Consider the following 126,254-nt stretch of genomic DNA (forward strand, 5'->3'; position numbering starts at 1 on the left):
CGCCGCCATTAGTAGTAAAAATAATAAAAAAAATAAAAATGCAATAAAACTATCCTCTATTTTGTAAACGCTATAAATTTTGCGCAAAAAAAACGATAAACGATTATTGCGATTTTTTTTACCAAAAATAGGTAGAAGAATACGTATCGGCCTAAACTGAGGGAAATTTTTTTTTTATATATGTTTTTGGGGGATATTTATTATAGCAAAAAGTAAAAAATATTGCATTTTTTTCAAAATTGTCGCTGTATTTTTGTTTATAGCGCAAAAAATAAAAACCGCAGAGGTGATCAAATACGACCAAAAGAAAGCTCTATTTGTGGGGGAAAAAAGGACGCCAATTTTGTTTGGGAGCCACGTCGCACGACCGCGCAATTGTCTGTTAAAGCGACGCAGTCCCGAACTGTAAAAACCCCTTGGGTCTTTAGGCAGCATTTTGGTCCGGGGCTTAAGTGGTTAATTGAAATAAATAAATAAATAAACGTTTACAACCCCTTTAAGTTCTATATGTATCACTTCCATCCAGCTGAAGTGCCCCTCTATGTTTTGGACAACATTGTAAAGCTGATATTATTCATTTATGTCTTCAGAATTGTATGATAAATATGTTGCAATCCATCATCTCCATCTCCTGCCTTATTCCTACCTAATCCCAGGCATTTCAGGAATACATTTCTTTCAAAGTTGCGTCACTGTTTACAAAGAAAGTTGAGCACAAGCCAGTTCATGCCTGGGGCAATGCTTTTAATCGCTTCCATCTCCATACCAGCTGGATAATAACCACACACGTTTTTGTGATTTTGCTGAGAATATCTCCCTTGAGAATTCCAAAGAACAGTAGAAGAATGTTTGCCTGGGGGGCTGCCGTCATTTACAATGCAACATTAAACAAGCCTTGCCAGTGTTTACATTACATATGGCGCTTTACACGCTACGCAGCATGTTCAAAAATAAAAGTTTTCCTAAAAAAAGACACAATAGAGGGACAGAGCTGAGAGTGCAGGATGGTTCTATTATGGATTTTCATACAGATTCTGCTGAATCAGGTCTATGAGGTTGAGCTTGTTCAAGAATATGAAGACCTATTCGGACCCGATGAATGGGTAGAATCGGTAATTGAAGATGTAACTACCGGGGACATAACAGAAAACGACTTGAAGAAAGCACAGGTAACTATGTAAAGGACATATTTATGCTACGCCTAGTTTCTTCAAGTATAGGTAAACCCTCACTAATACACATTTCGTTTTCTAAAGCACTGTGTCTTAAGAATAATTGCCATTTTTTTTAAATGTAATACTTGTTTTCACTTTTTTTTTTACATCTTTTGTTGTGCTTCTGATCTCCTGCAGCTTCTTTTCAGCCATTTCCTGTCCATTTGCACTCCAGCAATAGCTGCATGGTATTACTCCGAATGGGTTTACTGATGGTGACAACAGTAGACTGTGCCTGCATAATATGTGTTGAAATAGCCAATTGTAGTCTCAATCAAAAATTTGTGTAACAGGGTGGTGGTGCAGGAGCGCAGTTTTGAAAAAAGGCACCACTCTATAAATTAATAGGTAGATTCAAAGAGATGGGACTAACTTTAGGGCGGCCTAGCCTAGCCTGTTTAGGCTACACCGCCGTAAAATTAACTAGGCTAGTAGTGATTCTCAATCTACTTACCTGCTAATCTACGGTGGCGTAGCCTCAAACGAGCGGGCGTAAGGGCGCCTAATTCAAATTGGTTGGAGGGGGGCGTGCTGTATGGAAATGAGGCTTGACCTCAAGTTTTTTTACTTTTTTGCTACTGCGCATGCGCCGGGCGCCTACATTTCCCAGTGCGCATTGCGGCTAAGGACGCCGTACGGGCCGATTTATTTCTACGTGTACGTAAATTACGTAACTCCCGATTCGCGGACGACTTGCGCAAACGACGTAAAAAATTCGAACTTCGCGTCGGGAACGGCGGCCATAATTAACATTGGCTAGGCCACTAGAGCATAGCTCTAACTTTAGGCCGCCTAAGGCCTTATGGAAACTACGTTAATCGACTGCGGCGGGCTCGCGTATGTTCGGGAATTGTCATAAATGCTCATTTACATAATCTATGCCGGAAGCGGTCAGCCAAAACATTGCAATCTAAGATAGGATGGCGCAAGCCGTCCTATCTTAGATATGTTTAAGTGTATCTCTGTTAGAGAATACACTTAAACATAGGTCGGTGCAGATTCAGAGTTAGGTCAGCTTATCTGTAGATAAGCCGGCCTAACTCTTTCTGAATCAACCTATAAGTGCCTGAACAAAGACCTTCATGGCAGCAGAGTTAAGGGTATTATTTTACTAAAAGCTGCAGATTTAAAAATATATAAAATGACTTTTGAAATAACAATTTACAGCTTATACAGTAAGAGATTTTAGTGACTGTGTTTCCTTATTTAAAAGAGAAGTGTGGCCAAAGGTCTTTTGGCCATACTGCTCCTGGGGGTTTACAAGAGTGCACTTAGGGCCAGATTCACAGAGCAGATACAACGGCGTTTCTCCTGATACGCCGTCGTATCTGTTGTTCTATCTATGCGACTGATTCATAGAATCAGTTACGCATAGATAGCCATAAGATCCGACAGGTGTAATTGTTTTACACTGTCGGATCTTAAGATGCAATACCGCGGCCCCCGCTGGGGGGAGTTTGCGTCGTAAACCAGCGTTGGGTATGCAAATTAGGAGTTACGGCGATCCACGTCGGTTTTTCGCGTTCACTACGTAGTCTAGTTTCTCGTCGCAAAGTTAGTCGTTTTTTTTTGTGCCTTAACTTTACACAGCAATCGTATTGCTGTATAAAGTATGGCCATCGTTCCCGCGTCGAAATGTAAAAAATAACGTCGTTTGCGTAAGCCGTCCGGGAATACGGAATTACGCTACGCGCGTCGCCGTTCGAAAAAATGACGTCACTTCGCGCAAAGCACAGCGAGAGTTCGGAAACGGAGCATGCGCGGTAGGTCCGGCGCGGGAGCACGCCTAATTTAAATGGCACACGCCCATTTAAATTGGCCCGCCTTGCGCCGGAGGCCGCCGGCGTAGGTTTTCATCGCAAGTGCTTGGTGAATCAGGCACTTGCGATGAAAAATTGCGGCGGTGTAACGTATCTACGATACGTACGCCGCCGCTCATCTACGTGAATCTGGCCCTTAGTTTTACACTCCTGTGTTCAATGTTTAGCCTACAGAAAGCTAAAGACTGCTGTCAACTGACATCACAGAGCCGATGCAGAATCTGACCATATGCCTGACCAGGACCTGGTTTTAGTCTCTCAGCACGCTGCTGAGAGTTTAAGCCAGCCGCTCCTAGCCCCTCCACAGTCCAGCTCTCCAGTGAGTGCTGGATGGGCAGAGCTCTGACAGTCACTGCTCTGTGCTAAGAGCACACACAAGAACTTAAATACAATGTCGCAGTACTGAAAAAAAATCGCTGATCGCCTCCATTACTAGTAAAAAAAATATATTAATAAAAATGCCATAAAAATACCCCCTATTTTGTAAACGCTATAACTTTTGCGCAAACCAATCAATAAACGCTTATTGCGATTTTTTTTACGAAAAATATGTAGAAGAATACGTATCGGCCTAAGCTGAGGAAAATAAAAGTTTTTTTGATATATTTTTGGGGGATATTTATTATAGCAAAAAGTCAAAAATATTCATTTTTTTCAAAATTGTCGCTCTATTTTTGTTAATAGCGCAAAAACTAAAAACCGCAGAGGTGATCAAATACCACCAAAGGAAAGCTCTATTTGTGGGGAAAAAAGGAAGCCAATTTTGTTTGGGAGCCACGTCGCACGACTGCGCAATTGTCAGTTAAAGCGACGCAGTGCCAAATCGCAAAAAGTGCTCTGGTCTTTGACCAGCAATATGGTCCGGTGGTTAAGTGGTTAATCGCATTGCTATTTATATATATATATATATATATATATATATATATATATATATATATATATATATATATATATATATATTGGACATCACCAGCATTTTTCTTTTATTTCGATTTCCAACACTAGGAATTTAAAATCAGGATTTTATTTTTATTAATATTTGCACTAATGCACTAATATTTGTATTTGAATATTTGTTATTGTGCCTGTAACATTACCCAAAATATCAGTACTGCACTCTATAAAGCTAGCGCCATTTCTACTCCCATCCTCTCTCAAATCATCATCTGACATACCCCCATCTTTCTATATAGAGTGACAGCACTGGTACTTGGTCCTTGTGGTACTGATACCCTGGCTTTTAAATGGGGACAAATAGAGAGGGCCATATTCTCAAACAAGTTACGCCGGTGTATCTACTGATCGAATCGAATTTCCCGCCGGCGTATCATTGTTTTGTATTCACAAAACAAGATACGCCGGATTTAGGCTAGGATCCCACTAGTGTAAGTCACTTACACTGTCGGATCCTAAATGTAATTCGCCGCCGGCCGCTAGATGGCGTTTACGTTCAGGTCTCATTTGATTATGCAAATGAGCCTGATACGCCGATTCTCGAACAAAATCGCGTCGCGTAACCGTTGTTTGCGTAAGGTTACCCCTGCTATATGAGGGGTAACCTTACGCCAGTCCCACGTATGCCATGTTAAGTATGGCGTCGGGTCCGCGTCGTCTTTTCCCGTCGGGTACGTCGTTTTACTAAGTCGTTCTTGAATACGACTTTACGTCAATGACGCACACGTCGGCGTCATTGATGTTTTCCGTCGAGAACTGGAGCATGCGCACTGGGCTATTTTAAGCCCGGCTCATGCGCAGTTCGAACGGCACGGGGGCGCGCTTAATTTAAATACAAGCCGCCCCCTTGGAATTACGCTGGGATACGCCGGGCCATTTACACTACGCCGCCCCAAACTACGGAGCAAGTGTTTGGGGAATACAGCACTTGCTCCTGTAAGTTGGGGTGGCGTAGTGTAAATGGCTTACGCGCCGCCGCCGCAGGATCTACAAGAATATGGCCCAGAGTCCTTAACCATATGACACTTATATGGTCCTACAAATATGTCAAGAAGTAGCGCTAAATAATAATATAAATACAAAGTGATTCAATATATGTAAATAATATTCCACAAGAAAACCGTATAAATGCAGAAAATTTAAATATCAATCATTGCTTATATTAATGAAAAGCCCAAAGGTGAATTGTAATTTTTAATTTTTTGCAAAGTCCCAAAGTTGTGAAAAAACATGTATAATCAAAATAAAGTCCTTACACAGTCTATATACAGTATTTTACAAGTGTTCCCACATTCCAACACGCAGTGAGATAAACATGTGTGCATCCACCACCAAGTGACACCACTTTAGGGAGCCTCTCAAATACGCTTGTTGATATCCTCTAACCACAATCCTCCAAATGTGAAAAACTTCTTCCATCAGGATTACACCACCGATACTAAAGATATGTCAGGAAATAAAATAGGTGCATGCCTATAGTGTAATACGTAAAAGCCCAATTTAGTTTAAAAAAAATAGTAAAAAGTGCCTTAACACAATCAACAATGACCCAGAATAATACATTTTTATTTCCTGACATATCTTTATAACAAGGAATGATTAATCTTTAGAATTTTTGCATTTAGAAGGTTTTCTTGTGGAATATTGAATCACCTTTTAGTATTTATATTATGATTTAGTGCTACTTTTTGATGTATTTGTATGTTCTTTGCTATTGGTGTCACAATTGCACAAGTGACTGCTTAACCTCACAGGTTCAAATACTTCAGCGCAGACTTTTTATGCATTTTATTTATACTTTAATGAACCTCACTCTCGGCTGCTGAATGTTGTGGCGGGGGACATGGGAAAAGCTCAATAATAAATACAGTAGAGCTACCATCGATCTGCAAAGAAGGAAGATGACTTTCCAGATCTTGAACCACCAAGCATTCTATGACCTCTCTCTACAGCTACACTACTCCTTTTCTCTCTTTGGTTTCTTCTCCTGAACCTGAACTAACTCTAAAGCCCCGTACACACGATCTGAAATTCCGATGGAAAAAGTTCCACTGACTTTTTCCATCGGAAAAGTCCGACCGTGTGTATGCCCCATCGGGTAAATTCCATCAGAAATTCAGATGAATTCCATCGGAGTTTAGATAGAGAACATGTTCTCTTTTACTCCGATGGAATTCCGTCGGAATTCCGATGTGATTTTGGTCGGACCAAGGTCCGATTTGTGTGTACGGGCTTAACCACTTGATCACTGGGCACGTAAACCCACTTAATAACCAGACCAATTTTCAGCTTTTGGTGCTCTCACAATTTGAATGACAATTGCTCAGTCATACAACACTGTACCCAAATGAAATTTTCGTCCTTTTTTTCACACAAATAGAGCTTTCTTTTGGTGGTATTTAATCACTGTTGGGTTTTTTATTTTTTGCGCTGTAAGAGAAAAAAAGACTGAAAATTCTGTAAAAAAAAGATTTTTTTGTTTATAAATTATAAAATTTAGCAAATTTAGTATTTTTTTCTTCATTCTTTTGCATAAATGTGAAAGATGAAGTTACGCCGAGTAAATAGATACCCAACATGTCACCCTTCAAGATTGCACACGCTCGTGGAATGGCGCCAAACTTTGCTACTTAAAAATCCCCATAGGCGACGTTGCAGGGTATTGTGGGGTATTGCAGAGTATTGTGGGGTATTGCAGAGTAGTGTGGGGTATTGCAGAGTAGTGTGGGGTATTGCAGAGTAGTGTGGGGCATTGCAGAGTATTGTGGGGTATTGCACAGTATGGGTATTGTGTATTGTGTATTGCACAGTATGGGTATTGTGTATTGCACAGTATGGGTATGGGATGGCTGAGCAGGGATGGATGGCTAGCTGGATCTGTGACTGCATGTGTCACAGATCCAGCCCACAGCACTCGTGCTGCATCTGCTCTCTCCCCCCCTCTCCTCTCCCACTGTACCGTTCGGTACAGAGAGGGGAGGGAGGCACCGGCGTCATCACATGACGCCAGTTTGTTTACTAGTGATCGCTCCGTCATTGGACGGAGCGATCACGTGGTAAACCGCCGCTATCAGCGGCGATTTACCGTGATCCGTGATGCGCCGGGTCCGGAGGACCCGTTGATCACGAACATTCCCGTGTGCTCGCCCCAGAGGGTGCGCTGGAGCGCGATTCTGGGAGGACGTCCATGGACGTCCTCCCAGAGTTAAGCAACCGCCTTGTAGACGTGTATCGTCTATAGGGCGGTTGTTAACTGGTTAAAGTGTGAAAAGGTGACTACATAAGGCAAATAATACAGTACAATACAAATGGCAAAGGTTGTACTTTCATGGTGCTTTTCCCATCTCCCTATAAGGCCTTGTCAGAAATATGGCCCTGCAAGGTCTATTACTGAGGGACAGGTGCACATTACTTATAGTAAAAATATGAAAAAAAAACCGAAAAAAATATTTGTACTACTTGTTAAATGTTCAAATGCATGTTTTCTTTATTTATTAGGACTACATAGATCAGTTTTACAGTGATGTTCCTATGAGAAAAAGATTGTCCAACCCAATGGAGGAAAAAATTAGGGCCATGCAGTCATTTTTTGGCCTTGAAGTCACTGGTAAAATAGACAAGGAGACAATGGAGGTTATGCTAAAACCCCGGTGTGGAGTGCCAGATGTGCAAAGGTTCAGCCACTTTCCAGGAAAACCAAAGTGGGAAAAAACAACACTTACCTACAGGTATGATTGTGGTACAATGGCTCCAGTAGGAGTGCAGTTGGAGGATGGGCGGATGGGTGGATGGGCTTTCATTTGCTGAAACCAAAATATTGAAAACATTTCCTATCTACATCCATATAAACTCACTATGGGGCTCATGCCAAAGTGGATACAAAATCTCCAGCTGTAATTTAAAACTGAACTCCGGGCACAAATACTTTTCAACTCTTGAAAAAAATACTATTTCGACAGTTGCCTTGTAAAAATAAAATACCTCCAATGAGTAATGTCCCATATCTAGCTGCTGCTCCCTTTGGTTAATCACTTACTATCACAAATCCAGTCCACCACTGTAAGCAGCAAACTTCTGGCTAGCGGTGGCTGGTCCATAAGGTGCACAGGGGCACTGCCCCCCGGATCTCCATTCACTGCCCCCTAATCCCAGATGCATAGATTTCTACAAGTTATTTTTTTAAGCACATGATTAGGCGCCAATTGTCTTCAAAAAAGTTGGGCTCGGGGTGCAGAGCACTTCGCACCGAACCCGCAATATTCGCTATTGTCTTACGGATTCTCCTCCCAGCCAATCGAGACAGGAAGGGAGTCTTAAGACCGGATTGGTCGGGAGGAAAAACCCGGGGAAGCTGCAACCTGGATGGGGTGAGTGTGGACTTGTATGGCACCCCACCAAAAAAAAATGGAGCACCACTGCTTCCCGCACAGAATCTTACTGTTGTAGCTGCAGTATAGTTCTTATAGCGTGTCACTTGCTCACTAAAAGTTATTGTATTCTTTTCACAGACTACATTGTGTTCTGCGATCAAGTGAGTCGGTGACATTCATTTGCTCCTTACCTCACGTCACCCCCCTTCTGTGTGGCAGAATTCTACAACACTCTTTATGAACTCCCCTTACTGACTTATATACACTGCTCAAAAAAATTAAAGGAACACTTTTGAATCAGAACTCCTGGGATATTGATCTGGTCAGTTAAGTAGCAGAGGGGGAGGGGTGTATACAGAGGGGGTTGTTAATCAGTTTCAGCTGCTTTGCTGTTAATTGAAATTAACAACAGGTGCACTAGATGGGCAACAATGAGACAACCTCCAAAACAGGAATGTTTTTTCATGTGGAGGTGTCTGACATTTATTTTTTTTCCTACTCATCTTTTCTGATTGTTTTTCAGTAGTTTTGCATTTAGCTAGGGTCAGTGTCACTACTGGTAGCATGAGGCAATACTTGGACCCTGTAAAGGTTGCACAGGCAGTCCAATTCCTCCAGGATGGCACATCAATACGTGTCATTGCCAGAAGGTTTGCCTAGTCTCCCAGCACAGTCTCAAGAGCATGGAGGAGATTCCAGGAGACAGGCAGTTACTCTAAGGAGAGCTGGACAGAGCCATAGAAGGTCCCCAACCCATCAGCAGGACTAGTATCTGCTCCTTTTTGCGAGAAGGAACCTTAGCACTGCCAGAGCCCTACAAAATGACCTCCAGCAGGCCACTGGTGTGAATGTCTCTGACCAAACAATCAGAAACAGACTACATGGGGGTGACCTGAGGGCGCAACGTCCTCTAGTGTGCTCTGTGCTCACTGCCGGACACTGTGGAGCTGGATTGGCATTTTCCATTGAACACCAGAATTGGCAGGTCCACCACTGGTGCCCCATGATTTTCACAGATGAGAGCAGGTTCTCCCTAAGCATATGTGACAGAGGTGAAAGGGTCTGGAAAAGCCGCAGAGAACTTTATGCTGCCTGTAACGTCGTTCAGCATGACAGTCAGTGATGGTAAAAAAATTTGAGCAGTGTATAATTGTGTATTTTGCAGTTTGCTCTGAGGTTCGCTTTAAGAGAGCATTAAGAGATAAGTTAATGACGGATTCAGGCCACTATTTTTTTTTAATTACTCTTCATTTTAGTGCACCACAAATGCAGGTGCAAATCTGCAACTATTATCATTATTATTATTATTAAGGAGGAAAAACATTAAAGTCTTTACTCTTAAGATGGTAGACACAGTAACCACAATTTTAAATGATCACATAAACGAGGGGTGCTCAACCTGTGGCCCTTGGAGCCCTCTAATGTGGCCCTTGATCTCATACTGAATGCAAGAGTTTTGGTGAGCTTTCAGAAAGTGCACCACACCTGCAAGATATAATAGAAGTCTAAGGCAAAGAGCAGATAACCCAAGAAAGTCGCAGGTGCACTCAGGCCTTATAGGGGGCTCAGGACAGTAAGGGCTCGTCTACGATTGCAGTTTGAGGGGGCTGCAAAATCTCATAGTTGAGACGTGTTTTTAACAAACACCCCCAACCACTGATCTCACCCCATGCAGCCTGTCTATCACATTCTGTTTTACACTTGGAGAGGAGAGGTGGCATATATAGGAACCAATCCTCTCTATTTTCCTCCTGTAACCTCTGAAAGCCAGCTTCTCTTCCTGTCCCTCCCACCAACATTCAATGGCTGCAGGAGGAAAATGTTCATTGTGTTTTTCTAAATAAAGAAATTCTAAATTTTGAACCATTTTAATTTCATAGTGGCCTTCGACTGCTTACCAAATCTCTTAAAGTGGCCCTTGCTTTTCAAAAGGTTGAGCAACCCTGACATAAGCTATGCATTTGTATAGTACAGTTATCTAGACGTCTTTCATCCGTTTTCTTTTATTTTTTTTTAGAATTGTCAATTACACACCAGATATCACCAAAATGGAGGTGGATTATGCTGTGGCTCGTGCTCTGAGGCTATGGAGTGAGGTCACACCTTTGCAATTTATGCAGGTTTACAGTGGCGAAGCTGACATCATGATTTCGTTTGGATCTAAATGTAAGAGCAGGGGAGGGCCCATATGAAGGGAAACTGGCCAATAACCCTTTTCTGTTTACAAGCATTTCTCATGAATGGTTGATTTAGGCCCCTTTCACACTGGGGCTCGGGCTTTCACATTGAGAAGGCTGAGCAGGAGTTTTTCAGGCGGTATTTAGGCGCTATTTTTAGTGCTGTACCGCCTAAAAAACTCCTCAGTGTGAAAGGGGTCTTAGGCCTCATGCCCACGGACGTTTTTACTGCCAATTTTCTGAGCGTTTTTTGCAGCTTAAAAATGGCCCTCCATGTTAGCCTATGGCCTCATGCCCACCATGACGTTTTTGAGCTGTAAATGGCTGAGCCGTTTTTAAGCTGTAAAAAAAAAAACAGGACCAGTGCATTCTGAAGCTCCAAAAAAAAAACAGGACCAGTGCGTTCTGAAGCTCCAGCGTAAAGAAGTCAGACGCCAGCAAACATGATTTAACGAGGCTAAACGCTGTGTTAAGCCTCGTCCAGCATTTCTTTCTCTATTCAAAATCAATGGGAGCCCATTGATTTGAATAGAGGTTGCACCAGAAGTCGGGTCAAGATGTGGGGCGACTCGTATGCAGAGAATCTTGAAGGAGAACCCCCGCGAAAATTAAAAAATTAAAATTAAAATTAAAAAATGTTTTTGCATGAGGTTCCCCCCAAAGGATGATACCAGGCCCTTGGGTCTGGTATGGATTTTAAGGGGAACACCTACGCCGAAAAAATGGCGTGGGGGTTCCCCCAAAATCAATACCAGACCCTTATCCAAGCACGCCGCCCGGCCGGTCAGGAATGGGGGTGGGGACGAGCAAGCGCCCCCCTCCCTCCTGAACCATACCAGGCCCTCAACATGGGGGGGTGGGTGCACTGCGCCCCCCACCCCAAAGCACCTTGTCCCCATGTTGATGGGGACAAGGGCCTCTTCCCAACAACCCTGGCCGTTGGTTGTCGGGGTCTGCAGGCGGGGGGCTTATCGGAATCTGGGAGCCCCTTTTAATAAGGGGACCCCCAGATCCCGGCCCCCCACCCTACGTGAATGAGTATGGGGTACATCGTACCCCTACTCATTCACCGGGAGGAAAAGTGTCAAAATAAACACACAACACAGGTTTTTAAAATCATTTATTAGTCAGCTCCGGGGGTCTTCTCCGCTCTCCGGGGGTCTTCTCCGGCTCTCCGGTGCCTTCTTCGGGGCTGGCCGCTGCTATCTTCTTGCAGCTTTTTTTCTAGCGGTGGCCAGCCCGGTCTTCCTCGTCGCCTTCTGCCTTCGGGGGCCTTCTCCGCTCTCCCTGGTTCTTCTCCCGCTCTCCGGTACCTTCTTCGGGGCTGGGCGACGCAATCTTCTTGCAGCTCTTTTACTAGCGGCGGCCAGCCCTGTCTTCCTCGTCGCCTTCTGCCTTCGGGGGTCTTCTCCGCTCTCCCCGGTTCTTCTTCCACTCTCCGGGGCCTTCTTCGGGGCTGGCCGCCGCTATCTTCTTGCAGATCTTTTACTAACCGCGGCCAGCCCGATCTTCCTCATCGCCTTCTGCCTTCTTCCCTCTTCTTTTCTTCCGATGTTGCCACGACGCTCCCTCCCGCTGTTATTCCGGGTGTGCGGTGCGCAATGATTTATATAGGCCTCTTATGACCTCACAGTCCCAGCATGCTCCCGGTGGTGATGACATAATTACCCCACCTGGAGCAAAGCACCCACCCCCCCATGTTGAGGGCATGCGGCCTGGTATGGTTCAGGAGGGGGGGCCGCTCGCTCGTCCCCACCCCCATTCCTGACCGGCCAGGCGGCGTGTTCCGTATGGATCTTGGGGGAACCCCCACACCGTTTTTTCGGCATAGGTGTTCCCCTTAAAATCCATACCAGACCAAAGGGCCTGGTATCATCCTTTGGGGGGAACCTCGCGCAAAAAAAAATGTAAGTGTCGCGGGGGTTCCTCTTCAAGATTCTCCACACACGAGTCGCTCCGCAAGTCGGATTATCTTGATCCGACTTTTGGTGCGACCTCTATTCAAATCAATGAGCTCCCATAGGGAACCATTGATTTTGAATAGAGAAAGAAAAATGAGGCTGAAAGCTAGCGCGGCAAAACGTGCATTGAATTCGATGCAAAGCGCGGTAAAAATCACGTTCAAAAACGCCGCTTTTTTCCTGGCGTCTGTACTAGCTTTACAACCTGTTTTTTAAAACGTCAGTGGGCATAAGGCCTTAGTGTTACATATACGTAGTAAGCATGGCAGTATGTGATCCCTGTGCATAATTGCTAAGACGTTGTTTCAGTGATGTTCCAGGCCTACAGACACAATAAATTCACTATAGATTTCAAGAAAACCACAAGCCAAAACTGTTACAGGAAAATAAAACTCTTAAACCATCATGTTTGCTATCTCTCCTTACAATGAAATAAACAAATGATTTTCTTACAGCCCAACTCCACCTTCACGTCTTTAGTTGCCCTTTGATTTGGTATGCCTTGATGGTTGCAAGATAAAATTGTTCTTATGTGTGACCCCATGCATGCTTGTCATTACTGTGTGCCTTGGAACTATATTGTATACATTAAGCCAAAAACATTTTTTTCTAGTTCTGGATCGTGTTGGGAAAGGTTTAAAACTCCTATTGGGTTTTTATTGCTATTTAAGAATTAGAGAGAGTGTGTGTGTGTGTCACCTTTACCATAACATCTGAAAATTCATATAAGCAACGTAATCTTCTTCACTGGGTAAGAAAAAAATATCTTTATATTTTTACAAGATACATACTGACTGACATCTCTCTGCAGCCCATGGGGATTTCTTTCCATTTGATGGACCATTGGGCGTTTTGGCCCACGCTTTTGCACCAGGTGAAGATGTTGGTGGAGATACTCATTTTGATGAAGATGAAAATTGGACACTGAGTGGCAAAGGTGAGAGTAATATCGTTCTTTTCCTAGTTGATGTCAGTAATAAGATACAGTAAGATTGAGTAAAATATAATGCACATGCCTGCACATGCTCAGTTGTGTCTTTTATGCTGGAGAGAACATTTACTTCTCAGAGCTAGCCAGGTCACATGATAGTGACATCACACATGTGGGCTAGTATACAGGCTATAGTAGAAATATCCTTCTACCTGAACACACAGCTCTGGACAAACACTGCCGGTTATCATGTGACTGTGGTATACAGATCAGCCAAAAAGGTATATAGTGGCAATAATTTAATGTAAAAAGAGGATTTATAAGCTGTGGGCACTGTGGGTGGGCAGATGAACTATGTTCATATTACTGGGTTTAGTAATAGACATGTGCACAGCAAACATTTTCGTTTATTTCTGTTTCGTTTCTGTTCGTTTATCGTGATTCGTAACGAGTCGTAATTTCGTAAGGCGTTAGTTATCGTATTCGTACTCTTTAGTATTTTCGTAACACTTTTTTTTCCGTTTCTGTTTTTTTCTGTTAGTTTATTTTTCGTTGAATCGAGATTCGTATTTTCGTTATATTTTGTATTCTGCCGCGTTCGTATTTTTAAAATGATTTTTTTCGTTCCTTCGTTTTTACGTTAGTTTAATTCTCTTTGTTTTGCTATTCGTATTTACATTATATTTTCCATCATGCCGCATTCGTATTTTCGTAAGAAATATATTTTCGTTGCTTTATGATCATTCGTATTTTCGTGTCTAATTTCCTTTGATTGTAAAAACGTACTTTTGTAGATTTTATTGCATTCGTAATTCTGTTAGAATACATTTTACGTTTATTCGACACACTACTCGTCGTAATTTTGTAATTCATACTTTGCTGTGATTGACTTGGCTGTCTTAGTTAGCACACACACCCTGTCTAGAATGAAGTCTGACGTAGAAGAAAACTAAAATATGTCAGATATTACAAATACAAATCTAGAAATTAGATGCACTGCAGTCTAAGGCCCCGTACACACGACCAGTTTCCTCGGCAGAATTCAGCTTCCGACCGAGTTTCTGGCTGAATTCTGCCGAGAAACCCACTCGCACTACATCGCACTTTCGGCCCGCCCGGTAACCGTAAGTCACAAACAACTCACAATATTCCACTAAATACGCACTCGTCCACCCCATTACAGGGTAGACCATCCATCGCGGTTAAGGCCTCTAACCCCACACTACTACCATCAGTTGGGATTATCCCCTCTATCCCCTCCGCTCTATCCTCGTCCATCATACGACAGGTAAGCGAACCTCTCATTCCTACAATGTTTCCATCTAACACACAGTTAATCGATCCCAAGATTGCTCCCATTTTTTTAGGGAAAAATCAGGAACAAAACCCAACACCTACTCCTCAAGCTCCAATGTTGGCACTTCAGGACTAGAGGTAATCAACCTTTCAAGTGAAAACCTGACCACTGAACAAATCCATGTACTTGGCCTTGGACTAACTTTTTGCCCATCAGCTGATATGGACAAATTTCAGCTGATAAAAGACACACATTTATTTGCTCGACGCTTACTATTTAAGGTTCTTTATGATAAACCGAAACAATCAGACGGCATTGATTTTTCATTGATGGATTACACTGATCGGGAACTCCAGGCAATGGATGACCTGATGTGTCTATGGGAGGAGGGTCAGACTGGAGATGATACCACACCAAGATCTGTTGGTCTGGTCGTCTCTGGTGTGACCTTCCCTCCCCCGGCTTCATACAAGCCCAAATCGAGATCTTTTCCATCTTTACAGATGAATCCCAACCTTTGGGCTTTTGTTCAACAAGTGACAAATGAAATTCAACTTATGGACTTGAACAGGAGGGTTGATAAAAACTTGTCCCCTGCTCTGTTGAAAGCTGTGTCTGACTTGCAAAACCATCCCGGATTGATCATAAAGCCAGCCGATAAAGGCGGAAACGTCGTTGTCATGGATGTCGGGGCATATGAGTCCATGTGCCTCGACATCCTTGGCAACAAAGACTGGTACAGACCGATCTCTAAGACTTTAATAGAAAACTTCAATAAGGAGTACTATGAACTGATTTTTGAAGCCTATCAAAAAGGCACGATCGATTTAAATACCTGGAATTTTTTGAACGTGAGGGAATCCAAAATCCCTACATTCTATGCACTACCAAAAGTTCATAAATCTTTAGAACATCCCCCAGGTCGACCGATCGTTTCGGGATGCAACGGTTTAACAGAAAAAGCCAGCACCTTGGTGGACAGATATTTGTGTTATACATGTTACGTCTCTTCCCTCTTATGTAAAGGACACCATCCACCTGCTCCAAACTCTGGATGGTAAGTCCATTCCACCTGGATCTTGGCTGGTGGCCCTCGACGTGGAGAGTCTGTATAACTGTATACCACACTCCAAAGGCCTTGAAATTATATCCATAGAATTACAGGCACGTGGCCTAAACTCTGATCCCTACAATGCTTTTGTCCTGAAACTTTTGAAGTTTATCTTAACAAGAAATGTATTTATGTTCGACTCCTCCCACTTCCTCCAGATACAGGGAGTGGCTATGGGGACCAAGTGTGCCCCCAGCTACGCTAACCTGTATCTGGGGGGGTGGGAGAAGGAGATCTTTTCGAACATATGTCTGTCAAAACTGTTGTCTAAGGCCATTAAATGGTACAGATATATAGACGACATACTGATTTTGTGGTATGGCTCTAGGGAGGAACTCACACTCCTTATGCAATTATTGGCTATTAACACCTTCAACCTAAAGTTCACCATGGAATGTAGCCAAACTGATGTAAGTTTCCTGGATCTGCGTATCCATGTTGACCGTATGGGTCGCTTGCATACATCACTGTATCGCAAGCCGTCTGCGGGCAACACTGTTTTGCACGCGACCAGTGCCCACCCTGAACCACTCTTGGATAGCATTCCTTACAGCCAGTTCCTGAGGCTCAAAAGAAACTGCACCAGAGACACAGATTTCCACGCTGCAGCTAATGATCTATACTGTAGATTACTCTCCAGGGGCTACAGTCGATCCTTGCTCAAAAGATCATTCAACAAGGTGATCAGACTAGACCGATCTAATCTTATTTATTCAAATGCCAACAAACAACCTAATAAAACTGACTCTATCAGAATAGTGACCAAATTTTCGCAACAGCATATTCAAATGCGACAGATTTAAAAAAAAATTTGGCCCCTACTTCTAGCCGACAATACGATATCAAAATATATAAAACCATATCCTGAAATCACATTTAAACGGACTCCCTCACTGAGGGATCGCCTTGTCCAAAGTCACCACACCAGAAAGGAATGTGAGACATCTACTATTAAAGGTACTTTTTCTTGTGGTAACTGTGACATTTGTCGGTTTATATATACCAATGACGTCACTCTTTTACCCAACGATCGCATTCACAAACTAAAGTTCCGTGTCACCTGTCAATCGGTGGGCGTCGTCTACTTGGCATCTTGCCAATGTGGATGTTTCTATGTTGGCAAGACCAAGAGACCGTTTTTTAAACGCATTAGAGACCATGTCAACCCTCTATATAAGCGTCTAATGACCACTGCTTTAAATAGACATGTAGGTTGCCTACATGACTTTGATCTTAACGCTGTAAGTTTCTCAGCCCTGGAGCATGTTCCTATACATGTTCGAGGTGGAGGAATTGACCAGACCTTACTCCAACTTGAAACCAAATGGATACATCAGTTAGATGCCACTAAATTTCCGGGGTTGAACGAATATATCAGTTTCAAGCCCTTTCTGTGAAAGAAATATTTATAAGAAATTCTATTATTATTAAATAAAGTGGCCTCTACCTTATTCCATCTAAGAAAGGTGTTATGGTCTGGTCATTTCCTCCCTCCTCATTACATCCTGCTCTATTGCCACTCTCCAGCAGGTCCTACATGTATTCTACTTTGACCACCAAACTCTTTGCCCCATATTCCACCTAGTGGGCAAGTTCCGGCATTGGCTAAAATCAACCCACCTGCTCCCATTTATGATGGGGGCAATAATGTGTTATATATTGCTATATATCATTATAACAACCACATTTACTTCCTTTGAATATTGATGTATAATTTATGAATCAATAATAATGTTGTCGATTTTTGATTGTATGTATTGAAATATACTGAATACATATGTTTGTACATATAGTGTAAACCCTACATTTTTCATTTTATTGGTAAATATGTTGTATATAATTTTTTATTTTGGCTTGGGTCTCTGGCTTGGCAATTTTTCCTTTCTGGGTTCACCTATATGTGGGACTAGCTTGAGCCCTAATTAGTTCTGGAGGTAATGCGCATCCTTCCCAATAAGCCACTACAGCCCTTTTCCATACATCAGCCCATTCACATCCCTGTTCAGGGTCTCTCTCCCCTTCTTATTAGTGATTTTTTGTTTGTCTTAATTCATTATTATATTTTGACTTCTACAATATATGATCTACTGCTTTTGCTTTCATGTTTGATTGCTTGGTTTGCCTTGATCAGTCAGCTTGCGGTCATGGTCCACGCCGCTCTGTGTATGTGTGACTGTTTTGGTGCTGCTGGCTGGCAATCGCTCTCTTTTAGTGCTCTGTGTTCCTCCCCTCTGCACTCATACGTTTCCTTCCTTTTTTCCTTTTTCTCCAGAGTGCGGCTCCGCTGATTGCCCGGTGTCATCATATGACACGGCTGCTTCAGCGCTAAGGAGTGTGGGAATTGTAGGCATCTCAGTGACCATGTGACATCTGAGATCCAATCGCGATGCACCCGCCTCCCCAACAGGCTATATATAGCATGATATGATCATTATCTGTCTGCTACCAACAGGGTACTGACAGATGTCTTTATTCCTCTTAAAGATAGGTAAGTTTCCATCCTGCAACCATTCACTCTCCTCACTATTGTCTCCTCTGTGTAAGGTTTGAATACTTATGGCTAAACCTTCACTTTTTCATTTATTTTCATTCATTTTCTACCCTTTTTAAAGGAGATTATCTGTGGACTTTTCAGCTGCAATTGACTGGTCCTTGATTTTTGCTGCAAACGACTATCCTTTGACTTTCTATCACCAGCTGATGTTTGCTTGCACTCAGACTGTTCATCTAGTTAAATACTCCATGTAAGTTGATCCCTTGCTTACACTTAATAATTTAGTTACCCATGTTCTCACTAACTTTATGAAGTATACTAAATCTATTCAAAACTTTTTTTTTTCTCAGATGAATTGAGGCTCTTCAGTGCCCATGTTATTGTCTTACTTAATTCCCCTGTATTCACCTTGATTTTATTACGCTTCAAGGTATGGCTGTTTTACATATATTAACCCTATTGACTCTATTATGGATTTGTTTAATTAGTTGAAACAGATCATAATTTAATAACACATATTCTAACATAGATTTTTTTTCTTCTGTATTTTTAAGTCCTGTCAGTTGAACTTGGATTTCAATATCCACCCTGAGGGGGTTTTTCCTTGACTGGCTGTGCATGAAGCTAGGGTAGGTTTTATTTCTCCTACCTATGGAATTTTGCTGCCAGCCCCCTCTCATGGGCTGAACAGCATTGGCTGCTACCAGGCTGTGGATATATGCGCATTTGCTCCTATGAACTTTGGTTTCTCTTGCCCCGCCAGAGATCCCAGCCAAACTTTTGTTTGTACTCTATATACATGACATGTTTTGTTGAACATATATAATCGAAGTTCTTTTAGAGCTTATATTGTATGCATATGTTAAAATTGTTTTATTCTTTTTCATCTCTTTAGAGTAATCTAGAGAGACGATCTTGTCCTAATTCCCCTGAAGAAGCCAAGAGGCGAAACTAGTAGGGTCGACCTGATCGAAAAAATTATTTCTAGATCTTGCTCCCACAAAATAATTTATGCACTATCTGTATATTGAATTACTATATTTTGTAAAAATTGAATGAATAAACCTTTTTTATATATTTTTATATATACATACATACTTTGTCTGGTTTTCTTCATCGCACCGCAATAATCCCCCCAACTCTTCCAAAAAATTCCCCTCCTTTGAATCCTTCGTTTTTACGTTAGTTTAATCTCCTTTGTTTTGCTATTCGTATTTACATTATATTTTCCATCATGCCGCATTCGTATTTTCGTAAGAAATATATTTTCGTTGCTTTATGATCATTCGTATTTTCGTGTCTAATTTCCTTTGATTGTAAAAACGTACTTTTGTAGATTTTATTGCATTCGTAATTCTGTTAGAATACATTTTACGTTTATTCGACACACTACTCGTCGTAATTTTGTAATTCATACTTTGCTGTGATTGACTTGGCTGTCTTAGTTAGCACACACACCCTGTCTAGAATGAAGTCTGACGTAGAAGAAAACTAAAATATGTCAGATATTACAAATACAAATCTAGAAATTAGATGCACTGCAGTCTAAGGCCCCGTACACACGACCAGTTTCCTCGGCAGAATTCAGCTTCCGACCGAGTTTCTGGCTGAATTCTGCCGAGAAACCCGGCCGTGTGTACACTTTCGGCCGAGGAAGCCGACGAGGAGCTCGGCGAGGAAATAGAGAACATGTTCTCTATTTCCTCGTTGTTCTATGGGAGCTCTCGTCCCGCCGAGGTCCTCGGCGGCTTCAGGGCTGAACTGGCCGAGGAACTCGATGTGTTTGGCACGTCGAGTTCCTCGGCCGTGTGTACGGGGCCTAACACAGAAAAAGACACAAGGAGCCAGGAGGTAATGAGAAAGAAGCTCATTGGGGGAAGGAACAAACCTCTTCAGAGGAAAGGGACAGCGCTCAGTGGCTATTGGTCAATGTCCAGAAATATTTCAGTACTAACGAAAGCTAATTTACATTTTTTTGTATTTTCGTTGTTTTCATTTCAGTTTTCCGAAGATTCGTAATTTATTTTTCGTTAGTTTTGATTTTCGTTTTTTAGTCTTTGTTCTGCATTTCGGTTGTTTTCTTTTCGGTCTTCGAATATTAGTAAGTTTGCATTTTCGTTCATTTTGTTTTTCGTAATTATTATTTTTTTTGGGTTCGGTATTTTCGTTGTTTCTATGTTTTCGTTTCTTTCATCTTTCGTATCTTCGTTGTTTTTCATATTCGTTATTTTGAAAATATCGTTATTCGTTATTAATTGCGCTAAACCATTCGTTCATTTGTATGTTAACGAATCAACTAAAATAACGAAAATTGACGGAAAACGTATTCGGAACTTAAAAAATTGCACATGCCAATTTAGTAATACTTAAAAAAAAAAAAACAGGTATATACACATTTACCGATACCAGACAACTACATGAAAACCTTAGAAGTACAGTATATACAGTACCTATGCTTGATAAATAACCTTTTATTTTAAACTGCAGGCACCAATCTCTTCCTTGTTGCTCTTCATGAGCTGGGACATGCTCTAGGACTGGAGCACTCAAAAGATGAGCGTGCCATAATGTACCCAACCTTGCTTGAAAATTCAGTTGTGGATCCAAGCAAGTTTAAACTCTTTTCGGATGATATTGCTGGAATCCAAGCTCTTTATGGTATGTTATTTTATAGTAAACTTTTGTTTTTTTAAATAGCAAAAGTGAAACAAAATCTGACACATGTAACATGATGTTTCTTCAGTAACCCACTATGAAGTAAATGCTGATTTGTAAAGCAAAACATCACATACCATTCATTCAAGGGGCACCTAAAGAGCCGGTTCACACTGGGGCGGCATAACTTCGGGAGCGACTCGGCAAGGCGTCCTGAAGACGACTTCAGAGGCGACTTGCAAAATGACTTCTGTATAGAAGTCAATGCAAGTCGCCCCGAGTCGCCCCCAAAGTCGTACAAGAACCTTTTTCTAAGTCGGAGCGACTTGCGTCGCTCCTATTAGAACGGTTCTTTTGACTAGAATGGGACGCGACTTGTCAGGCGGCTAAGTCGCCTGACGAGTCGCCCCAGTGTGAACCGGCTCTAAGGAGTACTATATCTTCTTTAAACTACCCTTTTCTCTGTTAAATATAACATTGAACACATTTTATTAAAACTGTTTGATAACTATAAAAAAATCCTTGGGCTCATCTTGCTATTTTTAGCTCTGGGAACATTGGACTGATCCAGGGGGCTTCCGGATGGCAGAGCACGAGGTGATTGGAAAGTCCCACTCCTGATCTCCTCAAGGTGGAGTGACCCAGAAGTCCAAAAAGAACAAGCATTCCCAGCTCATTTACCAGCCAGCCAGCCTGCAGCAAACCAAATTATACTGTCTCAGTCCCCTTTCACACGTGCGGACCGTTCAGATCCTCTCCGCAAAAGTGTGACGGATGCAATCCCTATTTTGCATCCGTCTGGCGGATTGGATGAAAACGGACAGACGGTTCGTTTTCATCCGATCCCCCCATAGAGGCGGAGCGGAGATCTGAGGCCTCGTACACACGGCCGAGGAACTCGACGTGCCAAACACCTCGAGTTCCTCGTCGAGTTCAGGGATGAAGCCGCCGAGGAGCTCGGAGGGCTGCCTTCTCCCATAGAACAACGAGAAAATAGAGAACATGTTCTCTATTTTCTCGACGAGTTCCTCGGCGGCTCCATCGGGCCGAAAGTGTACAGACGACAGAGTTTCTCGGCAGAATCAGGCTCTGACCGAGTTTCTCGCCAAATTCTGCCGAGAAACTCTGTCGTGTGTACGAGGCCTGACTGGTCCGTCTCTGCAGAGACAGAGTGTGCAGAGACAGACTTGTCATCTGCCGGCTCAGCAGGGAACAACGGAGCGATTCCTACTAAGCAAGCGGATGTCCAAAAATGTATCTTCCCGGGATCCGCATGTGTGAAAGGGGCCTAACAGAGTTCTGCCAGGGAAAAAAAAATAAAAGTCAGCAGCTACAAATACTGTAGCTGCTGACTTTTAATTTTCGGACACTTACCTGTCCAGGGAGCCTGCAGTGTCGGCACCCGAAGCCGATCTTTGGATTGACTCATCACGGGTGCTGCTGCCGCCATTCCTGGTAAGGGAACCAGGCAGTAAAGACATCCATCAGGATCCCCTGTTCTTCCTCTGGTGGGCCAGTCCAGGCCTGTGCACATGCCACGTGACAATCTTCCAAGTGCAACAAAAAATAATATTGCGTGCCTCCCTGGTATGCGTGCCTTTTGTTACCTATCTTTGATGTATAGATTTATTGCAACATAATATATATATATGAATATATACAGTTATGACCATTAGTATTGGCACTACTGCATTTCTGTCAGATAATGCACAACTTCACCCAGAAATTTGTTGCAATTACAAATGTTTAGGCGTTCTCATGTTTATTTATTTTGTTTGTATTGGTATGACACAAAAAAGTGGAGAAACAGAAAGCCAAATCTGACACATTCCACGCAAAACTTCAAAAATGGATTGAACAAAATAATTGTCACTTAATCAAAACCGATCGTGTGTGCGCGCCATCGGTTATTTAACCATCGGTTAAAAAACAGCCAACTTGTTAAGTAGCATATGTTCTAGTAATTCAACTGCATTTGTATGTGTGTATAGTATTACTTTTCTGTCAGGGATTCCTTTCAGCTAGGCCACATGTTATGTTATCTAGTGCCTCACAGTAACAGAGCATGCCTGACACTATTTGCAATTGTAATGTAATGGTAAATGCTAATGCATACTTTTATCATTTGTGTTTTGGAGTTTTACAAACAAAATAGCTAACTCTTAGTTAAGATTAGGGATGAGCTCCGGCGTGTTCGCACAGTCCACGTGCAGAGCCCGCCAGAAAGTCTGCACGGCGCTGCACTAATCACAGGCAGGGAGACATTACACCCCACATTGTGAGGGCAGAACGTCTATAATTAAAAACACTACATTTAAAGGAACACTAAAGGTTCGTTTTTTATTAGATCAATTGATTGCTGTAAGCTAGAGCATTTAAATATCACTTGCCTCGTTTTTCCCCTTGACCTCCAAAATACAGTAATCCAGGTTTGAAAATGCCATTTCCTGTCTCTCCTCTTCTTGCTTTCCACCAGCATCTGAGCCGTTTTGCATGGTGGAAAGCAGAATGTGCTCACCCCCTCCCTATGACTACAGCCCTGTGTGAAGATGCTCTCTTATCCCTCACAGGCATGGAGGCTAAGCCTATTGGGAACTGTAGTTCCCATTAGGCCGTGATGTAGCAAGAATGAATGCGCACCGCAAACCAGGAAGTCAGTGAGAATAACGATTCAGGAGTGCTGAAGGTGAATAAAACGGCTCGATTTCAACAGGTATCAAACTAGTTATAATGCAAAACATTACTTTTTACTTTATCAGCTACTGTCAGACTTTAATTTAAGAGGAAAATATTTTTGTCTTTACAACCCCTTTAATGAATTAGATATAGTGATTTTTGTAAAGCTTTATTTAACCACTTTAGCCCCGGAAGAAACCGATCGTTAGTAGGCACAACCATCGGTTAAAAATCCATGCATGCTCAGAATCAAGTCAACGCATGCTTGGAAGCATTGAACTTCATTTTTTTCAGCACATCGTTGTGTTTTACGCCACCGCGTTCTGACACGATCGTTTTTTTAACCAATGGTGTGTAGGCGTGACGGACCATCAGTCAGCTTCATCGGTTAACCAATGAAAACGGTCCATCAGACTGTTCTCATCGGATGGACTGATCGTGTGTACGCCGCATAACAGGAGCATCACAAACTTGGAATGCAATTATTTCTTATCATTTTGAAAAGGTGACACATTAAGCTATATGTCTGCTGGACAGGAAGTGGACGTAATATACTTCAGTTCCTGTCAGTAATGGATTCCGATTTAAAGCGACAGTAAGATAATGAATATATACTGTATGGTGATTAGAACAATAGACTTTACCATATGTTTCAAAAACAGGAAGAGGAAATACAAATTCCAATCCAACAAAGTCACCACAGCCGAAACCAACAAAGATTCCTAAACCCATTCCCACAAGGAAACAGCCAAAGCCAACAAAGTTACCCCAGCCTATTCCAACCAGAAAACCCAAGCCTAAACCAACAAGAGTCCCACGGCCTATTCCTACGAAGAAACCTCGGCCAACAGCCACCAAGAAGCCTAAGACAACCAATGCCCCAAAAGATCCAGCAGTGCCGGAAAGGTGTAACACAAATTTAGAGTTTGATGCCGTCACCGCGATGAGGGGAGATTTACTATTCTTCAAGGATGAGTAAGTCTAAGATTTTATTTTTTAGAAGAAGTTTTCTTTTTTTCAAGCAACCACAAAAATAAACCTCAGTGATCTTAAAGCTGAATTTCTCGTTGTTTGGAAATATGGATGTATCTGAATTTTTTGAATTACTATAGTAATGAATTTAAAATAATCTGCAATAACAAAACCAAATTCCGGACAAAATTCTAATCAGAACAGTTTTCGAACAGAATAAAAAATAATAGACTAGAAAAATATAGGATATAATAGAAATAAAAATAATAGAGTAAAACAGAACAGAATAGAATATAAAATAAAAAAACTGAATAAAATAGAACAGAAAATAAGGGAATAGAATAAAAAATAGAATAGAATAGAATAAAATAGAAAAAAACAATATAATAGGAAGAATATAACCATATTCTGTAAATTGAATTTTGAATAGAATAAATTTGAATGAATAGAAAATAAAAGAACAGAACAGAATAAAAAATAGAATAGAATAGAACAAACTAAAAAAAAATATAACCATCTTCAGAAATTCGAATTTTAAATAGAATAAATTAGAATCCATTACAATAGGAAAGAAAAGAATAGAAAGGAATAGAAAAGTAAATAAAAGCATAGAATTAAAAAAACAATATTTGAATAAAAAAAATAGAATAGAAAAAAATTGAATAGAATAGAATAGAAAATAAAAGAATAGAATTGATTAGAATAGTAAAGAATAGAAAAAAAAATGATAGAATAGAAAAAATATAACCATCTGCCGTTAATTGAATTTTGAATATAATAAATTTGAATAGAATAGAAAAAAATAGAAAAGAAAAAAATGGAAAAGGGAGAATATAACCATGTTGCAAAATTTAAATTTTTGAATAGAATAAATTGAATTTTGAATGGCATACGATTCAAATGCAATTCGAATGGAATTCGAAGCTATTCCAATTTTTCGAATTCGGTCTAAATTATTCGGAAAATTCAAATAGTTTATCATTCGAATAAATTAAATGAATTCCGAAAAGGAATTAAATCTAGCTAAACAAATTTTTCCATTCTGCACATGTCTATTTAACCACTTAACCCCCGGACCATATTGCTGGTCAAAGACCAGAGCACTTTTTGCGATTCGCCACTGCGTCGCTTTAACTGACAATTGCGCGGTCGTGCGCCGTGGCTCCCAAACAAAATTGGCGTCCCTTTTTTCTCAAAAAGCTTTCTTTTGGTGGTATTTGATCACCTCTGCGGCTTTTAGTTTTTGCGCTATAAACAAAAATATAGCGACAATTTTGAAAAAAATGAATATTTTTTTCTTTTTGCTGTAATAAATATCCCCCAAAAATATATATAAAATTTTTTTTTCCCTCAGTTTAGGCCGATACGTATTCTTCTACATATTTTTCGTAAAAAAAATCGCAATAAGCGTTTATTGATTGGTTTGCGCAAAAGTTATAGTGTTTAAAAAATAGGGGGTATTTTTATTAATATTTTTTTTTTACTAGTAATGGCGGCGATCAGCGATTTTTTTCGGTACTGCGACATTATGGCGGACACTTCGGACACTTTTGACACATTTTTGGGACCATTGGCATTTTTATAGCGATCAGTGCTATAAAAATGCATTGGATTACTATAAATGCCACTGGCAGTGAAGGGGTTAACACTAGGGGGCGGGGAAGGGGTTAAGTATGTTCCCTGGGTGTGTTCTAACTGTAGGGGGGGTGGCCTCACTAGGGGAAATGGCTGATCTTCTGTTCATACATTGTATGAACAGAAGATCAGCATTTCTCTCCCTCACAGGACTGGGAGCTGTGTGTTTACACACACAGCTCCCGGTCCTCGCTCTGTAACGAGCGATCACGTGTGCCCGGCGGCGATCTCGCCCGCCGGGCACACACACGGGAGTCGGGGACGCCCCTAGTGGCCTGCGCGAGAGCCGACGTATAGCTACGTGCTCTCGCGCAGGGGAGCCGACCTGCCGCCGTAAAACGACGGCGGCTGGTCGGCAAATTGTTAAGACATGCACGTATTTGTTTTGGGCATTACAGCAAACAATGGGTGCATATTTCCCTACCTGGGAGCCACAAGTTCTGCCATAGAAATCAAGGCTGCTACTAAACACAGGCATCATACAGACATACACCCTTATATTACATTACAGTCTGCATCTATAGCAGGCCATACACGGTTTGAATTTCGAAAGAATTTTCTTTCGAAAATCGTATCAAAGAATTTTCGTACAAATTTCGCACCGTTAGTGGGCTGCATCATCAGCCGATTTTCGTGCGGCAATCAAATTTGAGGAATCCGACATGTTGGAAATATTTTGAAAAAACAAATGATTTTCTGATCAATGATGGGAGAATCGTGCGAGAAATGTAATAGAAAAAAAAAATGTGCATGTGCAAGAAAAGAATATTCCCGGAGAGAAACGAATATTCCCGGGAACATGATGGTTTGGTCGGCCGAATTTCGAAAATCAATGGTGGCATCATCGGATCACAAAAAAAAGGAACTTTCTGATTTTGAAAAGAAAATTTGTTCGAAATTCGACCGTGTATGGCCTGCTATAGATGCAGACTGTAATGTAATATCAATCTCTATACTCAGAGAATGTATACTGTGCTTGCACATAATGTATTTCTTTATTTAGGCCAGCCTTTTTTAAATAATTTTGCTTTTGTTAAATGTGAAATATAGCATAACAATATATTTCATTATTATTTTAAAACAGCAGGTGGAGCTTTAGGTTCTATTTAGGTTCTCAATTTGCCTCTTTTAATTAAAAAAGTCTGATGTTTACACATACAGAGACTAACCTTATTGCTCTTCCCATTTTTGCCTTTCATACTACTTTAAATCAGTAAATATTACATGCTATACATACAGGGGCAGATCCACAAAGATCTGCCCCGGCGCAGCGTATCAGAGATACGCTACGCCGCTGTAACTTACTTGTGTTATCTTCGAATCCTTAAAGATTTTGCGCCGTAAGTTACCGCGGCGTAGTCTATCTCTGGCGGCGGAATTCTAATCGGCGATTAGGGGGCGTGTTTAATTTAAATGAAGCGCGTCCCCGTGCTGAATGAACTGCGCATGCGCCGTCCCTAAATTTCCCGCCGTGCATTGCGCTAAATGACGTCGCTAGGACGTCATTTTTTTTTAACATAGACGTGAATTACGCCCATCCCGATTCACGGACGACTTACGGAAAAAAAAAAAATTCAAATTAAACGCGGGAACGACGGCCATACTTAACATGGCAAGTCTAACTATATGCCGCAAAACACCAGTTTTAACTATACGCCGGAAAAAGCCGACTAGAGACGACGTAAAAGAATGCGACGGCCGCGCGCACGTACGTTCGCGGATCGTCGGAAATAGCTAATTTGCATACCCGACGCGGAAAACGACGCAAACTCCACCCAGCGGACGCCAAAGTATTGCATTTAAGATCCGAAGGTGTACGAAGCCGTACGCCTGTCGGATCTAACCCAGATGCCGTCATGCCGTCGTATCTTAGTTTGAGGATTCAAACTAAAGATACAACGCGGGAAATCTGAAAGTACGCCGGCGTACTCTCTCTGTGGATCTGCCCCACAATGTTTTCCAATAAACATAGGGATATCTATCTATCTATCTATCTATCTATCTATTTATCTATTATTTATTTCAAATATTGTATTTTTTATCTAAGGGTTTTTTGGAGGAAAAGTGCAAGAACACGCAACATTGACACCTTCTCCATCAAAACTGTATGGCCAAACTTGGGAAGGGTTGATGCAGCATATGAATTTACTGGTAGAGATATTGTCTATCTCTTTAAAGGTGAGTGATTCAATAGGTTTGTCATCTAAACTCAGCAATATGGTACAAGCGACCCCCCCCCAAAGGGGCTGCTTGGTAAAATGGGTTCTCTGTTCTCTGCCTTGACTCCAAGAACACCCTAAAGCCCCTCTGACACACCTGGTTGAAGGAAAGCTACTACAAGCACCTATAAGAACATGCATATATATTCCTTTAACTCAGCTGTGAATTTGCACCAAGAAAATAGACACAAGACCGTTTGGTAATAGTAATACAAATGCACCCCACACTTTTCAGATATTTCTTTTTAAAAAAAATCTGAAAGCCATTTATCATATCGCTTGATGGACTTTTATCAACCTCGCCTACTATGTAGCTACTTTGTAACTATCATTTTCCTTTGACTTCACAATTATGTGCCACTTTGTGTTGGTCTATTACCGTATTTATCGGCGTATACCGTGCACTTTTTTCCCCTTAAAATCGTGGGAAAATCGTGGGTGCACAATATACGCCAATAACCCACCGATCCCCGCTGTCTCCGACATTTTCGAGCCGAGCCGAGTGTACTGCGCACTCGGCTAGGCTCGGCCACGCTCGGCTCCGCACGCAGCAATGCGAGAGGAGCCAAGACAAGCCGAGACAAGACGAGAGGAGCCGAACACACAGGAAATTCGGCTCCTCTCAGCTCGCACCAAAATATAAAAACGCACACTGGAGACGCTCACCTGGACGGAGGCCGCAGATGGACACGCTGGACGAGACGGACACCTGGATGGAGCTGGACGAGACGGACACCTATGTGTAAAGTGTGCTGCTTTTACTAACTGATCTCTAAGTTTCTCATCTCTGTTTTGCAGGGATGAGAAACAAAGAGATTGTTCCGTGTACATAGAGCTCTGTGTTGAATGTCAACACAGAGCTCTGGGCTGCGAATGTACACAGCCGATCAGCATGTCCCAGCTGTGAATCATTGGCCTTGTTGACAGACTCCCACTGTGTACAACCACAGCGGGAGGCGGCGAATTAGGCAGCGACGCACGGGATACATTCATTTGCCTACAGTACCACTCGTCCGCAGTAGATTGTGGGCAGCTGGTCGCTAAGTGGTTAAACCCTCCTATGCTCTAGAGCCAAGGAAGTGGCTTCTGTTTGATCTGCAGTTGTCATGATACTGCACATGTGATCGGTTATGACACCAGTCATTTGATCATTTGACTGTTTGGTTAAGGACACAAACAAATATGACAGTTGGCAATCCCAGCATTCAAGGAATGTAACTGTTTTTTAAAACCATTAAATCAATGCATTTAGTTCCGCTTTATGATTTACTGCTGTTCAGGGGCTGTTCACGGGCTGACACAGCAAATGTCAGTCTCAAGCAAGAAGAAACAGGAGCAATGCAAGAGGTAATTTACAGCAGACTAATTTTGGTAGCATAATTATTAATGTGGAATGTATGTTCCTTAAAGAACATTATTTTCTATCAAGTGGTCATGGGTAAAATGCCGCTTTAACTTCTTGATTCATTTCTGGATGGGACTCCGCTTTAAAACTGTATTTTGGAACTTTGGAAATGCCAGTTAAAACATGGCTGGGCCAGTAAATTTTGGGTGTTATGTCAGTGAATTTCAATCTGGTAGGTTGGCAACACTGCGCGGGAGAAGGGGCTGTGGGACCAGTCTAGGCGCAAGGAGGAGCAGAGCATCAGGAAATGTTCTTTTTTGTTCCCATAGACCAGTGATGGCAAACCTTGGCACCCCAAATGTTTTGGAACTAGAATTTCCATGATACTCAACTACCCTGCAGAGTGCATGAGCATCATGGGAAATTAAGTTCCAAAACGTCTGGGGTGCCAAGGTTCGCCAACATTGCCCTATACCTAAATGAGCAATTAACCCTTGCAGTGCAGAAGCAGCTCCACTGCAAGCGATAATTTATTAGTTGCCCAGAGTTGGGCTTTAATGATTTTCAAAAAATCACATAACTTTCTTTGTTTTTTTTTATATCTTCCTGGAGTTCATCTTAATTGTACAGGGTTTGGAAAGGGAGAGTATAGCCTCTTTTAAAATAGTGGTAGAGGTAGTACAATGTGCCAACATCCCATTTAATATGTAAAATGGTGAGACCTGGTTGTTTAAGATACCACTGGCTGCTTGAAACCAATGTATATCAAACACGTGGGTCAGTAGGGAACAAGGGATTGGGGATTTTGGTGGGGATTTTTTTGGCACTGATAGGAAACGGTTTGATAAAAAGTAACAATGTTTATTAAACATAAAACAAATACAATAAAACGACATTTAGGCACAGGCCCCACATTTGCACATCAGAGAACAAAAACCGACTGTGTCAATTGCAGGAAACCAATGACCTCGACCGGTTTCGCGGTGATACCACTTCTTCAGGAGGTAATTTCTAAAGGATATTCATAAAACTTGTAAATGAAACAAGCAAAAAATATACGGTATGTAAACATTATGTTAAAAACACTGCAGCATGCTCCTCAAAGGAGAAAAAACTCACCCAAATTGGTCATATGATCAAGCGCAGGGCCCCGGTCATTGCCTTCTTTGGCGCATGGAGGGGGATTTTTATATAGAACGGGCTCTGATAGAGTAAAAAGTGTAGTCAATAAAAGATGGTAGGAATTGGATTTGTTAGTGTGAGGTTGGACACCAGGTGTGAGGAAAGTTGAGTGTGCACGGGTGGGAAGAACTGGGGAATATAAATGTGTACTGAGGGAAGTGGAAAAACAGGGTGATTGGGAATGGAGAATGTGTGAACAGGAAGGGGGAAATGTAAGAGGAGTGTAAGGGAATCGAAGGAACAGGGGAAAAAATAAAATAATCCGAAAAGAAGGACTGAGGGAGGAAGGGGGGGATTAGGTTTAATGGTGGGGGGTTGTTGGGTGGAGAGGGGAGGGGGGGGAAAAGAAGGGAATGGGGAAAAAGAGGAGGGGAGGGGGGCGGGAGGGCCGAGAAGAAAAAGAAGAAGGAGGAGGAGGTATTGTTGTTATAGGAGAGAGGCCAAGAGTGGGGGGGAACAAGGGGGAACAATTGGAACAACCAGAAGGGACAACCAAAGAAAGATTAATGCACAAACTGATGTGAAGTGAAAAGAGGAAGAGGAGAGGAATAAGGGCAAGAGAACAGAGGGACAACCAGAGTGTAAAGATGCATTGCCCCTAATCTGGAAATACATCCATCTTCTGCCTGACTGAATATTTCTGTCCTTATGTGCCCCAGTATTTTTGAATATCTACTAATTTTATGGTAAGGACCCTTTGTGGTCTACCAATCTTTGATTGGCTCTTTTGCGGTGGTTGGTGCCCTAATCCTTCCCCTCCTTTCTAATCTTCCTGGGTCTTCCTCCCCCCTCCCCCCTTCCCTTATCGCCCATCACTGTCCCTCCTTTTTCCCTTCACTTGCCTCTCTTTCTTCCCCTTTTCCCCTCCCCCCCCCGTTGCTGTTCATCATATCACTTTGCACTCCCTTGGGACAGTCCTGTCCTGCACCCCCTCTTCCCACTGTTTATTTATACCTGTTAGTGCCCCCAACACTCCTTTTTCCCTTTCCTCCTCCCCCCCTTCCTTCCCCCCATTTTCCCAGCCCCACTTTCCCTTTCCTCTCTCTCTCCCTTCTTTCCTTTTCTACTCTCCTTTTCCCCTCTTCCCTTTTCACTCCTTTTCAATCCCTGTTTTCTCCCCCTTTCTCCCCCCCCCTTTTCCTTCCCTGATCCCTTTCCTTCTGCCTCTCCCTGCCTCCTGTTTTCTTTCCTTTCTTATTCATTCTCTTTTTCGATCTTTGTATTTCTAATTATCTTTACACTCTGGTTGTCCCTCCACATCAGTTTGTGCATTAATCTTTCTTTGGTTGTCCCTTCTGGTTGTTCCAATTTTTCCCCCTTGTTCCCCCCCCCCACTCTTGGCCTCTCTCCTATAACAACAATACCTCCTCCTTCTTCTTTTTTTTCTTCTCGGCCCTCCCGCCCCCCTCCCCCTCCTCTTTTTCCCCATTCCCTTCTTCCCCCCCCCTCCCCTCTCCACCCAACAACCCCCCACCATTAAACCCAATCCCCCCCCCTTCCTCCCTCAGTCCTTCTTTTTCGGATTATTTTTTTCCCCCCCTGTTCCTTCGCTTCCCTTACACTCCTCTTACATTTCCCCCTTCCTGTTCACACATTCTCCATTCCCAATCACCCTGTTTTTCCACTTCCCTCAGTACACATTTATATTCCCCGGTTCTTCCCACCCGTGCACACTCAACTTTCCTCACACCTGGTGTCCAACCTCACACTAACAAATCCAATTCCTACCATCTTTTATTGACTACACTTTTTACTCTATCAGAGCCCGTTCTATATAAAAATCCCCCTCCATGCGCCAAAGAAGGCAATGACCGGGCCCTGCGCTTGATCATATGACCAATTTGGGTAAGTTTTTTCTCCTTTGAGGAGCATGCTGCAGTGTTTTTAACATAATGTTTACATACCGTATATTTTTTGCTTGTTTCATTTACATGTTTTATGAATATCCTTTAGAAATTACCTCCTGAAGAAGCGGTATCACCGCGAAACCGGTCGAGGTCATTGGTTTCCTGCAATTGACACAGTCGGTTTTTGTTCTCTGATGTGCAAATGTGGGGCCTGTGCCTAAATGTCGTTTTATTGTATTTGTTTTATGTTTAATAAACATTGTTACTTTTTATCAAACCGTTTCCTATCAGTGCCGAAAAAATCCCCACCAAAATCCCCAATCCCTTGTTCCCTACTGACCCACGTGTTTGATATACATTGGTTTCAAGCAGCCAGTGGTATCTTAATTGTACAGTGAGTGTACGTTAAAGGTGTGAACGAACTGTCTAATTTGTTGAATTCTGGAAATGCTATTTATACTTTTCTGAAGCTAGAAGCACAATAACGTTTATAGCAGCCAGTTTGAAACATAAACTTTTCATCTGCACTCTCACTACCTGTATGGAAACCCCCCATTAAGTCCCCAAGAGAAAAAAGCAAGGTTGCGGTCATTATACGCTGTAATCAAGGTTTGCCTAGTTTTAAAGTGTAATATGAGTAGTGTATAGGATTTCCACTTAGTATAACTCAAAAATTCCCTGCATCTCCCATGGACTTTCCTTAAATAACTGGTGATTTAACAAAAACCTCTGTTTTAACAGGGCAGCAGTATTGGGCAACAAGCGGCTTTAAAATGCTCTGGGGATACCCTCGGCCCATCACCAATTTTGGGTTTCCAAGAACCGTGAAGAAAATAGATGCTGCTATGTTTTTAAAGGATGAGAGAAAGGCCATTTTCTTTGTGGAAGACAAATATTGGAGGTCAGTTGGTGAATGCATCACAAAATATGTTCTTGTTGTCTCTATTATATTTAAAGTGGTAGTAAACCGCTAGCTGTTTTTTTTTAAAACCTGTAAGGCAAAGTTATAATTTGCTAGTATGCATCTCTAGAGCAGTGTTTACGGCACAGGACTTCAAAGCGCATTCACCGTTACCGGTTGCATCTACAGTAAATGCATGTTAAGGAGATATTTAGAGTACCTACAGGTAAGCCTTATTATAGACTTGTTGTTGTTGTTCAGTCATTTAGTCATGTCTGACTCTTCGTGACCTCATGGACCAAAACATGCCAGGCTTTTCTGTTCTCCACTGCCTCCCAGAGTTTTCTTAACTTCATGTTCATTGTTTCGATTAAGCTATATATCTTGTTTTCTGTCATTCACTCCTTTTTCCTTCCATGTTTCCCAGCATCTTTTCCAACGAGTCCTCTTTTTGCATTAGGTGACCAAAGTATTCGAGTTTCAGCTTCAGGATCTGTCCTTCCAGGGAAAAATCAGGTTTAATTTCCTTCAGGATTGACTGGTTTGATCTTCTTGCCGTCCAATGGACTTTCAAGAATCTTCTCCAACACCATAGTTCAAAAGCATCAATTCTTAGGCGTTCAACCTTCCTTATGGTCCAACTTTCACAGCCATATATACTACTGGGAATACCATAGCTTTGACTATACAGCACTTTGTCATTAGGGTTATGTCTCTTCTTTTTATAATGTTCTCTAGGTTTGCCATTGCTTTCTTCCCAAGAAGCAAGCGTCTCTTAAATTCATGGCTCCAGTCACCGTCTGCCGTGATCTTAGAGCCTAGAAAGATAAAATCTGTCACTGTTTCTATTTCTTCTCCTTCCATTTGCCAAGGAGTGATGGGACCAGTTGCCATGATCTTAGTTTTCTTAATGTTCAATTTCAGGCCAGCCTTTGCGCTCTCTTCTTTCACCTTCATTAAGAGACTCTTTAGTTCTTCTTCACTTTCTGTCATTAGTGTGGTATCATCTACATATCTCAGGTTGTTGATATTTCTCTCTGCGATCCTATTTCCGGCTTGTAATTCGTCAATCCTGGCATTTCTACATATCTCAGGTTGTTGATATTTCTCTCTGCGATCCTAATTCCGCCTTGTAATTCGTCAATCCTGGCATTTCGCATTATGTACTCTGCTTAAAATTTAAGTAATCCTTGCCACACTCCTTTCTCAATTTTGAACCAGTCAGTTGTTTCATGTCCTGTTCTAACTGTTGCTTCTTGACTTGCATACAGGTTTTTTTATAAGACATGTGAGGTGGTCTGGTATTCCTATTTCTTTCAGTATTTGCCACATCTTGTGATCCACACAATCAAAGGCTTTACTGTAGTCAATAAAGCAGAAGCAGACATTCTTTTGGAACTCACTTGCTTTCTCCATGATCCAGCGAATGTTGCCAATCTGATCTCTAGTTCCTCTGCCTCTTAGAAATCCAGCTTGAACTTGTGGTAGCACTCGATTGTAGAATTTTCAGCATAACCTTGCTAGCGTTTGAGATGAGTGCGATCGTACAATAGTTTGAACATTCTTTGGCGCTGCCCTTCTTTGGTATTGGAACCTAAATGGGCCTCTTCCAGCCCTGTGGCCATTATTGAGTTTTCCAAATTTGTTGGCATATTGAGTGCAGCACTTTAAGAGCATCATCTTTTAGGATTTTAAATAACTCAACTGGGATACCATTACTTCTGCTAGCTTTGTTATCGGCAATGCTTTCTATGGCCCACTAGACTTCACTCTCCAGAATATACGGTTCAAGGTCAGTGACTACATCATTGTGGTTATATGGGACATTCAGATATTCTATAGTTCTGTGTATTATTGCCATCTCTTCTTTATCACGTCTACCAGGTCTGTTTGGGTGCCAAATCTGAACCTTGTTAAAGTCAATAAGACCTGAATGTTAAAAAACAGTAGTCACCATTTCCTAGGGGCGATGGTCAAGGAACTGTCAAATAAATGGCAATTGGAGGACTGAACACTGCCTTGGGAAACATGGTCCAATGCAAACATAAAAAAATATATGTTTGTCAGGGAGCAATAATTGTTATAATGCTTAAAGGGTAGCAAATAAAAATGCAAAATTCCTTTAAATAACACACCTGGAAGATGCCCTGAATTTGCCAGGTGTGCATCTAAAAGAATGAAAGAAAAAAAAGATGCCATTTCAATTGCCAGTAAATGAGAGCACCCTTTTTGTAAGCTACTGCCAATGATTTTCTGTATTAATTACAGGTGAAACTCGAAAAATTTGAATATCGTGCAAAAGTTAATTTATTTCACTAATGCAACTTAAAAGGTGAAACTAATATATGAGATAGACTCATTACATGCAAAGCACGATAGTTCAAGCCGTGATTTGTCATAATTGTGATGATTATGGCTTACAGCTCATGAAAACCCCAAATCCACATCTCAGAAAATTTGAATATTACATGCAATCAAAACAAGGATTGTACATAGAACAATATCGGACCTCTGAAAAGTATAAGCATGCATATGTACTCAGTACTTGGTTTGGGCCCCTTTTGCAGCAATTACTGCCTCAATGCGGCGTGGCAAGGAAGCTATCAGACTGTGGCACTGCTGAGGTGTTATGGAAGACCAGGATGCTTCAATAGTGGCCTCCAGCTCTTCTGCATTGTTCGGTCTCATGTCTCTCATCTTTCTCTTGGCAACTGTTAGGCTAGTTTACTTTCTATTGGCAATGGTTAGGCGAGTTTGCTGGCCAATCAAGCACAGTAATCCCATGGTCATTGACAATGTGGGGCGGGTTCCAAGTCCTGCTGGAAAATGAAATCAGCATCCCCATAGAGCTTGTCTGCGGAAGAAAGCATGAAGTGCTCCAAAATCTCCTGGTAGACGGCTGCATTGACCCTGGACTTAATGAAGCACAGCGGACCAGCACCAGCAGATGACACGGCTCCCCAAATCAACACAGACTGTGGAAACTTCACACTGGACTTTAAGCATCTTGCAGTGTGTGCCTCTCCATTCTTCCTCCATACTCTGGGTCCTTGGGGCCAGATCCACAAAAGAGATACGACGGAGTAACTGCTGTTACTCCATCGTATCCCTTGTCCTAACTTTGGAACTGATCCACAGAAGCAGTTTTCCAAAGTTAGGCAGAAGATCCGGCATGTGTAATTGAATTACACTGCCGAATCTTAGGATGCAGTACCGCATCCGCCGCTGGGGGCATTTCGAGTCGAAATGCCGCTTCTAGTATGCAAATTAGCACTTAGGGCGATCCACAAAGCTTTTCAGCTTCGTTTTTTCGCCGTAAGTTTTAGTTTGCAAGTGTAAAACTAGGGCTGGTGTTACAAAGTGTAAAGTTAGTCACACCATGTAAAAGCCCATTCAAGCGACGGCATTTGGTATGCATTCCTGAGGGAGAACTCCACGGCAATTTGTAAAATCAAAACCGGCATTGGTTCCCCCCCCAGGAGCATACCAGGCCCTTAGGTCTGGTATGGGTTGTAAGGAGACCCCCCCTATGCCAAAAAATCGACGTAGGGGGTCCCCCTACAATCCATACTAGACCCGTATCCAAAGCACACTACCCGGCCGGTCAGGAAAGGGAGTGGGGACGAGCGAGCGCCCCCCCTCCTGAGCCATACCAGGCCGCATGCCCTCAACATGGGGGGGTTGGGTGCTCTGGGGCAGGGGGGCGCACTGCGGGCCCCCCCACCCCAGAGCACCCTGTCCCCATGTTGATGAGGACAGGACCTCTTCCCGACAACCCTTGCCGTTGGTTGTCGGGGTCTGCGGGCGGGGTGCTTATCGGAATCTGGGAGTCCCCTCAAATAAGGGGGCCCCCAGATACCGGCCCCCCACCCTAAGTGAATGGATATGGGGTACATCGTACCCCTACCCATTCACCTGGAGGCAAAAAGTTAAAGTTATTAAACACACAACACAAGGGTTTTTAAAATAATTTATTAGTCTGCTCCGGAGGCCCCCCCTGTCTTCTTTATTAGCTCTAATACCAGGGGGGCTTCTTCTTCCACTCTCCGGGGGTCTTCTCCGCTCTCCGGGGGGGGCTTCTTCTTCTGCTCTCCGGGGGGGGGGGTCTTCTCCGCTCTCCGGGGGTCGTCTTCTTCCGTGGGTGCACGTGGGTAGGCACCCACCACGTGGGTACCTGCCGGAGCATGATGGGACGGTGATGCCTATATAAATGGGATGCAAGGCGCGCTTCCATCATTGCAGTGACAAGAGGCGACGTGTCAACATAGGAAGAGGGGAGAAGAACAGAAGAGAAGAACATGACGTCACAGAAGACCACGTTGGCTGCCTGCTAGTAATTGAGCTAACACACGAAGATAGCAGGCAGCCAGCGCTGAAGAAGAAGGCACCGGACAGCTGCAGAAGAACCGGGGTGTGCCGAGTCAACAGCGGAGAGCGGCGAAGATAGAAGAAGACCCCCGGAGAGCGGAGAAGACCCCCCCCGGAGAGCGGAAGAAGCCCCACCCGGAGAGCGGAGAAGACCCCCGGAGAGCGGAAGAAGAAACCCCCCCTGGTATTAGAGCTAATAAAGAAGACAGGGGGGCCTCCGGAGCAGACTAATAAATTATTTTAAAAACCCTTGTGTTGTGTGTTTACTAACTTTAACTTTTTGCCTCCAGGTGAATGGGTAGGGGTACGATGTACCCCATATCCATTCACTTAGGGTGGGGGGCCGGTATCTGGGGGCCCCCTTATTTGAGGGGACTCCCAGATTCCGATAAGCACCCCGCCCGCAGACCCCGACAACTACGGGAAGGGTTGTCGGGAAGAGGTCCTGTCCTCATCAACATGGGGACAGGGTGCTCTGGGGTGGGGGGGCCCGCAGTGCGCCCCTGCCCCAGAGCACCCAACCCCCCCATGTTGAGGGCATGCGGCCTGGTACGGCTCAGGAGGGGGGGGGCGCTCGCTCGTCCCCACTCCCATTCCTGGCCGGCCGGGTAGCGTGCTTTGGATACGGGTCTGGTATGGATTGTAGGGGGACCCCCTACGTCGATTTTTCGGCATAGGGGGGGTCTCCTTACAACCCATACCAGACCTAAGGGCCTGGTATGCTCTGGGGGGGGAGCCCATGCCGTTTTTTTCTTTGAAAATTGGCATGGAGTTCTCCCTCAAGCCGGCGCGATCCACAAAACTCGGCGTAACGTAACTTCGCGCATGCGCAGTACGGCCGGCGCGGGAGCGCGCCTCATTTAAATGGGACTCGCCACATTTGAATAGGAACGCCTTGCGCCGGCCGGATTTAAGTTACACAGCCTGAAATTTCTAGGTAAGTGCTTTGTGGATCGGGCACTTAGGTAGAAATTTTAAGGCAGTGTAACTTAAATGGGATTTTTTAAGTTGCGCCAGGTTTTTGTGGATCTGGCCCTTGGTTTCCAAATGAGAAACAAAATTTGCTCTCATCAGAAAAGAGGACTTTGGAACACTAAGCAACAGAGCTGGTCTATTTTTCTTTAGCCCAGGTAAGACGCTTCTGACGTTGTTTGTTGTTCAGGAGTGGCTTGACATTAGGAATACGACATTTGAATACGAAATGTCAGGATCCGTCTGTGTGTGGTGGCTCTTGATGCACTGACTCCAGCCTCAGTCCACTCCTTGTGAAAGTCCCCAACACTTTTGAATGGCCTTTTCCTGACAATCCTCTCCAGGCTGCGGTCATCCCTACCGCTTGTGCACCTTTTTCGTCTACACTTTTCCCTTCCACATAACTTTTTATTAATGTGCTTTGATACAGCACTTTGGGAACATCCAACTTCTTTTGCAATAACCTTTTGAGGCTTTCCCTCCTTATGGAGGGTGCCAATGATGGTTTTCTGCACAACTGTCAGGTCAGCAGTCTTTCCAATGATTGAGATTCCTACTGAACCAGACTGAGAGACCAATTAAAGGCTCAGGAACCCTTTGCAGGTGTTATGGCTTAATTAGCTGATTAGAGTGGGACATTTGAGCCTAGAATATTGCACCTTTTCACAATATTTAAAATTTCTAAATTGTGGATTTGGGGTTTTAATGAGCTGTAAGCCATAATCATCACAATTATAACAAATTACGGCTTGAAATATCTTGCTTTGCATGTAATGAGTCTATCTCATATATTAGTTTCACCTTTTAAGTTGCATTAGTGAATTTAATGAACATCAATGGCCAAATATGGACATAGCTATGGGGATACTTAGAAGGGGGAGGAGCCAGGAGCACTGGTGGGGTACCCCAGAAGAGGGGGATAGGGGCTGCTCTATAAAAAAAAACATTACACAGAGCAGGTGAGTATGACTCGTTTGTTATTTTTTTTACATTATTCTTTATATTTGCTGATATTTGCTTTACATTTCTTTATATTTGCTGACAGGAAGTAACAAATACACTGCATTTCTGAAAAGATCAACATGTATTTTCTGTATTTGCTGAAAATTTTCTTAGCCAGAAAAAGAAAAGGAATGCAGCCACCATGAGTAAGGGCTGGTAAGACAGTATATAAAATGTTTGGCCTTGGGGTTAGTTATCCTTAAAATATCTGTAAGGTAATAAATAAAAACACTTCCACAGTTTTGATTATATTGACGTCTACTCCTTAACTATTTATAGTATGTTAATTGGTTTGCAATATATAATAATGATATTGTGTTACTGATTTGTCCAGCTTTGATCATCACAAGAATAAAATGGACTCTAAGTCACCGAAGAAGATAAAAGACGGTTTTCCAGGAATAGGGACACATGTAGGGGCTTCTTTCCAGAATATAGGTAAGGTTTTAAATATGGTGGGAATAAAAGTTAATATTGGATGGATATTATAGTATGATATTACTTGTCACACATGTATCCCAGGGATACATGTGTGACAAGCAGTGGCGGCCCGTTCATAGAGGGCGCATGGGCACCACCTCCCCTATCCATGCTTCCGGCCCCCTGATCTACATATCAGGGCGAACTATGGAATCCAATGAGGGGGTGTTTTTTTGAAGCACGTGATTAGAGCCAGAGGCTTCAAAAAAGGGTGGGCTTGGAATGCAGAGCATTGGGCTCCAAGCCCACCCAGTTGTGTGACGATAGCGAATTCATTTTGACTATTTTCACACTAAAGTATCTCCCTGCCAATCAGGAGGCAGGTCGTGAGACCTGTTTCCTGTTTGGCCAAAGAGTCAGGCAATCCTATTGAAAGCCTTAGGCGAAAGAGAGAGGAGATACACGACGGAGGAAGCCGCGGGAAGACACCGGAACTGCTGCCCACACCCCGCCAGGACCATGCTGGAGGACACCACAGCCCGCCACCTAGATCGGGTAAGTGCCGGATCGCCCCGGGGGGGTGGTTGTTTGTTTTCCCCTCAGAAAAAAAAAAAACACCAGCCGCCACTGGTGACAAGTAATATGATTTATTTATTTATGTAATAACATTGTCCCAAAAGGAACAAAACTGTTGCTGTAACTCCTTACAAAGTGTTAGCTGAGTTCAACTTCAATTTGTTAGTGTATTTTAATCTGCTAACACACCTAACACTCCCCTCCAGACTTACAATGCAGCTGTCCAACTTTTCCCCAACACTCATTCATCCAGAGTGGTAGCACTCTAATACGGGATGGGGGAGATTTACTAAGCTGGTGCACACAGAATCGGGTGCAGCTGTGCATAGTAGCCAATCAGCTTCTAACTTTAGCTTGTTCAGGTAAGCTTTGACAATAAAACGTAGAAGCTGATTGGTTACTATGCAAAGCTGCACCAGATTATGTGTGCACCAATTTTAGTAAATACTTCTTTGTCAAAGTTTAATTGAACAAGCTGACGTTAGAAGCTGATTGGCTGCCATGCACAGCTGCACCAGATTTTTTACTGTACCGTTTTAGTAAATCAACCCCAAATGTCACAGCCATGTCCGCTGCCACCCTTTTCATCACTACCCCCCCCGCCCTCCCCACAGTAGCATCCTCTGCCCTCCTTCACTTTACCCCTCATAGTAATGTACTCTGCCACCCCATAGTAGTGTCCTCTGCCTCCTTCACATCACTCCCCCACTCTATTATACTTCAGAGCATTTCATAGGTTGACCATTACAAATAGACGTATGTGGCTTTATAAGTGGCAATGTCATTGACAAAAACAGGCTGGCAAGTGTCCTTTTGCCAGCCATTGATACATACAGTGAGGAAAATAAGTATTTGAACACCCTGCTATTTTGCAAGTTCTCCCACTTGGAAATCATGGAGGGGTCTGAAATTGTCATCGTAGGTGCATGTCCACTGTGAGAGACATAATCAAAAAAAAGAAATTCCAGAAATCACAATTTATGATTTTTTAACAATTTATTTGTATGATACAGCTGCAAATAAGTATTTGAACACCTGTCTATCAGCTAGAATTCTGACCCTCAAAGACCTGTTAGTCTGCCTTTAAAATGTCCACCTCCACTCCATTTATTATCCTAAATTAGATGCCCCTGTTTGAGGTCATTAGCTGCATAAAGACAATATAAAAGTGATAATCAGCGCCAAAAATTCAAAAAAATAATAATAAATCTTAAATAATAAAATACATAAGAGCTGCTCCTCAAAAAACAATCTTAATTGTGATAAATGCAAAAACGTGTAGAGGGCGCTCAACCACTCAGTGATAATAAATGGTTAATTATAGAAAGATAAATTAAAATAAATTAATTTAAACTGTATCTAAGTATAAATATAGTTGAATAATACTACATTCCAATAGTGTCTCTGTGTCCAAAGGAATCTGTAAACATAGTCCCAATAAGTGTTCAAACAATGTATCACATGTGAATGAAAAGAAAAGAAAAAACGAAAAAAACAAATCTTCTTTCTTGAGTGTTCTTTGTGCAAAAAGGAAAGCCGTCACCAACAAATCCAATCTTCTTAATCACCCTCTAATTGGTGTTAAAGCAAACGAATGTGCTTACCAGAATAAATGGACTATTATCGTTAAACAATAGTCAGCTAGACATATGCAGGATTGTGCCTGCATGCACATCGGACAGGAGATCACCAGTAAGCCTCAATGCCAGGGATTCCAGATGGGATATATAATGAAAAAAGGCAATGGAGATGCCAATAGTGTGATACCACTTTAAAATTTATTGTAACATAAAATTAAAAAAATCAAAAAAAATCCCTGGCATTGAGGCTTACTGGTGATCTCCTGTCCGATGTGCATGCAGGCACAATCCTGCATATGTCTAGCTGACTATTGTTTAACGATAATAGTCCATTTATTCTGGTAAGCACATTCGTTTGCTTTAACACCAATTAGAGGGTGATTAAGAAGATTGGATTTGTTGGTGACGGCTTTCCTTTTTGCACAAAGAACACTCAAGAAAGAAGATTTGTTTTTTTCGTTTTTTCTTTTCTTTTCATTCACATGTGATACATTGTTTGAACACTTATTGGGACTATGTTTACAGATTCCTTTGGACACAGAGACACTATTGGAATGTAGTATTATTCAACTATATTTATACTTAGATACAGTTTAAATTAATTTATTTTAATTTATCTTTCTATAATTAACCATTTATTATCACTGAGTGGTTGAGCGCCCTCTACACGTTTTTGCAGCTGCATAAAGACACCTGTCCACCCCATACAATCAGTAAGAATCCAACTACTAACATCGCCAAGACCAAAGAGCTGTCCAAAGACACTAGAGACAAAATTGTACACCTCCACAAGGCTGGAAAGGGCTACGGGGAAATTGCCAAGCAGCTTGGTGAAAAAAGGTCCACTGTTGGAGCAATCATTAGAAAATGGAAGAAGCTAAACATGACTGTCAATCTCCCTCGGACTGGGGCTCCATGCAAAATCTCACCTCGTGAGGTCTCAATGATCCTAAGAAAGGTGAGAAATCAGCCCAGGACTACACAGGAGGAGCTGGTCAATGACCTGAAAAGAGCTGGGACCACCGTTTTCAAGGTTACTGTTGGTAATACACTTAGGCCCCGTACACACGACCAGTTTCCTCGGCAGAATTCAGCTTCCGACCGAGTTTCTGGCTGAATTCTGCCGAGGAAACTGGTCGTGTGTACACTTTCGGCCGAGGAAGCCGACGAGGACCTCGGCGAGGAAATAGAGAACATGTTCTCTATTTCCTCGTTGTTCTATGGGAGCTCTCGGCCCGCCGAGGTCCTCGGCGGCTTTAGGGCTGAACTGGCCGAGGAACTCGACGTGTTTGGCACGTCGAGTTCCTCGGCCGTGTGTACGAGGCCTAAGACGTCATGGTTTGAAATCATGCATGGCACGGAAGGTTCCCCTGCTTAAACCAGCACATGTCAAGGCCCGTCTTAAGTTTGCCAATGACCATTTGGATGATCCAGAGGAGTCATGGGAGAAAGTCATGTGGTCAGATGAGACCAAAATAGAACTTTTTGGTCATAATTCCACTAACCGTGTTTGGAGGAAGAAGAATGATGAGTACCATCCCAAGAACACCATCCCTACTGTGAAGCATGGGGGTGGTAGCATCATGTTTGGGGGTGTTTTTCTGCACATGGGACAGGGCGACTGCACTGTATTAAGGAGAGGATGACCGGGGCCATGTATTGCGAGATTTTGGGCAACAACCTCCTTCCCTCAGTTAGAGCTTTGAAGATGGGTCGAGGCTGGGTCTTCCAACATGACAATGACCCGAAGCACACAGCCAGGATAACCAAGGAGTGGCTCTGTAAGAAGCATATCAAGGTTCTGGCGTGGCCTAGCCAGTCTCCAGACCTAAACCCAATAGAGAATCTTTGGAGGGAGCTCAAACTACTGTACCAAATATTAACATTGATTTTCTCAGGTGTTCAAATACTTATTTGCAGCTGTATCATACAAATAAATAGTTAAAAAAATCATACATTGTGATTTCTGGATTTTTTGGATTATGTCTCTCACAGTGGACATGCACCTACGATAACAATTTCAGACCCCTCCATGATTTCCAAGTGGGAGAACTTGCAAAATAGCAGGGTGTTCAAATACTTATTTTCATCACCGTATGCCCCATGCCTGGTATGTTAGCACCTAGTGCATTTTGCTATTAAAAACATTGTAAATATGTCTGTTTAAGATTAAAGGGGTTGTAAAGGAACACATTTGTTTTCCTGAATAGCTTCCTTTACCTTAGTGCAGTCCTCCTTCACTTACCTCATCCTTTGATTTTGCTTTTAAATGTCCTTATTTCTTCTGAGAAATGCTCACTTCCTGTTCTTCTGTCTGTAACTACACACCGTAATGCAAGGCTTTCTCCCTGGTGTGGAGTGTCGTGCTCGCCCCCTCCCTTGGACTACCGGAGAGTCAGGACGCTCTCTACGTTGCAGATAGAGAAAGGAGCTGTGTGTTAGTGGGTGTCATGACCCTCCTGTAGTACAAGGAAGGGGGCGAGCACGACACTCCACACCAGGGAGAAAGCCTTGCATTACTGTGTGGAGTTACAGACAGAAGAACAGGAAGTGAGGATTTCTCAGAAGAAATAAGGACATTTAAAAGCAAAATGGAAGGATGAGGTAAGTGAAGGAGGACTGCACTAAGGTAAAGTAAGCTATTTAGGGAAAAAAATTGTACCTTTACAACCCTATTAACCAAACCTATTTGTTCTAACTCAATGTTTATGTTTTAGATTACCTATATTTCTCCAATGGCGCAAACCAGGCTGAGTACAGCCGAAAGAGGAGACTTGTTCTTCGTTCCATTGCCAACTATCGATGGTTGAACTGTGACTGAACAAAAATCGTTTACCAGTTATGCTACATGCAATGCGAGTAATATCAGGATAAGACAGCAGGGGGCACCAAAGTTTTCAAATGGGACTTTTCTCTGCAATCTTGTATTTTTAGTCCCTAGGTCTATTATGGGCGCACTGTCTGTACTAAAGGTATTTCTACTGCCACACATGTAAAAGAAAATATTTCCTTGTATGAAAACATTAAATACAAATTTCTCTAACATTTCTTTGTATAATATTAAAATTAGGCTGAATATCCTTTTTGGGGAAAAAATGTGGTAGCACTACCCCAGTAGGGGCTGCAAATGAAAGGGTTGCTCACATAGCATTTCCTTCTTGCATCCAGACACAAAAAACAGTTCTTGACCTAGTTTTTGTTGTTTTATTAGGGGATGAAAACTTGTCTTGGATGGGGATGGGAATTATGGGATTCCCAACTTGACAATAACAACAGAACCAGGAAAAACTTCCTCCCTATTTACAGCTTCCAATTGATCCTCCTGTTCAATAACATTGATCCTTTGTACAGCTTGATTCACTCCTTAAGGCCCCTTTCACATTGGGACGTTTTTCATGCGGTACAGCGCTAAAAATAGCGCTGCTATACCGCATGAAAAATCATGCCCTGAACTCTTCAATGTGAAAGCCCGAAGGCTTTCACACTGAATCGGCGCGCTAGCAGGAACGCTCGAAAAGTCCTGCTAGCCGCTTCTTTACTGCGGAAATCAATGGGAAAGCGCGGTAATACCGCGGTAATACCGCCGCAACGCGGGCGGTATTAACCCTTTTTCGGCCGCTAGCGGGGGTTAAAACCTCACCGCTAGCGCCCGAATATCGCGGTAAAAATGATGGTATAGCCGCGCTACAAATAGCGCGGCTAGACCGTCACCGCGGCTGACGCTTCAGTGTGAAGCCAGCCTTAGGAACTAACCGTCTTTTGTTAGGTTAGCAACAGCCCCTTACAGACTAGGAACTCTCGGTCCCTTGGAAAAGTAGCACATGTGCAGTGAACTGCATCCTGCAACTCCTTCTGCCTCCCTGTACAAACTGATCCCAGCTCTACTTCTCGCAGAAATGCTAGCCCACCTGGCTGCAGCTTCACCAGCCGACCTGGCTTCTTCTTCTTCCCAATCCTCCTGACTGACACACTGGAGATTTTCCCAGGAAAAGACTGAAGATTTAGGCACACTGCTGTCTTCAAGAAAGACCTGCTGCATGTGGCAGTCTCTCCCCTTGTCTGTATATGCACTGTACTGCTACTCATTATGTTAGAACTAGATGAGGGGGTGCTTCCCTACGCACCAAAAGGCCACTTAAAGCGGTTGTATACCCACATTTTTTTTTTTTTAACACCTGTAAGGCAAAAGCCATAATGAGCAAGTATGCACCGCATATTAGCTCATTATGAAATACTTACCTTAAAACGAGGTGTAGAGAACTAACCTGGTCCACGCCGAGCGAGATGTCATCTTGCCTGGCGTGTCTTCCGGGTATGTCTTCCGGGTATCGCCGCTCCAGCGCTGCGATTGGCTGGAACGGCGGCGATGTCGTCACTCCCGCGCGGAATTTTCATTCCGGCAAGGTCCGGCGGCCGCCGGCCCTTTAGCCGAGGATCCCCCCTGCGCATGCGCTGCTGCAATCAGCGGCGCATTGCAAGGGAAATATCTCCTAAACCGTACAGGTTTAGGAGATATTCTTTATACCTACAGGTAAGCCTTATTATAGGCTTACCTGTAGGTAAAAGTGGTAGTAAAGACTTTGGGCCAGATTCACAAAAGAGATACGACGGCGTATCTCCTGATACGCTGTCGTATCTCTGTTTCTATCTATGCGACTGATTCATAGAATCAGTTACGCATAGATATCCATAAGATCCGACAGGTGTAATTGTTTTACACTGTCGGATCTTAGGATGCAGTACCGCCGCTGGGGGGGAGTTGCGTCGTAAACCAGCGTCGGGTATGCAAATTAGGAGTTACGCGATCCACGACAAATTTTCGCTTTCGCTTCGTCGCCGCTAGTCTAGTTTCCCATCGCAAAGTTAGTCGTCGTTTTTGGTGCCTTAACTTTACACAGCAATCGTATTGCTGTATAAAGTATGGCCATCGTTCCCGAAATTTAAAAATGAACGTCGTTTGTGTAAGCCGTCCGGGAATACGGAATTACGCTACGCGCGTCGCCGTTCGAAAAAATTACGTCACTGCGCGCAAAGCACGACGGGAATTGCAAAACGGAGCATGCGCAGTAGGTCCGGCGCGGGAGCGCGCCTAATTTAAATGGCACACGCCCATTTGAATTGGCCCGCCTTGCGCCGGACTTATTTACGATACACCGCCGCAAGTTTCCAGGTAAGTGCTTTGTGGATCGGGCACTAAAACTGGAAACTTGCTTTCTTGTGAAAAAAAAAACTGGAAACTTGCAACGGTGTAATGTAAACGTGTTACGTTACACGGCCGCAAATGTATGTGAATCTGGCCCTTTACTACCACTTTAACTAAAACGTAACCTTTATTGTAAATCAATCAAAAGTATGTAAATAACCATAACAGGTATAGGATGAAGTCAATGCCATTATATATAAAAATCAATGTTCTATCTCTATGTGGTAATATTAACATCTACCAAGTAGGGGTGAGTTTCGAGTTCGAGTCGAACTCATGTTCGACTCGGACATTGCCTGTTCGGCGAACAACTAACAATTTGGGGTGTTCGTGGCAAATTCGAAAAGCCTTGGAACACCCTGTTAAAGTCTATGGGAGAAATCTAAAGTGCTAATTTTAAAGGCTAATATGCCAGTTATTGTCCCAAAAAGTGTTTGGGGACCTGGGTCCTGCACGGGGGGGCGAGCCATCAGCCTGGCTGTGTCAAATGGGAGTCCTTCTCCCAGCGATCACGGAGGCCAGAGGGGGAAGAGAGAGAGAGAGAGCCGCCCAGGTGTTCAGAGCGCAGCGGGGGGAACAGTGATAACAGCTTTTATTTTAAAAGCCATGTTCCCTGCAGCTCGCTGTCAGATACAGCCCTGCCCCCTGGTCCCGGGACTTTGATTGACATATCACCCGTTACTGGGATTGGACGTGTGATCTGTCTATCAAAGTTCTCCCGGCCAGGGGGCGGGGCTGTATATGACGTTGCGCAGCGGGAACACGGCTATTGAAATGAAATATGTTATCACTGTGTTTCCCCCCCCTGCACTCTGATCACCTGGGCGACTCTCCTGTTCCTCTCCTCGGCTGCACAGGAAGGCTGCATGGTGGACACTGGATACACATCTGCATTGGTGGACACACGGCTGCATTGGTGGGCACTGGGCACATGGCTGCATGGTGGACACAAGGCTGTATTGGTGGGCACAAGACTGCATTGGTGGGCACTGGGCACAAAGCTGCATTGGCATAAATTATAGTTACATAGTTTCATAGTAGGTGAGGTTGAAAAAAGACACAAGTCCATCAGGTCCAACCTATGTGTGTGATCATAGGTCAGTATTACATTGTATTATCAAACCTGTTATGCCGCGTACACACCATCACTTTATGTGATGAAAAAAAATGACGTTTTTAAAAACGTCACTTTAATTGACTGTGTGTGGGGGAAAACGTCGTTTTATGTCTTGTAAAAAACGACCAAAAAAAATTGAAGCATGCTTCAATTTTATGTGTCGTTTTTCAAAAGTGCACTTTTTACTTCACAGAAATTGACCGTGTGTAGCAAAAAACGTCGTTTTCTAAGACGTTTTTTCATCCACGCATGCCCAGAAGCTACATATGAAGCAAGCTTCAATGGTAAAACGTGGTGGAACGTAACCTCACTTTGCAAGAACATTGTGAGAAAACGATGGTGTGTAGGCAACTTCGTCTTTGAAAATTGAAGTTTCAAAAACGTCATTTTTTACTTCACAGAAAGTGTCGTTTTTTTTCATCACATAAAGTGATGGTGTGTATGCGGCATTAGAACCGCAGGCTTGCCTCTGCTTTTAAAATTCAACATCAAAACAGTGTCCTGGAGTTCTAAACACTGTATTTGACGATAGAAATAAGTGTGAAATGCAAGATTTTTGTAAAAAGATGTCTGCTTGGCGACTTGGAAACTGTAGGCTTAGTGTGGCCGAGTGCGGGGTGTACCAAGATGGCCGTGACGGAACGTTACTTCCATTATGAAATCTGACGGGTCGCCTAACCTGATGGACCACTAGACCAATATCTGTATATTACAATGAGACACTTGTATAGCCAGTGAATCAGTGCTTTATAGGCAGAGAGGATGCCCAGATCAAGTTGTTTGACCAAGTAGCCAGAAGCTGGATGCTGCTTTTGTTACATAGTTACATAGTAGGTGAGGTTCAAAAAGACACAAGTCCATCAAGTCCAACCTCTATGTGTGATTATATGTCAGTATTACATTGTATATCCCTGTATGTTGTGGTCGTTCAGGTGCTTATCTAATAGTTTTTTTTAACTATTGATGCTCCCCGCTGAGACCACCGCCTGTGGAAGGGAATTCCACATCCTTGCCGCTCTTACAGTAAAGAACCCTCTATGCAGTTTAAGGTAAACCTCTTTTCTTCTAATTTTAGTGAGTGGCCACGTGTCTTATTAAACTCCCTTCTGCAAAAAAGTTTTATCCCTACTGTGGGGTCACTGGTACGGTATTTGTAAATAGAAATCATTAAGCGTCTCTTCTCCAGAGAGAATAAGTTCAGTGCTCGTAACCTTTCCTCATAACTTCATAATTAATATCCTCCAGACCCTTTATTAGCTTTCTTGCCCTTCTCTGGACTCTCTCCAGTTCCAGTACATCCTTCCTGATGACTGGTAAAGGTCTACTCACCAACACCACCTGGTATCAAGAGATGGGGTATATCTGTCTCTCCTCCTATCTATTGGCCACATATAAAAATGAGATGAACAGAAAAAGAGAAGGTATGCTAGTAAATACTATTTTACTGAAGATATGGGCTATCTATCTTCTGCCCTATGAAATGATCTATCTCCCAGATATGCAACACGGGTTTTCTAATCCATGTGGACACAAATAACCACTGATGGACGAGCCCCATATATCACCATATCCACAAAAAAGCATCTCTCTTCATCAAAACTACATTGACATAAGGCATATCTCACCCCCACAAAAAAAGAAACATTTAGGGGAGGGGGGAAAGAATGTGTCAGGACAAAAATTTAATTATGTGAACCTAAATGAAAATAAAGTCCGGAGGTGCTCCCAAAATCAAATCACTCAAACCTAACATGTTTCACTCTTCAAATAGAGCTTCGTCTGAGGTCTGAGTGAAGAAAATGAGCAACCAAGAGTAGCTGACTTTCACATGGTGAAAAGAAAATGGTGTCTTTTGTTTGTAATCCCTATATTTATAGCCTGACCGTCTAAAATAACTGCCGCACATGCTCATTGCTGAGCGGAATCCTATCACCATCTTGTGGATGAAAATCATAACTACAAGGCAATCACTTATTATTGATTGCTCCTATCACATATCATTGTCCTGTACATACTGTATATACAATTCCTTTTGCGCAAAAAGGGATATAAAATGAATGTAGATTCTTTCCCTTTCCTAAATACCAATATGGCCCATACAAATATTAATTTTAGACAAGGCCATTGGACAATAAATCCAAAGATTTTTAGTAATGTACAAAAGGTAGAAATTTAAAGCCTTCATTAACCTCCCTGGCAGTATGATTCTTTCAGAAAAAACATGCTGAAAGCGGTACCATTATTTGCAAGGAAATTTGGCGTTTTATATTGTAGGTCTGTAATTTTTAGAAATAACTCACTTAAATCTGACCAAACAAGATTCTAATAGGCATCCCGGGTATGACATTTTTTTAAAAACAAAATTATAAATTATAATATAATAAATAATTATAAATAATTATAACAAATAATAATATAATTATAATAAAAATTATTCAATAATGTAATCAAATCAAAATCACTGAAATTTGCTCAGTTGCAGAATTGTTGCTGTCATTATTTTTTTTTATATGACGAATTTCCCCACAAATCGCTATCGCACAATTCTGCAAGTGATTATAATTTATTATCGCTGTTTTTTAGCTGATCTAAAACTATTTTTGACATAAAGGGACACTTCTGGTTGCTATGGACAATCTACAGTTTGCAGGGAGAAAGAAACGTTTTTATTATATAAAATGACATGCATGACACAGGACAGACCACTAGGGACAAGGGGGGTGTGTTTTTTTTACATACAGTACTGTAATCTATAAGATTACAGTATACTGTATGTAAAGTGTTTGTTTAGTTTTTTTAATTTGGCGCCGTTCTCCGTCCCCGTGCGTCGTAACGTCGCAGGGAACGGAGATCGGCGTCACACAGAGGCACTGTGTGAATCGAGCGAGGTCCCGCTCGCTCACACAGCGCGGTGGCATCGCTGGATCCAGGGACAAGGTAAGTAAACAGTGCCTGTTGATCTAGCGAGGCAAGCCCGAGTCTGACTCGGGGTTACCGCTCGCAGCATGAAAATCTAACCCTGAGTCAGACTCGGGAATACCGCCAGGCAGGTTAAAGCAGAGTACCACCCGAAAGTGTAACTTCCGCTCATTGTACTCCTCCCCCCTCCGGTGCCACATTTGTCACCTTTTGGGGGAGGGGGGGGTAGCATACCTGTCTCTCACAGGTAAGCTTTCCCCACTTCCAGGAGCCTCAGCCATGGTTATTGATATCACGGCTGGGGCTTCCTCCTCCTCCCCCGGCCGGTCAGTAGGAGAGAGGAGAGAGGCTACACTGCCGGCTTCACTGCCGGGTCCCAATTTAAATTGTTCTATGGGCCAAAATTTTAATACCTCAGCTTCACCACCATGTTTTTCAAGGACATGTTTTTCAAGGACATTGGTCTATCTCTTTTTGTGCCATTAACATGCTCCAATACTCTGCGTCTGAATTGATAAATTGTTTCTCCCACATACAAAAATGGTCATGGGCATCTCATAACATAAATAATTGCCTTCCCTGTGCTACAATTGAAAAATAATTTGAATTCTCAATTTTTTTAACTGTGGGCATGCTTTACAGTGTCCACATCTGTGGCTATCTAATGTTTTTTCCGACAGCAATGTGGGAATTACTTTTTTTTTTACAAAGTCCCTAAATGACTATGCACTAGCATGTCTCTCAGATTTCTACCTCTTCTGTATGTCATCATGGGGCTTTTTGGAAGGATTTTAGATAGATCTTTATCATTGTGTAGCACCTCCCAATGTTTTTAAATGACATAAAACAAAAAAATCACCAGATTGATTTGCATATGTCACTATAATACGCACGCCTGCATTATCATCAGTCTTGGTCCATTTTTGTCCAAGTAAAGTATCCCTTGGGACAGTAAGAAAAACATTATGTGGTTCGTGGCACCATCAGTAATTGGCCTCCATCCCAAATTTGGACAGAAAGAAAAAGAATTTTGGTCAGGGGGACTTTGAATGAGGTCAGTCAGTGTAGAGTAAGCACATAGGCTATAAATCACAGTATAACTTGTATGAGTTTATTACATAATATCCGACAAAAAAGGGAGTTTTGGACTTGAAATGAGAGATGTATACCAAAAAGCAGTTATTGCAAAGAACATTTTACTGTATCTTGTGAGATCATATACAGCATACTCAATGACAAATTGTGCATACATAAAATCGCATAAACAATAATAACGTTGAGGCTCATACACACCAAACGTATCAATCATGAGGCCCATACACACCAAACGTATCAATCATGAGGCCCATACACACCAAACGTATCAATCATGAGGCCCATGCACACAAACGTATCAATCGTGAGGCCCCAATCATGAGGCCCATACACACCAAACGTATCAATCATGAGGCCCATACACACCAAACGTATCAATCATGAGGCCCATACACACCAAACGTATCAATCATGAGGCCCATACACACCAAACGTATCAATCATGAGGCCCATGCACACAAACGTATCAATCGTGAGGCCCCAATCATGAGGCCCATACACACCAAACGTATCAATCATGAGGCCCATACACACCAAATGTATCAATCATGAGGCTCATGCACACAAACGTATCAATAATGAGGCCCATACACACAAACGTATCAATCATGAGGCTCATGCACACAAACGTATCAATAATGAGGCCCATACACACAAACGTATCAATCATGAGGCCCATACACACAAACATTAATCATGAGGCCCCAATCATGAGGCCCATACACACCAAACATATCAATCATGAGGCCCATGCACACAAATGTATCAATCATGAGGCCCATACACACAAACGTATCAATCATGAGGCCTCAATCATGAGGCCCATACACACCAAACTCATAAACTGTCAATTTGAAGGGGTGTCCATATGCTTTTGGCCATATAGTTTATGCCTCAGTTCCCCTGGATGGAATCTTCGCTCCAGATCTTATTTGGGCCTTCTGCCATACAAGGACTGTATTCCATTGATGTCATCTTGAGACAAGCGGAAGTTGTCTGTGTTCACATAGCGATAGGTTGGAAACATCAAAGCTCTGGGATCGTTAGAGTGATCAAGACCCAAAGAATGACCAAATTCGTGTGCAGCGACCAGAAATAAATTGAAATCTACAAGGAAAGGTAATTTTCTTTGTTAAATATACTTTGCGTATTTTGAAAGCTATAGAGAGAGTTTTTTTTTTTTTAGAAAACCTCAAGTACTGAAAATAAAAAAAAATGCATTACTTTTTCTGTGGAAATATGCAGGCAAACAGGCTGTCCACTTTGCAAGTACATTTTCACTTTGCAAGAGAATTTTCCCCAGAGCTTAGTGAATGTGTAGATATTTCATTTTGCAAACAATACCCAATCACATGTAAGGAAAAAAAAAATTTATTTTTGCTTGCACGTGATTGGATGATGAAATCAGCAGAACTACAGCTCTGGGGTGAAATCCCTTGCAGACTGAAAAGCCTATTTGCCTTTAGTAAATCAATTCCTTAGTGTTCATTTGTTCAGGATTATTAGAAGCTTTAATTCACAAAGCTTTACCACACACAGTGGAGTTGATTAAGTAAAAGATTAGAGCAGCCTTTCTCAACCAGTGTGCCGTCAGAAGTTCTCAGGCGTGCCGTGGGGTCAGTGGAGAGAAGGCTGTCAGATGAGCCTGCTCTCCTGCCGAACTGTGAGAAGCTCTGTCGGCTTCAAAAGTGAAAGTAAAGTGCAGAGGAGTGTGCTGTGCTCTCTGCTTCCCCCTAGAGTGCAGTACCCAGCTGAATGAGGAATTTGGAAAGGTACTGAGCTAGAAGCTAGATTCATTTTAAAATAAGGTGACCAGATTTTTTAAATGAAATCCGGGGACATATTTTTTTTTTACAGGTAATGGCGGCAATTGGTGACTCTCTGCCCGTCATCGCCACGCTGCCCACCTCACAGCCTGTCAAGTCTTACTCTCCAGGCTCCGGCTACTACTGGGTGGGGAGCGGAGGAAGATCACTCCGCCATGGAAGGCAAGGAGATAAGCAGCCGGCTGGCCGGGACTTGAGCCAAGGCAGAAGAACATGCGAGCGGAGCTGAATGGGCATGCACCCGAAACTAAAGAAATATTCCCTCCGCTCCGACCAGCACATGATCATCAGAAAGGGGCACAGATAATGGAAAATGTACAATTCAGATTTATTTATTTTTTATTCTGCGCTGACTGTCTTTAAAATTGCCCCAGGCCTTGTTCAAATCCAATCCGGGGACAAAACCGGGGACAGACTTGGTCCAGGGACAGTATCCTCAATCCAGGGACTGTCCCCGTAAACCGGGGATGTTTGGTCACCCTATTTTAAAATGACTTTATACATGTCTGTGTGTGTGCGTGCACATGTGACTGTCTGTCTGTATGTGTGTGTGTGTGTATGTGTATGTATGTATGTATGTATGTGTGTGTATGCGTGTGTCTGTATGTATGTGTGTATGTTACTTTTAATCCTCACCCCCCCCATTCCTGTACCATCAGAATAGCTTTTGTAGGGCTTGTTTGATAGCAGCAAGGACTTCTGCTCCTCTGAAACGCAATCCATGCACAGATCGCTTTTCATTTGACAGGCGGTAAAGAGGCATTATTTTTCCTCTTTACCACCTGTTTTAAGCCCGTAAATGCAGCATCACTACACCACAACCGTGCAATGCACACAGTTGCGGGGCAGTTGCAGTGCAGCCCCATTCATCCTCTGTATACCTCCAGTGAACACCCCCAGCTACTGCCTCTGCAGCTAAAGGTGGAGAAGTTGGGGGTGGTAAAAACGGCCCGGTCATGTGGTTTTATGTTCACATGATGACTATGACATGTGACATGTAGGGCAGCCCATTCATTTCAATGGGCTTCCGTACCCACAAAAATGCAGGGAAACAAGTCCCCACCCTTCTTTTTCTTTTTAATTGCACTGCAGCAAAAGCACCCCATGTTTTCCAATGTGTGGGGGTACCATTAACAATTAATGGTACCCCTAAAGAGCAGAGCATTTGTCTGTGTGTCAGGAATGAGCATGATTTTGCTCGTGTTCTGCGACACACCGTATTACATTAGCCAATGTAATATTTGTAAACCGATTATCAAAATAATGCGCAGTAAATTTCATAATGTGGTTGATTTACGACACACTGTAATGTGAACCACGCCTTGGACTGGGGTGCCTCAAGACTGAAAATACTTTTTAAGGGTACCCCGACTGGAAAAAGGTTGAGAAACACTGCATTAGAGCATGTTTACTTTGCAAGGTGAATTTTCATTTTTTAAGGACACTTTGACTTTGTTTAGTGAATGTGGGGAAAATTCACTATAGACAGACTACCCAATCACATGAAGGGAAACGTTTTAAATCAACTGTATTTGTCTTTGCACATAATTGGTGATGGAAGTCAGCAGACCTTCATGATATTCACTAAGCTAAGGGAAAATTCTCTTGCAAAGAAAAATCCACTTTGCTAAGTAAATAGCCTGTTTGGCTTTAGTAAATCAACCACATTATGAAATTTACTGCGCATTATTTTGATAATCTGTTTACAAATATTACATTGGCTAATTAGCCAAAGGGCCACATCTCATTAATAGAATAGATGAAAATACTTAGGATTAAGGCTGTGTTGAGTATATATTAGAAAAATGTACGTAGACTTTAAACCAATTTTTATCAATGCTTCCTGGAAATTTTATGAAAAAAAAGTGGAAATAGGGGAAAATAAAATTTTTGCATGCAAGCCCTGAATCAAAACTAGAAGAGCAACTGAATTTTGGCCAATCTGGTCGGAGAATTGGTGTATGCATGGCAGTGGAAGGTTAGAAGTGCAGTATAACAGACCATCACCCCTACCACCAAAGTCAAAAGTCTCTGAGTCATTTTTGACTCCGACATGACAATGGATGCACAAATTGGGTCAGTAGTTAGCGGATCTCACCATCTCCTGCGTCAACTACAAAGACTCGTTCCCTTCATCCCGGAAAAAGACACTGCAGTAGTGGTGGGAACACTAATCAACGCCAGGCTCGACTATGCTAACTCCCTTTACCTCGGTCTCCCGAAATACCAGATTGCCCGTCTACAAGTCGTCCAGAACACGGTGGCACGACTGGTAACGGGGAAAAAACCCTGGGAATCAATTACCCCCTCCCTGAGGTCCCTCCATTGGCTGGCCGTCAAGGACCGAGTCACATTCAAGGCCCTCTACCTGACACACAAATGTGTACAAGGAACCGTCCCCCAATATTTATGCGAGAAAATAAAATACCACAAACCCAATCGCGTTCTCCGATCAACCAACCAAAATCTACTACAAATCATCAAGACCCGCTTGGGGAGCAAAGGAGAACGAAGATTTGGAGTCCAAGGACCTCGACTGTGGAACGCATTACCAACTAATATCCGAACGGAAGAGAATCAACGGGCCTTCAGGAAAAAACTCAAGACCCATCTTTTCTGAAGGCTAAATAGAAGGAAAATGGATGCCAAACGCCTTGAGGCAATTCAGTTCACATTTTTAGCTCTATATAAGTTATTAACTCACTCACTCACTAAAATAATAATGCAAAGTTCTGTCTCATTGTACTACCCTCAGTAAAAAAAAATGGTTTGACCTGGGTAAAAAATTGCCCTTTAGTGAGCGGTTGCTGTAATCAATAATTTCCAGACTCTTCTAGAAGTAATAATTAGAAATATTTTTCAAATCAAACCAAAACAAAGGATGCATCAACACAAAAGAAAATACCTGCTCTGGTATTTGTCCATCTTTCATCTTCATCAAAATGGGCATCACCACCTATTCCTTCTGATGGAGCATAGGCATGGGCCAGTACCCCATTAGGACCATCAAAAGGAGCTTGATCACCATGTGCTGTAAAACCGTTAATATTATCATATTAATACTATAATTACAACTGCAAGTCATAAGTCAGTATCACCATAGATTTTTACTTCTCCTTCTGCACTTGCCATAATTTAATAATACTGAAATATTTAACGGATGTGGTAAGAGATTGTCTGGGAATTCCCTCTAGAATTATTAAGAGTTATAAAAAGAAGTAGGTGGTGTATTTTGCCTGAATAATTCTGAAACTGAAATATCCATTTTAATTAGGCTGACCCTTTAAAGAGGAAATAGTCATACCGTTATTGCTTATCGGATCCTGACGCTGCCCCCACAAAGTAATTGTTGCCAATACCTGGTAATCTCAACAATTGCTCACTCAATGGCATTAAGTATTCACAGTGAACAGGAATTGGCTTTTCAGATAATTGAATAATTTAAGTTAATATTCACTCCAAATATTGAGTGAAGATTCATTTAGCCTTTAGTAAATAAGTCTAGAATGTCAGTGTAAAAATGCATATAAAAAATAAGGGATTTTAAACATTAACTTACATCGTCTTGAAAATTGAATAAGTATATCTGCTGATCCACTTGTGACCTTCCTGAACCTCAGAGGAGTCACTTGGCTCCAGACATTGAAAGCCTTCTGTATTGACTCATCAACCACACGCCTGGGTAAGTCAGGAGTATAATTCTGTATTCTGTTTAAAGTAACCAGAGGAAAGAAAGTAAGTGAGCTGTGCAACTCATTATTCCATGTACAGGGGGTTGGTCAGTTGTGCCACCGACAAGATATTGTATTCCCTCCCACTGTATGAACAATACTTACTGTAAATAATGCTCTAATGCTTGTATTTATGCACTTTGGGTGTGCTTACACGCTTTAAAGTTCTAGCTAAGAGCACCCCAAGGTGCCTGCTTTTACCCTTATTAGCTCAAAAAACCTGTATGGGCTCACCTTTGATTTAGTTCTGTCTATTGTTTTCACTGTTTTTACCAACCACACCGTTTCTCAGTGCAGAGACGGCGGGGGACAGCTGCAGCTTCAGTCTGATGCTGCATCCACCTAGGTAAGTATGATTATGCAAAAAAAAAGAAAACCATACTTATCTTTTAAATAGACATCATGTGATAAAATGCCAAGGCAGTAGCTTCAAAATGGTATGCTACTGTTTTTTTTTTTTTTTTTTTACCTATGTATCATCACATTAAATCACAGTGCTCTTAGAACTGACTTTATTTCTACTTTCTCTTACTATTTTTTTGTTTATGTGCTTTTAATGGAAGGTTTGTGAATACTCAGCTACTGGATGTTTAAAGCAACCACACCAGGCCAGATCATAACTGGGTTGATCGCTCTGGTCACCATGTTAAACAATCAAAAATTACTTTATTTTTGGATGTAGGGTTAACAGGGTGCCCTTTAAGGTGAGCCTCCCGTAAAATCCCTTTGACCCAGTTAAGTATAAATCTGAAGTAAAAAATGTTTCAATACGCACAAAGCACAATAAAGAACAGAATCTTCTCTTCACTTCTGTCTGTCTGTCTGTTACAAAACAAAACACATCCTACCCAGGAAAAACATAAACCCCATTTCAGCAGTTAAGGCCCGTACACACGATCAGACTTTTTGACAACAATTGTCCGACGAATCTGTTTTTATGGACAATCCGCCCGTGCGTACGCTCCATCTGACAAACTTTTTTGCTTTTTCATCTGACAAATGTTCGCTGTGAGAACAAACTTTTTGGCAATAAATGTCCTACGTCGGCTAATCCGATCGCGTGTACACAAGTCCATCGGACGTAAGTCCAAAGTACAAACACGCATGCTCAGAACCAATGCTAAAGATCAGACAACAATAGTAGAAGTTTCCCAAAGGGTGGAGGTAAAGAGTAGAAAAACCACGTAGTACGTCTATTACGTCACTACGTTTGTGTTTGTTGGCTGAAAAAGTCCTGCCGTGTGTATGCATACCAAGTTCACGACCAACGCCCATTCGGCGCAAAATCCACAGAAAAGTCAGTTGGAAGTCCGATCATGTGTATGAGGCTTAAGACTGTTAAACATACCTGTAGGTCAGGGAAGTTTGTGGCCATATTGGTCTTCCAGGGAAGGCTCTGAAATCTGCTACATCAGGCATGCCACATCTGGGGGTTTTCATCATATCCATTGTGTTCGTATCCAACCTCCCTGTGATCCTGATTCCAAAAAACTTTTGCATTTCTTTGATCCTATCTTCAAATGTCTTTGTTGATTTTCTGGTCAGTTCATAAAATTTGTTTAGGTAGTCCTTGTGAAAAAAAAGAAAACATGAATCTTTGTAAAATCTGAAGTTTAATTTGCTGATATTTTGCCTTCCCTGGTTCCTCATAATCATTGTAATGGATTTAACAAACTCTTCGATTTTTATTACATTCTTTATATTAGACCCAGCATTAATGTGTATATGTGCTTCTCATCTGCAATGAAGGCAGATCATGGATGGTGGAAGGGTTCTGAAGGGTGCTGTACAAAGCTTCCTGAAAACACCACCTCATCCTACCACAGAGATCTTTGGAACAAGAAATCTGCCACTCCCAGAGGATATAGCAAACATAAGTGAAGCAGGTGGTGGTATAGGGAAATATATTCTTTACTGCATTTCTTTACATTTTTATTTAGTACTTATATACCATATATGCTTAAATATAAGCCGAGTTTTTCAGCACATTTTTTTGTGCTGAAAATGCCCCCCTCGGCTTATACTCGAGTCACCTTTTTGCGCCTGATCTTCCGGACTTTTGGGACCCAGTACCAGCCGGTACTTCTCTACAAGTGTGCAAAGTTTGTTGTCCGGTGGACCTACAGCCGGGGAGCACCAATTTTTCAAATTCGGGCACCCGTTCAATGTTAACTACTCGCCGACCAGCCGCCGTCATTCTACGGTGGCAGGTCGGCTCTCCTGGGCGAGAGCCCGTAGCTCTACGTCGGATCTCTTTGCGGCCACTAGGGGCGCGTGCGCACCGCCGGAGGGGTCCCCCGCTTGTCCGTGACTCCCGTGCAGGTGCCCGGCGGGCGCGATCGCCGCCGGGCACCCGCGATTGCTCGTTACAGAGCGGGGACCGGGAGCTGTGCCGCCATTACTAGTAAAAAAAATATATTAATAAAAATGACATAAAAATACCCCCTATTTTGTAAACGCTATAACTTTTGCGCAAACCAATCAATAAACGCTTATTGCGATTTTTTTTTTACGAAAAATATGTAGAAGAATACGTATCGCCCTAAACTGAGGAAAAAAAATTTTTTTAATATATTTTTGGGGGATATTTATTATAGCAAAAAGTCGCTCTATTTTTGTTTATAACGCAAAAAATAAAAACCGCAGAGGTAATACCACCAAAAGAAAGCTCTATTTGTGGGAAAAAAAGGACGCCAATTTTGTTTGGGAGCCATGTCGCACGACCGTGCAATTGTCAGTTAAAGCGACGCAGTCCCGAATCGCAAGAAGTGCTCTGGTCTTTGGGCAGCAATATGGTCCGGGGGTTAAGTGGTTAAACGGTAATTTCTCCGGTAACTTTGGGGACCCGGTTCTATATACTCCCATGATAAATGTAAGTCTAGTCATGGACACAGTGAGGCATGGGCACAGTGAGGCATGGACACCGTGAGGCACAGTGAGGCATGGGCACAGTGAGGAATGGACACAATGAGGCATGGACACAATGAGGCATGTGCACAGTGAGGCATGGACACAGTGAGGCATGGACACTGTGAGGCACAGTGAGGCATGGGCACAGTGAGGCATGAACACAATGAGGCATGTGCACAGTGAGGCATGGACACAGTGAGGCATGCACATGGACACAGTGAGGCACAGTGAGGCATGCAGATGGACAGCCTAGGCTTATACTTGAGTAAATACGTTTTCCCAGTTTTTTTGTGGTAAAATTTGGTGCATCGGCTTATATTCAGGTTGACTTATACTCGAGTATATACGGTAGCTTTATACCAGCTAGGCCTCTAAAGGGTTGCACCACGGAAGCCCCCTTTTTAACAAGGTGTTCTATTTATATTTATTATGCAGAGGCTTCTCCTCTCTGAAAACAGCTTTCACTTTGATATTTCTAGTTAGGAAGTGTTTAACTTCCTAACGGTTGGTGCGAAGATCCACCTGCTACCCTTTCCTCCTGTCCAGCAAGTGCTTGTATTGTACAATTAGGTGGGGGTGGGTGGATCTTAGTCCGGAAGTCAGGAAAGCCAGGTTCCTAGTAATAATAACGTGAAACTAGGACAAGAGAGGGCAGGGTTCCTTGACAAATATTTATAATATCAGACATCCTGTATTACCTTTAACTTTTAAAAATTAATAAAGTCTTACGAGTTTGTGTTAAGTCTCTCTGATATCTTTTAGACAATTCTCATCTGAGCAGATGTTCCCATTGGAAGATTTCACCTCACCTTCTGTTTAGGCGACAACCATAAACTGTATACATTTCTTACTTTTTTGTCCTTGTAACAATGGTTATCAGAGAAAATAGATGGGTAAATCTCCTCAGATGATACACAGACAACAATAAAAACCCATTAGAGGAGTCATTCCCAACTAGGGTTCCTCTTGAGGTGGCTAGGGGTTCTTTAAGGCAGCGTACACACGGCCGAGAAACTTGATGGGCAAAACACATTGTTTTGCTCGTCGAGTTCCTTGCTGGCTGTCAAAAAACTTGTCGAGCCAAATGTTCCCATTGCCCAACGAGGAAATAGAAAACATGCTCTCTTTTTGGCTCGACGAGTTTCCCGACGGGTTTCTCTGCGAAAAGTGTACACACGACCGGTTTTCTCGACAGAATACGTCTCCCATTGAGTTTCTTGTTGAATTCTGCCGAGAAAACCGGTCGTGTGTACGGGGCCTTACTGTAGCAGATTGACTACCCATTTGATGGTGCTTGCATAGTTCCATGGTCAACACCACTTTCCAGAGCCAACCAATGGTATTTTTAGTTGTCTGTAGGATTGCATTCTGATCACCAATGTAACATTCAACCACTGACTACCAATGTAAGGGGTTTAACTGCTTGCGGACCACCGCACACATTTTTACTTAGACAGAATGGCACGGCTGTGCAAATGGGCGTATATATACGTCGCCTTTACTTTGCCGCCATTTGGTCGCGTGTGCGCCGCCTCTCTCGACCCTGTCGCTCCGTGACCATGGGACCCGTGGACTCGATGTTCACCGTTGTCCTGCATTTGGGTCACAGAGCTGAAGAACGGGGAGATGTCAGGGTAAACGCAACATCTCCCCGTTCTTCCTAGTGACATGTCACTGATCGTTTGTTCCCTCTCATCAGGAACAGCAATCAGTGATGTGTCACTCGTAGCCACGCCCCCTAACAGTTAGAATCACTCCCTAGGAAACACTTAACCTCTTCAGTGCCCACTACAGATTAACCCCTTCACTGCCCGTGTAATTTTTACAGTAATCAGTGCATTTTTATAGCACTGATCGCTGTAAAAATTACAATGGTCCCAAAAATGTGTCAAAAGTGTCCGATGTTTCCGCCGTTATTGTCGCAGTCACGATACAAATCGCTGATCACTGCCATTATAAGTAAAAAACATTATTAATAAAAATGCCATAAAACGATTCCCTATTTTGTAGACGCTGTAACTTTTGCGCAAACCAATCAATAAACGCTTATTGCGATTTTTTTTTACCAAAAATATCTAGAAGAATAATTTTTGGCCTAAACCGAGGAAAAATATTATATATATATATATATATATATATATATATATATATATATATATATATATATATATATATATCTTTTGGGGATATTTATTATAGCAAAAAGTAAAAAATATAGATTTTTTTTCAAAATTGTCACTTTATTTTTGTTTATAGCGCCAAAAAAATAAAACGCAGAGATGATCAAATACCACCAAAAGAAAGCTCTATTTGTGGGAAAAAACATAAATTTTGTTTGGGAACCACGTCGCACGACTGCGCAATTGTCAGTTAAAGCGACGCCGTGCCGAATGACAAAAAGTAGCCTGGTCTTTGGCCAGCCAAATGGTCCGGGGCTTAAGTGGTTATTCTACATACTGACCACCAATGTAAGTGGCATTTTTCTCACTGACCATCAATGAATTGGCTTTAGTATGGGTTACCTGGGACCTAAAAAATATTTCAAGGGTTCCTCTGGGGTAAAAAGGCTAATGCCTCGTACACACGGCCATTTTTCTTGGCAGGAAAAAAAAACGTTTTCCCCGACGTGATTCCTCTCCAGCCTGACTTGCATACACATGTTCATGCAAAAAAACGTCCGACCAAATTGCGGTAACGTACAACACATACAACGAGACTATAAAGAGGTAGTTCCTTTCAAATGGTGCCACCCTTTGGGCTGCTTTTGTGCTGCATACTTGATTCTGAGCATGCATGTTTTTTTTCCCCCTCGGAAAAGCATACACACGACTGTTTTTCTCGACGAGAAAAAAGAGAGCTGGTTTCAATTTTTTGTGGCAGTTTTTTCGTCGAGAAAACTGCTAGGGAGCATACACACAACCGACCAATATAAAAAATGGCAGCTTTCTCGTCGTGAAAACCGGTCGTGTGTACAAGGCATAAGAAAGACTGCATTAGAGGTTTAACTATTGCTAAAGCTATTAAAATACATAAAAAAAAAAAATTTAAAGCTTCTTCTATGGTACCAACACTTTTCAGAAAAAATTAACAATACTCCATGGGTGCAGGGCTTGTTTTTCTAAAATCTGATACCATAATAAGAAAACAGAGTTGGAATCATTGAAACACACTTGTTTGCCTATGCGGGGATATGCAATTAGCGGACCTCCAGCTGTTGCAGAACTACAATTCCCATGAGGCATAGCAAGACTCTGACAGCCACAAGCATGACACCAGAGTCAGAAGCATGATGGGACTTGTAGTTTTGCAACAGCTGGAGGTCCGCTAATTGCATATCCCTGGGCCCTATAGCAACCAAATTCCATAATTTCTTTATAGTATATATTACAAAATTATTATGCGCAGTTGCCAAAGACAACATTATCTCTTTTCCTTTGTAACAATTCTCAATTCTAGAAGGTAAATATCATGTACATATGTATCTGTAGAGATCTATACATCAAACCAAAAAAGTAGCAGAATAAAATGTGGGATAAATGAAAATGCCTCTAGAAAATAGGAAACTTCAGAATGCTCCAAACCTACCAAAGCAAATTTCTGATCCCCTGGAGTGACGTCTGCGTCGTTTTGTGGACGTGGCATTGCAAATGCTCCATAGTACAGTGACAGAAGAACGAGACTTCGAACTTGGACCATTGTGGCAGTCAAAGCACACAGCCTGCACTGTTTTGTACCCTTTGAGGCACCATCTTTTATAGTGGAGGGTGGGTGTTGCAATATAGTGACTCATTTTGCAATTCACCAAAGTCACTCGACCCTTCTCCAAGCTATTATTAACAACCCACGCATTTGATTTGAAGTAATCTATGTCTGCTGGAAAGCCACAGCTTAAAAATAGAAGAAAACTTCCTTATTTGTATTGCAAAATTCTATTGCTCAGAAGTTGGTCTCGTAGAAGATTTCTGCAAGTTACAGTTTGTAAAGGTAAAATGCTGAACCTTAAGTTTTCCATATTTGGACTTTTTTCTCTAGCATTATTTACACTTCCTTTCAAGGATTGGTACACTAAGGGCCATATCCTCAAAAGAGATACAACGGCGTATCTACTGATACGCCGTCGTATCCCTGTTTCTATCTATGGAACTGATCCACAGAATCAGTTTCCAAGAGATAGACAGAAGATCCGGCATGTGTAAGAGACTTACACTGCCGGATCTTAGGATGCAGTACCGCATCCGCCGCTGGGGGCATTTCGCGTCGAAATGCTGCCTCGGGTATGCAAATTAGCACTTACGAAGATCCACGAAGCTTTTCAGCTTTGTTTTTTCTCTGTAAGTTTTAGTTTGCAATAGTAAAATTAGGGCTGCTTTTACAAAGTGTAAACTGTTTACACCTTGTAAAAACAGACCTTTCTGTCCAGCGACGCGTTTTTTTTTTTGTTTTAAATTTTTTTTTTTCGCCGTATCTTTTTTTTTTTTCGCCGCAAATTTATTGACCCGTCGCGATCCACAAAACTCGGCGTAACGTAATTTAGCGCTATGCACATCGGGAAAATGACGTCACGAGCATGCGCAGTACGGCCGGCGCGGGAGCGCGCCTAATTTAAATGGGAATCGCCCCCATTTGAAGAGGAACGCCTTGCGCCGGCAGAATTTAAGTTACACAGCCGAAAATTTCTAGGTAAGTGCTTTGTGGATCGGGCACTTAGGTAGAAATTTTAAGGCAGTGTAACTTAAATGGGAATTTTTAGGTTACGCCGGTTCTTTGTGGATCTGGCCCTAAATTCTAAGATCCTCAGTGTTGCTATGGAAATAACAGCCACTGAATTTGTAAAAAAAAAAAAAAAAGAGATACACATTCACGGGACTCTATATGAAAGAATTCCCAAAAGTTCACCATGCACCTTTATGATCATATATTCGCATTGCCAAGCCTGCATTTCTGCACCTCCAAGGAACAATTCAAGTTTTTGTTTTACAGAAATATTAATATATAAAGGGAATTTGATACTAGATTAAAGCGGTCTCCACACAAAAGGGCAAGCTTTGTTTGTCTGCCTCCCCTCTCCCCTCATTCAGCCCTCAACGCAGCCGGACCATTGAGAAAGGCTTCACTGCCAGTTTCCCTTACCCAAGATGGCGGTGGCAGCATGTGAGATTTGATTTAAGATTAGGCACGGGCGAGGACACTGTGGAATCAATGGACAGGTAAGTGCCCTAATAGTAAAAGTCAGCAGCTACAGTAGGTACATGGGGGGGGGGGGGCTGGAGCTCCTCCTTAAAGTGTATCTAAATCCAAAAGTAACAGCTTACTAGTCCTAAAATGTGGTGGCTGCATTTGTTTTCCCTTTTTAACGTTTTTTTCCTCTTTATTTTCACCTTGTGACCCCACCACTTTTTTTTCAACTTCCTTTAACAGACCAAGCTGTCCAGAAAAAGTGACAGTTAGGCCCCGTACAGACGAGCGGACAGTCCGCTGAAAACGGTCCGCCGGACCGTTTTCAGCGGACATGTCCGCTCGGAGATTTCTGTTTGATGGTTGTACACACCATCAAACAGAAATCCGCCCAGACAGGATAGGCGGTGACGTGCCGCGACGATGATGCGGCGACGTGCACGGCCCTGGAAGGTCAATGCTTCTACGCATGCGTCGAATCACTTTGACGCATGCCAGGGCTTTCGGCCGAGCGGACATGTCCGGTGAGTCTGTACAGACGACCGAACATGTCCGACGGACAGGCTTCCAGCAGACATGTTTCTTAGCATGCTAAGAAACATTTGTCCGCTGGAAACCTGTCCGATCCGCCGGATAATTGTCCGGTTGGCCGTACACACGACCGAACATGTCTGCAGAAACTGGTCCGCGAACCAGTTTTAGCGGACATGTTCGGTCGTGTGTACAGGGCCTTAGAGGGTTGAGAAAATCAGTTTACCACTGACAGGAGTGCTTATAATGATCAACTTTTATTCAGGTATGTAAAACCTTTATCTCAAAAGAGAAAAAACTGTTGCTGTAACTGATTAAAAAGTATTAGCTGGACTGTAGCTTTAATTTGTTAGTTAAGTCCATCTATATCTGCTAATCCATCACTAGCCTCTCCCCAGATTTACAATGCTGCTGTGGTTTCCCCCAAAAAGCGGAGCCACCTTAGGACAGGAAGTGTGTTGCTGCCCAGATCACCAGGTGAAAATAACGGAAAAAAGTAATGGAAAACGAATGCAGCCACCACATTTATAAACATTTATAAATTGGTAAGCTGCAATATATTACAGATTTGTTTTGTTAGAATTAGCATTTACATTTTATTGCGTCTTTGCATCTCTCACCGTGTTGTTAATCATACGCAGTACCAGCAACTATACTATACATATTAAAAATACAACAAGCTGGACGATGTTAAGGGACCCTGATCGGTCTTTTTTTTTTTAACATTTAACTACTTATCTGTTCAGGTTGCCGGGCCCCCCTGCTGGCCGGGCCCGGTACAACTGGGCCAGTTGTACTGGCCTATCAGCGGCCCTGTGCGGTGTATTGATTGGGCTGTGTTTCTGTCAGGGAAAAAAAATCACTGACCCATTTTCTAAAATGCATCCGCAAGGATGTCTGCAAAGGAGCAGTTTTGGCGATTTAAATGCAGTTCCGTACCTGCACAGTGTGAACCTAGCCTTAAAGAGTTCAGAATCTTTACTAAATAAATTCTTCTCCTTTCCCCCATCCAAATTGTAATATGGGATGTCCTTACTCCTGAGCCCAGGAGTCATTTTTTGTAAAAAGGAAATTTTTTGTAAAAAGGTAATTTTTTCCACAGCTGGGGACCATCTGTAAAATAGTGGTGGGTGGATGTATACCATAGGTAGGTGCTAGAGGTGTAGTGTTTGGAGGTTCTGTCAGTGCAGGTAAATTTAAGCAGGCCTATGCTGCAAGCTAGACCTGTTTGTTTTTGATCTGAGGGCAGGGAGTGGTTAGTTGGAGAAAGAGGGATAGGATCTGACTGGTCTAGACTCAGTAATAATGTTTTTAACAATAGCACCTCATCCCAAAATTATATATGGGAAAGTAGAACAGCAGCGGGACTATAACGGTGCACGCAAAGACCAATAAAGAAAAATAACAATCATTATTGATATGTATGAACTCTGTTGTCAATCGCTCTGCCATTTTATATATGCATGTGTCACCCTGCCTATTTCCATACTGGGCTTTTCAATGGCCCTGCCCTTTTAAGTTCTGGGCCATGACATATCCTTTTATCATACCAAGGTGCTTTTTCTTTGCCCGTTGGATCATCCCCCCTTTGTTTACACTGCTGGATTTGTGTTGCTGCCGCGTTTGCTTTTTCACTGTATGTCTCCCTCCATTTGGACACCCAAGGGCTTCACTTTGTGAGCCCGTTTCTGTCAGTGGTTTTCCTTCACCCCCCTGATTGCTGGCTCCCCCGCCCCATCCACCGGCGTTCTGGCCACTCCCGGCTCTTAGACATGGGGTTTTTTTTCCCTGCCTATGGGCCGCGCCGCTCTTTGACAGTGCCCCTCCCCCGGCGCGTTGTGATTGGCCGATCATTCGGCCGTCCACGCCTTCCAACCCAGGGGCTGCTGGGGATTGTAGGCCTCACGCTAAGCATCAGTGTGGGGCGTCTGCGCACTGACACTATGTGTCCACTCACGCCCGACCGCGCCTCCTCTGACGCACGGACGTGTGGGAGGGGCCTAGGGGTATATCAGGACTATGTCCTGTGCTGGAGCGTCAGTGTGTTGTACACTCCTGTGGAGACAACTCGTGCTGCTGCAGCGCGATTGACCAGGTATTTTCTCTATCATGCCTAATAGCTGCTGTTTATACAAAACGTATTCCCTGCTTAAACTAACTATTATGTTTCTCACCAACTGTGTTCCTACCAAGCCCTTCCTGGCTTACTTTTCCAATTAAACCTTTTCTTATGAGCGGATCTTTTATTTTAATATACTTCTTTATATTTTTATTCTTTGATCCTATTATGGAATAGCTTTTTGCTGAAGACCATTATAACTATTATATTGATATTTGGAATACAGAAGTAAACTATTGTTTACTTCATTCTATCCTTTTCTCTTGCTTCATTTTCTTACTGTTCTTTCATTCCCCCTTTTTCTGTCTGATTTCCAACTACTATTTTTCTGCTTAGTTTGTGACACATTATTTGACTTAGCTTGTTACAGATTTGACAAGCATTCGGTCTCAAGCTGGGCGCATGCCTCCACAGATGCTATACCCGTTCATTTAAGCACTGTGAGTGTACACTTTTTCTGATTACTTTTATAAATATTTTTATTAAACATTTTTATTGTATTAGACACTGATGTTGTTATTCTTCTCCACAGTTGGTCACCCTGCTTTTTGGGTGCCCCCCTCTCCCCCTTACCCCTCCGATGGTTTGGGACGCTGTGAATTCCATCCGCGGCGGCCTCTCACTTTCTCCTGCCTAGGGTATCCTTGTGGCTGTCAACTTGTGCCCATCCGGCCTGATCTGCCAGGCATGTGATGGAATCAGGGTATATACGCACCCTGTAATTTTTCTATTCCCACTACGGACTAGCAGGTGGGCACTATGTGATATACACTGGCTGAGCGACTTTATTTATTGTCTATGTATATTTAATGTATGTATGTATAAATTACTAATTTTCTTTTTCCATATGTCATTATCAGAATCCTAAACTCTGATCCCAACCACCCCTGAAGAAGCCTAACCGGGCGAAATATATAGGGTTTACCAACCAGGTTGCGATCTCTGTTAGAGTACCAATGTCTGTCATGGGAACTTTTTAATCTTGTATTAGTGATCAGGTTGTTGATCTGTGTAGTAGGCTTTTGTATAACCTATGAAATGCCTTACAACCTGACGCTACTTTGTGTCTTTTTAATAAATCATTAAAATTTATAGTATTGGTTCTATTTTTCTTTATTGGTCTTTGCGTGCACCGTTATAGTCCCGCTGCTGTTCTACTTTCCCATATATAATTTTGGGATGAGGTGCTATTGTTAAAAACATTATTACTGAGTCTAGACCAGTCAGATCCTATCCCTCTTTCTCCAAATATTCTCTTGGATGTTTTAGTACATCATATTTGGACCTGACTGACCTAGCAATGTATGATTAAATGCAATGCTCGTTGGGCTGTATCTATGAACCTATGATATTGGGATTGTGATACATTTATTGTTAAACTGTAAATATTTTCATAAGACTTAGTCTTCATCACTTTGCCATTTAGTCCACGCTCTCTCTGATCCTCCTTTTGGATCCTCTTCTGTTCCCTTCCCCTAGCTCTCTTCTACCGACAGTGTTTCTAGCACTTTGAGTGTGCATCATTGTCACCCCCACTTGGTTGCCTTGGCCGGTGCAGTTTCCCACTTCACCAGTTACAGGGCACCCGGTGTATGTGTTTTTGTTTTTGTTATTGTTTTGGCTTGTATTACCTGTTCGGTCTTTCTGCTGATTTTCCTCTCAGGTTGTCTTTTGTTGTCAGCATGGCAGACTTTCGTGGTGCTGCATGGGAAGGTTTTATGTTTAAAATTCAGTCTAATACAAATAATGCTGACATAACTATTCCCGAGCTTGATCGAGCATTTTCTAGATTACAACGACTTTTGGAAAAGAAGGTCAGAATATTTTGGCATAAACAATATTTTATTAAATATGTTGAAAATCAGATCACCCCATGGGGTCTAAGGATACAAATATTCCCCAATCTCAAAAAGGTAGATGACGCCCTCAAACTTAGATGGGAACAGAACTTACAGTCCTGTTCATTTGAAATGATGAACATCTTATGCAACCAATACGAGGCAGAAATCGAAGATCTTGATGTTCAGGTTAACGCCTGGTACATTGAACTTGTATTATCAGTATCCAATCCGCTGTTTATTGAGAGGGAGAAATCCCTAAAAGAACATCTGGAAGAGTATACCACCGACCTAATTAATTTTAAGGAGGGCAAATATCTTAGAGACAAGGCTGCCTATGACAATAAGTATGCTTATAAATGGAACCAACCAACTTTCAATAAAGCTACAGCTCACCCGCCTACACGTAACATGCCTGCTAACTTGACTAATATACCAAATGTTACCTCTGTTTCCTCCACAGCATCAAGTCAGTCAACTGTATACCGAGAGATGTCTCATGATCGTTTCCCACGGAAACGTAAAAATGACCGAAAATCCACGTCCTCAGAATCTCTATCACAAACCGGTCTCAATATCACTAAGCGTCTACCTACTAACTCTTCTATTTTAGACAACTTTCGTCCATCTTCCTTATCACGAATTTTGCATCCTGATACCCCACAGGTGACGAATGCCCTATTAGCGCACCCTCCGCGAGCTCCGGCACTTACGTCGCCTCTGTTAATGACACCCAATACCACCCCGACGAGACGGGTAAGCGAACCCAATGTATCCTCACATGTATCTTCACTCTTTCCCCAGAGTTCGGCAAGTATAGATCCTAAGATTGCACCAATTTTTTTAGGCAAACAGATGGAATTGTCATCCACCCCGATACCCACGATGAGATGAGTACGCCCTCTCTGGATCTTGAGGTCATCAATCTATCATCCACTTTATTAAGTGGACATGAGATTGATGTCCTCAAGCTTGGACTGACATTTTGTCCATCCATGGGAGGCGATAAATTTCAAATGATTAAAGACATTCATCTCTTTGCCCGGAAATTAATGTTCAAGGTCATCTACAATAAACCATCTATCGAGTCAGACAATAGCAATTTTGAGCAACTTAAAAATGATGCCGATGAGATACAGGCCATCGAGACTTTGATGGAACTATGGGAGGAGGGTCATGTGGATGATGACTCCCCCCTGGTACCACCCACTTTGGGATTATGTGCCCCACAGGTCACCTTTCCCCCACCTATGTCCTTTAAACCTAAATCGTTAAATTTTCCACTCCTGAACAAAAATGCCAGTATATGGTCATTTGTTCAGCAGACCATAAAAGAAGTGGAGAAAATTGACCTTTCTAACAATTCCCCAAACCTTACTTTCAACCAACGACAAGCTCTTAAAAGTCTTCAGGATAATCGCTCCATAGTAATCAAACCCTCAGACAAAGGGGGCAATGTAGTAGTCATGAACGTAAAAGACTACGAACATATGTGTTACAAGATCCTTGAAAATAAGGATTGGTACCGCCCCATATCTCAGTCAGTAATTCTAAACTTTAACAATGAATACTACGCCCTTATCACTCAGGCCTATCGACAGGGCCTGATTGACAAGGATACGTGGAACTTTTTGAATATTCAGGAACCCAGGGTTCCTACAATGTACGCCCTACCTAAGATTCATAAATCTCTCAAATGCCCACCAGGTAGACCCATAGTATCGGGCTGTGCGGGATTAACAGAAAATGCCAGCTCACTGGTTGATAATTATCTTCGCCCGCATGTTACCGCCCTGTCCTCGTACATCAAGGACACGATTGATCTTTTGCAAACTATCGACGGCATATCAGTCCCACCCAATACCTGGCTGGTTGCTATCGATATTGAAAGTCTCTATAACGCAATCCCCCATGATAGGGGTATTGAAGTTGTGGGTAAAATTCTAAAGGATAGAGGCGATCAGGCAGAACCCTATAATATGTTTATCCTGGGTCTACTTAAGTTCATCCTCACCAGAAATGTGTTCATGTTTGGACTCTCCCACTTCCTCCAGGTGCAGGGGGTTGCGATGGGGACTAAATGTGCCCCATCGTATGCCAACCTGTACCTGGGGGGGTGGGAGAAGGAGCTCTTTTCTGATGATGAATCCTCGATGTATCTGTGCCACGTTATTTCGTGGTACAGATACATCGATGACGTTCTGCTACTGTGGTCTGGTGGCAGAACGGAACTTGAGTTATTCATGAACAGATTGGCCAAAAATACCTTTAATCTTAAGTTTACCATGGAATGCAGTCAAAAATCGATTAATTTTCTAGATCTTACCATTTTCATTGGATCGGATGGAACTGTCTACTCTTCTCTCTTTCGTAAGCCTTCTGCAGGTAACACCATTCTACATGCCTCTAGTGGCCATCCGCAGTCGCTTGTAAAAAGCATACCCTACAGCCAATACATTAGATTAAAAAGGAATTGTGTCCTTAAGAAAGATTATGAAATAGCTGCCAAAAGTCTATATTTTCGTTTGAAAGATAGAGGGTATAGTCACAATATCCTGAAGAAGGCCTACAATCGAGCTGCGAGTATTGACCGCAGAGACCTGATTTTTCCCCCCAGAAGGGTTAACTCCCTACAACCAATACGTCTGCTTACTCAGTATTCTGCTTGCCATGCACAGTTTAGGGAAATTTTGGATAGGTATTGGCCATTATTACTGGCTGACAATACTGTCAATAAATTTATTAAGGATCGACCAGAAGTCACTTACCGAAGAGCACCATCTCTACGGGACAAACTCGTTCAGAGTCATCATAATCCCCTAGAACATTCCCCACATACAATCAACGGCACCTTTTCATGTAAAGGATGCCATATGTGTCCCTTTATTTTAAGTGGATCGACAGTCGTCCTGCCTGGTGGACGTACCCACACTATCCGGCATCGGGTCACATGCCAGACTGTTGGCGTGGTGTACCTGGCTAAATGCCTATGTGGGTGCTTCTACGTAGGCAAGACGAAAAGACCTTTCCACAAACGTATATCAGACCACATTGGACCCATTCGAAAAAAATTGTCCACCACTGCCATCAGTCGGCATGTTGGACATGAACATAATTTCGAGCCGACTATGGTGAAATTCACTGCCCTGGAACATGTGCCTACACATGTTAGGGGTGGGGGTATTGATCGCAGTCTTCTGCAACTCGAAACCAAATGGATACAAACTTTAAACGCCACCCATTATCCAGGACTGAATGAATATATCAGCTTTAAATCTTTCCTGTAAGGGCTATCTATTTGATGTGTCTTAATCCTGCTGCCCCTGCGCTCTACTGTTTGACTTGCCATGCTCTCATCGGGCGACCGTCTGGGTTGTTCCAGCATGAAATATATGATGCCTGTCACTCTGCATCATTTGTCTGTTTTGTCTTGTTCTCTATTCTCCTTACCTCTTTTTTCCCCCCTCCCCCGTCCCACTTTCTCCCACTTTCCTTCCCTTTATTTATTTTTTGATTCCCCTTCCTCTTTTTCCACCCCTTCTTGTCACTCTCTCCCTCTATATGCCTCACCTTCTCCCCTGATCTTTCTGCCTGTTTTTCTTTTTCCTTTTCTCTTTCTTTGTCTGTTTTTCTTCTCTTGGCTATTCTGGCATTTTGCTAATTGATGTACATGTATGAAATACTATTGATGTATACAAATGCTATAGATGTTGTTTGATTTCAATTACTATTTTGTTTTACAATCATTATTGATATGTATGAACTCTGTTGTCAATCGCTCTGCCATTTTATATATGCATGTGTCACCCTGCCTATTTCCATACTGGGCTTTTCAATGGCCCTGCCCTTTTAAGTTCTGGGCCATGACATATCCTTTTATCATACCAAGGTGCTTTTTCTTTGCCCGTTGGATCATCCCCCCTTTGTTTACACTGCTGGATTTGTGTTGCTGCCGCGTTTGCTTTTTCACTGTATGTCTCCCTCCATTTGGACACCCAAGGGCTTCACTTTGTGAGCCCGTTTCTGTCAGTGGTTTTCCTTCACCCCCCTGATTGCTGGCTCCCCCGCCCCATCCACCGGCGTTCTGGCCACTCCCGGCTCTTAGACATGGGGTTTTTTTTCCCTGCCTATGGGCCGCGCCGCTCTTTGACGGTGCCCCTCCCCCGGCGCGTTGTGATTGGCCGATCATTCGGCCGTCCACGCCTTCCAACCCAGGGGCTGCTGGGGATTGTAGGCCTCACGCTAAGCATCAGTGTGGGGCGTCTGCGCACTGACACTATGTGTCCACTCACGCCCGACCGCGCCTCCTCTGACGCACGGACGTGTGGGAGGGGCCTAGGGGTATATCAGGACTATGTCCTGTGCTGGAGCGTCAGTGTGTTGTACACTCCTGTGGAGACAACTCGTGCTGCTGCAGCGCGATTGACCAGGTATTTTCTCTATCATGCCTAAGAGCTGCTGTTTATACAAAACGTATTCCCTGCTTAAACTAACTATTATGTTTCTCACCAACTGTGTTCCTACCAAGCCCTTCCTGGCTTACTTTTCCAATTAAACCTTTTCTTATGAGCGGATCTTTTATTTTAATATACTTCTTTATATTTTTATTCTTTGATCCTATTATGGAATAGCTTTTTGCTGAAGACCATTATAACTATTATATTGATATTTGGAATACAGAAGTAAACTATTGTTTACTTCATTCTATCCTTTTCTCTTGCTTCATTTTCTTACTGTTCTTTCATTCCCCCTTTTTCTGTCTGATTTCCAACTACTATTTTTCTGCTTAGTTTGTGACACATTATTTGACTTAGCTTGTTACAGATTTGACAAGCATTCGGTCTCAAGCTGGGCGCATGCCTCCACAGATGCTATACCCGTTCATTTAAGCACTGTGAGTGTACACTTTTTCTGATTACTTTTATAAATATTTTTATTAAACATTTTTATTGTATTAGACACTGATGTTGTTATTCTTCTCCACAGTTGGTCACCCTGCTTTTTGGGTGCCCCCCTCTCCCCCTTACCCCTCCGATGGTTTGGGACGCTGTGAATTCCATCCGCGGCGGCCTCTCACTTTCTCCTGCCTAGGGTATCCTTGTGGCTGTCAACTTGTGCCCATCCGGCCTGATCTGCCAGGCATGTGATGGAATCAGGGTATATACGCACCCTGTAATTTTTCTATTCCCACTACGGACTAGCAGGTGGGCACTATGTGATATACACTGGCTGAGCGACTTTATTTATTGTCTATGTATATTTAATGTATGTATGTATAAATTACTAATTTTCTTTTTCCATATGTCATTATCAGAATCCTAAACTCTGATCCCAACCACCCCTGAAGAAGCCTAACCGGGCGAAATATATAGGGTTTACCAACCAGGTTGCGATCTCTGTTAGAGTACCAATGTCTGTCATGGGAACTTTTTAATCTTGTATTAGTGATCAGGTTGTTGATCTGTGTAGTAGGCTTTTGTATAACCTATGAAATGCCTTACAACCTGACGCTACTTTGTGTCTTTTTAATAAATCATTAAAATTTATAGTATTGGTTCTATTTTTCTTTATTGGTCTTTGCGTGCACCGTTATAGTCCCGCTGCTGTTCTACTTTCCCAGGGAGTGGTTAGTGTAGCAGTGGGTGTGACTGACATGTACTTCAGCTTTTGGACGCCTCCCCTGCTTTCAGTGAGAATGTTCTGGAAGAGGGGCAGGGCTGAGATGGAGTGGCATGGAGTACAGTGCGGAGACCTGACCAATCCCAAACTAGGATTGGCAGGGGGCAGGACTCCTACATATACTCATGGTCAGCCTGCTGGGTGAACTGAAGGATAGAGTGCTAGACTGCATGCAGGAGAAACATCCTCATCTGGGGGGGGTAGGGGATCCGGAGGAGGACCTTGGGAGCTGGGAGGGAGCCTCCCCTTACATGGTCATGGAGAGGTATCCTGGAACAGGAGCTGGAGTAGCAGTTGGTCCGCACGGTCCGGGTAAATCCTTCAGGAAGGACTCAGGGCAGGAGTCAGTGAGTGAAGCACAGTGGAGATCTGGAAGAGGCATGCCAGGGGAGCTGGGTGCAGAGCCAGAGGAGAGACTGAGGGGTTTTGTGCCAAATGGTTGCAGCCTGAGGGTGCAGGATTTGCAAGTCGGGCTTGCTGGGATCAGTAGTCCATCATCAAATATCATCAAAAATCTTTCTAACTAAATGTTCAGGGCCATCAAGAAGGGGTACTGCAGGTCCCTGGCCTATTAATCATCAAGTGAAACTATTCCTAGGACTTATTCAGAGTGAGGCCTAGTCAGCTCAAGATGGTGGGACAGGATCTCTAATGCTGTGACAGGAAAGTGATGCGCAGGAGGAGAAGTGTCCTGGAGGTAAAAATCTGCAGGGACAGTGCAGAAGCGGAAGAAGTTCTGAGATGAAAAGTCCGTCAAGATTAGAGTCAATCATTTTTGTTCTATTCAAGATAATGCAAAGATAATGAGTACACCATTTGTCAATGTAAAGCTGGATCCGCTCTAACTTTGCAAATACCAATTTGTTCTATGGGCATCCCATATCCCTTTCCCCCCAACCAAGTTTAATCCCCCAAATAAAACAACAAGACAAAGCAAAAGACTTTTCATTGGTTACAAGTGTGAAATATGGATGTCTGGCAGCAGGGTGAATATGCGAGGATGTTAGTAACTCGTAGCAACACACTGCTACAGTTGCAAAGGTCTCGATGAGTGTCAGGCTGCTGAGATGATATTGTGTGGTTGCAAGGATCTCAATGGTTTGCGAGTGTGTGTGCTGCAGAAGACGTTTGTTGCAGATACTGCCCGTGTCTGTGCTGCAGAAAACGTGGTTGCAAAGGGGCAGACAGAAAAGATAGAGAACATTGACTGTAGAGGCTTAATTATAACCTCAAATGGGCAAGTATATGGGATAAGGACAACATGCATATGATCCGTAAGTTGCGTAACGGAAACTAACGAACGACATGGGGGACACAACGAATAGTAACAAATTGACGTGACATAAAATGTAGTGACAAATCCTACCTGCGAGTGAGCCATGCGAGTGAGTTTACATCGGACAGTGGAGGAAGTGCAACGTGTCGGAAAAGTTTGGTGTAGCGCCGTGCATGAGGCACTTAAAAATAACTTTGGTCTAGTGAATAGATAAGAGAAGAAGTGTGTAAGAATGATTTGTAAGTTCTACTGCGGGAACTGAACACATGACATGGGTGACACAAAAAGTGGCCACGAATTGATATGACAAAACATGGTAAAGAGTCCTAACTGTGTCAGTGGGCCGTGCGACTGCATTCGCATTGGACTGTAGCGGGTGTGTGATGTATCAGAAAAGTGTGGTGTGGGGCCATGCATGACGCACACAAAATAACTACGGTTTGGAAAATAAATGAGAGAAGAACCGTGTACGAGCGATCCGTAAGTTCCGCTGCGGAAACTAAACACTAGGCATGGGGGATACAACGAATGGCAATAATAGAAAGTATGCAATGTATCTGATACGAATCAGTTGTAAAGAGAAATTACTCCAATACCGTCCTCTAATAGATACGAACCGGTTGTAAAATGTATGAAATTAATCTGATACGAATCGGTATTAAGGAGTATTAAAATAATCTGATACAAATTAGTTGTAGAATGTATGCCACCCCTTACTCTAAAACCAAACACATGCCAACTACCCAGCCCCCCAGGCTAGTCAAAGTGCAGATAAGGAGGCACCAGGTCAGCCTAATTACCACCTCAATCAGCCACAGAACCGTGCAAACAATACATGCTCATCTCCCAATGGCTGAAACAGCAACCCCATGGACACTGAATCCTACAACCAGTGAAGCCTATGTTGAGTGATATCGGACAACGACCAACAGGAACTCAGAGTCTTGGATCTACAAACGAATCGTATGTTTGTTAATGGGATGATAAACAAGACAGAAATAACCTACGATTGTACTATGCCTGTACTAAGTGATGTTGGGACATGCCTGACAACAGTTAAGCAGGTTTTTACGAAAGGGATGTGGAATAGGAAGCATAACGAATCGCAACATTGCGTATGATACGACAAGGTTTGAATCCTACCTGCAACAGCGAGCGATAACTACCGACGAAGATCACAAACGGAGAAGCCGCAACACTTGTGATCAAATGCACAGACACATGAACATGAGGTGAGCTGGGAAGAGTTGGCCTAGTGACATGTATAGCGCACGGGAACCGATAAAGAGCATGAGTGAGTGGGCTGCTTAAAGCGGAGTTCCACCTATTTAAAAGCAGGGCTTTTTTTCAGGGGGAACTTGGGGGAACTCAGTTCCACCATCTCTGGCTCAGACCATTTGGTGCCTGCTCACCGCAATCACTTGTAAACACAGAAGTCCGGTTTCTGTGTTTACAAGTGACAGCTCTGCACTCTGTGTGTAGCCACCTGAACTCTGCACTCTGTATGTAATGCAATGCTGGTATTTAATGCCCCTTTAAGACCCTTCTACTGTTTGTGAAATTTGAACAGGGTCGTGGTTGAGTTCCTGCACCTATTTTCTGAGAAAAAAAGCTCTGTTTAAAAGTCAGCAGCTACAAAAAGTGTGGTAAAAGGTGAAGTACAGCGCAAGACTGATACATGTGAAAATTGTGATATTGCTACCAAAATAAAAAAAATGAATAAATAATGTTATACAAACACTATGAACCAATAAATTTAGCCGTGATTGGCTGTGATAGATATAAATGTGAGTATAACAAAACTGAAGTTATCAAATGCAAACATATAATGTAATACTAACTGATAAGTGCCATGAGTGGCTATAGTTAGTATAAGTATGACAAAATCAAGATGTGTGGTGACCATCTGATATTGATAGGGCTACCCTATTTGTTAGAGCTGTTGAAAGCTGTCTCACAAGACTAGTAATTGCACCAGATCACCGTTACCTTTGGGTCCAGCGCTCCTTCGACACTTTTTTTTTTACTGAGACAGCAGATGGAAATACAGATCATTACATTTTCATTTTAATACAACATTGCTGATCTTTTTTTTAATCAATCATTTATGCATTCATTGTTCGATATTTTAATTGATGATGAATTGTTTGATTGCCTGAACCTAGGTCGACTCAAATTGATACGTGTATGGCTACCTTAAATCTCAGCCCTGTCTTTTCTCTGTACACTATTACTAACAGACCCCTACATTATGGTCAACAAGCCTCTAAAGGTGTTCTATGAGATACAAGAACTGCACCTTGTTCACGCCAGGGCTCTGGAATATTTTTTCTTTTCTTTTACATCAGTCTGATTGAGGTCTGGCCTCAGCAGAGACTCTATATTGGATGAGTTCAGTGTGGGATGATGAATAAAATATTGCTGTATGTGAAATCAAGAATGTGACAAGATGACTAATATTTACAAACGTGTTGTGCAGAAGCAAATTATGCAATGCAATCTCTGCCAGCTCATGTGTGTCTGATTTCAAAATAATATCACTTAAAGTATATGAAAACCCAATGTCACGTACATTGGCGGCTGGTGGTTTTTTGTTTGGTGAGGCGACAAACAACCAAACCCCCCCACCCGCGGAAATCCACACCCCCCCTGCTGTCTACCGGTCTGTCTACCGGCACTTACTCCATCTATGTGGCAGCATCCAAGGAGCACCGGTGGGGATCGGGCATCCGAGGAGCAGGACACAGGATGGAAGCAGACAGATTGAGAGCAATACTACCCATCAGAGGCACTGGGTAGTATTATTATGCATATGCTTCCACTGTGGAGGCTCTTAAAAATGTTAGGACTGCAGATAATACTGGGGTGCCGTGAAGTAACTCTGCAGCATATGTATATATTTGAAAATGTTTTTAACACAAACTTATAGATAGGATATGTGGCGCCTGGCTATTTTCAGAGTCGGTGCTATTCTAAATTTAGGGGGAGGTTAGAGAGATAGTTGTCTCTGAACCTGTTATTTGGTTACATTTGGGGTCTCTGCTCTAGCTTGGCCTGTGCCTGTGTGCTATCCTTTTGTTCGGGGACTCCCGTCACACCAGTGACACTCTGACTGCCAGGCTGGTGAGAGAGGCCTGTCCAGATGCACTATACCCACTCTGGCTAGAGTGGCAAAGTAAAGTTGTCGTGGGAAGCAGGACTGTTTCCATACCCAGTTACACCTGAATTTGCTGTTTCCTATTTCGCTATCCCTTCACCTTTCCACTGTTTATTGTTTTTACCCGGCTGGGTAATAAAAGCACAGAAACGACACCTGTCGTGTGGACATTGACTTTACTACAGCTCTCATCCAATACCCTAGACAGCGGAGATACAGAGGTAACATGCCACCCAAAACAAACCAGCAGCTCTTTCGGGGGTAGTGCTACAGATAATTCAGTTGTTTTCAGGCTGGTTGGTGAGTTGAGCTGGGAATTTTCTTTGGTTTTGTTTGACATGCTTGACCCTTCCATGTGCTCTTTGCTGTGAAGGCTAGTTAGTTGGCCATTTGTTTGTACAGTGGAGTCAGGCAAGCCGGGTCAGGTACAGTTGCGTAGGTAGGAGCGTATTCAGACTACAGGACAAGGTTGGTAACACATAAGTGGTACAGAAGCAATGGGAGTAGGCAGAAGCAGAGGTCAGGACACAAGTCGGAGTCGGTGCAGGCGGAGTTCAAAGAATGATCAAGACAAGCCGGGCCGGTAACTGGAAACAAATGCAGAGTAACAGGTCGCAGGTTTTCACAGAAACACTGTAGACGAAACACCACTGAACCATCTTGGAGCCATCATCTGTGACAGATTCACGTATGTACACACTCTGATGCGCATGTGGACGCAAGCATGAGCATGTGCGCTTTTCCTAAGTGCATGTGAAGAGCAGTGAGCGGACCTGTGACTGCACACAGAAATCCATCTAGAGAGACCATCTTAGGAAAGAAAAGAAATACCGCTCCAGATAGAGCTGCTTGGCTGGTCAATCGCCTCCTGGAGACCACGGGTGCTGGCAATGCCTGACACCAAAATGCTAAAATCTGATATAAGCTTGAAACATATCAAGATAATTTCCACAGTAATAATAAATGAAGTTTGCATGCTGTACCTTGTCAGTCAATCAACACGGGGAACACTGCTGAGAGTAGAGTCCTATCTACCTTCACATTCAAACTGTTCAATGTGCCAAATCCTACAAATATTTATTCAATACAAAAGCCCCTTGGGATACTCGCATCACCCATCCCAGAAGGTTTTGGGGCAATGTGCAATAAAGAGATAAAACCAAGAAATTTAGGGCCATGACCAGCAAAATAGGTATTACAGGAAAAAAAATAAAAAAATCGCAGATTGTGTAATGAAGGGAGAGGAAATAAGTAAAGTAGTTGTAGCACTACCCCCGGAGGAGCTGCTGGTTTGTTTTGGGTGGCATGTTACCTCATGGCTCCTCCGCCGTCTAAGGGTGTATGATGAATGTAGCAGTAACGGTGTCTTTTCTGTGCTCTTTATTATCCAGCCGGGTAAAAACAATAAAACTGGTGGTGAAAGGTAGGCCCCGTACACACGACCAAACATGTATGCTGAAACTGGTCCGCGGGCCAGTTTCAGCATACATGTTCGGTCATGTGTAGGCGCGAGCGGACAGAATTCCAGCAAACATTTGCCCGCCGGGCCTTTTCCCAGCGGGCAAATATTCCTGGACTTGTTTTAAAACCGTCCACTGGAATCCTGCCCGCTCGGACATGTACGGTCGTCAGTACAGACCTACCGTACATGTCCGAGCGCCCGCTGTCCCTCGCATGCGTCGAATGACGTCATCGTCGCGGCGACGGCGCAGACACGCCCCGCGTATTGTTTACATGCGGACTTCTGTACGATGGTTAGTACAGCCATCGTACAGAAGTCCCCGGGCAGACATGTACGGTGAAAACGGTCCAACGGACCGGTTTCATCGTACATGTTTGCCCGTGTGTACCCGGCCTTAGAGTTGAAAGTAGAAGGAGAACAGCAGATTCAGGCTTAAAGCGGATGTGCCACGAAAAAAAAAATATTAAAAGCCAGCAGCTACAAATACTGCAGCTGCTGACTTTTAATATTAGGACACTTACCTGTCCTGGAGTCCAGCGCCGTCCGCAGCAGAGGACGAGTGATCGCTCGTTACTCTGCTGCTCCCCCCGCCATCGTTAGTGAGGGAACCAGGAAGTGAAGCGCTCCGGCTTCACTACCCGGTTCCCTACGGCGCATGCGCGAGTTGCGCTGCGCCGCTGATTGGCTCCCGCTGTGTTCTGGGAGCCGAGTGTTCCCAGAACACAACGGGGGGAGGACGGGAGGTGACGTTCTGCCCGCAGTAAACCCGAAACTGTGTGGCCCGGAAGTGGGTGCAAATACCTGTCTTTAGACAGGGATCTGCACCCCCCTCCCCCTGAAAGGTGTCAAATGTGACACCGGAGGGTTCCGATCAGCGTGAGTTCCACTTTAGGGTGGAGCTCCACTTTAATAATAGGGAAACAGTCCTGCTCCCACGTGTAACACTTCTTGCGCCACTCCTGCCTGAGTGGACTTAGCGTACCTGGACAGGCCTCTCTCACTGACCTGGTAGGCAGAGTATCACTCGGAACTTAGAGGAAAAGTCTCTGCCACAGACCCTCCTTACGATTGAGATAACGGAGGTGATTCTCCTTAGGATTTAATTAGCCTGGATCTCCTTCAATTGCTTACAGGTTACCGACTGATAGGTGGACGGCCTCTCAGTGTCCGGTTACCTTGATCCCTGGTGGTTTGTCGAGACCCTATTCGATCGCCAGCCTCTCATTGGCTCTCCTCAGATGGACTCCCCACCGAACAGCTTCCTCGCTTGGGATCTTCAGAATTGGGAACCCAGTCAACTACGGGGCTCCCTGCCACAGCTCAAATGCTCTGGGCCAACATGGTCCCGGAAACCAGGAACACGCGCACCCCGGCCTGAAAGGCAATTTCACCAGGGTGCCGTGATGCAGTCACCCTAAAGGTGGGTGCCGCACTTGAAAAAGAACCCAGACCAATGGCGTCTGTCCCATAAATACCCTCCCCCAGCATGCCCAGCAAGGAAACTCCCTTCTGATTGGCTGCTGGGAAAGAGCACTCAAACCTTGACTCCACTGCTGCCACCAATCGTCCTGGGACGGGAACAGCACCCCAGAAGCAACATAATGAGCCCACAGCACAGCCAAGCAGACACAGAGACCCAAATTTAAACATAACAATTGGATCGGAGTCAGTAAATACTCTGATCCCTTTCTAAATTTAACTTTCACCGGTACTTGGAAGTAACCAGGCACTACATAGTTAAAGGAGAAGTCCAGCCTGAGCTTTTTAGTCTGGGCTTCTCCTCTGGGTCACAAGAGTACAATTCGTTTTGCACTCCTGTGACTCGTTTTCAGCGGAGAGCGGTCTGAAGTCCGCTCTCCGCTGACGTCACTACCTTCAGTCGAGGCATCTCGACTTCCAAGTCTGGATCAGCCAGCTGCTTTGATTGATGGCAATCTCAGCGAACCGCTGAGACGGCCGCTCCCCACCCCTCCACAGCTCCTCGCTCCAATGAGCGTGGAGAAGCAGACCAGGAGCGATGCTGACTGACAGGCGGTGTTCGGTGGCTCGGTTCTCAGTGCAGAGATGGCGGGGGAAAGCTGCAGCATCGGTCTGATGCTCCATCAACGGAGGTAAGTAGGATTATACATAAAAAAAACCTTCTCTTTTAAAAAAGGTGGCAGTATCATTTAGGCCTTGTTCACACGGGCACACTTGTACACCAATGTGAGGTAGGGTGACCACGTGTCCCAGATTGCCCGGGACAGTTCCACATTTTGCAGGTCTGTCCCGGGCACATTAATTTCAGCATAATACAGTGTCCCGGAATAAAACTGACACAGCCACCCCCAGGCCAATCTAATGCCCCCAAAAAAGGCTGCCACATCACCGCTTTACTCATCGACAGTACTTGTCCTGGCCAGGAATGCCTGGAGGAGCACAATCCCGCCCCCTGCTTGTGATTGGAAAATTGGGACGCAGTGGCTGCATATACACAGCCACTGCTCTCAATCTGACATCCATGTGTGTGCAAGTGTGTCCCCAAACTCATAATGCATCCTATGCATTAAGGTGAAAAAACACCTTGCAGTGTCTGGCCCCCCAGCCCCCCCGTTTTACTTACCTGAGCCCCAAATTTATGTGGGCGCGATCCTGCGTCGCTCTATCCACAGCTGCTTGGCTCTTCATTTGATAGATTGATAGCAGCGCAGCCATTGGCTCCAGCTGCTGTCAATCAAATCCAATGATGCGGCCACTGGGGGGGCGGGGCCGAATCATACACTCGGCGGCTATGGACGCAGAGTATAACCCCCTCGGGAGAGAGCTTCCTAGAGGGGGTTATCTATTGCAGGAGCCGAAAGAGCCGCTGTGGGACCCCAGAACAGGAGGATCGGGGCCACTCTGTGCAAAACGAACTGCACAGTGGAGGTAAGTATGACATGTTTGTTATTTAAAAAAAATAAAAAACGGAACCTTTACAACTACAAGTGCCATGGTCGCTGTGAGTGAAGAAGGGAAAAGCCCAATCTGTGTGAGCACCAAACATTAAGACCCGAGTGTACCGGTTTTCAGGCACTTTAGCGCTGGAGATAGCCTCTGCTAAGCCTGAATACTTCCTCCCATTCATTCCAGTGTGTCTTTTCACACTGGGGAGGTGCGTTTGCAGGCCGTTCTGAAAAGTCCTGCAAGCAGCATCTTTGAGGTGGGTTGGGAGCTCTGTATTTAGCGCTCCTAAAGCGCCCTGCCCTCTGGAATGAATAAGCATCGTTTCCAAAGTGCCTTTAAGGCGCTTTGAAAGCACAGCAAAATGGAAGTTTTCAACACCTTTTTTTTTAGCTTAACCACTTGCCGACCAGTGCACGCACTTTTACGTCGGCAGAATGGCACGGACAGGCAAATGGGCGTACTGGTACGTCCCTTTAAATTTGCTACCGTGTGGGCGCTCGCGAGCTACGTGACTGTGCTTGCGGGACCCGCTAAATTGATGTCTGCCGGTGTCCCGCGTTCGTGTCATGGAGCTGCTCATCGGGAGCAGTGATTAGTGTTGTGTCACAGTAAGCCTCGCCCCTTCAGTTAGAATCACTCCCTAGGACACACTCAATCCCTTGCTAGCCCCCTAGTGATTAACCCCTTCCCTGACAGTCACATTTAAACAGTAATGAGTGCATTTTTATAGCACTGATCGCTGTATAAATGTAAATGATCCGAAAATAGCGTCAAAAGTGTCCAATGTGTCCGCCATAATGTCGCAGTCATGATAAAAATCACTGATTTCCGCCATTACTAGTAAAAAAAATACCAATAAAAATGCCATAGAATTATCCCTTATTTTGTAGACGCTATAACTTTTGCGCAAACCGATCAAAAAAAACCTTATATGTAGAAGAATACCTAAACAGCCTAAACTGAGGTAAAACAATGTTTATATATATTTTTGGGGGATATTTATTATAGCAAAAACAAAAAAATATTGCGTTCTGAAGGGGCTGTTATTCCAGTTTACCAAGTGTAGCTGGGAGGTTGGTTAATGGGGGCACTGCGGTCAGTGGTCGTCTCTGAGTCAGCTTGTCGGCTTGAGGCCTATGACCAGAGGTTAGGTACCGCAGTGCTCAAAATGTTTGAATGGTTACAAGTTGTGTTAATGGTGCCTGCAAAGTCCAGCACTAGTAGGGTTAAAGAAAAATGCTCAGGTATACAAATATTTATGTGTTAAAATGTTATTTAATATTTAAAAGTTTATTTAAAATAAATGGAGGCTGCTACGGCTAGTTTTTTACTCCAACATTACAGTGGTGGTCTCAGTTATTTATTGAGTAAAAATGTGGGTCTTAGCAGATAAGGGTTATATTATGTTATACCATAGCCATGAGCCAGTGGTAATAAGATATGTTGGGCTGATGGTCTTAACTGGTAAAACTTCACATTTCAGACATCAATCAGAGCAGGGGTCAAGTCCTGGGGAAAAAAGTGTGGGAACTCTCACCCAAGATCCACTCCCCCACCAAAAAAAATAAATTATACGCTCATATGCATAATTACTAAACCGCATGTTTGTTTTTGATCCACTGTACCTTAGTAATCCCACAATAACTTGCGGCAGACCTCCGCAATGTCTCCTGGGAACAATGACAAAAGCTCCCAGGAGACATTGTGGCATCGAGGAAGTGATGGAATACGACTACCTGATGAATCCATATACAGGAAGCGACCAGTAACATAAAGGATTACTAAGGTTTACCTGCCCATGACAGTGACTTGAGCTGGGCATCGTCGCTTAGTTAAGGATTGGCTCGGGCGGCTCGGCTGCTCTCGGCTGCTCTAGTCCTGCAAAGGGAACTGCGTTCCTGCTGTGAAAAAAGTGCAGGAACTCCGTTCCCATGCGTTCCCGCAGTACTTGAGCCCTGAATCAGAGCTGGATCTGTAGTCAGTTATATGTGCTGTGCATTATACAGATACCTGCTCCCTGTTTAGTTTTCCAGCCCCAATTTGCGGCTTTGAGATGTCACATGTTTGGATACCAAGAACCACAAAGGAAGCTTATACTGGAAGATGTGAAAAGTTGTGTCACAATAAACCATGTCCTTTCACCATGCCCACCAATCACTGTGGTAGCAAGTACACTTTGCATAGTACATTTCTTATTTTTTTTATTCACTAGTTTTTATGTTTTATTCCAAAAGGAGAACACACAAGTCGATATACAAGCCTTTTACCTGTCGTCATACAAATTTAACAAAGAAAGCACTGTCCAAATGTAGATTACAAAAGTTTATCTGCAAGTCATTGCATGATAAGATAAGATAGATAACAAAAAAGGCCTTTATTGTTATCATAAAATAAACCTACAACGAAATTGCAATGCCACTACTCACATTACAAATAATAATGCTTACGCACACCTCCTTTAAAAAAAGAAAAAGTATTGGTAATCAATATCAAGTTGGCCCACCCTTTGCAGCTATAACAGCTTCAACTCTCCTGGGAAGGCTGTACACAAGGTTTAGGAGTGTGTCTATGGGAATCTCTGACTATTCTTCCAGAAGTGCATTTGTGAGGTCAGGCGCTGATGTTGGAGAGAAGGCACCTTTACACTGAGGCGCTTTTTAGGAGTTTTAGCGTTAAAAATAGCACCTGTAAAGCACCTAAAAATGCCTCTCGTGCCTCCCCAGAGTGAAAGCCCTACTGCTTTCACACTGGGGCGGTGCGCTTGCAGGATGGGGAAAAAAAGTCCTGCAAGCCTCATCTTTGAGGTGGTGGGGGAGAGGTGTATACACCGTTCCTCCACCGCCCCTGCCCATTGAAATGAATGGGCGCCGCTTTCAAAGTGCCTTAAAGGTGCTTTGAAAGCAGCGCTAAGCGGATGCTTTTAACCCCTTTTTAACCCCTTCTGGGGGATTAAAAGCGCCCCACTAGAAGCGCAAAAGCGCCGCTATAACAGCGGTAAAGCTCCGCTAAAGCTAGTAGTGCTTTACCACTAACAGAATAGTATGAAGGTGGCCTTATTCATCTTAAAAGTGTTCTATCGTTGTGCAGGTCAGTCATGTTCCTCCATCCCACACTCCCTCATCCATGTCTTTATGGACCTTGTTTGTGCACTGGTGCAGTCATGCTGGAACAGGAAGGAGCCATCCCCAAACTGTTCTCACAAAGTTGGGGGCATGAAATTGCTAAAAATGTCTTGGTTTGCTGACACCTTAAGAGTTCCTTTCACTGGAACTAAAGGGTCAAACCCAACCCCAGAAAAACAATCCCCACCATAATCCCCCCTCCACCAAATGATTTGGAACAGTGCACAAAGCAAGGTCCATAAAGACAAAGATGAACGAGTTTGGGGTGGAGAAACTTGAATGGCCTGCACAGAGTCCTGACATCAACCTTATTGAAAATCTTTGGGATGAATTAGAGCGGAGACTGTGAGCCAGGCCTTCTCGTCCACATCAGTGCCTGACCCAACAAATGTGCTTCTGGAAAATGGTCAAACCATTCCCATAGACACACTTCTAAACCTTGTGGATAGCCTTTCCAGAAGCTGAAAAGCTGTTGAAGCTGTTATAGCTGCAAAGGGTGGGCCAGCTTAATATTGAACCCTACGGACTAAGACTGGGATGCATGTAAATATAGTGGCCGGGATTCAGAAAGAACTTATGCCGACGTATCTGTTGATACGCGGCGTAAGTTCAAGGATGCACCGTCGTATCTAAGCGCTGTATTTAGGAAACAATATACGCCTGAATTTTGCCTAGATACGACCGACGTAAGTCTCCTACGCCGTCATATCTTGGGTGCATATTTACGATGGCCGCTAGGGGCGCTTCCGTAGATTTACGCCTCAAATATGTAAATGAGCTAGATACGCCGATTCACGAACGTACTTGCGCCCGTCACAGTAAGCTACGCAGTTTGCGTAAGGCGTTTTTCTGGGGGTAAGTCATGTTAAGGTATGGACGTCGGAACAGCCGTCGTATTTTACATCGTTTACGTAAGTCGTACGTGAATGGGGCTGGGCGTAGCTTACGTTCACGTTATATGAATGGAGCCGGCGTATCTTAGGGAGTAAATACAACGTGATTCTGAGCATGCATGCGCCGTTCGTTCGGCCATGCATTTACATGGGGTCACGCTTCATTATAATACTACACGCCCACTGTCTTGCTACTTTGAATTAGGCAGGCTTACGCCGGCCATTTTACGTTACGCCGACGCAAGAAAGGGAGCAAGTGCTTTGTGAATACAGTACGAGCCTCTCCAAGTTACGTCGGCGTAGCGCATATCAGATGCGCTACACCTATCTAAAGATGCGCCGATCTCTCTAAATCCCGGCCAGTGTATGTAAAAAAATATTTAATTATTAGATGGAAGCTATACGCTATCTTGAAAATAAATTCATAACCACTGGCTCGTTTTAATTTACACATTTATTGCTTTAATAGCCCTTGGAAAAAAGATGCCCCTAAATTTCACATTGTTAAAAGATAAGGTTAGATCATGTTACAGGTAGCTGAAACAACACAGTTCTCTGCCTTAGTAGACACACATGTAGCAGGATATCACCTTTTTTATGTGATGTAAAAGACTACCATCTGCTGATCAAGAAGGATCTCAGCTCCCTCCTGTGCCGAATTGTTTTATAACCACCTGCTGCTTACTTTTTGTCCTGATACCGCAGGGAATGTTGGGGAATTGAGTACAGGGAGAAAGGGGACTCCATTTGCCCTGGCTTGTTATAGACTACATTACCCAGAGAGCAACTGTACAATCCCAGAATGCTTTGCTCCCCGCATAGCCTACTGGTAGAGGTAAAATAATGGAGAGGACGTGTTTGGCGCGCTCTCTCTGGACCATCTCTTCAACTCAGGAGGACACCTGTGCGAGGTGTCTTCCCGGAAGTCTAGGCTGGAATTGCGGCCTATCTACTCCCGGGCGGTGCGCCATTGAAAAGGAGAGGCAGAACCTCTGACAGAGTGATCGGACGGGACTCCAGTACCCCTGCGACTTGTCTGAGAACCGGAGGCTGTCATCTTGAAGGACTGCAATTGGAGATCGTGGATGGAGTGTTTCTGTAGGACAAGGCCTGAACTGGTTGGGTGAGACGGGCACCTGCCCAAGCATACTGACTGACTTGCAGGAGGGTGGATTGTTTATATTCATCACTGTGATTTGACTGTTCAAGAAATTTCTACCTGTTTACTATTCCCCTTTTGGATTACAAATTGTTTTTTTTTTGCGTGCCAACGCATACGTGCACGAACTGTTAAGATAATTTATATAGAGGTTTGGCCTGGCCCGCCAAACCACGTTAGTTAGCTATATTATTTAAAGACTACCTATTTAGTTGTTGCAGACTGTTGATATTCATTTTCATACTCGTTGATGGAGTAATTGGTTCTATTACACTGTGAGTGTTGTTAGTGGTGGGAGCTGGGTGAGGCTTGGCAAGGAGATACTTCAGTATGGATGCCTTATTGAGGGAATCCCCTTGCTGCGTGCTTACACAGGTCTGCATAGCCATTATAAATTAACATGTATTTATTTGTTATTTCTGTTTCTGACTCTTGCAGGGCTCTGCAATCTGTCTTTCACCATTTACCCTTTGTTTCTTTTGCTTTATCCTTTCAAGTAAAGAGTTACATTGGTTAAGCTGAAAGTTGTGTACAGTCTCTTTATCATCCTGTGGGATACATTCAACTCAAGGTAACCATTAATTTACATAATTTATTGTGGTGTGACAGGATATTGTGCCCTCTTACAATTTATTGGGGTCCACAATTCCCACTATATCAGTTGTGCCAGGGGAGGGTTCTGAGCCAATTTCAGGGGTTGATGACCAGAGCGTAGACCCAAAACAAACCAGCAGCTCCTTCGGGGGTAGTGCTACGAACACAAGGTCAATGTTGGCTATGTGCCTAGAAAGCTAACAAACATTCTGTGTATTCCCATGAGAAAGCAGCTGGAGAAAGATTACTTTAAAAGCACGTATATGTGTCTAAGGCCCCGTACACACGAGGAGACATGTCCGCTGAAACTGGTCCGCAGACCAGTTTCCGCGGACATGTCCGACCGTGTGTACGGCCTAGCGGACAGGTTTCCAGCGGACAAAAGTTTCTAAGCATGCTTAGAAACTTGCCTGCTGGAAACATGTCCGTCGGACATGTCCGATGGTTAGTACGCCTAATCGGACATGTCCGCTGGTTATTACGTCTAACCAGCGAACCGAAATCCCGCGCATGCGTCGAATTGATTTGACGCATGCGTGGAAGCATTGAACTTCTTGGTTTGCGCACGTCACCGCGTCACCGTCACCGCCATGCCACCGCGTTCTCTGTCTGCGGGGATTTTGGTCTGATGGTGTGTACACACATCAGACCAAAATATCCCAGGAGACATGTCTGATGAAAACGGTCCGCGGACCGATTTCATCGGACATGTCTCCTCGTGTGTACGGGGCCTAAAGCATAACGCTACACAAGCCCACTAGTAAAAAAGTCTGTTCATTCATCTTGTGAGATTTACACAGCATAACCCTGTCTGGCAGGGAAGGAGACCAGACTTTTCTCTGCAACATTTATGTAAGGCAGGTCTTTTCCCTGCTCCCAGCCTAAAACGACACAGTGAAGAGGTAGTAACAAACTAATGAAGACATCTCTCAGATTTATTTTCTGTAAGCATGTACAGTAGGTAGGTGCCTAATTTATACTCTGGGTTTGTGTATTTATTTATTATGCCAATGTGTGCTGTGACTTTAGGGTTGTGGCTGATGCTGCCGGGGTCCGGCCAATTGTAAAGTAGTTTCCCCTGCAGGTATGTCACGTACCCTTGTGAAGAGCATAAATGAAGGCGAGAGAACCTTGTGGGGGGAGCCCAGTGTGGAAAGCAGCAGTCAGTGAGAACCTCTATTGCCATGTAGTTGTTTTTCAGTCCACAGCACACACCAATGGGCCCTGTTCTTTAGGGTGACTACTTGTCATGGACTTGTTACATAGTTAGTCAGGTTGAAAAAAGACACAAGTCCATCCAGTTATTGCTGCTATTGACAACTGCACCTTAAAGTTGTTGTAAAGGTTAGTTTTTTATTTTCTAAATAGGTTCCTTTAAGCTAGTGCATTGTTGGTTCACTTACCTTTTCCTTCGATTTCCCTTCTAAATGTTTTTTTCTTTGTCTGAATTTCTCACTTCCTGTTCCTCCTCAGTAAGCTTTCCACCATCATCCGAGCGGTGAAAAGTCAGGCAGAACAGCTTACTGAACAGCAATAGGAAGTGAGAAATTCAGACAAAGAAAACAAAGAAAAAAAAAACATTTACAAGGGAAATCGAAGGAAAAGGTAAGTGAAACAACAATGCGCTAGCTTAAAGGAACCTATTTAGGAAATAAAAAATTAACCTTTTACAACCCCTTTAAGGTACGGGTGGCACTATTCACTTTTGCACTGTTATCTTAAAGCACCACTAGGGACTGTGTAACTTAACCACTTGAGACCCAGAGGACGTCCTTGGACGTCCTGGGACGTCCTCGGCTTTGTGCGGTGATATCTGAATGATGCCTGCAGCTGCAGGCATCATTCAGATATCGCCGTCTTCAGCCGGCGAATCTGTGCACCAGAAGAACGATCAAAGCGGCGGTTCCGCCACTCGATCGTTCTTCTAGGCAGCGGGAGGGGATGTCCCCCCTCCCGCTGCCATCCGGTGCTTCTCCGGGCTCTCCCGTGCCATCGGGGGCCCGGAGAGCGAATCGGCCGGCGCTCGTTGGTGAACCATAGAGATGACTGGTGACCAGATGGTCACAGTCATCTCTATGACCGTCAGAGGACCGGGCGCGACGTTATGACATCACGCCCGGTACCCGAAAGTAAACATAGCCGCTATCGCGGCTGTCGGCATGTAATCGGTGATTTTTTTTTCATCGATTTCATGCTTGTAAGCCTGTAGGAGAGATGTGGGGTCTTATTGACCCCACATCTCTCCATAAACAGGACCTGTCACAGTGATTCCTATTACAAGGAATGTTTACATTCCTTGTAATAGGAATAAAAGTGATCAAAAAAAAAAAAAGGAAAAAAAAGTGTAAAAATAAAAAAGTTAAGTAAAAAAATAATAATAAAATAATAAAAAAAAAATTTAAAACACCCCTGTCCCGGTCGCTCGCGTGCAGAAGCGAACGCGCATGCAAGTCCCGCCCACATATGTAAACACCGTTCAAACCCCACATGTGAGGTATCATCGCGTGCGTTAGAGCGTGTGCAACAATTCTAGCACTAGACCTCTTCTGTAACTCAAAAATAGTAACCTGTAAAAAAAATTAAAGCGTCGCCTATGGAGATTTATAAGTACCGAAGTTTGGCGCCATTCCATGAGTGTGCGCAATTTTAAAGCGTGACATGTTAGGTATCTATTTACTCGGCGTAACATTGTCTTTCACATTATACAAAAAAAATGGGCTAACTTTACTGTTTTGTTATTTTTTAACTTGTTTGAAAAATGATTGCGCAAATACCGTGCGAGAAAAAAAGTTGCAATGACCGCCATTTTATTCCCTAGGGTGTCTGCTAAAAAAAAATATATAATGTTTGGGGGTTCTGATTAATTTTCTAGCAAAAAAATTGTGATTTTTACATAAAGGAGAAAAGTGCCAAAATAGGCCCGGTAACGAAGTGGTTAAAGTGGAACTTCAGGGAAGCAACAAAATTTACCAAAATATACCATCATTAATCATCATTAAATGGCAAAATCCTACTTAGTAACTTTTTTTTTTTTTTTTGCAACAATTGTTATTATTTACCCCTCTCTTTGCTGACAGCGACCATCTTAAATGCGGGCAACTGAAGCACTGGCCGCTGTTCTCTGGAAATGTTATCAATTTTCTCCACCCCAGCGGCGTTGAAATCTTGCGCATGCGCACTTCAATGCCATCTGGTCTGGTCGGCCATACACAAAAGGCCTGACGCTTTCTGCCCTATTCCAGCACAATACGATAGCAATCGCAGTGAACTTCGGCTGCACATCTATAGCAACATGTAAACAAAGGTCTGGAGTGCATGAGCTGTAACCACTTGGCAAGGCCGCGCCTGTGCCCTCCTCCACTCCCTCCACCCCCCCTCCTCCTGCTAGCAAACTCTCACAAGAGTGAGACAACATTTTTTACTGATGACTCCTGGGATACCTGGCAATTCTATTCCGGGAGCCATCCGGGAATGCTGTACAGCACGTCACTCACCTAGGCGAATTACTGGACTAGAGAGCGGAAGTTAGAAATAAAAGGTATTTACTGGCAAAAAACTATTGTTTTAATATCCAAAGTTAACACAGCAAGGGCAGTAGATTTAATGGATGGAAAGATGAAATGACTGACGGTCCACTTTAAATAGCACAGCCAATTAGCACAAAAAAAGTATCTCAACCAATTACAGCTAATGTGATCGCATGTGTATAAAGAGGACTTAAAGGGCCAGATTCAGATAGGTGAGCGGATCTTTAGATCCGCGTAACCTATCTCATTTACGTTACGCCGCCGCAAGTTTTTGAGGCAAGTGCTTTATTCAGAAAAACGCACTTGCCTGTAAACTTGCGGCGGCGTAACGTAAATCCCCAGGCGGAATTCAAATTCCGCGGGTAGGGGGCGTGTAAAATTTAAACCAGGCGCGTCCCCGCGCTGAACGAACTGCGCATGCGCCGTCCGTCAAATTTCCCAGCGTGCATTGCTCCAAATGACGTCGCAAGGACGTCATTGGTTTTGTCGTGAGCGTAACTTACGTCCAGCCCTTTTCTGAATCGGCTTACGCAAACAACGTAAAATTTCAAAATTTGACGTGGGAACGACGGCCATACTTAACATAGGATATCCCTTCACATAGCAGGGGTAACTTCACGACGGAAAAAGCCGAACGCAAACGACGTAAAAAAATGCGCCGGGCGGTCGTTCGTTTCTGAATCGGCGGAAATCCTCATTTGCATATTCGTCTCGTAAAAAAAACGAAACGCCACCTAGCGGCCGGCCTGGAATTGCAGCCTAAGATCCGAAGGTGTAAGACACTTACACCTGGCGGATCTTAGGAATATCTATGCGTAACTGATTCTCTGAATCAGTCGCATAGATACGACCGGCAGAACTTAGAGATACGACGGCGTATCAGGAGATATACCGTCGTATCTCTTTCTGAATCTGGCCCATAATCTTTTATGGATGTACAATTGTTCATTTCTATGTTTGCCAAGTAAAAGGACTTTTGTTATAAAGAGAAGTGTCTAAATCATTTTACTGGGGAAGAAGTAAACTGGTAAGTTCAGGAACAAGGTGTTCCTATGGTGTATGGAAAATAACTTAAAAACTTTGGGTTAAAGCGGAGGTTCACCCTAAAAACAAGTATATACCATTCAATCCAGCATACTGCCGACATGCATGGGTGTCCTCTCCATAGGGCAAGGGAGGGCGTTTGCCCCCCCCCCCTAGAAATTAGTGCCATGATTCTCGGGGAGGAAAACAGCAGGCAGGAAGCAAGGCGGAGACACGACAAATTCAATTAGAGCCGCTCTCTCTCTTCAAGCTTCAGCTGACAGAGAGGGGGAGGGGACGATCGGGGGAGATATACAGTACATACAGCCCACGGCTCTCCTCTCCCTGTCACAGCGCCGCTTCTGAGTTCTCTGGTAAACGGAGCAGCGGCGCTGTGACAGGGAGAGGAGAGCCGCGGGCTGTCTGTACTGTATATCTCCCCCGACCGCCCCCCTCCCCCCTCTGTCAGCTGGAGCTAGAAGAAATAGAGCATCTCTAATTGGATTCGCTGTGCCGCTGCCTTGTTCCTGCTTTCCTCGCCATGATTGGCCACAGCAGAGGGCCAATCAGGGACTGGGGGCATCATGGGAAATGTAGGCCCTTAAGAGTTGCGGCCCCAGAGTGTCCACAGACACCATGCTAAAGCCCCAGCATGCAAGCACCTTGCTGGGGGGGAGGGTTACAAAAGGAAAAAAGAGAATACTTTGCTCATGCTGGGGGAAGCCACGCTGTACCCACACAACCAGATAGCCACGCTGTACGCGCACCAACCAGAGAGCCACACTGTACCCGCACTGTGACGGTATTGGTATGATATCCCCGTCAAACAGTCCCTTCTTCCCATAACGAAAATCACCCAATATTCCACAATTAGGAGTCCATGGAATCGCCCCAATAAGCCACACGTGAGTCCAGGCTTACTGGTAGAACAAGACACTTTAATGACACAAAACTCAGCTTATATGTGGTTATAACCTGTTAGGAACAATGAAATCTCCGCCCCCCCCTCACACAGTGGGGGGTCTTCAATACAGATCCTTTGAAATAAGGATATCTCTTTGAACTAATCAGTATCTAGCCGGTTCGGCTCCGCTATGTTTAACCTGATCAGACACATTCCTTTATCAATTAACATTTAGAACAATACACACAAGAGAGTCAATTAACTCTTTGAAATAGGGAGCTGGCTGAGGAAGGGTCATTAACATATCAATAACCTGTTAGGAGAGGGATGACTCACACATGAAATCCCTTTCTACCTCTAACATACACACATGGCTAGCAGGGAGATTTAAACTGAGACATATAGGCAAATGCATCACAATGGCCCCCCTTTTTCTCCCTGCTCCGGCAAACCCGGTTGGACCTTCCCTGGTCCAGTAGGGTTGACGGGTTCAGAGCTTTTAGTCCGAGGTTAACTCCGTTTGGCGTGACTGACCTCCCTTGGCAACTGCTTCCGACTCAGGTATGCCACCGGGTCGTCAGATCACACGCCGGTCAGTCCCCAAGTCTTTGTGCGATCTGCAGAGTCACCAGAAGTCAGTGTGAAAATGGCGAATGGGTCTGTGCGCCGCCATCTAGGTGTCTCGCTATGGGAGGGGCAGGTTATGGCTCTGAAGTGACAATCACAGGAGAATCATAAAAAGAAAAAGTTATATTTGTTGAAATGCTGTAGCTCTGGTGCTCAGAGTCCGGGGGGGGGGGGATCAGTGCCCCATAGGGTCAGCCACCCTCTGTTCCCTCCACAGCCGCCGGTTCTCCTCTTTGAGCTTCTCCAGCTCCATCTCCAGTTCATGGAGCCTGGGGGGGTCAGCCTGCTGTGACCTCAGGTGGTTGTTCTCCTCCTCCATGCGGCTTATGCACTCCTCCAGCTCTATGTACTCACGGATCAGCTCCTGTTTGCTCATGTCCTGGAGGCTCTCCACGTGGTCCTTCATCATCAGATACTGGGTGGTGGTGTAAGGGGCCACCGGTGGGCCCCTGGCGAACATCTCAGCCCGCATCTGGGACGCCCGCTGCGACTCCCTCTCCTCCAGACGCTTCTTCTCCTCCCAGGTCAGCTTGTTATACGGCTTCCAGGACCTCTTCTTCTTGGAGGGTGGCCGGCGGTGCCTCTTTCTGCCCAGCTCCCTCCAGGGCCCCTCCGGCTCATGGCTGTCGCCCATGACCAGCTGACAATGGTGTTCCCTGTTGTCCGTAATAACAGATTGTATCGTGAGGACTTCGTAAAGGGTGTCCAATGGTTCTTCCTGACCCAGCTCCTGGAGATCCCAAGCCGAGTCTACACAATGGGCTGCTGCTGGTGGGCGGTACCCAGGTTGAGACCAATTTGACCTGGTGTTGTCCTTCATGGGGCAATTCTGCTTGAAGTGACCCAGCTGTTTGCACCGGAAGCAGCGTTGTTCGTTGTCCTCCTGGCGTGGATAGCGAGGGCTAGATGTCATCGGTCTGTTAGGAGGTTGGTATCTAGCGGCTGGTGGGTGTGAGGGCGCCGTTGGTCGTGGAGGTTGTACCCGTGGTGTGACCTGGTTTGTCTTGCGAGTATCCGCATATTCATCCGCCAACTTCGCGGCCTCTGGTAGAGTCATGGGCCTGCGATCTCTCACCCAATCTTTGACATCCGTCTGGATGTGATTGTAAAATTGCTCCAGGAGCATTAGTTGCAAAATGTCCTCTGCGGTGGTGGCCTGGCTGCTGTTAACCCAGTTAGAGGCCGACAGGGATAACTGGCATGCCCATTCCGCGTAAGAGTCTTCCGTGGTTTTGCGTGAGTCCCTGAACTTCTGTCGGTGGGACTCTGGGGTTACTGCATAACGAGCCAGGAGCGCTTCTTTAACCCTGGCGTAGCTATGGATATCCTGATCCGGTACGGTCCGGAAAGCATCAGAAGCTTTACCTGACAGTTTGCCTGACAATATTGCAACCCACTCTCCTCTAGCTATTCGGTGCAGGTTACATTGTCGCTCAAAATCTGCCAGGTAGTTATCAATTTCACAGTCCTTTTCATCAAAAGCTTTAAAAGCGCTAAACGGAATCTTCCTTGTGTCTGCTGTGCTGTACTCACTGTTTGAAGAATGTGCGGCTGCTTGTTGGACTGCTGCCAGTTTTAACTGTAGTTCTGCATCTCTTATTTGTTTATCCTTCTGTAGCTCTGCGTTTACTAACAGGTCCATCACTTTCAGCACCACATCCGCCGTTGGGTTCGGACCGAACCATGCTAGCTTCTCTCTCATTACTTTGTTGGCTGGCGATTCCTCCTCCTGAATCACTGGTGTCTCCATCTCTTGTACTGCTGGCGTTGCTGCAATCCTGTCCTCCTGGTCTATCTCCATTAATTCTGCTATGATGACCCGCTTGGTTTTGTTGCTAGCAATCCTTCCACGAACTTCCAGTAGTTCTTCCAGTGTCTGCTTGGAATCCGGGTGTAAAGGAGAGTAGAAGGGAAAATCCCGCTGCTGCCAACCATTTGTGACGGTATTGGTATGATATCCCCGTCAAACAGTCCCTTCTTCCCATAATGAAAATAACCCAATATTCCACAAGTAGGAGTCCATGGAATCGCCCCAATAAGCCACACGTGAGTCCAGGCTTACTGGTAGAACAAGACACTTTAATGACACAAAACTCAGCTTATATGTGGTAACAACCTGTTAGGAACAATGAAATCTCCGCCCCCCCCTCACACAGTGGGGGGTCTTCAATACAGATCCTTTGAAATAAGGATATCTCTTTGAACTAATCAGTATCTAGCCGGTTCGGCTCCGCTATGTTTAACCTGATCAGACACATTCCTTTATCAATTAACATTTAGAACAATACACACAAGAGAGTCAATTAACTCTTTGAAATGGGGAGCTGGCTGAGGAAGGGTCATTAACATATCAATAACCTGTTAGGAGAGGGATGACTCACACATGAAATCCCTTTCTACCTCTAACATACACACATGGCTAGCAGGGAGATTTAAACTGAGACATATAGGCAAATGCATCACACGCACCAACCAGAGAGCCATGCTGTACCCGCACCAACCAGAGAGCCACGCTGTACCTGCACTAACCAGAGAGCCACGCTGTACCTACACAACCAGAGAGGGAGTCACGCTGTACCCGCACCACCAGAGAGAGAGCCCCGCTATAACCGCACCACCAAAGATGGAGCCCCATTGTACCCACACCACCAGAGAGGGAGCCCCGCTGTACCCGCACAACCAGAGAGGGAGCCCCACTGTACCCGCACCACCAGAGAGGGAGCCCCACTGTACCCGCACCACCAGAGAGGGAGCCCCGCTGTACCCACACGACAAGAGAGGGAGACAGACAGAGCCGCTGCCAGGGTACAGACGTGCTACACTACTGACTAGAGTCACCCCAGGCAACCCAGAGTGAGCGAATGTCCAGCCAGAGGGATCACTGTTGCGGTTTCACCAAGTCTGGTAAGAGGGCCTGTTGGCCATTATCCATTACTGTTCCTAGGGACTGAGCCATTAGGAAGTGTCCAACCTGATATCCTCCCATCTATGCTGGGGGCAATTATTGCAGAAAATGACACCAAATGCTGGGAGTTTTGAGTGAGGAAACTGACACTAGTGCTGAGGGTCATTATTAGGTACAGATGCTGAAGTTTTTATTTTAGAAATCTGCACCGATGTGGGGGGGTTATTATTGTTGCTACTGACACCAATGCTGGCGATTTTTATTGCGGAAACTGACAGCAAAGCTGGAGATTGTTATTGCAGAAACTGGCACTCATCCTGGGGGTTGTTATTTCCTTGGGGGGGGGAGGGACTCAATTTTTTATGATATTGTTATTCAAAGTTCCTAGTTGCTTGATAGTTGCATCAGGTTTCTCAAACCTTTGCATGCCTGCGCTTTATGTGATAATGACTAAGCCCCTCCCCTTCATGACATTGTCAAAAAGGGACCGAGCATTGATGACCTTAAAATGATGCCCCCCCCTGAAAAAAGTTCAGCGGACGCCCATGCCGACATGTACAGTATGCTGTTTTTTTTTTCCGGTATATACTTGTTTTTAGGGTGAACCTCCACTTTAAGGAGAGACAACTATAAGTGTAGTCAAGTTTACCCTGGTGGTTAGAAGTGTGCCAGTAAATATCACAGTTAAAGAACTAAAGGCAAAACGTTTCTTTTCATCTTGGATAGAGTAAGGAAGGGGTATAATCCCTGTCAGTTTTTTTTTTGTTGTTGCCATTTTTGACTCATTGGGGAGATTTCTCTTCACTTCCTGTCCTATAGCTAAAACGGAAGATGAGAGGTAATTCCTGAAAATTAAGGGAATCCATTGCCCCCCAGGTCACCAGAACTAGTGTGTGCATTCAAACATTTCCCCTCTATTACTGTTCTGGGAACAATCCAAAATATGGGATTTTCTTTAGCTTTCACTTTCAATGAAAACAGTAAACCATGACAAATAGAGAGGATGTATCTCCCTAATGTGGGCACAAATAGCAAGAACAAAAAGTTATACTATAACCTTTATGGTTACGGCGTGGGGGTGTAAATAAGGAGTAGCTGTGGAAGCAGATGACAGTGGCGGATGACACCTCGCAGGTTGGCCTCCATCTTGGAGCCTGCTTTGGCGAGATTTTATATAGGGACATGGCATGGAGTTACAAATGCAAGGCTTTGTGGATCAGAAATATGGTAGCCTTGTGGACAGCCTTCCGAGAAGAGTTGAAGCTGTTATAGCTGCAAAGGGTGGGCCAACTCAATATTTAACCCTACAGACTAAGACTGGAATCCTATTAAATTTCATGTGCATGTTAAGGCAGGCGTCCCAATACTTTTGACAATATAGTGCATGTAATTAGAGTTGAGCGGACACCTGGATGTTCGGGTTCGGACCCGAACCCAAACTTTAAAAAAAAAGTTCGGGTTCGGGAACCCGAACCCGAACCCGAACCCGAACTCCGAACCCCATTGAAGTCAATGGGACACGGACTTTTAGTAAAAAAATAAATAAAAAAATGCGCGGAGGTCCCCCCAAATTCAATAACCAGACCCTTTAGGTCTGGTATGAATATTAAGGGGAACCCCGTCGTCAATTTAAAAAAAATGACGTGGGATTCCCCCTAAATATCCATAACCAGACCCGTTATCCGAGCACGTTGACCTGGTCGGCCGCAGAAAAGAGAGGGGGAAAGAGTGCGGCCCCCCCCCTCTCCTGAACCGCACCAGGCCACATGCCCTCAACATTGGGAGGGTGCTTTGGGGTGCCCCCCAAAGCACCTTGTCCCCATGTTGATGGGGACAAGGGTCTCATCCCCACAACCCTTGCCTGGTGGTTGTGGGGGTATGCGGGCAGGGGGCTTATCAAAATCTGGAAGACCCCTTTAACAAAGGGGACCCCCAGATCCTGCCCCCCCTGTGTGAAATGGTAATGGGGTACACTGTACCCCTACCATTTCACGAAGGAAGTGTAAATTCTTGTAAAAAAAAAACACACACACACCGTAGAAAAAAGTCCTTTATTAATAAAAAAAAAAAAGAAAAAAACTCCAGCGGTGATAATCCAATCATTCCCGGCTTCCTGCTGCAACGTTGTCCTGATCCAGCAAAGGGTGTGGGTGATCTCCAGCGATGAGAAGATCCAGCGACGGGTGTGGGTGATCCAGCGACGGGTGCGGGTGATCTCCAGCGATTAGAAGATCCATCCATCCAGAGCGCAGCATCGCCGACCTCCTCTCACCGCTGGACACAGCCCAGCGAATGACGCGCTGAAGCTGTGACATTACTTATATAGGGGAGGCAGGGCCACCCGTCACGTGACCCCGCACCCTCTGACGCACCCTCTGCTACGTCACTGGGTAATCCCAGTCTTCCCTCTTCCTGGGCTTCCCCAGTGACGTAGCAGAGGGTGCGTCAGAGGGTGCGGGGTCACGTGACAGGTGGCCCTGCCTCCCCTATATAAGTAATGTCACAGCTTCAGCGCGTCATTCGCTGGGCTGTGTCCAGCTGTGAGAGGAGGTCGGCGATGCTGCGCTCTGGATGGATGGATCTTCTCATCGCTGGAGATCACCCGCACCCGTCGCTGGATCACCCACACCCGTCGCTGGATCTTCTCATCGCTGGAGATCACCCACACCCGTCACTGGATCAGGACAACGTTGGAGCAGAAAGCCGGGAACGAGTGGATTATCACCCCTGGAGTTTTTTTCTTTTTCTTTTTATTAATAAAGGACTTTTTTCTACGGTGTGTGTGTTTTTTTTTTAACATGAATTTACACTTCCTTCGTGAAATGGTAGGGGTACAGTGTACCCCATTACCATTTCACACAGGGGAGGGCAGGATCTGGGGGCTCCCCTTTGTTAGTGGGGACCCCACGTCATTTTTTTTTAAATTGATGGCGGGGTTCCCCTTAATATCCATACCAGACCTAAAGGGTCTGGTTATTGAATTTGGAGGGACCTCCGCGCATTTTTTTTCCCCGAACTCCGAACCCGGACCCGAACTTTCAGCAATTATTCAGGTTCGGGTCCGGGTTTGGGAAAAACCCAAAGTTCGTACCGAACCCGAACTTTACAGTTCGGGTTCGCTCAACTCTACATGTAATAGCTCCTTTAGGTTCACCTTGGAAATGTATTTGTAGAATAGTAATGTGTGAAGGGGTTTTTCATCTAATAAAATGTAGTAGGACTTCCCCCACCCACCTACCAATCTTTCTCTTTCTGTCTTCTTTCCCTTTCTCTCACTTCTCTTCTCCCCCTCCTCCCCATTTTTCTCCTATCTTTATATCTGTACATCCAAACAATAGGCCCTCATAAAACTTTCTGCATCCCATGTAGCTTGTGAACTACATTCCCCAGAGAGGATATTCCTGGGAGGAGGGGAAAGAGCTGTATTTTCTCAAGCTGTTTAGGATACAGCTTCCTCTTGCCATGAGGGAGACTGAAGAATCCACATTGCTGTCTAGTGTGCACCATCACTGCTGCATATCAGCGGCCTGAGCAAGATCCAGACTGCTGAGCTCAGGGGTGCTGACAGACAGATTCACCTGGGTGCAGAGCAGAGAGTGGACTAATCGCTGCATGTGACTGGATAGTGAGCTGCAATAACGCTGGCACTGATGAGCTGCTTCTGTGGGGATTTACTATCTGTGAGGATTTACTATCTGCTGCTAGAAAGACTGAGTCCTTTAGGAACTGACCATACAGCCATCTAGTAGCCCCTATAATTGCCTGCAGGCTTGACTGGGACTATTCTCATGTGCACCAACAATACAACTCGCCCCAATGCTAGCTGAGTAAAGCATTAGAACCCTTTGCAGCTCCTACACAGGGACCTTCACTCATTGCAAATGCTAAGAGGTAACTCTCAGGCCGGGTACACACGGACAAACATGTATGGTGAAAGCGGTCCGTCGGACCGTTTCCACCATACATGTCTGCCAGAGGGCTTCTGTACGATGGTTGTACACACCATCGTACAGAAGTCCGCGCGTAAACAATACGCGGGGCGTGTCCGCGGTGTCGCCGCGTCGATGACGCGGTGTCGCCGCGACAATGACGCGGCGACGTGGGCGGCCCGCCTTTAAAATGCTTCCACGCATGCGTCGAAGTCATTCGACGCATGCGAGGGACGGCGGGCGCCTGGACATGTACGGTAGGTCTGTACTGACGACCGTACATGTCCGAGCGGGCTGAATTCCAGCGGACTGTTTTAAAACAAGTCCAGGAATATTTGTCTGCTGGGAAAAGGCCCGGCGGGCAAATGTTTGCTGGAATTCGGCCCGCTCGCGCCCACACACGACCAAACATGTCTGCTGAAACTGGCCTGCGGGCCAGTTTCAGCAGACATGTTTGCTCGTGAGTATGGGGCCTTAGGGGGACATTGCGCCATATCCTAGCCATTCTCCTAGAGTGCACTCTAGACTAGTTATTGTTAGGGATGGTCCCGATGTTCGGGTCAAACGTAAGTTCGACTCGAACATCGGGTGTTAATTTGTTCGCAGAACAAACGAACATATGGGGCGTTCATGGCAAATTCGAGCACCGCAGAGCACACCATTATGCACTGCGAGATCGCAGTGCATTGATGGCTGCTGATTGGCCAAAGTAGGCACCTAAGCTGCATGCTTTGGCCAATCACAGCAAGCTCTGCTGTAAGAGCCATGATTGAGCAAAGGCTACACGGCGGCCGTGTATAGTGTTATAATAACGTGGAGACTGAGAGAACATTAGCTAGAGCCAGGTTAGTTAGTGGCGTGCACGCAGTTTAGTATATATCTACAGTATATATATATATATATATATATATATATATATATATATATATAGTATCTTACAAAAGTGAGTACACCCCTCACATTTTTGTAAATATTTTTTTATACCTTTTCATGTGACAACACTGAAGAAATTACACTTTGCTACAATGTAAAGTAGTGAGTGTACAGTTTGTATAACAGTGTAAATTTGCTGTCCCCTCAAAATAACTCAACACGCAGCCATTAATGTCTAAACCGCTGGCAAAAAAAGTGAGTACCACCCTAATTGAAAATGTCCAAATTGGGCCCAAAGTGTCAATATTTTGTGTGGCCACCATTATTTTCCAGCACTGCCTTAACCCTCTTGGGCATGGAGTTCACCAGAGCTTCACAGGTTGCCATTGGAGTCCTCTTCCACTCCTCCACGATAACATCACGAAACTGGTGGATGTTAGAGACCTTGCGCTCCTCCCAGACCATGACACTCCCACCATCATGCTTGACTTCAGCAAACTGTTTGTGGGCTTTCTTGTGCATCATCTTCAGAAAAGTCTTCCTTCTTCCATGCAAACCAATTTGATGCCGTGTGCAGCATATGGTCTGAGCACTGACAGAATGACCCCCCACCCCTTCAACCTCTGCAGTAATGCTGGCAGCACTCATACATCTAGTTCCCAAAGACAACCTCTGGATATGATGCCGAAAAAGGTGCACTCAACTTCTTTGGTTGACCATGGTGAGGCCTGTTCTGAGTGGAACCTGTCCTATTAGTTTCAGGGTCTTGGCAAACTTCTTATAGCTTAGGCCATCTTGATGTAGAGCAACAATTCTTTTTTTTCTTTGAGTTCTTTGCATGAGGTGCCATGTTGAACTTCCAATGACCAGTATGAGAGAGTGACAGCGATAACACTAAATTTAACATATCTGCTCCCCATTCCCACCTGAGACCTTGTAACACTAATGAGTCTCATGACACCGGAGAGGGAAATTGGTTAATTGGGCCCAATTTAGACATTTTCACTTAGGGGTGTACTCACTTTTGTTGCCAGTGGTTTAGACAGTATTGGCTGTGTGTTGAGTAATTTTGAGGGGACAGCAAATTTACACTGTTATACAAGCTGTACACTCACTACTTTACATTGTAGCAAAGTGTAATTTCTTCAGTGTTGTCACATGAAAAGATATAATAAAACTGTTACAAAAATGTGAGGGGTGTACTCACTTTTGAGAGATACTGTATAAAATATAATATAATTAAATGTGTACACTGCCTGCACTGTATATATAGTCTACACTGACTACGCTGTATATAATTATACTAAACTGCCTGCACGCCACTAACTAACCTGCCTAATCTAGCTCAAGTTCTCTCAATCTCCTCCACATATCACACTACATACAGCTGATGTGTAAGCAGCCTTTTGTAGTGTGGGGCGTGGACTTAGCCCCCTGAGCCATGAGTGGCCAAAGGCAACCTGCCAATTTTGGCTCTCACAGCAGATCACGCTGTGATTGGCCAAAGTGTGCAGGTCAGGTGCATGCTTTGGCCAATCAGCAGCCATCAATGCACTGCGATCTCACAGTGCATTATGGGGCGTTCCGCAGTGCTCAAATTTGCTCTGCTAACAAACGCACACCTAATGTTCAAGACAAACTTACGTTTGACTTGATCTGGACCACCCCTACTGAGCATGTGCATGTGTGTGTTTTTTGTTAGCTGAGGAGTGTTGGCTCAATGAATCTGGGTAACATTTTGAAGATTTGGATGGTATTAAAAAAATTGGCGGGAAGATGAGAATAAAATAGTATTTTTGCAATGGCAGTCATCCACGCCAGTGCAGCTACATTAGAGCCCTGATCTGCCACACCAGGGCAACCTCATCAGTGTCCTGATCAGCCATACCAGTGCAGCCTCATTAGTGTCCTGATCAGCCACACCAGTGAAGTCTCATCAGTGTCCTGATCAGCCACGCCAGTGCAGTCTCATTGGAGTCCTGATCAGCCACACCAGTGCAGCCTCATCAGTGTCTTGATCAGTCACACCAGTGTAGCCATGGCAGTGCAGCCACATTAATGTCCGAATTAGCCACTGCAGCCACATCAGTGCAGCCTCATCAGTGTCCTGATTATCCACTCCAGTGCAGCAACATTAATGTACTGATTAGCCATGGCAGTGGAGCCTCGTCAATCTCCTGATTAGCCATGCCAGTGCACCCTCATTAGTATCTTGATCAGCCATGTCAGTTTCCTGATCAGCCACCCTAGTGCAACCTCATTAGTGTCCTAATCAGCCACGCCAGTGAAGCTTCATTAGTTTCCTGATTAGCCATGTCAGTGCAGTCACACCAGTGCATCCTCATCAGTATCCTTTTTCTGCCACACCAGTTCAGCCTCATCAGTGTGCTGATCAAGCACTTTGTGTAAAAAAAAAAAACTAAAATTTGAATTTTCTTTCCATATTTTCCAAAAACGTGTGGCAAAAAAATGACATGCTAAAAATACCTTTTCCAAAGAACTGTAAAAAAAATTACAACTTCAAAAAGTTTACCATGCCTCCTGCTAAATACCTAAGAAGTCTACTTTCCAAAAATGGGTCATTTAGGGGGTATATGTACTGTTCTGGCATTTTAGGGCTTAAGAAATTAGATATTTTTCATACACGTACTGTAGCTTGTGGACTCTCTAACTTTCCTACAGATTAAAAAATATACACTGAGTTGGGTTATTTTTAATCAAAAAAATTAATTAGCAGATTAGATTTTGTCCTAAATTTATGAAGAGAAATTACTTATTTGCTAAATTTTATCTCATCCTTGGACTCATTAAGAAGTATAAAGTCTTATCCATACTGGACATTTTTCTGCTGCTCTTAGAGGCGTCTAGCATTTTATTTTTCTGCCTCTAAATGCCTCTACATGTTAGCCTTTGTATGCATGCATACATAGGTGTTTAAAGGAGGCTTAAGGTAACGGCATTTGGAGTAATACATTTTTATTCTGGCCAATCAAATGAATTTTAGGTGTGTCAAGTGCTTGACACACCTAAAAGTCTTATGCCGCGTACATACGATAGTTTTTCGGCATGAAAAAAAAAAAGTTTTTACAACTTCATCATTAAAACGACGTTGCCCACACACCAATGCTCTAGCAAAGCACGGTGACATACAACACGTACAACGGCACTATAAAGGGGAAGTTCCATTCGCCTTTGGGCTACTTTAGCTGATTCCGTGTTAGAAAAAGACGATTCACGCTTTTCTGTCTGTTACAGCGTGATAATTGTGCTTACTCCATTACGAATGGTAGTTTTACCAGAACGAGCGCTCCCGTCTCATAACTTGCTTCTGAGCATGTGTGGGTTTTTAACGTCGTTTTAGCCCACACACGATCATTTTTTACAACCCGAAAAACGACATTGTTTAAAACGTCGTTAAAAAATGCAGCATGTTCGAAAAAAAAATGTTGTCGTTTTTCAGAACCCGAAAAACGACCGTGTGTACGCAGCATAACACACATTTACAAGCATCAAGTGCTTTTTTTTTTGCCAAACCACCACTGCCATAAGGAAAGGTGCTTGGGAGAGATAGCAAAACATCCAGTGCAGTGTATGTGGGGCCTAAGAGGTAGGTTGTTTAACTTGCATTAGTCTAACAATTAAAAATGAGCTATGATTGGACATACATTTTAACCACTTCCGGACCACCCGCCATCGTTTTACGTCGCTACTTTAACCGCCTAAGGACTGCAGCACGACTATTTACGTCGGCAGAATGGCACGGCTGGGCACATGGACGTACAGGTACGTCCCCTTTAAGATGCCCAGCCGTGGGTCGCGAGCACGCCGCTGGTGGCGCACTCGCGACCCGGTCCTGTCCTCCGTGACCGCACCCGCGGGACCTGCGGACCCGATCACCGCCGGGGTCCCGCGATCTGGTCACAGAGAGGAAGAACGGGGAGAGGCGGGTGTAAACAAACCTTCCCTGTTCCTCCTAGTGTGGCTGTCGGTAATCGTCTGTTCCCTGTGTTAGGGAACGACGATCAGTGACATCACACGCACAGCCACGCCTCCCCATAGTAAGAACACTCCCTTAGAACACACTTAACCCCTACAGCGTCCGTTCCCAGTTAACCCCTTCACTGCCAGTGTCATTTTCACAGTAACAGTTCATTTTTATAGCACTTTTCGCTGTGAAAATGACAATGGTGCCAAAAATGTGTCAAAAGTGTCCGATGTGTCCGCCATAATGTCGCAGTAACGAAAAAAAACGCTGATCGCCGCCATTAGTAGTAAAAAAATATATATTAATAAAAATGACATAAAACTATCCCCAATTTTGTAAACGCTGTAAATTTTGAGCAAACCAATCAACGCTTATTGCAATTTTTTTTTTACCAAAAATATGTAGAAGAATACGCATCGGCCTAAACTGAGGAAAAATACATTTTTTTATATATTTTTGGGGGATATTTATTATAGCAAAAAGTAAAAAATATTGATTTTTTTTTTTTATTGTTTTTCCCCCCCCCCCCCACAATCAAAGGTTTTTATTGAGAGTTAATACATACAGATGCCAATGTTGCAAAGATTGACATGAAACAAACTGAAAAACAATGTCTGTTGACAGAATAATAATATATAAATGTATATTCAAAAGAATAATTATATCAATGAAATTTTATTTATGTATTAAATTATAAGGAGGAGAATAGTAATATAGAGTAGAAAAGGGGGATGGGAGAGGGTGGTGGGTAGGAATTAGAGAGGGGAATAGTTGTGGGGGTTTCTGTACCAAACCTATATTTACTTATATGCATACCTAGTCCTTGCGTATGAACACTTTGGAAATAACATCATAATGACATAGTTAAGGTATTCCTTGGAATTATTTACCATGAAATAAATTACACAACCGTTTAATTATAAAGCAAACGATATTCACTTGAATATATGAATAGTACCCAGGGTTGCCACGACAGATTGAAGTTGTCACTATTTTCTTTTTCCATTGCCACAATCTCTTCCATCTTTAATAAGTATTGTACCCTATCTAGCCAATCTTTGACTGTCAGGACTCTGGTGGTTTTCCAGTGTAATGAGATTAGAGTTTTTGCTGCTATTAGTAGTTGTCTGGTTAATGATTTCTTATATTTACTTAACGTTAAGTGGTTAATATGTAACAGACAAGCTTCCGCGTTTAGGTTTATTTTAGTATCTGTAATATGTTTTATCCATGTTGTAATCTGTTCCCAGTAGTCAAGGATTGGCGGGCAACTCCACCATATGTGTAAAAAGGATCCTGTCTCCCTGTCGCATCGCCAGCAGGTTTCTGACGCTGAGTGTGACCATCTTTTGGTTTTCTGTGGGGTCATGTACCACTGTGTTAAGACTTTATAGGAGATTTCCTGGTACTTTGTGCTAAGTGAACATTTATGTGCAAATATACAGGCTTTTTCCCATTGGGCGTTGCTGAAACTGTGTCCCAGAGCTGTTTCCCAGCTTTCTTTGAGTTTACTGCAAGCATCTGATCGTGGCTGAATTAACCAAGTATAAGCTAAAGAAGTCGTTTTCAGCATCTGAGTTCTGTTGTAACAGATATGTTCCAGTGGGGTCAGTCTGCTGTAGAATGCGCTTTTGTGTTTACTATTTAGTAGAAAATCTTTCAGCTGCATGTGAAACCAAATACCTGGGAATGCATCTCCGAATTCTGTTTTGAAAGCGTCTAGTGTTTTAAACCTGTTTCCTGTAAAACAGTGTGCGACAAGGAGTTTGGTGGTAGTGTCAGCAGATGGGAGGATTGGTTGGTCCATACCAGGCAGAAAATCTGGGTTGTTGGCAATCGGGGTTAGCGGACCTGGAATTGTGGCTAACCCATACGGTTTGGCTATCTTGTGCCAAATATTTAAAGTGGTGGCCACCAAGGGATGGATTATTTTCTTGGTCAGTTTTGAATGGGTGGACCAGGGGTAATATAAAATGTGTTGTTTACTGTGGCCCTGTTCTAGTTGTACCCAGTCTTTGTTATGTGCATGGCAGTGCCAGTCAATTAGTCTGGTAATATGAGAGGCATAATAGTACTTTTTAAAGTCAGGGAGGCCGATGCCTCCTCTACTTTTGGGAAGTGTAAGAAGGCTTAACTTTATCCTCGGTTTCTTGTCTGCCCAAAGAAATTTTCTTTGCACCTTTTGTAGTTTGCTGAAAAAGGAGCTAGGAATCGCGATTGGCAGAGCATTAAAGAAGTAAAGTAACCTTGGGAGGATGGTCATTTTTAGAATCGACGCCCTTCCAAACCATGAAAAGAGCTTTGTGGTCCATTTTCGTAAGTCCTGAGTGATACCGTTTAGCAGGGGAACAAAATTGGCGGAGAAAAGTGTTTCAGTGGAGGGAGTAAGTTTAATTCCCAGGTATTTGAGGGTGCTTTGTTCCCATTTAAACTTATGGTTGCTTTTCAGTAAATTATATTTGTCGGGGGGAGGCTTAGGTTGAGCGCTTCTGATTTAGTTTGATTAACTTTAAAGTTTGATAAATAGCCAAATGTTCTTAAAATTTTTGTGAGATTTGGGATAGATATGTGAGGTAGCGTTATAAAAAAGAGGAGGTCATCTGCATAAGCAGATAATTTATATTCTTTATTGTGAACTGTGAATCCTCTAACGTCCTGAGACAAATTTATGGTTCTGATGAGGGGTTCTAGTGATAAAATGAAAAGTAGCGGGGATAGGGGGCAACCTTGGCGTGTGCCGTTCCTAATTTTTATTGGATCTGAAAATATATTATTGATCTTTATTTTAGCTTCGGGATTAAGGTACAAGGTCTTTATCCAATTTAACATATTCTCTCCCAGACCAATGTGGGAACATGTTGCTATCATGTAATCCCACGAGACTCTATCGAAGGCCTTCTCTGCGTCTGTGGACAAGAGAAGACCCTCAGATTTCGATTTTTTTACGTAGTGAATAAGATTTAGAGATTTGGTGATGTTATCCCTGGCCTCTCTACCTGGCATGAAGCCTACCTGTTCCGAGCCGATGTTCTTTGAAAGGAGTGGTTTCAGTCTGTTGGCCAATATTTTCGCAAATAGTTTAATGTCAATGTTCAGAAGTGAAATTGGTCTGAAGTTTGCACAATCCGTGTGGTCTTTGTCTGGTTTGGGGACTACTGCTTTATGTGCTGCGAGTAGAGATGTGGAGTCGTGTTTGTTTTTGGCTAGGTAATTAAATGCTTTCAGTAACGGGTTGGTAATCAACTGCGCGTATGTTTTGTAATACTGGGAGGTAAAACCATCAGGTCCTGGGCTTTTCCCTGTTTTTAAGTCTTTGATTGCCTCCTGTAGTTCTAAGTCATTAATGGGAACATCCAGGGAATCTATATCATCTTTGGGGAGTGTTGGTAGTTTACTGTCTGTTAGGAATTTTTGGATTGTATCTTCTTTACAAGTCAATATGTGGGGGGGGGGGGTTTATGTTGAGGAGGAAGGTCGTAGAGTTTGGAGTAGAATTTGTGTAAGATTTTTGCTATGTGGTCTGGCTTGTGTTCGAGCCTACCCTGTTTGTCGCGGGTGACATGTACATGGTTGGCCATCGTGGAGTCTTTCAGGGCTCTGGCTAGTTGCTTTCCAGTCTTGTCACCGTGTTCATAAAAAATACTTTTCTTGAAAAAAAGGGACTTTTGGGTTTGTTAGTTGTTTCAGGGAAAAAACTTTTTCTAGTAGAGAAAAAAAACACTGCGCAGAATAAACCAAATAATAAAATAATATAAATCAGTGCTGCCAAGTACCAAAAAATTGTGGATACAAAATTTTAAAGATAAGTGAAAAAGAAAAGGTACAGCGCAAAAAAATAAAATAAAATAAATTAAAATGTGAATTGAAAACCTGCACGAGAAGCGCAGGTTTATACAGGGGGTAATAAGATAATTGATTGAACACTGAAGACCAATCAACTAAAAGTGATCAATAATACAAGAATAATGTATGCAAATAAACCAATAAATTCAACACATCATTGAAAAATTCTTATAAAAGTGCCAAGGTGAATATCACAAACCAATGTGCAAAAAAAATAAATAAAAAACTAAGAAAGTCTTTTGTGATGCTAAAAGAAAAAAGAGTCCACAGGTGATAATCAAAATGAAGTGCTGTTTCTATAATATTCTAGTCGTGACACCAGACATATCCCGAACAGACTCTCCACCAGAAAAAAGGACACCCAGGTGTTGAGGTAATGTAGTCTCCTTACCACACTGTATGACCGCTACAGCGATCGGAATAAGCTCAGGTAAAGGGTCTCCCACTGAGACTAGATTGGTAAGAAATCCTGAATGGGTCCTGTGCTGTTGCCTCAAGAATCCAGCTCAGAGGGAAAAGACACAAAAAACATCCCCCATAGCGTGATATAGTTTCAACTGGCGATATTTATTATAGCTGTAAAACTGGGTACACTCACATTTTGGGTTTAAAATACCATGCACATAGGAACCAGAGCGACTGGCTTACAACATCAAATCTCGGCGTCTCCTCCACACGTTCTCCCGCTGTCTCTGCTTGTGTAGTTGGACGTGATGATGTCAGAACGCTAGCCACGCCTACGCGTTTCGTCACAGATTGACGTCTTCGGGGATTGGCTGCGGCGTTCCTGACCTCATGTCCGCCCTTATATGTCGCCGATCCGCCATCTTGGAAAAGGGAAAAGCGGACAAGATCGGTAGTGCCCTTAGAAATTCCCAATCCTCATTGCTGAGAGAAGGAAATAACCCAGAAAGGGCTACGGGGGCCAGCACAGTCAATTAAAGTATACCAAAAGGCCAGATGGACAGCATAGAGGAAGTACCGCCATCGTGTGGAAAAAATGGGCATAACATATTGGAATTTAAATGGGAGACAGCGGGAATAAGTGCTGCCATCATGTGGCCAAACGGGAGAAGACAAAAACTTTACAAATTAAAGTAATTGTAGAGCATGACAATAATAGGAGAACCAGGAAGAGACGCCAAGAGATATACATATCTTGAATATACATAAAAATACTTATATTATTTAAAAAAGTATATTAATTTAATTTAAAAATTAGTTCATACAATTATTATGACTCATTGAAGATATAAAAATTAAAATTTTTTTAAAAATACAAAATATTAAAATTGTCCTAAGGGAACTCAAAAAATGTTGAAAAATGAATACCAACATATTAGATATGTCTGAAGGGCTTATAAGATCCTTGAGAGTAAGGATCACTAAGAGTTGTTTATGAAACTGTTCACATCCCACTCAACATTAAGTCCATGTGGGATGTAACTTTTCATATTGAAAATAAGTTGGGTCTCTATCCTAGAGATGGAGCGTACCTTGTTAATACCCCGCCAATGAGGCTGTAGTTTGACAATGGGGACAAACAAAGTTCCTTCCAAGTTCCTTTTATGACATATGTCGTAGTGTTTGGACAAATTGTGCTTAGGGTAACCTCGTCTGATGTTGCCTACATGTTCCTCAAGTCGTACATGTACTTCCCTTTTTGTCCGTCCGATATACTGTTTAGTGCAAGGACACTGAATTAAGTAGATGACGTGGTCGCTAGAGCAAGTGATAAAGGAATCAATAGGAAAGGATTTAAGAGTCTGAGTAGACTGAAATGATTCAATTCTGCGACCCTGAAATTGGTTCACCTTACAAATATTGCACTTTCTGCATGGGAAGAAGCCCTTCATAGTTTGAAAAAAGGAAATAACATTTGGAGGATTGATGACATTGGGTGCCAATTTGTGGCGTAAGGATGGTGCTCCTCTATACAAAACTACCGGTTTGTCCGGAATAGCTGGTCCAAGTATTCGGTCATTCTTAAGAATATTCCAATATTTATTGAAAATCTTTTTTACCGAAAAATACTGGTTGGAAAAGCTGGTAATCATAGAGCAACCAAAACGATTGTCACGTATACGACCCGGTTGACCTTGTTTAGTAAGCATGGTCTTTCTATCAATGTTGGCAATTTGTCTAATAGTGTCATCTATTTTAGACTCATTGTATCCTTTTTCTAAGAATCTGGCCTTCAAAACTAAGGCCTGCTTGTGGTAATCATCAATGTTGGTACAATTCCGCCGGATTCTTTGGAATTGTCCCTTAGGGACAGCATTGAGCCATGTAGGATGATGACAACTCGTTTCTGTCCGTCTCTTTAAAGAAAGTACTAGTGGAGAAGGCTCCATCCTTGATACTGATATTAAGATCAAGAAAGTGTATTTCCTTATCACTGGCTTCTGATGTAAGACGTATCCCTCTATTGTTAGTGTTCAGTGAAGAGATGAACAATTCGAGGGAAGTGAGGTCTCCTTCCCAAAGAATCAAAATATCGTCTATGTATCGCTTCCAGAGACGCAATTCCTTGGGTGGATTCGAATCTATGACCTCTCTTTCCCAATGGGCCATGAACAAGTTTGCCAAACTTGGGGCAAACTTGGCTCCCATTGCAACACCACATTTTTGTAAAAAGAAGTTGCCATCAAACCAAAAATAATTATGGTGAGTTGCGAAAATAATGAGATTAATGATAAAATCCTTCTGTATTCTTTGGGTATTTTACAGAAGGATTTTATCATTAATCTCATTATTTTCGCAACTCACCATAATTATTTTTGGTTTGATGGCAACTTCTTTTTACAAAAATGTGGTGTTGCAATGGGAGCCAAGTTTGCCCCAAGTTTGGCAAACTTGTTCATGGCCCATTGGGAAAGAGAGGTCATAGATTCGAATCCACCCAAGGAATTGCGTCTCTGGAAGCGATACATAGACGATATTTTGATTCTTTGGGAAGGAGACCTCACTTCCCTCGAATTGTTCATCTCTTCACTGAACACTAACAATAGAGGGATACGTCTTACATCAGAAGCCAGTGATAAGGAAATACACTTTCTTGATCTTAATATCAGTATCAAGGATGGAGCCTTCTCCACTAGTACTTTCTTTAAAGAGACGGACAGAAATGCTTTTATCCCCCTAACGAGTTGTCATCATCCTACATGGCTCAATGCTGTCCCTAAGGGACAATTCCAAAGAATCCGGCGGAATTGTACCAACATTGATGATTACCACAAGCAGGCCTTAGTTTTGAAGGCCAGATTCTTAGAAAAAGGATACAATGAGTCTAAAATAGATGACACTATTAGACAAATTGCCAACATTGATAGAAAGACCATGCTTACTAAACAAGGTCAACCGGGTCGTATACGTGACAATCGTTTTGGTTGCTCTATGATTACCGGCTTTTCCAATCAGTATTTTTCGGTAAAAAAGATTTTCAATAAATATTGGAATATTCTTAAGAATGACCGAATACTTGGACCAGCTATTCCGGACAAACCGGTAGTTTTGTATAGAGGAGCACCATCCTTACGCCACAAATTGGCACCCAATGTCATCAATCCTCCAAATGTTATTTCCTTTTTTCAAACTATGAAGGGCTTCTTCCCATGCAGAAAGTGCAATATTTGTAAGGTGAACCAATTTCAGGGTCGCAGAATTGAATCATTTCAGTCTACTCAGACTCTTAAATCCTTTCCTATTGATTCCTTTATCACTTGCTCTAGCGACCACGTCATCTACTTAATTCAGTGTCCTTGCACTAAACAGTATATCGGACGGACAAAAAGGGAAGTACATGTACGACTTGAGGAACATGTAGGCAACATCAGACGAGGTTACCCTAAGCACAATTTGTCCAAACACTACGACATATGTCATAAAAGGAACTTGGAAGGAACTTTGTTTGTCCCCATTGTCAAACTACAGCCTCATTGGCGGGGTATTAACAAGGTACGCTCCATCTCTAGGATAGAGACCCAACTTATTTTCAATATGAAAAGTTACATCCCACATGGACTTAATGTTGAGTGGGATGTGAACAGTTTCATAAACAACTCTTAGTGATCCTTACTCTCAAGGATCTTATAAGCCCTTCAGACATATCTAATATGTTGGTATTCATTTTTCAACATTTTTTGAGTTCCCTTAGGACAATTTTAATATTTTGTATTTTTAAAATTTTTTTAATTTTTATATCTTCAATGAGTCATAATAATTGTATGAACTAATTTTTAAATTAAATTAATATACTTTTTTAAATAATATAAGTATTTTTATGTATATTCAAGATATGTATATCTCTTGGCGTCTCTTCCTGGTTCTCCTATTATTGTCATGCTCTACAATTACTTTAATTTGTAAAGTTTTTGTCTTCTCCCGTTTGGCCACATGATGGCAGCACTTATTCCCGCTGTCTCCCATTTAAATTCCAATATGTTATGCCCATTTTTTCCACACGATGGCGGTACTTCCTCTATGCTGTCCATCTGGCCTTTTGGTATACTTTAATTGACTGTGCTGGCCCCCGTAGCCCTTTCTGGGTTATTTCCTTCTCTCAGCAATGAGGATTGGGAATTTCTAAGGGCACTACCGATCTTGTCCGCTTTTCCCTTTTCCAAGATGGCGGATCGGCGACATATAAGGGCGGACGTGAGGTCAGGAACGCCGCAGCCAATCCCCGAAGACGTCAATCTGTGACGAAACGCGTAGGCGTGGCTAGCGTTCTGACATCATCACGTCCAACTACACAAGCAGAGACAGCGGGAGAACGTGTGGAGGAGACGCCGAGATTTGATGTTGTAAGCCAGTCGCTCTGGTTCCTATGTGCATGGTATTTTAAACCCAAAATGTGAGTGTACCCAGTTTTACAGCTATAATAAATATCGCCAGTTGAAACTATATCACGCTATGGGGGATGTTTTTTGTGTCTTTTCCCTCTGAGCTGGATTCTTGAGGCAACAGCACAGGACCCATTCAGGATTTCTTACCAATCTAGTCTCAGTGGGAGACCCTTTACCTGAGCTTATTCCGATCGCTGTAGCGGTCATACAGTGTGGTAAGGAGACTACATTACCTCAACACCTGGGTGTCCTTTTTTCTGGTGGAGAGTCTGTTCGGGATATGTCTGGTGTCACGACTAGAATATTATAGAAACAGCACTTCATTTTGATTATCACCTGTGGACTCTTTTTTCTTTTAGCATCACAAAAGACTTTCTTAGTTTTTTATTTATTTTTTTTGCACATTGGTTTGTGATATTCACCTTGGCACTTTTATAAGAATTTTTCAATGATGTGTTGAATTTATTGGTTTATTTGCATACATTATTCTTGTATTATTGATCACTTTTAGTTGATTGGTCTTCAGTGTTCAATCAATTATCTTATTACCCCCTGTATAAACCTGCGCTTCTCGTGCAGGTTTTCAATTCACATTTTAATTTATTTTATTTTATTTTTTTGCGCTGTACCTTTTCTTTTTCACTTTCAGTTGTTTCAGGGAGTTTCTATTGTGGATGAGTTCGTCAGCCACCCCGGAAGAGAGGCTTTGTTTGTGTTGCAGTTCCAATTTCGCTATAGTGTTGGATAATTGCGTGATTTCTTTTTCTCTATCTCTTTTCTTCCTAGCTCCACATCTAATAAGTTCACCCCTGATCACACTTTTGTGAGCTTCCCAATTGTTAAGGGGATTTGTGTCAGAGTCTACGTTATGTAGAAAATATGTCTTAATGGAGTCCTGGATCTCATCATGGATTAATTGATCAGTCAGCAGGGCAGCATTAAGTCTCCAATTGAATGTTGTACTCTTGGGAGGGCTAAATTCTAAAGTAACAGCTATGGGTGCATGGTCAGAAAAGGTAATGATACCTATTTCTGCTCTAAATAGGTTAGGTAAATCCCTCTGCGATATGAATATCAAATCAATTCTGGATTACTTTTTGTGGGATGCTGAGAAAAACGAGTAGTCCCTTTCCGAGGGGTGAGATGATCTCCATGTGTCTACCAGGGCCAATGATTGTAGGGTGCTCTTGATGCGTTTCAGAATTCTGTATGAAAAGTGCGAGTGTCCTGTTGAGGTGTCTTGTAGTGGAGACAGGGGTATGTTGAAGTCCCCACCTAACAATATGCATCCTTCTGCGAACCACTTTAGTTCATTGACTATTTTGTTGCAAAATGTTATGTGTGCCTTGTTCGGAAAGTAGACATTTGCCAAAGTGATTGGTGAACCCTCCCATGTACCTTTTTGAAAAATGAATCTCCCCTCAGGGTCAATCAGTCGGTCTTTAAGTTCAAATGGTGCATTTTTCTTTATAAGTACAGCTACCCCCTTTGTTTTGGCCAGTGGGTTCGTTGCATGGTGGACCACCGTGTAAAGGTTGTCAGTGATTTTAGGTATGTTTTGTCCCTTGAAATGTGTTTCCTGGATGTATACAATTGACGGTTTTACCTTTCTGAGTTCTTTGAGTAGTTTGGATCTCTTCTCTGGGATGTTGAGGCCATTTACATAATGTGAGATAATCGTAGGTGATTTACCAAGGAAGGTGTATGACATGTTGGTATCGGTTTAGCACTATATTTACAAGAAGAAGAAAGGAAGAAGGAGGGGGGAGGGAAAGTAGAGACAGGGTAAATTGGAAAGAGAGGATAGAGGGTGGTATGTCCGCTGAACACTATTTGGGTGTCAGTTGAGTCAGTTAAGGAAGGTGTTAAAGAAAGAAACACCTTGTATGAGTCGCAGCTCTAGTCGGTCCCAGAAGGCCCAGAGCAAATAAGTGTTATTGAAGAGGAACACTTAAAGTGGTTGTAAACCCACTTTTTTGACTTTGGCCTAGAGGTAAGCCTATAATAAGGCTTACCTGTAGGTATAAGGAATATCTACTAAACCTGTACGGTTTAGGAGATATTGCCCTCGCACTGCGCCGCGGCGCATGCGCAGGAGGGACCTTCGGCTGAAGGGCCGGCGCCGCCGACCCATGCCGGAAAGGAAATCTCCCGCGCGCACGCGCGGGAGTGACGTCATCGCCGCTTCAGCCAATCACAGCGCTGGAGCGGCGATACCCGGAAGACACGCCGAGGCTCGGCTCGGCGTGGACCAGGTAAGTGCCTACCTCGTTCCTAGGTAAGTATTTCATAATGAGCTAATATGCGGTGCATATTAGCTCATTATGGCTTTTGCCTTGCAGGTTAAAAAAAAAAAAAAAAAAAAAAATGTCAATGCAGGTTTACAACCGCTTTAAGGTGACTCTTGGGGGTGGGTGGGAGGTGCGCTAGTGGATGTATTTGGAGCGTTGAATTACATTTTTAATTCAGTCAATGGGGTGGTTCCAGAGGGTATCAGGTCAGTGAGCATGAAAATAAAAGCTTGATTTAGCTTGTTGGTATCAGTGATGTGTAATACTAGTTAGACAATTAAGGTTGTTTGGATTCTGGTAACATTAGGTAGTAAACAGCCATAATGCAATATTATTAGCTATAACCTCAGTTCAGTGTTATTCTGAAAGCCAGGAGCATAACTAGAAGAATCTTTAGCTGAGTGTCCTAACGGCAGAACCCCATATTGGGGTTATCCGCCACCAGGACCGTACAGCCTCGTCTCCGGCCTAACCAACATTAGGGTCAATCAAACAATTAAACAGGCAGATCATAACCTAAAAAAATAAAATAAAAAATAAAATTGAAAAAGCATTGGATTGTCAAAGGCTGACTGTAAAATTGGTATCGGTTTCATCAGTGCAATTTTAGTGGCAGGGGTGACAGTATAACAGTAGTAGAAACAACTCACTGCGCGCAATGTCTGTATCGCAAATCCATACCTTAAAGACATGACAAGAGAGCATTTTCTTCAATGTTCATCTTCTGTAGAGGAGATTGGTCTGAAGTAAGGTTGGCTCTTTTATCTCGGAATGGAACAAAAACAAGAGTTACCGGCAAACAAAACCAAAAACTGTAAAAGGCGGGCAAAATACTGCATAGGTTGTGGCAAAATACTTATAAGGGTAATGGTTGTTTTTGTACATAATCCTCCGAGGGTGTACCGCCTTCAGGTTGTATTGTATGGGACACAGTTAAAGAGGGATGACAGTCTCATCCGGATGTGACCCTTTAACATTAAGTGAGATTGAGAGAACCAATATGCAGTAATGCCCTCGACGAGACCGTCTCCATCCATTTAGGATGGGGCAATTTGAAACAAAAGCTCCCACGATACCAATTTGTCCAAGTCCTGTTAGGATTACAGCTGTATCTATACTTGGGTAGAGGCTGAACAAGCAAGCATAGTACATGTATCTACGACAGTATCCAATCGGTTGTATCAAAAAAAAAAAAAGAGCTGTGGAGGTTTTCCACATAACAAGTGATCATACCTAAGCAACAAAATTGAACTGAAAGATAATGAACGTTATGAACATCTGCAAGTGCAACCTTCACGTATGAACTCTCATTTTGGCACTTTTAGCCGCAGGAGAGTTGTACTTGCTTCTGTTGTCACTTCTGTGATGTAGATCTGAGTGGTATGGTGATTTAGCCGGTGAGGGATCTCGCATATTAGGCACTTTGCCGATTGCTGGAGGAAGGCGGAATTCGGCGTACCAGTCCGGTAGATCGATTGGAGCAATTTGCAGGCTTTCACAGAATCTTCGTAGGTCGTCTGGGACTCTTAGAAAATGTTGTTTGCCGTTATAGTTGGCTTGGAGAGCAAAGGGGAATTTCCACCTGCAACTTATTCCTTTCTCTTTTAGAGTCCCAAGTAATGGTCTTAGTGCTCTTCTGTTTTTAAGAGTAATAGGCGATAAATCTTGGAATAGTTGGACCTCTGTTTCATTGAATACAACCTGATCATTAGTTCTGGCTTTTTGCAAAATTTCTTCCTTCAGGCTGAAGTTGGGAAGACAACATATGATATCTCTTGGAGGGTCAGTGTCAGGAGCTCTGGGCCTGAGAGCCCTGTGGGCTCTGTCGAACTCGATCGGAGAGGCGTCAGGCCTATCCAGAAGGCCATTAAAGATGGAGGTCAGTGCCAGCTTGATTTGCTCTGGGGTGACAGATTCAGGTACGCCTCTCACTCTGATGTTGTGTCTCCTCCCCCGGTTGTCGAGGTATTCGATCTGCCTGTTTGTATCGATCAGATGTTGACAGTGAGTGATCGCTATGTCATCTAATCTATGTTTTACACTGTCTCTCCTATTTCCTGGCATCTCGTTGACTGACATTTATTCTGACAACCGCAGCAATTCAGTTTTGATGTCAGTAATGGCCACAGAGAATGAGATCTTTATATCGGCCGCGATCTCCATCATGGTGGCGTAATTCAGAGGGTAGTCATTAGGTACATTACCTCCTGAGGAGTCATCTGAGGCAGGCAAGGATATTTCATCATCTTCCAATACTACTCCCCCAATCTTCCTGTTTACCTGTGCCATCTTGAATTTTTTGCTACCGCCGTTGTAGCGGAATTTGTTTAAGTTTGCTGGTGATATTTTGTTTTTTGGTGTGCCCATTGAGCGTAGAAGTCTGCTAGGTGTTCCCCTTCTAGCCTGTGTGGACATAATCGACTGAAATACAACTTGTTTAGTTCGTCTCCTGATCCCCTCTGGCGTATGGAGCTTCTTTAGATAGCACTCATCCACCCTGCGCACCAAGCCACGTCCCAAGCTATTACATTAGAAACCCACGTTCATCCCCATTGTTGTAGGCAGTGTATTAATGCGGGGTGGTATGATCTCCTCATGTGGTTCTAAAATCGGAGACAGGGCCGTGGTTTCAGTTCGGGTCAAGTAGGAATAAACTGATCCAAAGGTGATCTAGGTGTGAGAAGGCCTATGTAGCCCGTGGTTAATGCTACTGTCTTGGTCAGGTGAAGCAAAGTGGCTGCCGTGCTGATGGCCAGATCAGTTAGTTCATTCACACTCTAGGGGCCACAAGATAGCCGGTGAGGGAGCAGGGCTGCTTTTGGCTAGGGACACCTGATTAGCTGTGTCCCTGGTCCCCCTCCCTGTGGGCGAGTACTTATGGATTTGCTGTGGGGCACTGTTATCACTCAGGTGGTGAGGCAGGGAAATGGGAAGCTTTGGGTGTGCCAAGATGGCCGCTGCTCACCTCAATACACGGCGCGCAGTCCACTGCAGGGTACCCCCGACGGCCTGTGGGCTCTCCTTGTCTTCCTCCTGGTCCCGGAAAGCAGCTGTAGTTGGACCCAGAAACGGCCGTTGCTCGGCCCACGGACGTGGCACCCGAGTGCGGTGTGTACGGATGCCTCGTAGGCCTCAGGATGTCGGCGGGTCCCCACGGAATGAAACAAAGCCGGCCTCTGCTTGAGCTGCACGGCGGGTGGCCGGTCTGGAGCTTCGGTTTCGGGAGAGCAGCCCAGGATGTGTCCGGTAAGGGTCTCCGTTCGTTCCACGGCCGCAGAACTCAAGCCCGGCGGTCCCCCGAGGCCTCTTAGGCCGCAAGATGGCGGCGGGACCCAGTGAATGGAGCCGGCTTCAGCACAGATTACCGGGCTCACGGCCGGTCCGAAGCCCCGATACAGGTGGGTAGATGGATAGGGGGAATCGAGGAGTCGGGATGGGATATTTGGTGCCCCTTATGGTGCGAGCTGGCTTAGGGTGGCCTTGGATTTTTGCCAGGCCTGGAGGAGCTCCTCAAAAGCGTGTCTGACTCCGCTCACGTCCGGACACGCCCCCCTTAATTGTTGCTCTATTTTTGTTTATAGCGCAAAAAATAAAAACTGCAGAGGTGATCAAATACCACCAAAAGAAAGCTCTAATTGTGGGAAAAAAAGGACGCCAATTTTGTTTGGGAGCCACGTCGCACGACCGCACAATTGTCAGTTAAAGCGACACAGTGCCGAATCGCAAAAAGGGGCCAGGTCCTTTACCTGCATATTGGTCCAGGTCTTAAGTGGTTAAAGAGGAATACCGTTGCTATGGTAGCAGCTAGCTACCATAACTCCGGCATCCTCTTTAAGAGCAGGCGGTCCGCTTCATGATAAGAGTGGTCTCTGCGGCAGATTCGCCACAAGATGACTTTTATTGGCGGCGGGACAGGGACGATCAAAACCTATTCCTGGCTTAACATGGGGACGAATGACATCATTGCAGGGCGGAAGCAACGTCAAAATGTCACTTTCGCCCATAGCTCTTAAAGGGGCATTTTTATTTATTTATTTTTTCAAATGACATCGAATTTTTTTTATTATTTTTTTATTGCATTTTACTGTAAATATGAGATCTGAGGTCTTCTTGATCCCAGATGTCTTATTTAAGAGGTCCTGTCATGCTTTTTTTTTTCTATTACAAGGGATGTTTACATCCCTTGTAATAGGAATAAAAGTAACACAATTCGTTTTTTTAAAAGCACAGTGTAAAAATTATAAATAAAAGATAAAATAAATAATAAAAAAAAATGAAAACGCGCCCCGTCCCACCCGAGCTCGCGTGCAGAAGCAAACACATACGTAAGTAGCACCCGCATATGAAAACGGTGTTCAAACCACACATGTGAGATATTGCCGCAAATGACCTCCTATGTAACTCACAACATGCAACCTGTAGAATGTTTTAAACAATGGCTATGGAGATTTTTAAGGGTAAAATTTTGTCATCACTCCACGAACGGGTGCAACTTTGAAGCGTGACATGTTGGGTATCAATTTCCTTGGCATAACATTATCTTTCACAATATAAAAAAAAAGGGGGGTAACATTACTTTTGTCTTATTTTTTTATTAAAAAATTAGATTTTTTTCCAAAAAAGTGCGCTTGTAAGACCGCTGGGCAAATACGGTGTGACAGAAAGTATTGTAACGGCCTTCATTTTATTCTCCAGGGTGTTAGAAAAAAATATATAATGTTTGGGGGTTCTAAGTAATTTTCTAGCAAAAAAAAACAAAACGTTTTTAACTTGTAAACACCAAATCTCAGAAAGAGGCTTGGTTAAATCCACTACACACAATACAGCAGGTTCCTATGGTGGTGTACACAATAAAGATTAGATGTTTTTTGGCTGACAATAGTGTCAGAACTGAGTAAGGATTAAGAGGTCTTAAGGGTGGATTTACTAAAGAACCATTAATTGTTCACTTGGCAAAATTAATGTTTAGGCCTCATGCATACTTGGCACACTAACGTGTAGACGCCATCAGCTGGCAAACCCTAAAGCATACCTCCCAATTTTTTGAGATAGGAATGAGGGACACCTATCAGCAAAAGTATGCAGGCATAGGACACACCTCTTGCCACGCCCCCTTAAAGGAGAATTGAATAAAAAAAACAAGATTTGTTAAACCCACAAGTGCTTTTTTTTTAATACTACGTATTCTTTATATTGGCTTCCGGAATTTACAAATGCAGCAATTTAGAAATCGGATGAAAGGTTTAGTGCTGGAAAACACTTTTTGACAGATAAAAAGTGCATTTTATGTACAACTATATAGATCAGACCAAAATGAGGTAAAAATTATGAGGAATGAGGGACAGAGGGACATTGCTCCAAATCAGGGACAGTCCCTCGAAATCAGGGTCAGTTGGGAGCTATGGCCTAAAGTAAAAACATATTAGAATGTCATGAATATTTTGCCCAGTAGACTACTGTTCCTTGATATTAGTGCCGTGTTGGAGGTGTGCTATGCATATATATGTGCATGCCCACATTTTTTCCCTGTGATTCAGTAAAACAAGGGGCAAAGCATCAAATCAGCTGAATTCAAAATGCCTCTAAAGCAAAAACAGACGTATATTCTCTTTGATTAAATCCTTTAATGTAAGCAAGTTTGGATCAACCAATTGGCTAAACATACATCAAGCCAGTGTAGACAGCTCATTTTTTGGAAGGTCCACCAGTTCCTAATGTGAATGCTTCCAAAATTTGTTATGATCCTATAAGCAATTATAGAACATTATTCAACTACATTTTTAAAGCAGCAAAATGTGTCCTAAAAGTGAAATCTTCATAAAATTGCTGAGCATGTGCCTGTTATCTAGGATGCTGATTTACCTTTAGCCAGAGCTGACCGCCATATTAATAAAAAAAACAGTCTTACAGAACAATCCTTAACAATGCAATTACAAAAAAAAGCAGAAAGAACAATCTGTGCTAGATTTTCTACCTATGTTGTAAAAATACATGTAAGAAAATAACAGAAAAACCTTGGATTGCGAGCATAATTTCTTCCAGAAACATGTTTGTAATCCAAAGCACTCTTATATCAAAGCGGATTTCTCC

General features: G+C 43.4%; 2 protein-coding genes and 1 long non-coding RNA gene across 3 annotated transcripts; 2 read left to right on the forward strand and 1 right to left on the reverse strand.

The window, feature by feature from the left end:
• The first annotated feature begins 923 nt into the window (after positions 1 to 923).
• On the forward strand, positions 924 to 45,724 carry LOC120929026 (collagenase 3-like). Its single transcript, XM_040340212.1, has 10 exons — positions 924 to 1,169; positions 7,487 to 7,716; positions 10,376 to 10,524; positions 13,308 to 13,433; positions 20,817 to 20,987; positions 24,323 to 24,635; positions 28,315 to 28,445; positions 33,602 to 33,761; positions 40,438 to 40,541; positions 45,397 to 45,724. Exons 1-10 carry the CDS (start codon positions 1,005 to 1,007, stop codon positions 45,498 to 45,500), a joined length of 1,653 nt encoding a protein of 550 aa, XP_040196146.1. The 5' UTR covers positions 924 to 1,004; the 3' UTR covers positions 45,501 to 45,724.
• LOC120929027 lies at positions 18,212 to 19,326 on the forward strand. The gene is made up of 5 exons (XR_005747332.1): positions 18,212 to 18,323; positions 18,448 to 18,579; positions 18,680 to 18,759; positions 18,884 to 18,958; positions 19,225 to 19,326. It is a non-coding gene; the product is annotated as an uncharacterized LOC120929027 (long non-coding RNA).
• Positions 45,725 to 53,017: 7,293 nt separating the features above from the next.
• Positions 53,018 to 65,222, reverse strand: LOC120929028 (macrophage metalloelastase-like). The gene is made up of 5 exons (XM_040340213.1): positions 65,066 to 65,222; positions 59,919 to 60,139; positions 58,399 to 58,547; positions 57,745 to 57,870; positions 53,018 to 54,120 (listed from the first exon to the last, which is right to left on the reverse strand). Exons 1-5 carry the CDS (start codon positions 65,174 to 65,176, stop codon positions 53,942 to 53,944), a joined length of 786 nt encoding a protein of 261 aa, XP_040196147.1. The 5' UTR covers positions 65,177 to 65,222; the 3' UTR covers positions 53,018 to 53,941.
• Between the last annotated feature and the right edge of the window lie 61,032 nt (positions 65,223 to 126,254).

The sequence above is a fragment of the Rana temporaria genome, chromosome 2 (genome assembly GCF_905171775.1).
Source record: "Rana temporaria chromosome 2, aRanTem1.1, whole genome shotgun sequence".
In the NCBI taxonomy this organism is placed as follows: Eukaryota; Metazoa; Chordata; class Amphibia; order Anura; family Ranidae; genus Rana; species Rana temporaria.

Coding starts and splice junctions, on each gene's coding strand:
- LOC120929026 (XM_040340212.1), top strand. CDS start 1,005: ATGGTTCTATTATGGATTTTCATACAGATTCTGCTGAATCAGGTCTAT. Junction 1,170..7,486: donor ACGACTTGAAGAAAGCACAG/GTAACTATGTAA, acceptor TTTATTTATTAG/GACTACATAGATCAGTTTTA. Junction 24,636..28,314: donor TTACTATTCTTCAAGGATGA/GTAAGTCTAAGA, acceptor TTTTTATCTAAG/GGTTTTTTGGAGGAAAAGTG.
- LOC120929028 (XM_040340213.1), bottom strand. CDS start 65,176: ATGGTCCAAGTTCGAAGTCTCGTTCTTCTGTCACTGTACTATGGAGCA. Junction 57,871..58,398: donor TATTCAATTTTCAAGACGAT/GTAAGTTAATGT, acceptor ACGGTTTTACAG/CACATGGTGATCAAGCTCCT. Junction 54,121..57,744: donor ATGGACAAATACCAGAGCAG/GTATTTTCTTTT, acceptor CTTTCCTTGTAG/ATTTCAATTTATTTCTGGTC.